This window comes from Electrona antarctica (genome assembly GCF_951216825.1).
Source record: "Electrona antarctica genome assembly, chromosome: 11".
In the NCBI taxonomy this organism is placed as follows: domain Eukaryota; kingdom Metazoa; phylum Chordata; class Actinopteri; order Myctophiformes; family Myctophidae; genus Electrona; species Electrona antarctica.
The window spans coordinates 28,788,208-28,932,386 of record NC_136792.1 but is presented as its reverse complement, the minus strand read 5'-3'; the positions used below and the strand labels follow the sequence as shown (position 1 = coordinate 28,932,386).

Genomic DNA, 144,179 nt, shown 5'->3' with positions numbered 1-144,179 from the left:
AAAACCAGAAAAAGCACTAAGACTGGTTTACATCAGGGTCCTCCATTTCAATTCATCAATCATTCATGTGTCTTAAGGATTCATGTAAAGTTTTCCTGAATCAAGATTTTTTTTTAATAGTTCCTATGGGCTGCCAGTTGATCAAAGTTATTTTCATCATCATTATTCTGCTGTTATTTTGACATCAAACAAAATAAAATATCTAGTGCACATGCACTGTATCATTGCATGAATCTGTTTCAGGGAAACAATTTGATCAATTATCAGATGATTTGCGGGCAGAGTATCCAGTCATGACCAGTAAAATCAGGATCAAAGGAAAACAAATGGAACATGAAAACGCAGGTTGCGTTCTGCCATCATCTGGTCCAATACTGATGCATTGGAATTAATCCACTGTGGAGAGTTAAAGTTAATGAGACTCATACATAAAGATACCTATGGAGTGATTGCAGAGCTGACATATTAATGCAGTGAATATGATGTTAATACCAGACCTGAGATGGTCTGGACAGTCTTCCGTTCCTGCAAGCTCCCCGTGGTGATTAGAAAAACACTTGAGTGGATATTACACCCTGTTATTCTTTCCCTCTTCTGTCTCTGCCTGTTCCCTTTCTCTGCACACCATTAAAACAACATCCCAGGCCCGGGGTCAATGAGCACGACATTGGAAGCAAAGTTTAGTGTGGTACCCTTCCTGTGACCCCCAACCCCCCATCCCCATTCTCGTGAATGAAATGGTTTTGTTTTATACATCAAAGAGATAGGGCTTCTATTTACATTGGCGTTTTACTTTGCGTATATCTCTTCCTCAAGTTTTACCCTTTCACACAAGCATAGTCAGTTGGACTACTTTTTTGATTTGTCGGCCATGATGATAACATCAATACCGCAATGTCCTCATGGTTAGACATTCATTTTTCATCTCAAATTTAGATTGTGAACTCACAGTTCAACATCCCTCCAGCCATTGCTGTCTTCAAAAGAGGGTTATGGAACTTATAGCCATGCCCCTCTACCCATATGGTATGTTATCCTTACTGAGATAACATTGTGGGCCTTTGAACCCTGCCCTTGTTACCCCAATAAGGCCCTTGAATGCTTTCAGTCTAACATTTCTTAAGACAGCGAGAGCTCTTGGGCCAATAGAGATAAGGGGGAAAATGAATACATTTTTAAAAACACTTTGTTTTCTGCTGTTGTGATTTAACATGACAGTGATAAACCACCCTAACCCTTTATTGGGAAAATTCATTGTTTTGATTGTGAAGCAATGCCTTTATCTAGTGAAGGGTAACAAACTTTGGAATGTCTTTTTGATTAGATTGTTAGCATAATCTTAATGCTAATGAAAAATATAAATATTTCTGGGGTGTAGTCATATATATATATATATATATATATATATATATATATATATATATATATATATATTTATATATATGTTTTTATTTTTTTATTTTTTATGAACATGATGAACAAGGTCCAGTTGCATATCCTGCCTCATAAAACCATTGGCCTATTTCACATTTACCAAATTTGTTTAGCATGCAGTGCACTGCAGCCCTCTATTCTATATGAGCTCATAAACAAGTTAAACAACTAAAATGTTGAACCCACAGTGATGTCATTGCTTGACTTTATTTTAAAAAAGTGAGAAGTGAGGGGCGCTAATATATTAAAGTCTAACTCATGTTGACTAGGTGATGTAATGGTGATGTAAAACAAACACAAATGTGGTTATTTACTTTATTTCTAGTTATAATATTACCTTTCACTTAGCTTCAGCATGATTGCATATGCATCTATAATTTTCTGATCTGAAAGTATGTTGGTGTATTTTTAGTCCTCGGCCACTCCCACGCTGAGTGCTACTGATTATGGTGTTTGTACAGACCAAACCGCATATGGTGTTTGACAGTATCATAGCTCTCTTCATGCACATCTGTGCATGACTAATACTGAAACATTACCTGCTGATGTAGGGTCTTCCCATGGGCTATGTTTTTATTAGATTTATTCCCTCTCACCTTCATACCCCATCTCTCTTCTTGAGTGTCCTGTTTGGTTTGCCATGACTTTACTGCTTTGCTTATTTCGGTTCTTAAACCCTTGATAAACTTCAATCACATTTCCCAGAGCAGGTTTGTTTGACACAATAGACTGTGTTTCTACAGCAATAGAATACAGGTGGACTGGTCAGAGATATTGAAATGTAGTGAAATGGAAAATTCACTTATATTAATTCCACTGAAGACACTTTGTAAATGTTTAAAGTAATTACGACCATAGGTCGCAGATGACTATGAAAACCTGCAAGATCACGACACTGACCTCATCAAACCCTGGATAGTCATACATGGAGAAGACTGGATCATCACATAGATCTGCATCAACTCTACATCTGACCTCAAACCCTTAGATCTCCATATATGGAGCTGACCTGTTCTGACATTCCATATGTTGATCCTTTCCCACCGTCATCCTCTTCGATGTCTCCCTTTTGACTGATACCTGTCCATTCAAACTCTAGACGGGCCTGCCCCAAAGTTCTCAACAGGCCCGATAAATGAAGGCCCGGCCCTACCTGGGCCCTGTACACTCAAGATACTGCCCCCACTGCCACTCTTAGATCTCCATATATGGAGCTGACCTGTTATGACATTCCATATGTTGATCTGACCTCATCAAACCCTGTACACTCAAGACACACTCCATATATGGCCAGACCTCATCAAACCCTGTACACTCAAGACACTTCCCCCACTGCCACCCTTAGATCTCCATATATGGAGCTGACCTGTTCTGACATTGGTAAATAGTGCATTTATATAGCGCCTTTATCCAAGGCGCTTTACAGAGATTGTGCATTACATTCATCCATTCACACACCGATGCTGGAGGAAACCATGCAAGGCACCAACCTGCACATCGGGGGCAATTTGTTGTTGACGCTGTTTGTTTTCATGTAGCTCTGAAAAGTGTAACCAAATCAAATAGATGCGTTCTCCGGCTCCTCAAGATTTAATTAGCTGACTATTTCGCTGGTTATAAAGACTAGATTGTAAATAAATTAATATAATATATTAATTGACTTATATGGACCCTATAAACAATTGTATATAATATGGTTTTGCACACTCAATTCATAATTAACATGGAGCTCCATGGCTCAAGGACTAAGAACCAAAAAGAATTGAACCAGTTCCCAACCGGTGGATAAGATGCCATAGTGGCATGCCTATATATGGGCGTAGTATCAGGTTTGTTTATGGTTATGTCTGAATCAGAGTGACGTGGCTGTGGTCCTCCCATGCAGCCTATTTTAATATACAGTAGGATAGAATTTACATCTGTGTGGAAAAAGAGTGCACACAAAGTACTGATCTAGTAAATCTCTTTTTGTGTATAGTTAAATATTGCAATAATAATCTGTGGATATCACAAAATCCCACGGCACACCGTTTGAGAACCACTGCTCTACAGTGCTTCTGGATTGCAGTGCTTTTCACACAGGCACCCCAGCAGTATTGTTGAGGAAAATATAATGTGTCCCTTTCACTTCCCCGTTCAGATTTTCCCAGCCAACGTTATGCCAGACTTGTCTGATGTTGTCTTTAATGTCACAGTATATTCCTGAGATCCACACAGTATAATATCATATCCCTGGCAGCCAAGCTCAGATTGTATCCTGCAGCTAATTCTGTCTTGGGCAAAATGGGAGGTTGTAACAACGGAAGACTGTTCCCCTATGCCTATAACATTAGGTGAGAGGTTCTGAACCCCAGCAGGAGTCATTTATTTTCATAGAACATAAATGTTAACCATTCACAGCATCAAAGTGCACAAGAAGAAGCGACCCTAATGCTTGTTCATGTAATTTAGAAAACATTTCCAGTTGGTTCTTCATTTTACTTCATGTTTGCTTTTGTAATGCCCTTAGCTGTGGTAAAATGAGAGGATATTGCTGTGATATAGTATGAGAGGTAATCTGAGCAGTATTGTGTTAAACTCCTTTGGGGATAGGGGTTGATAACAACACTATACTGTAGCCTAGACACATCTTAAGTAGTGGCCTTTTGAATTTGATACTGTAATTGTCCCTCTCTGCTATGACAAATCTGGATTGGCCTTTTATCTTTGAATTTGTTTTAAGCATTTCTGCATAAACATAAATAAGAGGTGTCTACTGTCTACATCTCTCTATGCAAAGGAAGACGTGGGATATTCTAAAAATAATACTCCAGGCTGTACCAACTTTAGTGAAATGAAGAACATAATTTTAGGCTGATCTTGTCTTTCACGTCTGCTTTCTTTTCACAACAAATACAAATAAATCAAGTTCAATTTCATAAAATGTACTTTTATGTGGGTTTCAGAGATGAAACTTCATTTGGATGAAGTACTGCAAATTCACGAGAGTGCACAGAGTGAACAAACAAATCTGCAGTGGGCCGTAACATAGGATGTTGACTCTACCAGGCAGCTGTGAAGAGAACCCTGAGGATACATATAACTCACCAAGCACATCTTCCCTTCCTCTCCATCACCACCATTGGGGAGCTATTGAAGGATCAGGATGGCTTTCTCTTAATTGTCCAGTAAGACATATCATTGCAGCACACACTTCCCCAGACAAATGATGGCCAAATACACTTGACCTTCTAGTTGTGTTTTAGTGCAGCTTAATGAAGCAGAGAACACTTCTTCAACTGTGCATCTTAACTACATGAACCTTAGCCTCCCTATTCTGAGATTGTCAAGATAGGTAAACATTCGTAAGTAAGTAAGTATAAATCCCTGGGGTTAAGCATGTAAGGATCCACATGAAATCTTTTCATGCATTCGGAATGTTCAATTTGTCTGATCCAAAAGACAGACAGCCTATCAGACAGACAGGCAGGCAGGCAGGCAGGCAGGCAGGCAGGCAGGCAGGCAGGCAGGCAGGCAGACAGACAGACAGACAGACAGACAGACAGACAGACAGACAGACAGACAGACAGACAGACAGACAGACAGACAGACAGACAGACAGACAGACAGACAGACGCACGCACGCACGCACGCACGCACAGATGATGATGATGATGATGATGATGATGATGATCATTGGATGAGGATGATGATGATGATGATGATGGAAAAATGAAGTTGGTGAAAGACATGGGTGTTACTCATCAAATGAATGACTTTACAGAGGAAGCTCTGTAAAGTCTTTGAGGTGGTTTGTTTTGAACACAGCGATGACTCAGTTCAGTCCAACATCTGTATTTCTTCTCCTGTGCAGTAGCCTATAGCAGAATTACAGGAAGCATTGGTGGCTTATGGCAAAAATCCATCGGTCAACCCAATGTTGATACCCTTTCAAGAACACATAATTCTGGCCTGGGCCATGGCTCAGTGGTCCAGGCACCTTGGCTGGCAATCCAGTCTGGCAGTGTGCCGCGGGTTCGACTCCCGATCCCGACGGCCTTTACTGCATGTCTTCCCCCCCATCTCTCTCCCTATTTCCTGTCAGCCTACTGTCTGTCCCTCCATAAAAATAAAAAATAAAGGCAAAAAGCCACACAAAAAAACATAAAAAAATAACACATAATTCTACATACAAGCACTCACACACATGCATAAGTGCACACCCGTACACATTTCTTTGCTTACTTGATACACTTGACTACACTGAATCAAGCTCAGAGCATTCTTTTCTATCTCAAGGCAGTGCCGCATTTTGTCTGTTAATCTGTTATTAACATTTGTTTCGAGTGTTACATAATTATGTTGTAACGAGTTTAACGACTTAATTCTGAACTTTCTAAAAGTATCAACATGTTTATTGCACTTGTCTCCTGTCAGCCCGAAAGGACATGTGCTCTACTCTCTTCACCATTGGCCATAGGGTGCAAGGAAAAAGGGAATGAATACTGGAAACTTCAAAGGGTTGTGGGGAGAAAAAAACCTTCAGTATTCAAATTGTGGCTGAAGTGGTCCAACAGATTGTCCAAAACAATAGCCTACTTCCACAGAGCACTTGTAAAGCATATGGTAATTTAATACTTTTACAACTGCTTTTAAAATCATTATATACCGCTGATCATTTAAATTATGAAGAAGTTAAATGGGCATGTAAACTTAAATTAATAATGTAACTCCTCATTGAATGGCCTATTTTGGATTGGCTGTTGCAGTGATTCACTAAACTGTTTTGTTCTGCATGATCTGCTCTGCAAGAAACTGTTTACCATTTCTAACTATTCATTCTAGTTGCTGATTATGTAAATATATGCAAAGGAGCATGACCATATGGATGTGACTGTCGTGTAATTTGTTGATGAAGAAGGGAGGCTGAAGAAAGCAAATGTCTTCCCCACTACCCAAATGCTAGGTAAAACTGTATTTCTTGCATTTATGTGCACATGTGTCATAGCCATAATCCAGAGTCTATTGATGATTTATAACAAGAAAATCAGTGCATGCACTAGCAATGCAACAGCATTGTTCAGCGGAGTCTTGGCAACCCTGGATTCCTCTGGCTCGTAATGAGATTGACACATCATGAGGCCGAGTGCTTGTGGAAGCTGTATTGTTGCTGCACTTCACCATGTGGGCCTGATTTAAAAAGGTTAACCACATACATCATTTGCATTTCTTTGTTTCCCTTATTATTTTCCCTAATATTGTATTATTTTCAGACCATTCATGTGTTGCCACATACGTACCCTACTATCCGGCTGAAGGGTACTTGATGCCAATATATTTCTTCATTTGTTTAAAGGGATAGTTCAGATTGTATGAACTACTTGCCATTAGTATAGTGGTTGTAACTGTATTAATTGATTGCCCGAGTCCCGTGGTGGGTTTTGGTGAACGTCATTTGTATTGTTGACCTATTTCTAAAATATTAGTGCAACTTTCGTTTATTTTGTAGGCCTACCCCTCTATCACACGGAACTATGTTTTTTGTGTCCATATCACTACGCCCAAAAAATAGTTCCATGTGATAGAGGGGTCAAAGTTGAACGAAAGTTGCGCTAATATTTTAGAAAACAATACAAATTACGCTAGTTTTGTGAATTAATTTACTTTTACTGCGTGGCAAATGACCACAAAATGACCGGAACTACTTAATATTGACAAAAATCTGAGCAGAACTCCCACCACGGGACTCGGGCAATCAATTAATACAGTTGCAACCACTATATTAATGGTATTATTTATATATATTTATATATTTCATACAACTTAAGTTAAAAAAATCTATACTATCCCTTTAAGGTTATTTATTTTTCACATTCTCTTTGTATTATCTTGTCACTGTCAAACCAGTGTGTATTATTTACAATATAGATAGACGGACAAGATTACCTTTATTACATTTCCTGTCTCGACAAATAATCCTCAACTATTTTTGAGGGGCGCTAGGCCTCCTATGCCCATCTTTGTGTGTGCATGTGTAACGATGATTTGATTGGCTGAGCATCCCATAGAGATGATTTGATTGGCTGAGCAATGTACGTATTGAGGATAAAAAGTGAGGACGCTTGCCCCCTCCTATACCCAGCTTTGTGTGTTTGTGTGTACCCCATAGCAATGATTTGATTGGCTGAGCAGGGAATGTATAAAAAGTGAGGACAGACAAGTTAGGATGCCAAAAGTGATTTTTTTTAATTTATTTTTACTGTGACTGGACAAAGAGGAGTAACATTATACAGTTACACTGAATACTGTTGCACTTATTTTCAACAGAAAAATGCAATGGGTAATGTTTTTCAATAAGCGATGACAGACATGTACAAACAGGACCTATATGTGTGAACTGGATTTAAAATATTGGTCAATCCATGTAGGTCGTAGCTACATGGATAGATAGATATCGGCCCTGAAGCTGATATCGATATTCCTTCTTGGTACCAGGCTTTTTGTCTTGGTGTAGTTCAAGATGATGGAGCTAGAACCTTCTTAAATGACAGCATTGTGTAGTGTAGTAGAGTAATGGGATTAGTGCTTTTGTTTGCTGATTTTTCTTTTCATTATTATTCACTCTGAGAAACATTTGCTTGAACAATTTAATTGTTTCGCTTTGGAATTTCAGAGCCATCCGTTCAATGCAATGCATTCCATTCCTTAACAACATAATGCATTCCAGAAGACTTTACGAATCTCCATTAGAATTAGCCAGAAGCAATACAATGTCAGAGGAATGTTGTGATGTTTGGAGGAGACATGTTGGACCTCTTGATTGATGATCAGTTAATTAGAGTGTTCAAACTGGACAGTACAAAAGATTTGGTTTAACTTAGGGGTTTTCCCAGTAGGCCTAATAGTTTTCAAAGTTGGGTCTGGGGAAGAGGTTCCAAGCAAGATCTTTCATATTCCATTCCAATTTTCTTTCACTTCTGCCAAAAGGGGCTGCCACAAACACAAAATGTTGCATGGCCATTTGTCGGACAAACTCAATTTCCCTCCGCAGCTTCCTTGTCGGCTGCATCCAAGCCCCCAGAACCACCGTAGAATAATGAAGCAGCCGTCGCCTGGTGGTCAAATCCCCACTCTGGTCAAAACTAGGATTGCAAGACTTCACATTCCATTTGAAACCCTAGTGCTCCTACTCGGTGCTCAAGTCTTCCACATTTGAGCACCAAGTATTGGTGTTCAAATGCGTAAAAAGGGCCCGGGGGTACTTCCGGGTGCTAGATATATTATAACTCTATGGCTGCACGCCACGACTGATACAGTCGGCAACCCAGCCTGGCACTGGCAGTGATCGGCACTCCAAGGAGTGCACCTTTCTAGTACTGTACGTAATTCAAAATCCAATTAACTGTCAATCTAAATTCCTACTTAGTCAAGTATCTTTGACTAGATATATTAATTAACTAATAATTTGTGTGCGTGTGCGTGTGCCATGGACACCCATTATAAATGATATAAGTGGCAGATATTCTTTTAATCGGAATGTGGGGAGGGAATGGCACCGAAATGTGTATGTAGGTATAGGTTAATGGACCTATTAACCTACTCCAGGTTTTCTGACAGAGGAAAGACGATAGAAGAGCCCGGACCCTCTTTCACCTGGTGAAATGTACTCACAGATGCACTCAACCAAATTCACAGCATTCAGCAAAAAAAAGAATATTGTCATATCCCCAAACGGGTATGGAATATAAATTTATAGTAGGTTGTGAAGATAATAAAGTTAAAGGAACATACCACTGTTACTACAGTTCCGTGTCCATTGTCAACATCAGCCACATCGTTTATATAAACCTATAATTTATTTTTCTAGGTGAATTGATATGCTAGCTAAAGAATGCATTTGAATGGCTTATATTTGAGTAATATGATGCTTTCAAACTTTGAAAAGGGTCAATTCCCCACTATCTTTTCCCACTGGGTTTCAATATGAATGATACACATACACAATACTGGTATACTTTAAGAGGATGGCAAGATCAAGAGCAGAGAGATGTTACGGTCGTCTCTGCAAGTTCTTGAAACCATGGATGATCTTTCAACTATAAAACAGTCCCTTTCATGTGGTGAAATGGTCCCATTTGATTTTCCATGAGTATGAAGCAAACCAAACATTTATACAGGCATTATTATAGTTAATCTATTTGATGTATTTTTTGGGGAAATAATCACACCCGTGTGAAGAGGGGCACTTTTATCATCATACATTATCCAATAAAACAAAAATATGAAAATAAATATCAATAAATTAACATTATTTATTCATGAATTCATATACTTCCTAAAGAATAGCTGATTTGCTCAGACACACATAACGTAAATTCTCCATTCATTGCTAATGGCATTTAATGTTTGTGTTAGGACAGAATCTACATTATAGCTGTTTATAGGAGGGGCTAGAGCATGAGACCTCTTCGTCTCTCAGTTCTAATGTTGGACAAAAACGTTCAAGGGGCTTATATAAGAGCAGCATGCGGTTCAATTGGGTGTAGAGCTAACATGGTCTTCGTCTCTCAGTTCTAACGTTGGACCAAAAAGTTAAAAGTAGCTTATATAGGAGCAGCAGTCGTACCCAGACAGCAGAGAGCTACTAAGTACAACTGCTGTTCTAAATTCTTTAAACCCATTACCATTATTGACCTTATACCAACCTTGAAACATACCTTAGTGACGTCACCAATAATAGTGGTCCCATATTGGCTTCTTCTTCTGTCGTATGTCCTTAGACCTTCAACTCCGTTGCAGCAAGCCAGTCCAGTGTGTCATTGTCTAGGTCAATTAACCCACGATCACCATTCGGTGGCCGGTATATGGGGCAGCTCGTCAGCACGTGTTCCACAGTCTGTAATGGATCCCCACATTCGCAGTGGGCACTGTCTGTGAGACCCCACTTCTGCATTGCTGCACCAAAACGTCCGACACCCGTCCTCAAGCGGTTGAGGGTTGTCCACTCCTTGCGGGGGAGGTGTTGGCCAGGAACATCTGTAGGATCCTCGATGTAGTGGTGAAGCCTGGATGGTTCTGCTGCCTTCCCTCCATCCGTCCCTCCATCTGGCCTTCACCCAGGAAGCCTTGGAGGTGTCAGCTGGTGTTCCTGGGCCTATGTGGCAAAGGGCCGCCGGGACTTGAGACGCGTGCGCTGTGGTGTCTCCGTGACGACCTTGTGGAGGAGGTGGGCTTCGTTCAACTGTGCCTTCCGAGCGAGGGCCAGCGTGGCTGCTTGACCTCTGCGGGGCCGATTGGTTTGATTGGCTCGTAGGCATCCGGAGACAGTCCGTAGGGCGCTGTTGAGGGCAGCGTCCAGCTTTTGGACATGATGGCTACGGCTCCAGACTGGGGAACAGTACTCAGCGGTGGGGAATACCAGGGCCTCGGTGGAGATACGCAGCGTCTTCGTGGAGGCTCCCCATGTCGTCAAAAAATGTAATATCCCTCAGCAGTCTTCTTTTAGAGATGACTATCAGCACTCTACTTTCTTCTACTCTAGTTACACCTACAGCCTCCTAGACAGAGTAGTGCCCAATGCACATTTCAAAATCTCAAGTCGCATCTGTACTCATCATGTCCATGCAAAATAGCCTCTATAACATGTGTTATCACTCTGTAAATGTTTATAGTACTAATGCCAAATAAAAAATAAAAATCACACCTGTGTGAATTGAGGGGTGTTCTTATCATAATACATCATCATACATCACATTCCGTGCTCAACCAATCAAATCATCACAAAGGTAATTCCGGCCAATCACTTTTGGCGCCTTAACTTTTCTGTCCTCACTTTTATCTTCAATGTTTGAGTTTACACAAAAACGGAAAGCTGGGCATATAGGAGGGCCTCTAAAAAATCACACCCGTGTGAAGTGAGAGGCGCTAATATATTAAAGTCTAACTCATGTTGATTAGGTGATGTAATGGTGATATAAAACAAGCGGTGCAAACACAAACATTAAACGCCATTAACAATAAAGAGACAATATGACGTAAATGACACATTATGAGGTAAATTTTCCCTTCATTGTCAATGCGTTTACAAAACAAAAACATTGAACTAAAGACAAACATTAAACCTGTGTATAGGAGGGGCTAGCAGACCCTTTTCACAGCGGCCTGTTACATTATCTCTATAGTCATATTATCACGACGGATGTGTCAGATTTATCATATTTTTAACATTAGCTTCCAAAATTTGCAGGAGTGGCCCGTTTTGTACAAAATGCCTCAAATCTTGAAAGCAGAGCCCGATTGGGAAACATTTCACCTCACTTCTGACAACAATGCTTGTTACATGCTTCATTAGAAAGTGCATTGAGGATGTTATTCCAAAAAGAGGCCTGTTATAGCGCCACCAGGAGGCCACATTTTGACAAAACTTGTTTTTATAGTACTCCTATACGGATTTTGTCACACCAATCAGTTAACTATTGTCATGTGATCAAGACGGATCTGTCCCATTTTTCATATTCCATCCTGATTGGATGGAATATGAGTGAGTGTCCTGTTTTGAGTGTCCTGTTTTGAATAAAATGCCTCAAATCATGAAGGCATGCAGGGTCAGTTTGCCATGAAACATGCCCACAATAAGCTATACCTGCCCTGGCGGAGACCTGTGCTCTGAGAAGCACATTTTTCGAGTTTATTATTTATTTCTGGGTGTAGAATTGGCGATCTGAATTGGAAAATGAGTGTGCATAATTTACGCATATTAAATGCCATTTACTATCAGTACATAACAGGAAATAACTAAATAATTCATAACTTTCTACTGATTTATACTGTATATTACAACAATAATGTGTGATTGTCATAAAATCCCAAAGCACACCTGGACTTAATTGTCTCACTCAACATACTGTAGTACTAGCACTGATATGCACAAAGCAAGATAGGCCTATCATTGTCACTTGACAGTGACACTTAAAGTAAAATATTTATATTTTATTTATATTTTATACTCATTTTAGAGTTGTTGTCACTATTTTCAGATGAAGAGTGAAAGACCAGTGTTTCTTAACAGAAAACTTTACATTTTATTTTCACTTCATGATGAAGCCATAAGCTGGGAATGATTTGCAGCTAAATGAAAACCACCTGCATTTCCAAATTCTAAATCCATTGTAGCTCTTATAGCTCACATTCTACTCAAATGTAGGCTGCATGTACACCACGCACACGTGCACATGCACGGACACACAAGGTATGCACTAAATTCTAAATTATGTTACTTTGATCATGAACCATAATAGACGCTTAACATTTGTACAGTATAATGATTATAAAGGATAACTGATAACTGCTCACCTTTCAATTCACCAAACTGTTTTCACATTTAGCCATTCAAAATTACATTAGAATAACACTGCTCATATTTCCCCCAAATGCACACTGCACAGCAAGCTGGGGGAATGGTCAGCCCTGCCTCTGTTTACCGTTTTGTTTCAATAAAAAAAAGGTCCACAGTAGACCTCTGCTATGCACATGCCCTTCCCCCAACACCATTGTGGTGTGCCAATCAATGTTCCACAGGGAATCTATAGGGCCCACATCAAAATGCGATAGCAAGCGAGGGCTAGATGCAGGCCGGGCCTGTGACAAATAATGTCATATATCTGCTGTATATTGTGAGTCATGTCTCCTGCTCTTTGCCTGCCTTGCCTTGCACTTAACTTGAAAAATGCTGTATTGTTGTAGTTTATGTCAAGCTGTTTTTCTGTTTACCTTTGTGTTTGTGTGTTTTTGTTGTTTTTTGTTTTGTTTTCTTGGATTCATATTTTTGTTTGATTTCTGTTCATTCATTCATTATTTGGTGGACATTTTTTCTTTGAAATAAAAACAAAGAAAAAAAGAAAATGCGATAGCAAATCAAAGTCCATATTCCACAACCCAAAGTTATGTTCTTGGTTGTTTTGGTGTTAAAACAGTTCAGGGACAGGTCTACACTTTATTTTTTTAAATTTATAGCAGCAAACACAAAGTGGGCCAGCACCTTATGATCAAACTTCTACCTTATGAATAGATCGACAAATCTAAGAAGTGGCTAGAATAAGTTTGTTTATGAGAAATTAGAAACAAATTACATTTCATGTTGATATTTATGTGAGGGTGGGGGTAGCCAGTTTCTGAAGTTGGAGTTGAACAGATTTCTTTTTTTTGTTATATATATATATATATATATATATATATATATATATATATATATATATATATATATGTTTATTGGTATGTTTATTGGTAGCAGGTTTCAACAATTTAAGTTTAGTTTGAACATACCATTTTTTTTCATTTTCTCCCTCACCCCATCCCTCCCCCCACAGTTATCGTCAGTTGAACAGATTTCTGGCAAAGTGGAGACACAGTTGAGTTGAGTTGAGTATGTCTCTCTGCTAGGGTGCACAATGTGAGGATGCTTGAGAGACCCTGTGTACCCCGGCCAAGTATGACTTTGTCAGCCTGTTTCTGAACCCTTTCCAGTCTTTTAGTCTTGGCCATCGGTCAAGGAACTGTGCCAGCCCCGGACGCACATACCCTAGTTCGAAACCAATAATTCAGTATCTCAGACCCCAAATTTCTTCAGGTGATACAAAGCTTTCTATTGGCTGAGGTCAACATCCACATTTCCAGTGTTCTGTTCCATCCTGGAGGGTTCTGTTTTAATCATATTCATAACATTATAACAACTATTCACGGGCACGGCCATGCAATATGGGGCATACAAATTGGTAACGATACAAGTCGGGAATACATGCCAATCCGTTTGTTCAATAACCCTTTACCTGATCTAGTTGTTACACCCGTTGTCTGACAGCAAAGCAGTTAAGAGTTAAGGAGTTACAGATACAGATACAGAGTAAGGAAAGTACTGTCGTATACAGAATAACAATATGAAGCACTGCCAATACAGAACAGTAGCATGTATACAACTATAAATGGTGCATTTATATAGTGCCTTTATCCAAGGCGCTTTATATAGACTGTACATTACTTTCACCGATTCACACACACATTCATACACCGATGGCGGAGGAAACCAAGCTGCTCATCGGTAGCAATTAGGGATTCAGAGTCTTGCTCAAGGAAGGACACTTCGACACAAACTCAGGGGGATCCCGGGATCAAACTGGGATTGAACTGGCAACCTTCCGGTTCCCAACCAGAAACTCTACCGCTAAGCCACTGCCACCCCTATATCCTGCACTATCCAAAACAACAACACAATGTTCTCACCGTATCCCGCCCAAAACAAATAGTGTCCATTTCAATCAGTGCAATGCAAAGTGACAGTGTTTACACCATAACATTAAAGTCCAGAGTCCTACTGTTTCAAACCCGGTTTCAAACCCTTCACACCCAACTTCCACTTCTGGTGTCCCTGTGCGCAATCCACTGCGCCGTCCTCACTCTTCCATCTAAGCACTCGGGTCATCCTCAGTTTTTTCCCCGGTGAGAAAAAGCTACCTGGGTGTGGCACTGCACAGCTGTTCCTATATCTACACCATAGTCTTCAAGAACCCCACCTTCCCCCCACTCCTCGCCAGATCTTCCCATATAATTGCCTGTCAAGTACCTGTATAGTTGAAGCCTAGATTGTTGCTGTCCATACGTTGAGCTATGTTTTTCTGCAGTTTTTCTGATCACTTGTTTTTTTGTGTTACACTCCAGATTCTGCAGTACCACCCCTTGCTTGCCGAAAAAATCGACCTCCTGGTGGCGCTATAACAGGCTGATGTGAAAAATGTGGGGGAGAGGTTCTGCTCTGGCCTCCAACTAGTGTGTGCTTGCCCAGTTTCACGCCGATCAGTCCAATCGACCACACACCCACACAAACAAGGACGGAGGGGGGCGAAAACATAGTCTCAGCGCCTTTGGCCTAGCGGAGAAAATGGCAAACGACTAGTAGGGAAGTGCGGACAACACACACCCATGAATTATTCAATTCAGTTTAGCACCAATAGTGCGCTGCGCTAGGGGCATTTTACCATCCTGTAAATAGCAACATTGTGCTGCCGCCTAGACGCCTAGTATGGCAGTATCTGTTGATTCAAAGCACGGGGTGAAATCAGCCCCCAACTGCTTCTGACATACATATTACTAGGGGTTGGCCCATGCATCCAGCAGTCCAACCCAGTAGTCACTTTGCTTGGCACCGCACAAAGCCACAGGTGAACATATGCAACCACTTTGGTCCAGTTAGGTGTAAACACAGCCACTAGGGCTGCTAGTGGGGCTTTAAGACTTGTAGTCTTGTGTTCCCCTGCCAGGGCACGTCACATGCTTAATCTTAATTAAAGTCGATCTGTTTATTATTTCTTCCATAGACTTTCTGTGGAGTCACCGGAACCAGGCTCTAGTTTGAAGTCCGTTGCCAAATGTCATCAAAAATAGCCATCACAAAAATGACTATAGGACCACATACTTGTGATGTGGACAGCATCTGACCAAAGTAGAATTGCAGATTTCCTCACACCTTGCTTTTCCATTCTGACTCCTCTCTGACTGAGGTCAGGATTCAAACCGGCCCACTCCACGGAAACTGCACTCCTTGCAGTCACAGAAGCACGACATGCTGCCCAGGCTGCCTCCCACTCTGCGGTCCTGATTCTTCTACACCTATCAGCAGCATTTGAAACAGAGAACCACCAGCTGCTCCTGGAAACCCTAACTGATCTAGGCATCGCCGGTACGGCACTAGTACTACAGTGGTTCTGCTCCTACCTAACCGACCGGACCTACCAGGTTTCTTGGAAAGGTTTGCTGTCATCCCCCCGAACCCTCCTATTAAACTGGGGTCGCACAGAGATCTGTACTTGGTCCCCTCCTTTTCTCCCTGTACCTGTCATCTCTGCTGATCTTATCACTGCTATGCAGATGACCCTCATCTGTTTCGATGCTTCCCCCCCTCTGCTACTCAGGTGGAAGAGCGCATCACTGCATTCCTGGCTGAAATCTCACAGTGGATGTCTTCTAACCACCTCAAGCTGAACGCAGAAAAGACTGAGCTTCTCTTCTTCCCAGCTATAAGTCATGCCCCATGCGGGAGCTAACTATTTCCATAGACATTAGACAATGCCTAACCTCTGCCCCAACAGCCAGAAACCTTGGTGTTGTCCTAGCTGGACAGTCAGCTCTCGTTCAAAGGACACATTAAAGCCGTCACTTGATCCTGTAGGTTTACACTCTATAACATCCGACGAATTAGACCCTTCCTCACCCAGGAGTCAGCCCAGCTCCTAGACATCAGTCATGTCAAAACTTGACTATTGTAACTCCCTCCTTACTGGCCTACCGGCATGCGCACTTAAGCCTCTCCAATTACCATGCCGCAGCTCGCTTGGTCTTCAACCAGCCAAAATTCTCACATGTATACCCCATAGAGTATAGGTATACCCCCTCTTCTCTGCTCCCTCCATTGGCTCCCGGTCGCTGCCCGCACAGAGTACAACACTCTGATGCTGGCATTCAAAGCAACCAAACGTACCATATCTTGCAAGTCTGATCGAACCCTATACAAACCCTCCCGCGAGCTCAGATCAGCCAGGGAAGCTGGAAGTACATTCACTAAAAACGCCGGGATGAAGCTCCACACGTCCCAAACTCTTCTCCTTTTGGCTCCAAAACTATGGAATGCACTTCCCATTGCAATCAGAACTGCAGACTCACTCCCAATCTTCCGCCATAGGCTGAAAACCCATCTCTTCAGACTCCGTCTTAGCCCGTAGCACTTGCCGTAGCACTTGCCGTAGCCTTGACAACCTTACAGGCGTATGCAAAGGCTCAATTTATCTAACTTAGGTAGCATTTTATGTAGACATAGCACTATATAGAACTGTATGCATAGTTTTATTATATAGATATTCCACTGTTAGGTTCTTAGCTTATGTATGATTCATTGTGACTATATTTTTATGTTTTATTTTATTATTATTTTATTTTTATTTTCATGTATTTTTATGTATTTACCATGTTTTTGTTCTTGCTTACTGTAAATTTCTCTGGATTAAGAGTGTCTGCTAAATGCCTAAATTGTAAATTGACACACAGAGATACTTATACAGTCTCATTATGGATTGATCATCAACCAAAACCATGGCGGACCATGCACACACAGGCTCAGACATAGACAGTCTTTAATTTATTTAATTAGGATAAAATGTAAACAAGGAGAGAGGACAATAATGTAAACAGAATTTTGGATTTAATATCCTACTGTTGCCAGCTATGGACCTTGTGCATTTACTGTAGTTAATTTCTAAACTGTAAACAAAATCATGCTGTCAGTATATTTATGTATATTATAGATGTATATTCTCCTGCTTAATAAATAAACTGGAATATATGCACACGATTTCTAATTTGATACATGAGATTATCAAACTATTCCCTTTCAGAAACCAACATTTTGTAATTGTTTCTCCTCTCAATACACAGATGCTTTATTATACCACTGAAGTGCCAATTTATGTTGAATACTAAACTGGATGCTTTTTAGCTTAAATTCATCCTATCTTTTAATTCCCTTCCACTGTAAAAGACCAAAGATCACATGCTGATTTGGCCATAATGAATAGTCAATTATCAATTATCACAGTTTGCGTGGTATCCAGGTTACAAACAAAGGTGTCATGCATTGTGTGTGTGTGTGTGTGTGTGTGTGTGTGTGTGTGTGTGTGTGTGTGTGTGTGTGTGTGTGTGTGTGTGTGTGTGTGTGTGTGTGTGTGCGTGCGTGCGTGCGTGCGTGCGTGTGTGCGCACGTGCACGCACAGTAGGTTATGTCTGTATCTGTGTGTGTGCCACAAAAAACAATCTTGTGTGTGGTATTTTGGGAGTCTCATCGGTTGCTAAACTGTCACAATAAAAAGTTAATAGCTACCAGGACTGTAAGTTATTTCAGTGATGATATGCAATATGCAGTGTGGAAAGGCAGAGCTAAGCTTTGTGGAAATTCTCAAAGCAACAGAAACTGTCAACTTATAATGCTTTTTAGGATATTTTTCTGCAACTGAACAAACGCTAGTCTGCTTGATGTCAGCAGTTTGATTTGAAGTTTTTGAAAAGACAGGATAAATCATAATAAATTGCTGTCTTCAGCAATACATTAAGACGACGCCTGTATGTCTTTTTTTTGTTGCTGTCATAACCACATAGTAGAGCCTACAGCATGATGATAGTCAGATACAAAAGTCTGGATGATGATCATGTAAAATATTGTTCAGCCAAGAAAGACTCTTTTTTTATAATGACTTGAATTAATAGGCTCATAAAAAAGAAACAAATTATATATAAAATACATAATGATCCATTGCTGTTCACTCCCTTAATAACTCTTTTCAGCAATGGCTCATCATGGCTGACATTATAGCATCGCTTGCCATAGTCTACTCTTGTTTATCATTTTAAATGCAGAATGACAGGTCACGTCAGAGCTACCACCGTGATTAATAGTACAGGGAAGTGAAGTGAGACTATGCCTCCAGCTCTGTTAAAGATAAAACTTGAACTCCTCCAGGGACATGACTAGAGATAGAACATGTTCCTTTCAAAGAGTCAGAAGATGTAAGGGAAAAAGAAGAGTCGGTGACAAGACTAACACAAAAGCAGATGTTGGGCCCTTTCTTCCCTTACTCCTTTACCCAGCAGAGCATGCCTGTTTTTCTACAAGAAAGAACCCTGAAAAATATCCTCCATAAAAAAACAATTATCTGAAGTGTTAAAAGCATTTTGTAATTTTAATATCGGGACTCAAATAGCCTACTGCTGTTTTGTTTAGCCTCGTAAACCCAGACGTTTTTATTTCCAGGGAGAAAAGTTTTTGTTTAACTATTTTGATCTTACTTTACAGTACACCTTTGAAAGTTAGGTGTGTGTGTGTGTGTGTGTGTGTGTGTGTGTGTGTGTGTGTGTGTGTGTGTGTGTGTGTGCGTGCGTGCGTGCGTGCGTGCGTGCGTGCGTGAGAGCGATCAAGGAGAGAAGACTCCTCACTTTCACTTCCCCTTTCCAAAGGATGGTGGCACCAGAGTTCAGAAATAATCTGGATTTAGCAGCGCTTCTATCCACCGAAGCCTAGCAGGAGGTCGCACTCGCACTTCTTCACGTGTTGAATAAATTAGTCAAATGTTTCAGAGAGGAGAGGGACGTCCATCTCGTAGCCCACGGTGTTCGGTTTCAGTCGGCGCGCTGCAATGTATTTTCTATAGTAGAGTCAGAGTGACGGTGGATATGCATCATGCTCGCGATGCCGATAAGTTGATAACCTCCGTCCCAATATGTCATTGAAGTAACAGGAGAGAAAAACTTTTTTCTTCAGTCGTCTGTCAAGAGAACAAACAGGAAACAAAGGGGAGTTTTTGTGAGAGCGAACCGTTTGCAAAGGATTTTACATTTTGTTCAGAAATGGATATAATTTAGGAGTTTTGTTGCACTTTTGACTCTCACATCATTGGGGAATAATACTAAGAATTCAGATGCTGCTGGACCTGTCTTTTTAAAGACAAAAGAAACAGATGCGTGTAAGTATCATCACATCGTACACTTTTCTACAACCTATGTTTTTGTATCAAATAGATTATTCAAAACCAGACTAGGCATAAGTATTTCCTAAATGTCTGTGTGTAGGCTAGCCTACCATAGACAACACAAAAAATCAAGTCGCTCGCCTCACACTCACAAACACAAGTCCGCGCATGCAGTCCACATAAAGAAGTGGAATAAGAAAAGATAACTTTTCTTAATTAGTTAGCCTAAAGCAGGTGAGAATGACAGTTCGTGTCATGCGCGTCATTGTAATGCAACCCAAACGGCTGCCTGCAGCTCTTAACGTGCAGCATACTTTTTACTGCCTTTGCTGCCTGCTATGGACCAGAGCTACGTGCAGCCTACCTATCGTTTGCACTTGCACACCACACAGCATACATTATACTATATCCTAGATTTTTGAAGTAATATTGCATTTAGCCTAATTTTAGGCTTGTTTTTTTAAATCATTTTCTTTACCTGCTTCATCATCTTACGACTTTCGTGAAGTTTCTTTTCTCCTACCAAATGGACCATTCAAAAACATTATTCGATAGTTGCTTATTGTTAGATATCATATCAGACCATTGGGCCCCTACAAAACATTCCTCTCAAATTGGTTAATCTGTGGAATTCCATTGTGTGTGGGGTGGTGCTGTGCTTTTGTGATATATTTTACTGTAGCCAATGATGGCCTGTGATCTGGACAGTCAGTTTCTTTACGGACGGTGGCAGGCTTGTGTTCGTTGACCGTGAATACGTGCCTCTTTCAATCAACTAATGAATTAATTGAAACTCCACTGGGTTCCATTCCTACACACTTTCGTTGGAAGTGTGATGGTTACCATGGTACAACGGCGTAATTACGCAGCTTCCAGCTTCTTTTGTGACTTTACACAGCAAGGAGTAGCCCCTCCTTTCTTTTCTCTCTCCGCCCATTCAACAGTTCAAACTGAATGTAGCAGTCTTACTTTGGTTTAAATGTTCTGTTAAGTGCTCCCCTTTTTGTCAGTCACTCCAAGAGTTGTCTTTAGCTACATTTGTTGCATTTAAGACCAAACAGAGTAAATAATTGCCCAGACGGTATAGAAATGTAGCCACACTCACCAGCAATGAAGACACCTGGTGGTGTCTGGTGTGTGTGTGGGTGGGGGGGGGGGGGGGGGGGGGGGGGATTTTGTTCCTCCAACAAAATTGTTGGAGGAAAAGATAATCTTGGCATTGAGAGATTTTATGACAGAACAATGATTGTGTCATAAACCCTGGGGTATTTAATGAAGTAGGCCTAATCATTTGACTTGTCTTTAGGCTATATTCTTTGTAGCGTGCATATGCTGTTAAGTTCAGACTGAAAACATCACAGTAGAGCTCATGTTGACTGTATAGGTTTGTAAGAAAAAGGTCTTTCCTAAAATATGATGCCTATAGTGTATAGTGTGGTTAATACCACTCTCCTTGTCCTGTTGTTATTAGAGCAAACCAAAGTGAACACAGTGGTGCATCTCAAATTTAGACCACATAGGCCTTTATTTCAGTGGACCAAAGCCAGAAGGAGCAGCTTTTCTCACCAGAGACCAAAGTCTGTTATGTCGAAAAGTAAATAATAATCAAAAAGTATGTTGAGCTGTAAGGGAACTGGGTACCTCTTCTGAGCACACTTTAATTCCAACAAAATATGAATGATCCTTAATCATACCTCAACAAGAATAGAGAATAGATTATAGGATGCAACAAGTTTATCTTATACCTGGTTGTTCTCTGTTGTGAAACAATTTCTCTTTCCGTGTAACTGAAACTTAAACCTATCTGGTTGTTACGTGATATCCAATGGTGGTGTCATTTTAAAGAATAAAGATACAAGCTGTGTTTGTTCCCAGAAAACCTTACAGTACAAAAGCAACAGAACTCGACCATGCAGCTTCCTGGTGTGGGAAATAGATGATCCTGCCTGTCCTCAGAAACCATCAGTTCACAATGAAAGGGGAGATGGTGTGGTTTGCCCAGTACTCTGTTATGGCCTGGCAGCACACACGTGAGGTCTGTGATGGATTTTCCTGGCCCATGCAATGCCCTTATGAAGGATCTGAAGCTCCACAGTCTATTACAGGGCAGAGAAATGCACTCATTCTGACAGGTGGCAGCCTGCCAAATATTCAAAGCTTTATATTTTGCTCTGTATCAGTGGCATCTATCATTGAGTCCCATTAGATACTGTTGTGGTTTAAGTGGTTATACTGTTCCAAAGCTGAGACGTTTTATTTGAATTAGCTGGAATCATGACATGGAACTTAGAGGTGATATTCAAGGCCCATGATGAAATCTGCCAAGCTGAGGGCTAGCGTTTTTGTGTGTCATAATGTAGTGCAGAGTTTCCCCTGTGCCTTGTGGTGGTAGAATGGTTTGGAAGGATTTGTATTAAAGTAATGCAAGTAAGGATCACATTCTGAGCATTTCTTTCTGCAGCAAATTAAAGGTTTATAAATTATAAATTATAATAGATTATATTGTTTATAAGTAGGTGCAATTTGTGCAAATTGTCTCACAAAAGGGAGTCGAGTAATAATATTAATGATGTTCATTGATGTTATTTAAAGGAGCATTCAGTGATTTGGGTGATTTGGAAAACCACCCAGTCCGCCCCGGTAACAAAATGTGCACATGCACGCTCTACAGTGGGGGGAAGTGCAACAGGCCAACAGCATGTGCACCAAGGCCCACCCCCAGTCGATCATGATTGGAGGAAAGCCCCCTCATCCTGATTGGATGAAGGCTTTGCCACCCGCCACCAAAACTGAAACTAGGGTTTTTTGACCCCAGGGGCTCACTGGGGACAGGGAGGAACTCCTTATATGGTCAGAACACTCTATAGTAGGGAGGATTATCCAGAAAAAAAGAAAAAATAAGTGATATTTGAATTAAGTAAAATCACTGAATATACCTTTAATAACTTCAACCTTTACCTTTTCGCTCCATTGGAGTGACATTTAATTTCAATGGTCTTCTGCAGATTGCTTTAATAGCTCCACACTAATATTTAAACATTTTGACATTCCTCTGTAATGGAGGCACTGATTGAGTGAAGTAAAACATGCTTCTTTGTAAAAGAAAACAGCTTTCACTTGGATCAAACATGAAATAAACAAGCGAAGGCATTCACTTGTGATTGGCTGTTTTCAGCACGCAACACCTTTGTGAAATGAACTATAAATCACGATTAATTCTGCTTCTAAACCCTAGAAACCTTGGTTGTTGTAGTTGAGAGTCCACTCCTAGTTGAGAGTTTAGAAATTATGTAACGATTTGAGGGGGGGGAAACTGGGTCAATTATTCAATTACCCCTGAGTACATAACATTATGTCAAACAAACAAATGCAGTGAATATGCAACATTTATTTAGAATCATATAAACATTTTTGCATGCAGCTTGCATCCTGTGTTGGTTACATTATATTGACCAAAGTTTTCACAAATACCTGCCAGTGAGAGATGCTTGCACAATTGTTTTCAGTGATGTGAATACCTTTGAATCAAACACACAATGGGATTGGCTCGTCTTCATGTCTGTTTTTACAGATTTCTTCCCCAAAGCCATAACCTAGTATGCTGTTCCCCACTGGCATGTATAAAAGTCCTGCCAATAGCATAACATAACCAAGTTGTTCTGTTCTGTATCCTGACTAGACACAGAATCCTTTTTGATCAGACTATTTATCTTCGGTTGGTATAACAAGCATGAAGCAAGACCAATGTTAGCCATACAGTATACAATAAGCAGTCATGTTTTTATTATTAATTATGATGATTATTATTATTATTATTATTATTATTATTACCCTTATTACTATTATTATTATTAGTAGTAGTAGTAGTAGTAGTAGTAGTAGTAGTAGTAGTAGTAGTAGTAGTAGTATTAGTATTAGTAGTATTAGTATTAGTATTAGCATTAGTATTATTGTTGTTGTTGTTTAATACACAGGTAAAGATCTATTATAGTTATAACATGATTTATTTCTCATGATGTCTTGACTCAAGTGAATCTTTTTAACCTCATGTCTTGCTTAACCTGGCATTCAGTAATTAGTCTGCTCAGTACTGTCTGCTATAGCCATTAGGCAGCTCTGCTCTGCAGTGGTCCTCTATAGCCCAACTAGAGAGTGCATTATTTCAGTTATGGCAATTGAACAAAGATTCCAGCCTTGAAAAGTCATCCTTTGTACTTTTGAAAAAGTACTTTTAAAGTATGTTCCCCACTGTTACAGGAAAATAAATCATTACTGTGCTTTCACAATGTTAATGCGTTCAAGCTTTTGGTACTGTCACGGCTTTATTCTAGTTTATATCAGAGAACAAAACACTTAAGGGAAACCAAAAAGTATGGCATTTAACGATGATTGTGCATTGCTTGACTTAGGGTTTTCACATTTATTTCTATGCCCTGTCTGGGTGTAATTGTAATGAGGAATTGATACAGTAAATTGACCCAATATTCTTTTTTGCTATTAACTTAACCGGTTGGCTATTCCACCACAACGTTTTACTGCAACCTGGGAAATATTAACAAAATAGTACTGCATTAAACAATTTTATATGGTTTTCATGGCATTGAAAGTCATATAAGAGGAGAAATTTGAATGTCCTCTATTTCTCCAGTCATACTAAACCATTGTGAAACAATTTGTGACTGTAAAAGTTAGCATCTTCAGTGTTGCGGGGCCAGAATCATGGCAGACTGAAATTAGCCTTGGAATCCTGTTGGCGTATGGCAGCCTTCCAGCAGACCTCAATTACAATGCTGCAGGGCCAGAATAAGAGAGGTAGACTGCATGGAGCCCTTTAGCTCTGCTGTAGTACTCTGTTCTGTTCGGTTCTGTTCTGCCACTCTGTCACCATCATGGCCCAGAGCCTGCAGAGTCACACAGGAGATAGTTACTGTAGTAGCACCCACAAGTGCACACAACTCCTGTGTGTGTGTGTGTGTGTGTGTGTGTGTGTGTGTGTGTGTGTGTGTGTGTGTGTGTGTGTGTGTGTGTGTGTGTGTGTGTGTGTGTCTGTGTGTGTGTGTGTGTGTGTGTGTGTGTGTGTGTGTGTGTGTGTGTGTGTGTGTGTGTGTGTGTGTGTGTGTGTGAGTGTGAGTGTGTGTGTGTGTGTGTGTGTGTGTGTGTGTAAACTCACACCCAGATGTAGGATGATTATTTCCATGCAGGTATGACCAAAACCACTGGGGGGAGCCTTTAAATGTTTGCAGTTTGCACAATACGGTGGAGAATTACTGAAGAATCTAATAAATGTCCTTATATTATATTATATTATATTATATTATATTATATTATATTATATTATATTATATTATATTATATTATATTATATTATATTATATTATATTATATTATATTATATTATATTATATTATATTATATTATATTATATTATATTATATTATATTATATTATATAAATAAAACTTTGTAATAAGGCAAATTCATTGTGAATTCAAGCTATTTAAACATAACCACTGGCGACTGGAAACAAATTTCCTTTTGTAATTTATAAGACACAAACATTTTCCTATGTGCCAAATGCGTTGTGGCTTTATTCTGCAGATGGTACGAGACAGTCTTCTTGACTAGTTCAGACATTACTCCATAAATTCTCTCTTACCAAACTACAGATTCTCTACAGCCCATTGCCAGATTAGTGCAATGCCTATTGTTCCTCTCAAATTACATTACGAATGCTCCAATATTTTATACATTTCTAGATTCAACCTCTGCTCGTAAAAGTAAATTAGTTTGTGTGAGTTATATACGTGCATGAGAATTCTGTTGGGTAAATACAGAAGTGTGGTTTACCCACAGAATAATGGGTTTGCAGGGGAATGGGGATGAGAATGGAGAAGTGCCTTGACAATTATGTTGAGGCCATGTTGCCAAACTTGACTTTGCTGCATGACAACATTTCACACAAAGCCAGTAGATAAACCAAGAACAACTTAAAGTATACCCATCAAAAACTCATCAGTTTGGGGCCTCTAGGTGGCATAGAGGTTAAACAATCACCCACCGCTACAGAGATGTGGGTTCGCTTCCTGGCATCGGTGCCTCCAGCATGACTGGGCGCTCCAACAAACACAATTGTCAGTGTTCCCTGGTGGAAAGGGGATTGTGTCCTTGTGACCTACTATTCATCGAAAACCGCACACTGAAATAAAAAGATTAGTCAACTTTCAATAATGTACAAGGCAGTGGCACACAACAAAACACTTCCAAACTGCATGCAGGAGCTGTTCAATCCAAGAGAAAGCAAATAAACTCAGGCCAAGAATGGAGGTTGGCAGCACAGAGACCTAGTGGGGGAAATTGGCAATGACTAATTAATTGTCACACCTAAACAATTCAGATAAAATCCTTCCTGACTAACACAGAATTTCATTCTACTGAAAATAACGACAACACACAGCAGTCAAATGTATTATATAATTGCATTATTACTAAAAAGTGGTCTCATAACAGTTCAGTCAGCACGATTCAATCATGAATGAGTAAATGCATTTCCAAATTGTTCCAAACTTCACTAGCAGATATTATTTTCTTGAACTGGTCAATACAAGCAGACAACAGAGGTCATGGTTCTAGTTATTATACACTTGTCATAGAGAGTGGCCTGGTAAATATCTAGCATCTTTTTTTTCCTCCAGAATTGAATTGATAGACCAAAGGCTAAGGCAGCATGCTGTTTCCTTATGTTATTTGAGCAAAGGAATGCTTTCTGAAGTAACAAGGTGTTGACTTATTAGGTGAAGAAGTATAGGAAAATGTTATGTGCGAGGCTGTATTGTGTGCACTGCGGCCAGGAAAGGAGCCCAATGGAACATATGGAAAAGTCTTTAAGCCATCTACTTTCTCCAAAAATAGCTTGAGGTATTATGCAAAGAAATGATACACAGTTCCTTTGTTTCTACTGTTGTTCACTTTTGATATTACTCAGCACTTCATCTACCCCCCCCTCCCCCCCCTTTTTCTGTCTCCATAGCTTTAAAAAGAAGGAGCCAGAATGCAGACAGCCGCCAAGGGTTTGGGGAGGTCTACAATGGCCCCGTTGCACCACGAGGGTTGCTGGAGCAAGAGGCTTGTGCTGCTTGTGTATGTGGTGTTGGAGCTTATAACGACCCACTCACCCATGGTCCTGGGCACGCTCGAGCTACAGCTGGATGAGGAACAGCCGGCGGGCACAATCGTTGGTGACATCAGCACTGGGCTGCCCCCTGGCATCACCGCGGCCCTGTACTTCATTTCAGACCACGAGGGCACGGGGGTGGGTAGCGACCTGGACATAGACGAGAGCACTGGTATTATTAAAACGGCCAAGGTTCTAGACAGGGAGCTAAGGGACCGGTATAACTTCATTGCAGTCACAATGACAGGAGTGACTGTGGAGGTAACCATCAAGGTGAATGACATAAATGACCATGCCCCGGCTTTCCCTAAAAAGAGGGCAACATTTAAAATACCCGAGCAGACGGCCATTGGCACCAGGTTCCCTCTGGACCCCGCCCTGGATGCTGATAAAGACCAGCTAACCACACAGGGCTACCTCATCAAAGATGGTCACATTGGCCAGGCCTTCACTTTGGAGACCAGGAGGGGTAGCAATGAAGTTCTCTATCTGGACTTGGTGGTCAATGCTGTTCTAGACCGAGAGCGAAGGTCCACGTACACTTTATCTATAGAGGCCTTTGACGGTGGCTCTCCGAAAAGGAGTGACCAGATGACATTAGATATCACTGTGCAGGACATCAACGATAACGCTCCTGTTTTCAACCAGAGCCGCTACCATGCCATCATCTCTGAGAACCTTCAACCAGGGAACAATATCCTGCAGGTATTCGCCGCTGACGCAGATGAAGGAGACAATGGCCTGGTGCTGTATGAGATAAACAGGAGACAGAGTGATCCGGACCGCTACTTTGTCATAGACACGCGCACAGGCATCATTACTCTAAACAAGCCCCTGGACTTTGAGATGAGGCGAGTCCATGAGCTGGTGGTTCAGGCACAGGATAACGCCACACAGCCCGAGGTCACAAATGCCTTTGTCACCATCCATGTCAGAGACTACAATGACAACCAGCCAACCATGACCATCATCTTCCTCAGTGAGGACGGCTCCCCGCAAATCTCAGAGGGGGCACAGCCAGGCCAGTATGTGGCAAGGATCTCAGTCACTGACCCAGACTATGGCGAGTACGCCAATGTCAATGTGTCTCTGGAGGGCGGCGATGGAAAGTTTGCCCTGACCACCAAGGACAACATCATTTATCTAATCTGTGTGGACCAAATTCTGGACCGCGAGGAGAGGGATACTTATGAACTGAGGGTGATGGCAACAGATGCAGGCACTCCTCCCCTCAGGGCAGAGTCCTCCTTCACAATCCAGGTAGTTGATGTCAATGACAACCCTCCTTTGTTTGACCAGCCCGTCTACAGACAGATCATTCCAGAAGTGGTGTTTCCAGGGAGCTTTGTGCTGCAGGTGACCGCTAGAGATAAAGACCAAGGACCCAACGGGGACATCAACTACAGCATCTTGCAGGACCAAGGGACTCACTCAGACTGGTTCAGCATAGATGCTGTGACAGGCATCATCACAACGTTGTCCCAGCTGGATTATGAGAAGGACCCCAAGCCCAGTGTCACCGTGGTGGCCACCGATGGTGGGAAGCCACCCCTGTCATCGACAGCGATAGTAAACGTTATATTGCAGGATATAAATGACAACGAGCCTGTTTTTGAGAGGAACTTCTACAATGCTTCCATCAAGGAGAACACAGCTGCTGGCACGTGCATTCTTGAGGTAGGACATTTTTCCTCTCAAATGTCTTTTTTTATTGCATTAAATCTTTATGACTTGAATGATTTTATGAACACACTTGGCAGAACGTTGATATAAGGGCCTGAAGTGGTGACTGACATGCATATCATTTTTAACACTGAAGCAGTTTAAACTGGACAGCTTTAGTGTGGATTTTACCTGCAGATATTTAGGACAAGAGGATCTCACTTTTTGGCTGTCCTCTCCTTCACCTCTAGAAGGTTTCCAAGGTAACAACGGCAGTGTAGATGCCTCTGTCAACAGGGGCAGGCCCAAAAGCGTTTTTCACATATTCACACAGAAAGAGACAGAATCAGGGCTTTATCTAGCAAAATTAATGTCACCAATAGTAGACAGACTAATTAACCTGGTTGAGTGTGAGCAAAAGAAATGGCCATGGACAACAAGGAATAAATATTCAGACAAATTACAGCATTTGATGACACCTCCATTGTGTTTCAGTGAAATATATTGTGTTCTCAGGTTATTTCTGTTGTTATTTAAAAATAAAATCACACCCGTGTGAAGTGAGGGGCGCTCTTTTAATCATACATCATTATACATCATCAGTCTCATTCTGGCCAATCACAATATGCATCCTCACCTTCGTCTTCAATGTCTGTGTTTACACAAACACTCAAAGCTGGCCATTCATTGTCAATGGCATTCAATGTTTGTGGTTACACAAACACTCAAAGCTGGCCATTTATCGTTAATGGCATTCAATGTTTGTGTTAAGACAATGTTTGTGCTTACACAAACCCTCAAAGCTGGACATAGGAGGGGCTAGTGCCACTCAAAATCAATAATAAGAAACAAAGACCTTTCATTATTTTTAGATATTGCTCTTTACGTATTCTGTGTTTTCTGTAGGATATCAAACTGGTTCACTTAAATGTGCTACTGCAATGAGGATTTTGGGGGAAATAAAGATCACTTACCAGAGAGACCAGTGTTTCTGAAAGTTACAGGTTCCCATAATCCCTGTTTCACCGGTGTCTGTGATGTGGTTGCATGGGCCAAGGACCTGCATGCATAGTGCACTACTGACAAAGGGCTCAGGAGATGTGATTTTGGCCCAGCATTTGGACAAGGGAGTATAGGGTGGTGGTGAAGGGATATTCAGTACTGGCTGTGGCTCCTGGCTTGAAAGCAGAAATAGAAGCTCAGTGGTTCTTTTGGGAGGTCCCCAAATTATAAATCACAGAGAACACCAGGATAAAGAGACAGAAGAGTTCACTGTAACTGATTATAGAATATGGAATAGAACCTAGAGGACAATCAAAAAATAAAACGATTTGGAGCACATTAACCACATGAACCCTAGCGTCCATTTTCTGGGGTGAACATTCAGTGAAAATAGCAGATCTGCAATCTCACAATGCGTAGAGAGTCCGTAGAGATTTGGTAGCCTGGAATCCAGACTGATTCGCTACATTCGGCATATTTCTTTTCCCACTTGAGAAGCGAAGTGAGAAAAAAGTGACGTCACAGGGGACGGAATAATAATACATAGACACACATACACACAAAGTCAAATGTTGTGCAGAACGTAGCAATCAAGGCTAGACATTTGGTGTCGAGACAAAAAGGAGTGGACCAAGTAGGGGGGGACCCCACTCAACTATATAGGGTTTAAGACAAGTGGTTTCAACGTTCTTTGACCATTACTTCCAATAGTGTTGATGTTAATACAATGACAAATCTGTGGAGAAAATATGATATTTCAAGGCACTGTTTCCCCTAGCCAGAAACTGATTAGTGTGGGGGGAGCTTTCACGCATGCACACTCGTGCCTATTCGCAGCTGCCTAGTGCCTACTAAAATACTGTGATGGCTGGCTGGTCATGATTGTGTGGTGGCCCACCACACAATCAGGCATATAGAGAGTGTCTGCTGACCATGTCCCTTCCTCGATCTCGCTACTGAAGCATTACAGTACCTGCCTGCAGACAGCCCTCAGGGAATGGTATGCTCGGCTTGACCAGTCCTTACAGCCTCCAAGTATGAATGACTTCTTCAAAGTCAGCATTCCCTGGTCTCTCTTGGGCCTGCCTGGATGTTGAAGACGTGTGCTTGGTCGACCATGTGAGAACAGACTGCTTTTTCTCAGGGTGCCAGCACAACATCTCAGCAAGACATCTGATGAGGGTTTTTTTTCTCTCCCTGCTTATGAAATTCCCACTGTCCCTTTTTCTGTGCGCACGCAGAGCTGTCCAAAAAGCCATTACAATATGGGTATTGTGATCATTAATATAACTTTTGAAGTGGGTACGATTCCGTTGTTGCTCCCCAAACCACCAGCACAGCAGTTCCTGATTATTCTAATACAGTCTGGCTCCACATTTCTATGTGTGAGATTTTGTCACTTGCCCCATGTGTCATTGGCTACAGTATGTGGAGGAACAGTTAAAATTAGGTGTGATGTATAAAAAAAGACATGATTGAAAATAAGCCCTTAAACCTATTAGCAGAAATCTGTCTTGTAATGTATTCTAAGGCCTACTGAAAGGGAAAATAGGTCATCTGTGACGTGAGACGAGAGGGGAAAATAAGAAAATAAGTTGCAAGCCGCATTTTGGCTGTGGTTTATAAGGCGCCAACACTCTTAATTCTTCTCTTTAACCTATAACCTTTCCTTTTCTTCTAAAGGTGTGATAATTTGTACAACTTTCTCGGATGAGGTAAAGGTAAAAAAATTAGTCACACCTACTGTCTTTTTTATATGGTACTACTTAAACACGCTTTTCACATATGCAATTAAATCCATGAACCACCTAAGCCCTATACAGTGAATAGCTAAAATAGCTGACAATGTCACAACATGCTAGCAGATTAGCCATTTTTACTTTTGGACATTTTGGGAAAGGTTTGCGTACAGTACATTCCCAAATTAGGGACGCCAAGTTTAAAGTGGATAATGGTTAGTCATTTGATTTGACAAATCAAGGTCACAAAGCTATAGCATTGTGACTCATGGTTATTAGCTACAGTATTTTGGTGTAACATAGAATTTAGAACTGTTCAAGATCATGTCTCTTTCTAAATTCAATAGAGGGACGCAAAATGAGCATACAGCCTAGCTTTAATATCTCAGAATTCAATATTTACTGAAGGTCAGATCTACTATCTTTTGATCTTTGGATTTAATTGCCTTAATTGGTTTTCATCTGTTTTAAAACTCCAATCCATGATGACCATTGGTATATGATCACTGTCTTGTGTTGGGACCCGACACTTCATAAACAGTGTCAATGCCTATTCTATTGGTCCAGAGTGTCTCTCTGCACCAGAATCACCCTTCTGTTTTGGGGGCATTGGAGTAGAAAGGGGAGAGGGAGTCTCCAGGCAGCTGAGGGGGAAATGAGGCCCAACAAGTGCTGGCATGGGTAGCGGAGGTGACACGGGTAGGGGGGCTTCCTCGTCTGTCTTTCGGGCTGCCGCTCTCCAAATTCTTATCTGATCTCACTTCATTTCTAATTAGTTGTTGTGAGAATTCAATAGAGCCTGTGGTTGTGCATGCCACCCCCATGTTTGTGACAGAATGGATGGCCTGTCATCACTTCAGGCCCCTTAGCAACATGAGAAGAAAACAGATTTTTGAAAGAGAAAACACACATAATGTATTTCATATACAGGTATGTATAGCGAGTGTTTTCTAGATGCTTTTTCCCTGAAAGATAATTCAAAACAATTTTGCAGAATTACGAATGGACAACTTGCTAGAAAGAAAGAAGCAGACATTTGAATCATTTGTCCACGGCATGCCTGCCAACATAAAACAGCAGGCCTGTTGGGAAGAAAGACTAGAATGCTCATAATTGCCCTGAAGAGAAAGCATGAATGATTCAAAGAGATTCATTGTTTCCATTCCAGTACACTGCTGTGCTGCACCAAATAGTAGGCCTAACTACTTGGCAGGTGCTAACTTCATTCATGTACCTGTAAGCAGCAGAATGTCATTCATTGTTATGAAGCTGGGTTCTGCAGTCATGTGAGGTCATGTTTTTCATATTCCATAAAGAATTAATCATAATGCATATGAATCTAGTTGCAGCCTACTATGTTCAACATGTGCTGTTCTTATATGAACATATATACCTACCTTTTTGAGTGGTGCAACCACTCCTATACGGAGCTTTTTGAGTGGTGTAAACCACTCCTACAACTGGCTTTGTTAGTGCAGAAAAAATGAGCATGGTTGCTATGTTCACCCTGTTCACCCGGGTGTGATTTAATTACGTCAGACATGATTTTTGAGTGGTGTAAACCACTCCTACAACTGGCTTTGTTAGTCTGTGCAGAAAAAATTTGCATGGTTGCTATGTTCACCCTGTTCACCCGGGTGTGATTTAATTACGTCAGACATGATTTCATTACGTCAGACAGGCTTACACCACTCAGTTCACACAGGTGTGATTTTTGTTAGTACAGATAGATGCAGTTCATATTCCTGAAAAGAGAGAAATAAAAAAATGGAAACGACATTTCATTAGGATAATCTAATAATAATAAAAAACTGTATTTCTGTCCAAAATAAGTTTCTTCCATCGAGCTACACAGTCAAAGTTAAAATGATCAATCAATCAATCAATCAATCAATCAATCAATCAATCAATCAATCAATCAATTAATCAGATTGTATTGTCACTTCCACAATAGGGGAGCAAAATACTGTCCTCCACAACTCATGATGCCTCATATTTAAAAACAATAGACACATTAAAAAGAGGCAAAGCCTTTTAAAAAACATTAAAAGGTAAAAAGAGCAGACAACATTGGCAGGAGAAAGTGCTGATGCATTCAAAGTGCAATATAGGTAAAGTGCTATTCATCTCTCAGGATGTTGGCCTTGGGGGCAAATTATGTGGAGAGCATTCAGTGTCCTGATGGTTTGGGGGAAGAGATGCTTAAGATCAACTGCTGAGTACAGTGGAATGACAAGTTTAGGGCTGGTATTTTTATACACAAACCATGTAATCAATTTTCACCAGACATTCTTCTGAGGAGGTTGTCTGTTTTAATGCCATGCTGGATGGCTTGACCATGAAACTGGGCTTGCTTGAGGCAAGCTGACTCTTGCTTTTAGTCTCCCTGTGTTTCTTTTTCCTCTGCTAACTACCAAGCTCCTCTGTGGCTCTGTGGTTTAACACAGTATTTACAGGGAACAGGCAAAATTGCAGGAAACTGGATGTGCTACTTAATGTGTTCACAAATGTAATACTTCCTTGAACACTTACTCCTGGGCCTAGCAGGGGCACTGAAGCGAACATAAACACTGATGTACATCTGGATAGAGTGTGGGTGTTCAGGTCAGAGTTGCCGTGCTCGAGACAGCTGAGTGCCTTTTATTGTGCTCAGATGTCCATCAGCGAATCGACTGCTTCTGTCTCTCCAACAACACAGGAAGAGCATTGGGGCTTGTGTGGTCAAATGTTTAATCTTATGTGGCCCGAGAAATGAAGCAGAGAGAAAATATTGTTCAGTAGTGGAAAACTATAGGTTGAGGATGTTCCAAGCTTTCCCTCTGGAATGGGATGGATCGATTTGGATTATTAACCTCATTTGAACCATTAGCATCCCTATTCTGGGGTGGAAATTTGGCAGAAATAGAAGATCTACAAGCATTTAGATCGGCTGTTTTCGGTGAAGATATTTTAGTGTAGAGGGGGAAAAGGAGGGGGCCTATAGACCCCTGGGTGGACTTTGGTGAACCAAGTATAAGGTTTAAGCGATTCGTGATGTTCCATTTTTGTTATAACATTTTCAAGTGGTGTTTATACTTTTTCTCTGCTCTGTTCTAAGCTTTCCGAAAGCCAACGTGTCACCTTTAAATATGAATGATTGAAAAAAACTAAATCATTAGCAAAGGTCCTCCTGAATCATCTGCCAAGTTTGATCCTCCTAATCGGATTTAAATGTGTGACAGTCAAACTCCGGAGTGTCAATTTACCTCTGAGAGGTAAACTGCAACACGGCGGATGTTGCAGTGTAGGGACAGACGGGTTGTGGAGCGTAGCTGGGGACAGGGTCTTCCTGCTCACATCTGCCGGGGAAGGGAAGATGGGCTCATATAGCTGTCTCTTGGGACAATACATTTCATTAAGCGGTGCAGTTCATCTGCCGTTCGTCTGCTGCAGGTGAGGAGGACTCTTCTCGCAACTGGAAATAAGTTTATACTGAAAGCGGCGTGAGCGACAGTGAGAGAGAAAGGGGATAGAAGGAAAGAGAAGGAAAACAGTGGACACTGCAGCTGGACCCAGCTGCAGTGTCCAGCTGTGTGTGTGGACCCCCACCCACCGCACCGGTTACGTCTATCCTCTGAGTCTATGTGTGATACAGAACGGAAAGATACTCTCTATCCTCTCTCTGTTTGCTCATCCTTGCATCCTTGGGTCCTCTTTATCTCTTTCCCAACTTCCTTTTCCCACACCATTCTGTGATCCAGTTACAGTCACTCTGTTTGCTATGTCTCCCTGAAGAGGGGTGACATGTACTGTACTTGGACTACAGCAGGTGAGAGAAGAACATCTGCTGACCCACGGACAGTCCCTCGGCCTCCCTGGAATGAGGCGAACACAGTCACCGCCGGCCCCAGTGGGTCCTGCGTCAGCTCAGGCTTAGGATTAGCCAATTAGCCGATACCGGAAAAGAATTGGGTGTAAATTACCAATGGAGTGAGGTCAGGCTGCAGGTGTGCATGTCAGTGTTTAGGCACACTTTCCCACAGTGTTGTGCGCTCTGTTTCAAAGAGAGGAGGACTTGTACCCCCTTTTTTGGGGGTATTTTGTTTAAATTTTGCTGTAATTTTGGGGTACCCAGCCCCCCCCAAAAGAGAGGCTAGGCAGGCAAACATACAGATTAGTCGCTGAATGAATGCAGCCACTAGTAGCCAGTAGTGCACTAATGCAGTTTTACAGCAAAATATTTCACAATGTGCTCTATAAAATCACAGTAAAGAGAGATGAGCCATAAAGAAAGAGTACAGCCACTAATAGTCCACTAATGCATGCAGTTGTCAGTTTTACAGCAAAATATTGGGTTTATTTGGGGGTACCCAGCCCCCCAAAAGAGAGAGAGAGACAGACAGACAGACTACCCCACAACACAACAGGCACTGTCTGCAGTATTGCAATACTTTACAATTTCATCTTTAATTATTTATTTTTTTTTGGTGTGTGTGTGTGTGTGTGTGTGGGGGGGGGGGGGGGCTATAGCCCACGCTAGCCCAACGGTAGATCCGGCTCTGCTTGTACATGGCAATGGCAAAGAACGGGTAGACAAAGCAGGAAAGGGCGCACACCAGTATTGGTGAGGTGCTGGCCTAAGGCAGTAAATAGTTAAGAATAAGAAAAGGCCGCACACACGTAGCCACGATGCTGTATATTTATTGAAAATAAACCAACGTTTCGACCTTTCGGCCTTCTTCATGGCAAAGAACGGTACAGTTGTTCACTTTGCCTCCCTTTTTTCTTTCTTTCACTGGGCGAAAGAGAGAGAGAGAGAGAGAGAGAGAGAGTTGCCAGGACGAGGGCTGCCAGGCCTTCTGCTCTCTCACAGCCCGTGGTCGCCTTGCACATGTGCATGGCAGTTGGCGTTGCTAAACAAACTGGGCGCGAGGAAGCATCATCTGCTCACGCTATTCACTCACTCCCTTCCAAAGCAAATCTGTGCTAAACCATCCATCCACCCCCCCTACTGTCCATCAGAAGCCACCAGACTGGAAAACAGACCCCGATAAACAACTTGCCAGGTACACCAGCAAAATGTGTAACAAAGAAACCACCAGATCCTGGGCAATTTACAACAAAAACATCTTTTGGTATGTCGACGAGGTGCAGATTTTGTCACGTCAGTTACTAATTCACTAGCAGTTTTTTTCTTTCTTTTTTTTTTCTACATTCATGACAAAACTACCATTTCCTACAAAAGCATGCACTATATATACACACAGTCTTAAAATATCGCAACCACTGAGCAAATTGTCTCCACATCCAAATCTTGACTGTTACCAAAAAATGCATCCCATAAATTTGCCAGTAACCTCAGTCCTTTTTTTCAGACTGGCTAGAGTGCTGCCAGTTTAAATAATGCCTGAGAAGAATGCTGTCGATCCCAACGAGCCCACAGAGAGACAGACAGACAGACAGACAGACAGACAGACAGACAGACAGACAGACAGACAGACAGACAGACAGACAGACAGACAGACAGACAGAAAGAGGGGGAAAGAGAGAAAGAGGGGGAAAGAGAGAGAGAGCAGAGCATGATGCCAGGATTGAGGTCAGATCATCCTATTCCTGCTCTCAATTAGATCAATTAGGGTTTACTCCCAGGTCTAATTACAGCTGTAGAGATGGCTGACAGCGAGGTAATTATCCAATGTCTCGGCGGCTCTCCGTGAGAGAAAGATGACTGGGGACTGTGTTTGGGGAATAGATGGGTAAAACAGATATATACAAGGGACAGATGAGTCTGTAAACATTCCGTCACCGAGTCTATTTGTCTTTGTGGCCGTGGGACCTGCATACACATGCAATGCACATGTTGAGAGTAATGATGCTATGAGATCTCTCACCTGCTGCCGACTGCATTCTGTCTCTTCATGCCACGCACATGAATTCAGTTTTCTTCCAATTCTCTTTTACTTTTAACAACTTCTTTATTCTTAAAATTGTTTACATTCTTTCAAACAATCAGTTACAAACTACAATATGCCCCATGCCCCATGTTTTCAAAGTCTTAATTCTCTGTGAGACAGAGAGAGAGAGAGAGAGAGAGAGAGAGAGAGAGAGAGAGAGAGAGAGATGAACCACACAGTGAGGGATGCTTGTGGGGAGAGATGCTCCTTTTTACATTGTGGTTAGCCATCACTGTCTTTCTTGGCCTCAGACAGAGAGGCACCCAGCCCTGGTTCAGCCCTAGTCTCTGCACACTCCCAGTCTGTCACTGTTACACCACGGTGGTCCACCATCATCACGCTGTTGGTTCACTATAACTCATTAAGCACTTTCAACATGCCGTCCCTATTTTGGGCACGTTATTATAGGCAAAACTAATAATAATAATAATAATAATAATAATAATAATAATAATAATAATAATAATAATAATAATAACAATAATAATAATAGTAGTAGTAGAATAATACATTCATAAACATATTTCTTTTTACAAAATTGAAAATGGTCAACATTTTTCAAAACAAATGAATGACATAAATAACACATTTACAAGGTAACAACATGTTGCATCATGACGTGTTGTGAGCTTGTAGATTTAAGTGTTTCTCAACATTACACCAAAAGGCTCCCTCATGTCATGCGGGAAGATAGCAAACTAACTATAGCCTATCATGCTTCTACCCCAAGCAATTATGTCTACAGTATAGATACATTTTTACATGGTGAAATAAGGGCTTTAATTGGCTTGTAGTTAATTTAGAGATTTACTTTGTACAGGGGGTGCACTAATTACCAGAGGATGTTATGTACTTAATTATCAATTGGACTGATCTGGTGTTGTGCGGCCCCGGGTGCAAAGTTTATGTTGAGAGTGGTGTTCTGCTTCTTTTAACTAGTGCGCTGAAAGGCCAAATCTTTGTTTAGATTGTTGTGTATATGTAGCTTGATGCTGTGAGGGGGCCTGGGGGCAGCATGGGGAGCAGTGGGAAGTTCTGCTGTAATTAGGGTGAGTGCAGGACTCAAGATGTATGATGTGGTGTCTGAGAAGGGGAACAAAGAGCCAGGGATTGGGGTGTGTTCGTGTGTACGTGGTGGGAGGGTGTGTGTGTGTGTGGGGGGGGGGGGCTTGGGGGAGAGTGGAAGAAGTTATGTAATCTTTGCCCTGTGTTTTACCTTGGATTGACTCACAACTTCACAAGTGCATCACAAGTGTATCACAAGAACTCACAACTCTCCAAGGCATCTTGCACTTTGTGACTTTGTGACTAGAAAAGTGCTATATAAATAAAGTCATTATTATTATTAGCCTTATCAACGTAAGTGTCTCACTAGGTTATGGTGCAACAGTACCCCATTTTGGCTCCAAATGTGTTCTACTCAAAATAAGATGTCCATATCACCAGTAAGCCTGTCTATGTATCATGTTTTTTTTTTCACCCAGCATACTTTCAATTCAGGGTATTTAATCACAGTGATTCAACCAGGGCAGAACCACATGGACTCATGTTGGAATATGGAAAGGAAAATACTGAGCTTATATGTCTGTGTTTTACTGTCAGCGGTCTGTACGGAGATTCTCTTTCTGACCAAGATGATCAGCCTCAGAGGATGAATCAAAAATACTTCATGGTCGGGTGCCCAGAAAACTGCTCTTTGAGCTTGTCTATTGTGGCCTCAGAAATATCATATATATGAAGAAGAACTTGGAGGAGAAGCTGAGATGATGGATAAACAAGAGATCTGGAGAAAAAAAATGTTGGTGCTCCAAAAAAGCAAGTGTAAGCCAGTGTAATATCAACAGGGAATAAAAGTATCCAGACATCTGGTTTCAGGGGATGTCTCCACTCAGACCTAGCTGGCTGTGCCTTTATGCTTGAGTGTTTGAAAAGTGCTGATGAAATTTTGTCTCTCCCTGCCGGGTTGCACAGATAGAATTACACAAGTCTTAGATCCCTGTTACATACAGTATATCATTTGTGGTACTGCATCACCTGCTCTTAGAAACTTGTGTTTTTACTGATCTATCAGCACGTTTAGTACCGGAAACTGAGTGACAGACAGTGGTGTATTTCAATCAGTTATGTCCTATTAGTCACAGAACCTTATAAGTGACCCTTTTCATGTCAATGACTCCCCAACTAATCATATTTGGCCGCAGTCCCCCTTCTAAACATAATTTGTGTCAGGGACTCATGCAGGGTGTTTGTTGTTTATTCTTTTCAAAATGTTGCAAATTCTTTAAGGTTTTTGAAATTAGATCTACAAGCTCATAAGTTATGAACTTAAATAGATCTTACTGCTTAGTAAGATCTAATAGATCTAAGTCGCTCTGTATTAAGAGTGTCTGCTAAATGCCTAAATTGTGTAGATCGACTATAGTAGTTACACAGATGTTTATGCTATATTAATTTATTTTTGCTTATTTTGCTAGCATACTGCCTGTGTAGTACTGATGCTATAATCTCACAAAACTTCTGTGGGTCTGCAGATCGGAAAGAGTTTGGCTTGTAGACCCGATCAGGTCTTTGGTCCAAGATCTTAGCAAGACAAAGTAGACATTTGCTGCCAATTTTCACTATCAAATACAGGCCCTGATTAGGCCAAGCAGCACATACCGTATAAGTAATGGACATTGTATTTTGCTCTTGGTGTTTGAAGTCATGGCACGTTGCTGTGATATTAGTTAATTCAAAGCACACAGAAAAACTCAAACAGCTTGACAGTCGGTCTTGAACTGATCAAGCAAGATGAGAGTAGCTGTGTCATCCCTATGTATAGCCTTTGATTAAATATGAATAGTATTTTCATCTCATGTATGTCTTTCTGCATAGTCCACTGGGTAACATTAATTGGACATGCAAGTCTTTAAAGCAAACAGAATGATTTATGAGACAATTGATAAGTAAGATGTAGTGTAGAGTTGTCAGTTTTGGACAAAAAAACTAGGAGCAAAGATTAGAAATAATTCTGCTATGTACAGTATAAGGTCCAAATTATGTCAGCAATTATGTCAGCATCATTGACATAATTATGGCACTGATTCCAGTTTCATTTTGAAAAAAGGTGAACTGGTTTTACCCAATGTGGTTTCAGGTGCAGGATAAAGGGCGGCTTAACTACAAATAAGGACATTGGGTGAGCTGTTTTAACCAATTCAAACAAGTTTTCTAAATCATGACAATTTTCTGAAAGATTTGAGGCACATTTTAACGATTTTTCAAAAATAGCAGACCTACAAGTTCATAGCGCGCCACTCGGTGGCGCGCTATGAGCTTGTAGATCTGCTATTTTTCAATAGCTAAAGTTTAACGTAACGCTTAAAAAACCAAAAGGGGTTCCCGCCCAGAATGGGTTAATGCATAATGAAGGTCCACTTGTCTCTCATAGTCAGATGATAAGAGATCCCTACCTGATATGTCTGGAAACTCTAAATTCAGTGTAACAGCTATATGGCCACTAACAAACCTATGCCTATTGCTTTGAAAAGCATTCATATCATGTCCCAATATGACGGACTGTGCAGTTATTCTTTACTTTTCTGAATTGTTTCCACCAGGTTTTATCCCATTCATTGAATTTATATGTCACCAGACCAGACATATCAGTAGGCAGACATCTCTGATCATCTGGCTATGAGATACTAGGTCTATATCATGACCAATCATAGTGTAAACATATAAATATTGGAAGCATATTTTTCAGTGTGTGAATATTTCTGTACCGTATTCCAGAGATTTACCAGAAAATCTGATTTTAATCAGGCTTTATTGCTGAAATTATGATTTGGCAGACAAGCATTTGAAAGTTTCAAGTAATATATTTTATGTGAGTTGGAGTGGAAGTTGAAAGAACCGAATCTTGCTCTTTAAATCTCGGCCAGTGTCAGTGATTTCTCTGCCTGTGTTTCAACCACTGCTACAGCATGATTTATTATTGATGATGCTTCCTTGCCACATTTCTTTATACCTCAAGCATGCTAATGTTACACTCCTTAACAGGCTTAGCTATATGTATACATTTTTTATTTTCTTATTACCGCAGAGGATGTGACTCATCTTTGAAATATCACTCTCGTCAATTATTTGCCAAGGCGTGTTCTGCTCAAGCTCTAACCGCTCAGTGCTACACTAATATGGTATGAAATTCTGTTTCTTAAGATATCACAAATTCCAATAAACCTGTTAACTGAAGTTTTCTACAGCCATGGTCTGCTTGTCTAGAATGTTTCTAATAGAGAGGCTCTCTTTTGGAGCAGAGAGCTGCTAGTGTTTTTCCCTCCTGCAGATCTTTAAATGGCTTGTAAATAGGCTGTTTAAGTGTGAAGTCACCCCATATGCCTGGTTGCCTCCTCTCTTTATTCACCACAATAACACACATGTATAGAAGTATGATGGATATGGGATGTTGTTTTTAAAAAGCTGGGGGAAGGGCAGCACCAGTGGTCCCGTGGGGACTGGTCAGAGACTGCCAGTACAGATTTGTACTGGCATATAATTTAAATGAATATAAGTGAGAAGAAGCATTGAGAGAAAGAAGAGACTTATAATTATTATTCTATTATTTATATTAGCACTTAATCAAGTTACAATATGCTTTACAAAATATTACATGGCACAAACGAAGAGATGGGATACACAATTAGTCATAAAGAAAAAGAATAACAGAGTCTAACTAGAAAGGTCGCAATTTTAAAAAATTGCAAAGTGTGGTTGCCGCAGTAGCTTACATATGCCCCTCCCACTGATATTGCCAGCCAATTACAATGTCGCGTCACCCCTGCGATCATGCGTAAGTAATTCGGAGGGGATTTATCCCCCCAAAAATAATTTTTCTGCAAGAAACGGTTACATTTTTCGCATTTGCGGCGCCCCCTATGGATGAAAATGGAATCGCTTTTGGCTTTTGGTTGATTAAACCACCCGCGACATCTGATTCAAATTTGGGATGGATTGGACGTTCCATTCGTGATTTTAGGCATTTTTTGTAAAATAGGCCCCTCCCGCTAACTTCGGACGACGATTAAGGCCGAACGATACGGACAATTTTTTTTTTAAAAATCTGAAAAAAAATTAAACGCGGTCCGAGATCCAGAGATCATGTGTACCGATTTTTGTGAGATTCGGACATAATCTGTAGAATCCGAAAATTAAAGTGTGTTTTGAAGAAAATTCAAAATGGCGGAAAATCTATCCTGATGCATGGGGAGATGCGTCATGACCCAAGGAATCCAGGGAAAAAATGATTTTGATTTTACGACCTACGGTTCAAGAGTTATAAGCCAAAACGTAAAGTGGGCTGTTATAGCGCCACCATGAGGCCGACCGATATAATTATAAGTTTAATTAATTTTAGTAAGTATTACGAATTATCCCTCCAAGTTTTGTAACTATAGCCCTTACGGTCTCCGAGGAAAAAATACTTGAACGTGATTTTTCGCATTTTCCCATTCATGTCAATGGGGACATTTAATGCACGAATAAATTAATATCAATTAAACTATACAACATTTCTCTTAGAAACGAGCAAGCACACCATTCCCAATTTTTCCGGTCAATTTGACATATGGCTCAAGTGCGTACAGTCAAAACTGTAGGAGGAGTAGTGATACAAAGTTTAGGGTTACTCCAGTAAATGAAAAAAAATAAAGTGTTACAATTACAATAGTCTGGTTGCCCCTTTAGGGCAACCACACTAATAATGGCAGTATGTGTGCAGTTTCTGAACGAAGCCGCACAAATCACAATGTGGAGTTCAGTGGCGATGACGAAACCGCACTGAACATGCTGGTTGCTTCTTGCAGGGCATGTTCTAGTGCGGTGACAGTCTATGCCTCATTTGGCTAAATGGGAATAGCAATCTAACTAACTCCTACAGATTCGCCTAAAATACTACACATACATAGATTTTCAACTGTGATCTAACTTTCATACTGTTCATAAGTTTCACTTTTTCAGGCTTTTGTGACCATAGCATAGGTTCTTCTGTTTCATGACATCATGCATGTAGTCACAGTGAAAGGAGCTGTGATTGATCTACTTTCGAGGGGACAGATATAAATAATGTACATACATTTATATACAAACAAATGGCTTTGTCTAAGGTCATGGTGTAAAATCATCGCAGATTCAACAGTAATCAAGCATAATCAAACAATCACAGTCACTTGACATTGACTCAAATGAATCAAATACAAATAACAAATTTAAACCAATATTTAAAACAAGTTTTTACAAGTGATTTAAAAGAGGACAGGGAGATTGCAAGCCTGATTTCCTCAGACTTCTCCTGGCAGACTGGCCTGTGCTGTTGCTTGTTATGCAGTGTGATTTAAATTCCCGCAATTACACAAGGCAAGGAAGACTTGTGGCCAGTCGTTTGACATTTCTCAAATGGCACGCAACCAGACACACATTGTTGGCCAAGTGAGCTCAGTAGTCTGGAGTTGGGTGTAAGAGCATAGCTAAAAATGTACAGTGAAGATGCACGGTGGAAAACTGGAATGGGGTGAACAACGGATTAGACGTGGAAAAAAGATGAATAGGGTAAGTGGGAAGGATGAAGAGTGAAAGACAAAGCTGTCAGAAGGACATGGAGAGGTTTTACCTCATGCAGTGTGAAAGCAAACGTGTTGTGGACGAAGCTGCACTGTTGGCTAGTTACTATGGAAATAGGAGAAATTGGCAAGAAGGGAAAGCAGTATAAACCAGGAAGGAACCCCATCTACAATCCTCCCTCCAGAAGCACACTACTGTAAAAGTATAAGTGGCCACATTATTTCAGTTTTTCATTTTAGAATTCGAGAACCTGCCCACAAAACAAAACAAAATGTAGAGAAATATGTACAAAATCATAGTACATAAAATCAACAGTACATAAAGTGAGATAGTGTGAATGATGAATCTTTATCGTGGTTTTGACTTTGTCTTGGTATTCAAGGTTATTGAGAGGAAGTCATCAACTATAACTGGACTAATAAAGAGCTACTTTGTAAGCTTCCCCTTTTATGGCGTTTATTGCTGTGGCACTTCAGGTTTTTCCTGAGACTATCATACAGAAATATCAACACATCCCATGAGCACCATGGAACATGAGCACCATGGAACACCATGAGCACCATGGAACACCATGAGCACCATGGAACACCATGAGCACCATGGAACACGGGGAAGCCTCCGTGGGTGTTTGTTTGGAAAATGTCAACAGAGAAGGCACATTTATCCCAGACCGGTGTACACCATATCACAAAAACAAAGCTATCAGATGGATCTTGTTTATTGTGTCTCAACTGAGATTTCCATTTTGACAGCACTGTAGGGGTAGAAGAGGACTCTGTGTGTTTATTCAACATAGACGGCCCCGCCCCCACACTGTCAGGTGCTGGGCCATTTGTCATGAGGGGCATAAAAGGAGGGGGGTTCACAGGGCAGGCCCGGCTCACTCCAACCTTGGAGTCGGCTTGGCTTTGTCCCTGCGTTGTGTCTGACTGCAGGGTCTTTCCCCTCACCCTGCCTTCCCATCTCCTCTGGGTCCTGATAAGAGATCGGCATCGTAATGAAGTGCCAGCCTGCTTAGATTCAATTTGCCCTTTATTTTCCACTGGGAAGGGAAGACCTATCTGCCTGAAAAACACTTCCTTCCCGAAACAAACGTATCCCACACCTACATCCCCCAGACATGGACAACCATTCAGCCTTTATCTCCTGTATTAGACTCATGTGGCAACAAACACACATCCATTATCTCAGACCGGACAAAGCCTGTATACCCACTGGAAGAGACAGTGTGAACCCCCATTGAGAGCACTACTGAACTGACAGGATGTTATCATAAAATATCGTTTGTTTTGTTTGTTTTCTCTGGTATGTTATGTATATGTGCTATTACTGTGCAGTTCAGACACATGGCATCTAAATGGAATGGATTTGAAATGACAGTGCATGCCACAAAGATAAATTGTTAGTGGATAGGAGAGATGGATTCTCTCAGCTTGCGTGCTAGTCTGTTTTCCGTTTCTGAGAAGGTGGGACAAAGCTACTGGATTTGGTCTGTGTTTTTTCAGTAGATGAAGGGTGCAATCTATATGGGGCCAAAGCACACAAGAGTTTTGGCATCAGTAAACAAGAGACACTGCTTCAATCAAGGCAGGAAACATACACATTAGGCCAGTGGATCTGTATCTTTTTTGATTCAGCAGAAATCAAATGGCTTATGATGCCCAAATTCACGCACCTGCTGAACTTTCCAGAAAAAAGTCCTAGAATTAGGTTATAACAACTTGGTCTAAATGCTCAACAACGGGAAATGGCTGGAAGAAATATTAGGGGGATAGGCAATTAAACAGATGAATGACTAGTTGGAAGTCCCACATCTCAAAACAGCTGAATTTTCATTCACGCGACTTGCCAAATGATTCACCTGCAGTGACTTATTTGTCAAGTTCCAGAAGACGAGGATACTTTAGGGAGGGGTGGATGAAGAACTGCACTGAGTTTAGTTCTGGAAATGGAATGACAGCATATCTCCTTTACTGTAAGTCACAGACCATGGTGATGGCAATAGACGTAGAAAGTAATACCTCAGAAAGTCAGAATGGTCTCTGAAGATATTCTCTTTGTAGTTATATTATAGCAGCTTCTGTGCTTGGCTTTGCAACCCAGTTTTTCTTTTTGGAAACTATGGGAGCTGTAATCAGTAGAAACCACTGAACTATAATTCCACTATTTATAATATCCAAGAGGCCATTAACGTTTTGATTACTCCACATACTATGTTCCTATACCATGTTGAAGTGCTAAATGTGTCTTGTGAGGCTGTGATTTCACAAGCAGTAGAAGCTTGATGCTTCAGAAAGTGATGTGATTTTTGTGATGTGATACATATTGTAAGCCTAATAATCTGCAGCCTCAATTGTAATTTGGGACTCACACCACCAATTGTTTTCAATAGCTCAGGGATTTTTCTTTCATAAGAATTTCAAACTGGTACATAGCTTTGGTTACTTTGATATTCCTCCTTTGCTGCTGTGGCTCTTAAGGGTGGAATGGTTTTTCCACTGCCTTGCCTTCTGTGAAGTTCATTGCCGCTTTATGTAATGAGCCTCATTAAAGGGAGCCTAATGGCACCAACCACTCTGCTCGAAGGGGAGCATGCAGGATTTGGTGTGGTCTCCCCGAGGCCTGGGTGGTATGGAGAGAGGGATTAGCAATGTGACGTCAAAGTCCTCTGGCTGGAAAGAGCTAGTGGCATGATGTGTTCACATAGCTCTGCTGCACACTGGACAGTCAGTCAGTTTCCAATCCCCACTGAAGCCTGGGGATCTTCAGATGTGGGCACAGCAGGAAGCCAGTGGAAATGAGCACCGTGGCAGTGGTGTGCTGTGCAGCCGGGATGACAGGGAGGAAATTGCCAGCTCAAACAGCACCGCGCTAATGCAGGGATTTCAAATGTAATCCAGACTCAGTGCGGAAGACAGCAGACTTTGTTATGAGACAAACTTGCTAGCTATAATAATGTAATATCATTGTCATTGGACAAAAGACTGGGGTGGGGGGGGGGAGAGGGCGGGGGCGGCACTGTGCATTAATTAATCAACAGTTATGCCATTCTACAGCATGAATTATGGACATCAAATCAATTATTTGATGGTGAGAGCAAATGTAGCAGACTGCTCTTAAATAAATCACACTAGAAACGTTTTAATTTCAAAGTAAACACAACAATTAGGCTAGGTTTGTTTGAAATTACAAATTCCGAATGTGTAAAAGATAAACTACAATAAGAATTTGAATATCAAACTCAACAGTTAATGTTCTTTGAAATTAAAGTACTTGATATCATTTATATCAAAATAAAACCAAATGGTGTATGTTCCACAGTGTTAATTTGACCACAAAACTTTAAGATCAATATCACATTCAACAATTGCTTTTGTTTGAAATTAAACTATAAGTCATCCTCAAACAAACTATCCGTTCTGGACCAGTTCTGCAACCAGCAAAGCGTCCCGTCGAGTGTAGTTGCGGACGCATATGTACAGATTGTGAGGAGCCACAGACATGGACTCCACATGGACTCCACTCGCAAGTGAACACAATTCTCCGTGGAGTAAATCAACAGCATAAACTGCACAGATTACATTGACACAAACACAGTGGAACGATTTAGAAGCACCTTTAATTTACACTTTCTAACGTTGTGCAGTTGTGATGCCAGTGATTTGTTGGTCATGTCATGTGTTGGTGGCAGGTTATAATATGGGCTTTTGACAGGCACACGCACGCACGCACGCACACACGCACACACATACACACTGTTCCTTGGTAGCTGGCTGGCATAACTACTCCATGTGCATGCGCGACAGTCATTGTACTGGCACATGTATGTGCACCATAGGTGCATTGACAAACATCAGCCTAGACACGCAATACATTTGGTCTGAGCATGTTTACATGCAAGAGCATGATGAATGTTATACGCAACCACTGAAAACCACTATTATTTAAATTGTGGCGAATACCATTACAATGTTGAATGTTGAAAACCGGTACAATATGTAAATACATTGATTGCGGGGAAATATAAGCCTACAGGTCATAGCCAGAGCACTGAAGAATATTCTGTGGCAAGTTTGGAGGAAAGTGGAGCGCTCGTGAACATGGGCATTCTGCTTATAGGTGTGGGATGACTGTTGTATATTAATGATTTGCTCTCATTTGACAGTGGGGAGATAGGAAAGGGGAGACAGGAGACAGAAGAGTGGAAGGGATGACGTGCAACACAAGTCTTCAGCTAGGAATTGGGACATCACATTGCAGTTATATGGTTGCCCTTCCTACTGCCTGAGCCAAACAAGGCACTACTGCTTTCACCTTTTGTATTATAAAAGTCTATGTTAAAAACAAGTTGTAGGCAATACAATTGAATTACAACCTTTACTTTTGGGACCCTCAGTTTAAGTAAATTCAACTACATTACATCACAGGGACTGTTTTTCTTTAGTTGGTCTACAGTACATTACTTCTACTAGTAGCTATTTGTCTCACTCCAGGGTAACAGACAGACAGACAGAGTACCTAGAGAGGCAGTAAATCCAAATGATGTTTTTTTTTATCTTAAGAGGCATGACCTAAGTCAGGTGTCACAAAGATACAATTGGTCATTATCTGTGTTTAAATGTTTCCTTTTTCTAATGTGATGCCAGGGTCTCTTTAGTGAACCAGTCTAGACCCCTTTCACTCCGTGAGTTTGTTGTTGCCAGGCTATTACAAATGCCAGAGAACCTGGGGGGGGGGGGGGCACAATGTGCTGGGGGAGAATGGCTTATGGCACAAACATGGCACTGTGTCTGTGGGGGCTGGGGATGTAGGACAACTGCTTTATGATGGTAAACTCCTTTGCTGAAAGCTTGGGGACCCCCTTCGAGCTTGCCAGCATAACCACATTGAACGTGGACTGACTCAACATGTTGGATTAGCTGGTTAAGTAGAGTGATGATAATTTACCTTAAAAGTTAAATCATGATATTTAGGGCATCGGGGTACCAAGAAAGCCAGTCATTCTAGCTGCTTCCGTATTCACAACAACCTTAAGAATATAGCAGCCAGAATGTTAATTATACAGTACTATTCTACATACCAAGACTTAAGTGACATGGTGAGTTTAAATACGGCTCCATGAAGATTAGCAAAGGGAGAAAGACATATTTGGTACGGTAATATTTCAGTGCTGTTAAGTGTTAATACAGTTTAACAATTTATTTATGTCCACACACAGGGAAAGCATACAGGAACACAAATATTTTAGGTGCAGTAAAGGTTACATTCACAAACTCATGGATATGTCCTCATGATACAACACACATGTCACGCAGCACTCCATGGGCACAAGCAGTGGCAGCTCCGCCATATAGGGCAGCAGAGATGGCTCTTTGCCAGCCTTTCTGCCTCGTCTTTGGGCGAGCATCCCAAGTTGTCGAAACCCTCCGACAACCAGTCCGTGGGTATGTCCTAGGCTGGATCACCATAGGAAACAACGTTCTTAGTCTTGCACTGTTGCTTGGTGTTAAAGAGCTCTCTGTAGTTGTTCTCATGCACGTGCCTGGAAGTCCATCCATTGCTATTCCGGGGTAAGTCCGACAGTGGACGGACATACCGCAGGAAGGCCGCCGGGTCTATATTGCCTCTCTTCCCAGTAAGCTGTTCATGGGAGGGGCCGTCAGGTAGCGTTGGCTGTTGGTAGATTCCACTGGTGAATGCCTTCTTGCATGCAAGTTACATAGTCCACAGAAGTTGAAAATGCATCCATGCACCTACTACGTTGACAATGGTAGTTACAACGGAGCAGTTTAACATCATTCCCAGGACGGAAACGTACTACACACACACACACACACACACACACACACACACACACACAAACACACACGCACACACACACGCATACGCACGCACGCACGCACGCACGCACGCACGCACGCACGCACGCACGCACGCACGCACGCACGCACGCACACACACACACACACGCACACACGTATGCGCACATGCACACAAAAGTATTTGCGCATATGGGTTAAAAAAGTAAAAATATATACGCTGCTTGCATACTGCCAAACCAGTGACAAGGAGCTCTTGCCGTCTTGGCAACTATTTCTACAGAATAAATACAGCAAAAGAAAGAAGGAAAAAAAGAGAGTGAATGTTGGGATCCAAACCAGAAACCAAAAACTCTGTAGGTTTTCTTTTCTTTTTTCTTTTTCCTCTGTCACGCATAGAGACTGAATCACAGCTCAAGAGCATGGAAGAAAGACAGCAGGAGAGAGAGAGAAACAGGCAGAGGCACATAAAGAGAGAGAGAGGGGGGGGCACAAGTAAAAGAAATTATGGGAAAGGTAAGATTGAAAGAAATAAAATAGAGTAAGAAAGGAGAAGGACAGAGATAGAAGAGAATGGAATAAAAATAGGCTCATGATGGAGCTAGCGTCTCCATGAGGCAGCCCGCTAACCTCAGAGGCGCCACACTCCCTGGCTTATCCCGACCCAGCGAAAAGGAGGGGCGACACCGCAGATCCTTCTGGCTGCCAAGACTCCAGCGCCAGGCGTGCTCTCTTTCTTTCTGGTCGTGGGGGTGTGCAAGGCTGGGGTGGGGGGGCAGACATTTCAACTTTGAAAGGTAACAAAATGTTGTTCCACTCACTGGATGACAGGGTAACCCTTCAACCACACTTCATCTCATAGGCCCATTAACAGGGAGTCTGCAGCCCGGGGAGTCAAATATCAGGGACAAGGTCCAGCTGAGTTGTCTCATCAGACCTGCTGCCGTCTCCCTGGTTGTGATGCATGACTGTAAGGATGGCACTGTCTATCTCTTCATGAAGAAGCTGGCCGCTGGTAGCTACAGTACTGACTCAGAGGGCTAACATTTGACCTTGGATGCTGTTACTTCGGACTACGGGGTGGCTCGCATCAATCACGGCAACATGGGAGCCGATGGAGTAGACACAGACCTGGCTGGAGATCACTGATCTGGGAGTGAAATTCCACAGTGTTACCATCACTTCCTGTCCTCCTCTTGTTCCCAGTGGGTCTGGAGCTCAGAAAGAGCAAGCGGTAGACAACAGGTCTCAGGGAAAGGTTTAAAGAACAATGCCCCCGAATGTTAAACTTATTATCAACAAAATGAAAGCAGAACACAGACTATTGCACCCATAATCCTATGATAGCCAGCTCTGTGCTCATGACTGCTATATGTTACTGCTATCCTGTTTACTGCAAAGAGATTGTCTGCTAAGGCAATGGATTGTCTTCAGTCATGCACAATTTCTCACGGCTTGGAGTTGCAGTGCAGGTAAGATTAATTTCATGCTGCACATCTAAAGAGCAGAAAGAGTCTGGTTTATCAGGAAGTCTGTGAGGATCTGGGAGTTTGGTGAAAGACAGTCCAGGGAAGAGAACTAGACAACACAAACACACTGAGTATTGCACAGGGAAAAAATATGTATATTAAGTGTATTAAGGGAAGTGGATCACATGGATTAAGGGAACTGTGGGAACTGTGAGATATTTTCTACCTCAGTTTTGAAAAAATGACATCTGGAATGCATTATTTTTTTATGAACAGTATTTGGTTTCCTTGTGTTTGTCATTTTTGAAGGGGGGGAGGTGTTGTGCACTGAATTTGTGCAAAGATGGGGTATTTTATTGTTTTATTTTTTCAACTCCCCCGTTCTGAAAAATAGTAGCCTATATAATTAGATACCATAGCAGTGCAACCTATGTTTTCGGAAACCCACAGGCAATTTGCTGAATAGTTACATTGTTCACTTACTCTGTATCAGGGATTTGTAAATTGACCCTGTTTGTGTACTGCAGGATTCGAAACTTGTTTCTTTTTCGATTGATCCTGCACTGGAGGAACTGGAGGTTCATTCCTCCAGTGCACTTCCTTGCTCAGGTGAAAAAGAACAGAATAATTGGAATCAATTTAAAACACCAAACTGAAATAATGATAACATGTCCTGTTGTAGTGTTTCTTAGAGTACAGTTTTGAGTACAGTTTTACATGTCAATTGTCTGCTGTTATGTGTGAATCAGTCAATCATGTTTCATATCCCTTCTTCATCCTAGTTACACAGTAAAACCCTTGTGTTAATGTAACTCTGAAGAATGCACAAATGCAACCAAACAGGGTTTTCGGTATACACTTCAAACGCCAAGACGGCGGCGGTTGCTCAGGGGTAGAGTGGCTGGATGGTAACCGCAAGGTTGCCAGTTCGAACCCGGGCTCCCCCAGAGTGTCAAAGTGTCCTTGAGCAAGGCACTGAACCCCTAATTGCTCCTGATGTGCTGGTTGGTGCCTTGCATGGTTTCCACCGCCATGTGTGTGTGAATGGGTGAATGTAATGCACAATCTAAAGCGCCTTGGATAAAGGCGCTATATAAATGCACCATTTACCATTTAAGACCAATTCTGAGCCACATGATAGAACTGAACCTTGTTTTGTTCCTTGTGTTTGCTTTGTCCAGAATACTGTAAATCAGTTTGTCAAAATGGTCTGCTGGGCCATTTGGGTCAAGTTCAGATGAATCTCTGACGATGTGACCCATGTTCTTTATTTGGTGGGCCTGGATAACACTACTGGTACTGGGCGAGTAGAGAGTAACAGCTTCATTCAAACCAGCCCACTTTGCACTCTTAAGACCTTCTCATCTGGTAGCAATCTCCCTGTGAGCAGTTTCAGCCACCAAAAGCCCAATTCATCAGCCACTGTCATCTGCTGCAATGAAATGTGAAAAGGAGTAGAAATGCGGAGAGGAATAATGTTCTTTTAAAACGGAAAATACCAGTTCAAACTTCATTTGCAAGTAATTGCCTTTGGACGGACAAGAAAATAAGGGAATCAAATTGAAATCTCCCATATTTATTTTAAGATGAACACAGAGCTATAAGTGAAAGGTTTTCCCTTTTAGGAAAATGCATGCTGTCTGCTCAGTATTCTTAAAATAATAGTGGGATTACAGTTAAATGTGTTGATTTCATTCATACACATAACATTGGTTTTAATTGGGTTCTCTTTCATGTTTCACAAGACTGTCACCACAGAATGTTTGGGTTTGGTGGAGAAAATGAGCCGCAGATTGCAGAAGGCCCAATGCAAACAGGGGAAATAGGTGCTGTGTGCATGTGCATGCACTAAGTGATTGTTGCCAGATTACAGTCTCCGTATGCATTTCTTCAAAAGAAAAGGCCATACTTTGTTTTCTTATGAATCCCCCACAAAAGACATCACATAGCATAGCCATATTTACCTACTCTAACTAGTTCCATGCTTTACAGTTCATGAGCATGTGGTCAGGAGGATAGGCTAGCTCTTCCGCCAGGTCAATGACGGACACTGCAACTTGCGGCTATATCTCCACACAAACCAGGCCATATCTTTATGAATGTATTTTATCTAACCTGGATATGAAGTCTTATTATGTGTGGGTCTAAACAGATGGAAAGACAGTCTTTTGGTGCATGCAGCCTCCTCAGCATCTAAGCGTGCAGCACTGCAATGTGTCCCATCGGGAAGGTCAGTGGAGGGATGCGTCATGGGATTATAGGATGCAGGATGTCTGCCCTTAACTAGGCTGAGAGAAGGAAATGAGAAGTTTCTAAATAAATCCATTTAAAATGAATCAGACGCAAAAGGGGCCGAGCAGCTGACTACATTCACCCCATAGGCCAGAAGAGAGCGGTCAAGGTTTTACTTAGATAAAAGAGATTAAGGGAACAGTCTTGCCAAGAAATGAGAGGGAGGTAGAGTGAGGATCTTGCTGTGCTCAGCCTCAGCTGTTGGAAACACAAGCCCGCTGAGTTTTCTCAACTTTATTGAATATCTTCTGTGGAAGAGCGTGAGTTCCCGGAGGGCTGAAGTGTCCCAGCCAGGGGGTTTGACAGAGACATGACAGAACACAATATGAGACTACACTAACATGGATCATGGCAAACTAGACATATTTAAGCGGTCAGCTGCTGTCACTTCCGCCTTCTGTAGTCAAAACTCAAGGTTTCAACCCCAATCTGACCTTCGTTTGTTCCACGTCTTCCATCACACATAACTTTGAGTTGTTTTACTAGGCCAGGCTGAGGTGAGACCCCCTGAAGCAGCCAGCAGAAAGCAGCTGCTTCCCATCTTTGTCAACAAGCGCGAGCACGTGTGTTGGGTGTGTGTGTGTGTGTGTGTGTGTGTGTGTGCGTGCGTGCGTGCGTGCGTGCGTGCGTGCGTGCGTGCGTGCGTGCGTGCGTGCGTGCGTGCGTGCGTGCGTGCGTGTGTGTGGGTGGGTGTTGATGCTGCACTGTAGTCATGGGCTGTGTCTTCAATGCACCATGCAACTCTTTGCAGGTATGGCTGTGCTCTAGTCTAGGTTGTCTATTTCTATGTTGTTGTGTTTGACAGTGTTTCCCAAAAACATAGTGTCTGATTGGCTGCCATGCAGCTAATTAGGCCGCACACAGACTTCTGTGTGCAGCCTAGAGGGGTGTGTTCAAGCTACATGCAACACAAAACGTCTTTGGGAAACGCCATTTGTTTGTGAGTAAACTTATATTAATGTTGTATGTTGCATACTACAAAAAAGAGATTTATTAATTAATTAATACACATATTTTATCAATTAAGCCTTTATGGTATCATAATATGGAAATTGCCATTGAATACAATTTGTTGCTATCTATTGTCAGACTTTACTCATTGGAACTTATATTTGTAGATAAATAAAGGGTCCAACAGAAACAGCCATTGGGGAATGTGCTGTATAACTTCACTTTGAATGGACAGCACAGTTAACAATTCCCGCCGCCATTAATTAATAGCGTATTGCCAAGGTTTAATCGTGCGTAACACCTATTTTGAAGAGCCAAATATCCGTAACCGCATGTTACAGTGACAAAATGCTGTGTGTGGTGTCATGACCGGTTGTTGTTCTCTCGGTCGGTGGTGGAAACTCCCGACCGCGAGTATCAAAGGCTTCAAAGCGCCTGCTACAGGCCCTTGTCTTCCCCAGAAACGGCCCCTCAATGTCGTTTCTGAGATACAGGGCTTTGAATGCAGGGCTTAGAATGGAAGTGGATCTTCAAAATGGCAGTGGCCCACTTGAACTGTTGTGCTAACAAACGGTGGCTAACGATACGATCGGATCAAAACATGGATTAAAGAATATACACCCTGGAAAACGAGAATTCCAGGTTTGGCAGGCTAGGGTACTAATTTAACCCTCCGGTTTTGCCGCTTTTGGCGCACTCCGTGTTAAATATACGCGCTTTCTTATGGTTCTACTTCCTTTCCATTCCCAGGTTTATATCTGTACAATTACGGGTTCATTTTGTTACATTTGTGATGTACAATGTACAAATGAATAAATGAACACTCAGGATTTTAGTGTGTAGGGTACTAGGCTACAGCGCTCTCCCTTTGTTTTATCTTTGCTCACGCTTTATCCTGAGGCCTCTATGCATTTAGACTCCTCAACTTCCACATCCTGCACAGTGGTCCTTAGGTTGTTTGTGAAATGGAAGGAGAGCGGGGCTCCTCTGGGAGGTAAGAGAGAAGGGAAGGTCTGTACCCGCTTCACCTCGGTGCTCCTGCCGGGTCCCCAATGACTCACTGAACACTGGGCTTCCTCTTTTAACCCGTCACTCTGTCTGAGAGAGAGTGAGAGTGAGAGAGACTGAAATCCATGTGTTTGTGTGTAGAAGGTGGGCTTTTTTTCTTTCTTTCTTTCTTTTTTTCTTTTGCACAAGAGGTAGATGTCACGTTGAGTTAGTCCAGCAGTCTGCCAAGGTCCGGCTAGACCGGAGAACAATATTTTTCCAAGATTGCCCTGGAGTACCAGTAGCCATAATGAGGGGATGCTGCTGTCTGAGCTCCTGCACATTCCCCCTCTTTTCTGCAATATCATTGTATCACACTGACTCTTTCCATACACTTTACAACAAAATGGACAACTTGATGGTTACCTGTTCAACTGCAAGACACCTGTTTAACTCAACAAACCCAAACGTGCACCCATGCCTGTTAGGGTTCAGCTTTAGCAAAGATTGCATACTGCTATCAGCTATCTGCAGGATGCACCAGTCAGACTTTGCTGGAACGTGCATGGCTGCTGAAGGGTGGACTGGACTGATACATTGACTATACTGTAGTTATAACATGGCATGTGTCCACTTCATCAATGTCATGTTATGGTATGGCATGATTGATTTACTATGAAATCGTGCAATTCTCGTCAGTGTGTTGTTTTGTCACCCCAGGCATGACCATATTATGGTTATGCCTCGTGACATCACGTGAGCTCATCAGGAATGGAGATCCCTGATGTATGGAGATCCCTGATGTCATCAATATTAAGCACATGTATGGAGATCCCTGATGTCATCAATATTGGCCAGCAACTCTACATCTGACCTCAAACCCTTAGATCTCCATATATAGGCCTGGCCCTACCTGGGCCCTCATCAAACCCTGTACACTTAAGACACTGCCCCCGCTGCCACCCTTAGATCTCCATGTATGGAGCTGACCTGTTCTGACATTCCATATGTTGATCTGAAACCCCATGCCAAAGAGCCACCGCTCACCCAGCAGTCTGCTGTCACCTAGGCGGATATGTTGATCTGACCCCCCATTCCAAAGCGCCAGCACTCGCCCAGCAGTCTGCTGTCACCTAGGTGGATATGTTGATCTGACCCCCCATTCCAAAGCGCCAGCACTCGCCCAGCAGTCTGCTGTCACCTAGGCGGATATGTTGATCTGACCCCCATTCCAAAGCGCCAGCACTCGCCCAGCAGTCTGCTGTCACCCAGGCGGATGCGTGCACGCATCCGCGTCTTTCTCGCCCTCAGACGTCTTACCGATATGTCATAGATTTCACTTGCACTTTATGTTTCTCATATTACACTCAAATGGAGTTTAATAACGGTCTAATATCTTTCACTCGTTTGAGGAGCAACTCTAGTTTGAAGACTACTTCTGGTCCAAACTCCCACAGCACTGAGATCGCCTTTTCACGCCTTTTTTAATATCAATTGATTACGGTTCACAGCTGTGTTCTGTACACACTGGTAACACTCCGGTTGCGGTGCGATAAACAAAAAATGGTAATGAAAATTCCACTGACTTATGCTGTCTATGGGAACGCTGTTTTTAAAATCGTAATATCTCGGATGAGATTAAATAGGTGAATTAAATAACATTCGCAGGACATGTAAACGGCTTTCAAACTAAGACGGTCTAATGTTGAAGTGAACGGGTGGCAATCCTTGAGTTCCTTTTCAGCCACTAGATGGCAATGTTGGCGGTAAATGAGTTAATTTGCACTCAACACAAGATCTGGGATGGCCCAAGTATCTTGCAATGGCATTGAACAAAATAGCATGTATAATCAAAGAGCAGGACAATAGTTACTAACAAGCATGAGAACTAATTTGTTTCTGAGAAATGCTATGCAATTGAATAACTCATCCTTTTTTGTCTATACTAGCCTAGTAGCCTCAACAGAGGCTAAGGTTGATTGGATTGGCTTTGATATCTGTTCTATCAATATTAGTCTCATCTATCAGTTTGGAGGGTAGAGCATTGGTCACATAGCAATATCAATGAGCTCTGTGGCTACCGATGGATGCCGCTGTGCAGAACTGCAGAAGCTGGAATTACATCCATTGAAGAAGCCGGAGAAGAAATGACAGCCTAGTGCCAAGTGGTCCAGGCGCATCATGCCACATATCCTGTAGGCTTTGGCCTGACAGCGTGTCACGTGTTCGTGTCCCGTTCATGACGACCTTTGCTGCATGTCTCTCCCCTTCTCTCTCCCTCTTTCCTGTCCATCTTCACTTGATGTCGTCAATGAAGGCAGAAAAGCCAAAAACAAATCTTTAAAAAAGAACTTTAGAGAATTAAAGGCTTACACTTCTATTCAAGAAAAACTATTGAATACTCATGACAACCACCAGTCTGGTGTGATTGACAACAACCGTGCCTTAACTGTGTTTAATTGAATGTACCCCCTCAAGACTGACACAATCAATCTTAGTCTTTGTTTACATCATGCCCCTGTGGCCCACTGGACTGAGACGTCTGGGTGGTTTCATCTAGGCAGCTGTCTGCTGGTCTCAGGCCAGATTTGCACAGTGCGCAGGTGGGAGAATCGAGGCGAAGGCGAGAGTGGCACACTTGCGTTGCCAGCTTTAGAAGTAATTCCATCAACACCCACATTGGTTGTCTGTCAGCTGCACTAATCTGAGGGCAACAGTTGTAAAAATAGGGCCGCTTTTAGATGGTAGATCTCCTTGGGCTGGCTGACTCTCTGGGAGTTCCGAGGCATAATCCAACAGTTGTTCCCCTGATTGAACGAAAAGACTTCCTTCATCGCCACTGTCATATATAACCCCCCTATTTCCAAAGCATAACATAACTGATTATAGTATTGATGTGAACTGGACTAGGCTACTACTGTTACATTCATATTTCTTACTGCGGAGATCAAGCTATCAAATTCAGTAGTCTCTTTTAAATCACTCATCACACTTTTACTGCCTGCTTACTAGTCTGTTTTATTTCCTGCACTCCTGCATTTGTAGTGTTGTGTAGTGCTATACAAATTAAGTTTAATATTAGTATTAGTATTATTATTAATAAAGTAGAGTACTACTATGAAACAGTAAGTGGTATACACACTCAACAGTTATCCACTGGATCCAGCGTGCATATCACTGTATGTAATCCTTCACCGAAACAGTAGGAAATGAACAAAGACCTCCCATGGAGAGAAAAGAAAATGGGCTCTGAGATCAGAGTTGAAGTTGTTGCTAGAAATGTTACTGCAAGAATAATTGCATTATGGCAGCCAGACGTCGATAATAACTTTTTGATTTCATCCTTTGATCTTATATTGTTCTGAAGCACAATTTGTTATACTTTGATTTTTTTTCTTTTTCTGAATTTGATACAATTTGCATGACCTCCTTTTTTTAACCATAATAACGCTTGTTTGCTGCAACAAATGTTTCAAGTTAATGTACTGAAAGCGTGGTGTGGGACAATAAAATCCCATTATCTAGTCATAGATCCTCAGTGTAAATACGGTCATGGGTCAGGGTTCACAGGCTGGCCAGCCATATATCCAAATACTCCACAGGCACCCTGAAATTACACTAAATCACTGTCTAAAGCTCCCATCCAATATGAACAAGAGAAAACAAGACACTAGATGGTCCTTTTTCCTCTGTTCCATTCTCTCTATGTTTTGCACACACAGTCACGCACGCACACATGCACGCACGCACGCACGCACGTACGCACGCACGCACGCACACACGTGCACACACGCACGCGCGCACGCACACACACGCACGCACGCACGCACGCACGCACGCACGCACGCACGCACGCACGCACGCACACACACACACACACACACACACACACACACACACACACCCATGGCATTGCATGCACAGGCGAGCTTGCATGTATGTATGTACACACAGACACGCACGCACGCACACACGCACACATGACCGCATGCACACACACAAGAACACGTGCACGCGCGCGCAGACACGTACACACACACCTGCACGCACGTGCACATGTGCACGCACACACGCACGCACACACACACACACACACACACACACACACACACTCTCTCTCTCTCTCTCTCTCTCTCTCTTTCCCTCCTGTTATTATGGAGGAGTCTGTTTTCTCCATCAGTCACAGCAAGCCTGGTTCTAAGTCAGAAGGGATTCATCAGACTTCTAGCATGAGGTGGAGTGGCATACATACAATACCACATGGAGACTCACAGTGGCATACATACAATACCACATGGAGACTCACAGTGGATACATACAATACCACATGGAGACTCACAGTGGATACATACAATACCACATGGAGACTCACAGTGGATACATACAATACCACATGGAGACTCACAGTGGATACATACAATACCACATGGAGACTCACAGTGGCATACATACAATACCACATGGAGACTCACAGTGGCATACATACAATACCACATGGAGACTCACAGTGGCATACATACAATACCACATGGAGACTCACAGTGGATACATACAATACCACATGGAGACTCACAGTGGATACATACAATACCACATGGAGACTCACAGTGGCATACATACAATACCACATGGAGACTCACAGTGGATACATACAATACCACATGGAGACTCACAGTGGCATACATACAATACCACATGGAGACTCACAGTGGGGCGCTCAGCATAGACTTTAAAGAAGCCACCCCTGCAAAGTATCAAAAAAAAGAAGAAAAAAAGTACTACTTCATAAGCATGCAGCCTTGAAGGCTCATATTTCATGAATGTGGAAAGATGAGAATAATTGTAATACATGTAAATGAATGGGAAAGTCCTGTGAAGGTGTGAGTCTTTGGACAGACCTGAAGTGTTGAAGTGTTGAATGGCATTCAGAAGTGACTTGTATTCTCATATTCTCATTGATCAATAATGATCAAAAATGTATTTTTCTTTCTTTTTAAGTGGTGCAAACCACTTCCTTAAGTGAGTATGTGTGTGGGTGCCTGCCTGCCTGGGTGCGTCTGAGCACGAAAACAGCATGGTTGTTTTTCACCTGTGTGCAACCTAACACACACACAAAGACACACGCACATATTAACTGTATATATGGTGATTCCAGGTGTGCCAGTACAGTACAGTGACAGTACAGTACAGTACAGTACAGTAGAGGGTACAGTAGAGGGACCCCCTCACGGAAACTCTGTCATTTCTCAACCGTTTCGGACGCGGGGCGGCTCGCCGGAATTGGGCCGGCACCCTGGGTGCGTTCCTGTGGGTGGGTCTGCCTAATGTAAAGACAGGAACTGCATGACTTCAAACAGGGACATACTGTACCCACAGCATGTGATCTCAGTGTAACCCTAACCCTAACCCACAGCATGTGATCTCAGTGTAGCAAGTTGCTGTGTTGAAAAACAAGATGGCAAATGGTTTGACTGACCCAAAGGGTTTCATGGATGTTCAAATGACTCTGCCAGAAAGAGAAAGGACTTCGAGGATAAGAGGTTGCAAAAAACTGTGTCGGTGCAATTGCCTTTTTTTGTGACTGGTCTTTTGTGCGTAGTCAAAGCACTAAACAAGATCTCACATACTGCAACTCAGGTCGAGGCAACTGTTTGGATTTGGAAGCGTAGGATTATGTATGTGTGGTTTGTGACTCTCCTGGTCCCCACCCCTCTGTCTTGGGTCTGTTTGGCAGAGCACATTGTTGTGTCTCTGGTGGTGTCAAGCAGCAAGTCCTTCCAAAGCCATCCAGAAGCCAGGCCTGAAACCGTGAGAAAGGATCGCCGTGCAATTGGATTTGCCTTTGAGCGCCACGTTGCTTAATTAATGAAAATGACCCCGGAGCAGAAAGCGAGGCCATTGTCTCCGGAGTGACAAAGTCCCTGCCCATCAACAGTATCCGTAACAGGATTTCACAAAGTACGCCAGGCGTTCTTAATTTGTTGGCTCGGGGTTACCACAAAAGTACATTGGCAACAGAGCTGCTCTGCTCCCTCTGGCTTGCAATGGCAAATTCTCAAACACAGGCAGTATAATTCAGCATTGTAAGTAAAAAAGAAAAAGGAGAAGTTGAATTGTGTGACTGAAAACAAATGGGATTTGTGGTGAATGTTTGGACTCAGTTGAGCGGTAGCAGGTTTTTCTCTCCCAACTCTGTGATACTGACTTTTCTTTTGATACGTTGACAAAAAAAGAAGAGGAAAAAAAAAAGAATGATTTAACGCTACCCTCCATTTGGTCAGCCAGCAGCTCACACCTGCAGCTCATGGCACGGTTCAATGCATTCATCATATGTGAACAGTAGCTACGGGCCAGCTGATGAAGTGTGAGTGCTCTCCTTCTCACACTCCCTCTTTTCTTTCCCTTCATTTCTCTCCCTATTGGAGAGGGATAGGTGGGCTAGCTGGTATTCAGAGGGTGAAGACCCTGCTGGAGGGCTGCTAGCAGAACCAATGTGACCAGATTACTTTTGCATTCCACAGCACAAAACGTCTCTCCCTGGAAGCCATTACCTGGAATTACCTCAAATCAAAGACTTCTTATTATCTCAGCGTGATCAGTTGACACAAACCACATTGTGGCTGCCAGCTAAGATGTTAAAATAACAGTGCTGAATCTGCCACAGCCAAAACACAATTCAATTCAGTTTAAAAATCCAGAAAGATTTCCAAATACAGTGATAGATCTCAAACGAGAAGTTCAATAATTGTCACCATATCAACAACACATCGTTTTCCCTTTATTTCAAGCAACATTATATAGTGTCAGTGATTTGTATATTGGCCATGTATGTGGAGGAAAACAAACTCTATGGGCCTATGGGCCCTAGTCACACAATATATGGCGTAGAGGGTAGAATGCAGGGTGCCATTGCATCTGAGGTGTTTCCCATTCAATATAGCCTGCTATAGATGGCACATTATCTGTGCACAAAGCATGATCATGGTGCTATAGGCTCAAAGTGGTTGTAGAGTTTGGGTTTCAATATTAGTTTCTATTGCTATTACAGTTCATAATTTCGTAACTGTATTTTATTACAATTTACAACCTATAGATTTCATGTACTTACTAGATTTCTAATTTCCTTGTTGGTTTCCATGTACTTGATAGGAAATGATGTAGTGCTTTTTCTAGTAACTGACTATATTTGATTACCGGTACCATACTTTGGTGGTAAATATATGGTAATAGTAGATAATGGTTCACCCAGTTTTCGTCAACATAACACGAACATGCAAACGCACGTGCACGCACGCTGGCGCACGCACGCACGCACGCACGCACGCACGCACGCACGCACGCACGCGCGCGCACACACACACACACACACACACACACACACACACACACACACACACACACACACACACACACACACACACACACACACACACACACACACACACACACACACACACACACACACACACACACACACACACACACACACACACACACAAAAGATCAAGTTCCAGATCCTACAGGGACGTCTTGTCCCCCCACTGACTGCTATGGCCCACCTGTCAGTCTGTCCCTGTAGCCTCATGTTTCAATCACAACTAACACCTACTGACAGAGGCTAAATATTCCCAATGGCTCACCCACTCATCGTGCCTATGAAGATGTGTCCATGACACTGGTGGCCATTGTCTCCAGGCCGTATGCATGGACAGATGGGCCCTTGTGCACTAAACACACACAGTCTAACAGGCCCGGCTATTATATGAAATGCAAACGTATTTTGTAGTAATGACTTGGTCCACATCTGAGGCATTGGAAAACACTCAGTGTTTGATTGATGCGGTCTCTTTGCAGTTCCTAATTTCTTGGGAATTCCCTGCAATCGATCTCAATCTAAACCTCTATAGTCATGAATGTGTCCTAACACCATGCAGTGGGCAGTGTGATTGAAACACAATCTCAGAATTACATTAACACGCAGGATTTTGCAGTGCAGAGACAGAGCTTAATTCATTAACATGCCAGTGACCCTAGGCCAGAGACCTAGGCAAGTCAGAAAGTAGCCTTTTCATTCCAGTACAGTGCAAAAATGTATTGATATTTCTGGCATACTAACTCAAACTAATCTGGGATCAAGATTTGGATGTGCCCCATTTAATGATAATTCCACAGCCTGTATTGGTTGCTTTGGTTAATTGAGACAGCTATATTTATTACAACATCATCTTGTATTAGCATACACTTTTACGGTATTAAGTGCTATTTGGACAACTACCAGCTATGTACATGGAGAAGAGAGGCGATGCTTTGAGTGGGTTAACATAGAATAGCTGTTAATTGGTGCTCTTTACAAACTACAGTGAAGTATTTTAATATCGAACAACATGAGGGAAAGGAAGACACTGTTGCCATAAGTGAATTAGGAACCCCTCGTGCATTCATTCTGGTTATCTTACGTATTCTATGGCAGTCTTCGTTTTAGACTTCAGACTTTGAATTTCAAGCCAACTTGTATAGTTGGGCCTCTTTCTTTGGTGAGGGGAACAACAGCTCAAAGACAAATGATCTACTTTCTCCATAGTACTATGACTTGGATTTCTGGGCATCTTGCCCATACAAATGAATTCCTAGTTCTCAAAGTGCAAAAGGGTTTCATAAGCTTCTGTCAAGTTTGCGTGCGTGCGTGCGTGCGTGCGTGCGTGCGTGCACGCGTGTGTGCGTGCCTGCGTGTGTGACAGGCACGACAGACAGACAGACAGACAGACTGAGAGACAGAGAGTTAATTCACAGGCACATGGATGCATGTTTGCATGCCTGAGTGCATAATCTGTGAATGGAAAACTTCAATTGGGTGGATGGTTAGGGGTGAGAATGTCAGCCTGTAAATTAAAAGACAGACGACAAAGGACTCGTTCTTTGTAGTGAAAGCATATAAATTGGGAAATAGTAACCATCTTGTAACGATTGATTTGTTCCTCTATCTAAACCTTAGGTTAAGTCAGCGTCATTACAGGAACAATGTTTAATTCCCATCATGATTAGAGCAGCGGGGAAGCCTATAATCTCTCTTTATAAGGTCTTCCTCTCTTGTGGGATAGGTAGAGTCCTAATCTGCTTGGCCAGATCATAGGCCCTGTTTTGGGGGAAACTACTTTCCGTACATCTGGTCAGGAAGTGTAGGGTTTCTAAGTCATGTACAGCACTTTCTGACCGGATTCAGTGGAGCACAACACAGCCTTATGCATAACCCTGGCGATGATGATGGATGGTGCAAACTAAATAATATGTACCTGAAGAATTTATTGTTAACATATTCTGACTTTTTTTTTTTTTTTACCAATTACCTATGTTTTCTGACATCTTTGTTTGAATTATGGATTTGCTTCCAAAGTTGAAAAACAACTTCAATCCAAAAATAAGGGACATTCAGACTTGATTTTGACAGAATTCGGACTGATATTTTCACATGGCAATTAGCTGTAGGAAAAAGAGTCTGGAATTCCTTCCTTGCACATGCACACAATAGAAGTTCATAACAGATTCAGATGGGAGTAACATCACGGACATGCTCTGGTAATGATTACATTACCCTGCCTTCCCCTGTAAAACTAATCCCATCCAAATGGAGCTAAAGACAACATACTATGAACTTGCTTGATCAAAGTCACTGTGAACAGTTTTCCACCATTGTTAAATGTCAAAGTCACTTGAAGATAAACAATCACTGTGTGAATTCAGCAAATAGCATGCTTTGCTTACTGAACTGTTTTAAATAGAGCAGGCTAAAGTTTTGCGGTTAAATGTAAACTTTATCTATGTGTGACGGCTGGGTAAGCCTTACAACCGTCACATTTACATGACCGACCTCCCTCCCCTAAAAATAAATTACCTACTATACTGTTCCTTAGTGAAATATAGCGCGGTGATCTTCTGTGAATGCTGACTTGAGATCAGCTTCCCTACCCCCTGTAGTGGGGAAATTGTTAAACTCTCTTGCAGTGATGGTAACTTCAAAACACACCTGAAGAATAACTGCAAAAATTAATTTCATTTCCACATTGAACTCAAGAGTAAATAAAATACTGGGCAATCCTTTCATGGACTCTACCCAAAGGTTTATGAAAGGCATATGCTTTCTGTCATTCTGTTCTCTGTGTGTGTGTCTGTGTCTGTGTCTGCGTGCGTGCGTGCGTGCGTGCGTGCATGCGTGTTATTTTGTATATTTCTTAATTTAATTTACAGTATTTTGTGCTTTTTGGCAAGGTTTTGGTACTATACTCTCACTGTGCTATGATGTCATTCCAGCATGCCTCTCTTAAATACTGTATTCATATATTGGTCGAAATACAACAGTGTGCCAGAACAGCTTCCTCTGACAAGGTGTTGGGGGGAAATAAATCTGCTTAGGTCATAGAGTGTACTGTGTACCACTACATTCTTAGGTCATAGAGTGTACTGTGTACCACTACATTCTTAGGTCATAGAGTGTACTGTGTACCACTACATTCTTAGGTCATAGAGTGTACTGTGTACCACTACATTCTTAGGTCATAGAGTGTACTGTGTACCACTACATTCTTAGGTCATAGAGTGTACTGTGTACCACTACATTCTTAATTTCAGAGGAACTATGTTGAGTAGTTATTATTAGATGAATTTTATGGGAGTTTTGTTTCATTACATGGCAGACTATACATTGGCAAGAGATGAAAGATGGTTGAATTTGGACCCATGGATTTAGGAAAGTGGTTAAATAATATTTGAGTTCGATTGTCATGCAGTTCACCTGTGACCGGTAAGATCCATTTCTATACCCTCAGAGTTAAATCAACACTGAGGATTTTGCTGTGTGGTAAGGTAATACATGTGTGGAGGGGGGGGTGTAACTGTCCACACAGCCCTGCCCTACAACACATTCCCTCATCATTCTATGTCTTTGTGTTCGTCTGTGTTCCTCGCTTAAAATTCTCATTAAGGCCTCTGGAGCGCTAGTCTAACGTGTTTACACAGCCGGAATGACATCATCACATCTCAAACGCACCCCATAAACACACGGTCATACGCTGAGGTTCTGTCCGAGAAAAGTTCCACCCTCATATCGTCGCTGGAGTGACAGTCATCCGTAAGATGGTGATTTTAATTTCAAGGACCCCCTGTTTGATATGCATTAGGCCACAGACCCCCTGCATTTGCTGCAATTATTATATATTTTTTCTACCTGTGGATGGATGGAAATACAAATGGACCCAAAATGGACACATACAGGTCCCTATGGACCCTTACCGTAATTGCAGACCTGAAAGGGGTCCATTTGGTTCCTAACTATCAATCATTTAGCTCGGGACCCCCTGGAACCCCCTCAAGGAGGTCCCAGCTGACAATAATTGATGTGAGAGAACACAGACAAAGTGAGTATCTGTAGCCTACTTTATTTGAGTGTTTAAAATTGTGGATACTTTATATGGAAACGTGTCAAAGACTGTTCTTTGCCGACCACTGTCAATAACTTCCTACGTGTGTTTATGATCAATGTCCTTGTCAACTATAGCTTGGGATTCTGGGTACCAGGCAGTGCCATATGCAGACAATTGAAGATTAATTCTGGCATCAAAGATATCCTGGAATGTTTACGCGCAATCCTGCCTTCACAAAATGGAAAATCCTCTGTTGAAAAATAAAATCAAACAAAGAAAAGCTCAGAGAGGCTTCCGCTAGTCAGCCAAAAGGTCTTATGTCAATTCAAAAATAAGGCCAGAGACTCTCATTTGGGTGAAACATGTTTTTCCAAAAGTATTTCCCTTTGAACTCTCACACAAAAGCTGCACAGTGTGGAGGACAACATATGATCAAATATCCCAAAAGAAAGCATTTTTAAACTCCATCTCAAAAACATTATTTTTGCAGAGTGTGCAGAGTTTTACAGTCTATGAATTTGATCGAAACAGGCACATATTCTATAGTAGATTGTTAGTGTGTTATTTATTAATGAATAATTAACCAAGTATTAAAATCCTGCCATAGAGTTGAGGTTTAATTTTTTTGTATGGCTCTCTCCTCTAATAAGTAGTGCTTTGGAAAAGTGAAAGAAGTTGCTGGTACTGTATATGAACATTTTTGAGAGGCTAGTTCAGGCTGTTTCATTTCTAGGAATCCCCTTAATCATATTTCCAAGAGAGCCTAAAGCTTTGAATCAATCCCTCTGCAGCAAAAGGGTGACCTGCTCTGTCTCTGTTTATTATGACACCTTGAGTTCACAGAAGGTGAACTGACGGCCGCCTCTGTGCAGTGCTGTTTGATAAAGTAAGATTCTCCAGTCCAACACAGCTAGGCTCTGCACCTGGTAATCTCAGTTTGACGAGCACCCCCCCCCCCCCACCCCCCAACCCTGAGCCTTTGCCCCCTGAAATTAAATATAATCCCTTTGAGGGTTCATTGAGCTGCTTATCGTTTTACTGCACACAATCAGAGGCACTTTTCACCCAAAGAATCTACCATGTGACACCTGGATCTTTAACCCATCAAATGAGCTTAAGTTTGTACTGGTAAAGCAAAGTTTGAGAGATCCCATGACTTGCCATTAATCCATAGTGCCCCCACCCCCCTTCCCACTGGTTTGTTGGATTACAATTATGTGTTTTCTTTGTGCCATTTCACTTTTCTGGTATTAACACTTCTACAGCACACAGTGCCTCTGGTTTCTTTAGGAAAGCCACATCTAATCCCTCATTAGCCTAAATTCAGGTCTTTAATTAAATGTTTCTGGGTGGTATGTGGTCACACCACATTAGCAATGCATTGGCATTAATGCTTTTATTGGAAAAACATATCTGAGATTAAATGAATTGCAACATTTCTATTGTAGCTTTAACATAGACTTGTGTTTTAGCATGTGTAGTGTGCTTTTGTTATAATCTCCCATATGTCACTGCAGCCATGCTCATCTGTCATAGTATTAACCCCACACTTAAAGAAACATTTGTTAGGTGGTGTTATTACTCATGGTCTGAGGGAACAGATTGGTGCTGATATACAGTAATATGTTAAAGGGAAGGAAACCCTTGTATAGTTGCTGCTGAATGAGCCATATAAGCCCCCAACATCAGAGGAAAACGGGGGAATTTGTTTATTGTTATTTTTAATTATCTTCTCCTGACATTGAACTTTACCCTATTTACAGATGCGAATCCTTGGCAAATTGTTTCTTGCTATTTCAAACAACTGAGGCCAATAACTAGATTCGATTGAGTTCAGTTGGCCCTGGGTGTTAGATCCATGTCATTACAGCTCTCAATAAGAAGTTGTCAATAGCAGATAAACGCAGTAATAAACAAGTCAAAAAGTGAAACTTCAAACTGAAATTATGACTATGTGGTGAAGTAAATATGATAATGTACTTTTTGCGTGTTGTTGGGGTTCTTTAATGTGGCTTTACTTTTGAATCCCAGAGCTTCCAATAAAGAGAATACATCAGCAATTTTCAAACCATAACAGAGTTCAAACCATAATATTGCTACTTTGCCAGCAAGCAAAATGCTTATAAGTCTTGAGGTCCACAATTTGAGAGAATCATGGAATTTTTCCATGCCACATATAATCCTACAATGCCTATGGGCCAATAGGACAGTATCATTGGATGTGACTAATGCTTTGAAAACTCAGGAAATATTGCACTAAATGTTATCTATCAGAGGGATTAGTCTTAAGGTTTTAAGACATGAGGCACAGTTAATCAGCACATGTGTTCCATCAGCTTCTCTCACACATTTTCTCTCTCACTGTTATTATAAGTCAGCTGGGCTGCATTTTTCTTCAACTCCTTTGCTTATAGTTTGTTATTGGTGTGCTTAATTAATTATGCCCCTCCCCATCCCTTGATGAGTTGCTTATTTTGGTATGATCCAACACTCCTTTTGCCTGATTAGGTTCATCGTTAATGCACCTCTGCTGCACAAACGTACTACAGCAGTGGTTCTCAAACCTTTTCATGTCACGGACCCCCAAATTAAAAACATTGTGTGCCAGGGGGAACCCCATACAAGATTTGTGCTATTAAAAATTCTACAAGCAGATCTACAAGCTCACAAAGTATCGCGATGCAACGTGCTGTGAAAACACATCTGCTATTTTCAAAAAGCACCAGCTCAGTTGCCTTGTGTCCGCCCTGAGACTGGGAGGTTGGAGGTTCGATCCCTGGGCGGGTCATACCAAAGACTCTCAGACTCTTGGCACTCAGCATCAAGGGTTGGATTGGGGGTCCCTGCGAGTGCGACATACTAGCGCCATGTCCAGGCGGTGTACACATCAAGCTGCCTCATGCCACAGGAGGCTCAAAGTCTCATGGCCCGGCAAGGCTTACTTACTTATTTTATAAAGCAGATGTATATAGGGTTAAAGTTATTACAGTAAACCGATTTTGATGCTATAGTATGTCATCTTGCTGGGAACCCCCTGGAACCCCCTCAATGATCCCTGGGGGTCCCCGGACCCCACTTTGAGAAAACTGATCTACAGCTCCCAAGACAAGTGTGTCCTATTGTCATTGCTCATACTGGGCTCAGTCCAGTTTCAGATACGTGTGGTAGACGAAAACTGGAAGAGTCTGTACGTGTGCTGTGCATTGTGGAATCTCTTTTTCCTTTTGGAGTAGTTCAGACAGTTCTCAGCAACCCTATAAACTCTAAAGGTTTCCCTCATTGCAAAACTTTGCTGTGAGCTGGGCTTTTCTTTCATGCGGCTTATCCTCACTATACGTGACTTAACTCACTTAATGGCCCTTGGCATTGCACAGCCTTACACCTCTCTTTGATGTGGTCAAGGTCTGAGTTTTTGTTGTTTCACTGCAGCTCTTCCCTGACCCTGACCCCTTCCCTAAGACTATAATGGGATATCAATATGACCACTGCTATCTCCACTGGAGGATGGGCCTTGGCTTCGACACTAACATCCGGCTTGAAGAAATACACTGACAGTTTTATATCAGGAATATGGCCCAGCAAAATCCCTCGGAATTCTATGGTAAAAAAAAAGAAGAAGCATGTAGCAGGTGCTTCAAAAGAATCTGTTCATATTTACGTTGCTAATATGAAGACCATATGAGGACTGATCTGCAAGTCAGTGTGAAAGCTTTTGAACATAGCCGAAAAGGGAAGAGCGCCATTTCATTATTGTTATCTTACTTTATTGGCTCACAAAAGAGCTGCAAGTACAAAACAAAGGAGAAGAGAAGAATGAGCGGTAAAGAATGTGGTTTCAGCGTTGCTGCTGCCACTACCACTACATATACATGTCCTACATGCAACAGGACTTGTGGGTCCAGGATAGGACTTTTCAGCCACCAACGTACTCACCGATAGAAGTGGACGTCATCATCGGATTCGATGGACAACCATAAGCAAGTAAGCAAGGTATCTCCATGCTCCTTGCCAGTGTTCAGTGGTTTGTTTCAGGAACAATGACGGCACACACTACAACGTCCCTTTATACACCTTCCTCCTTCCTACTGGCTTTCGTTTACATCACGAAAGCTATGGGCCCACCTGTTTGACCACCAATGGCTGCCTTGTTAAGTGGTGAGATGGGTGGGCCGTGAATGCTTTCAAGATTTTCAAGTGGCGGGCCCTGATCTAGAAAAGGTGGAAAACCACTGGTTTACATACACTGAGTGACTGAACATAGAAATGTTGACCTTTGAATGTCACTTCACTGGCTAGAATACTTTCCCCAGGAGTCAAACTCTCATTTATTCATGTTATTTACATAAAGGTTAGAAGTAAAAATGCTCAGCACAGCTAGGGTCACAGAGCACCCTCCTTGGTAGCTCACAGTTGGATATTTTATTCTTGTGGCTTCTAGCAAAACTGTCATTAGCTAATTTGCCAATTTATTATTATGCACCTTTGGAAACTAATAAACATCACAATAGATAAATTGTTAAATGTTACCATGGCATCTGGAGATTAAATCTGGTTCTCCTATAGACCGATCAGTTTGTCAACCAGACATTTGTGGGATGGCTTTCGCCTTATGTTCCTCTTGGTGTAATTGAGTCAGTACACCATTAGACAGCTTGCAGCTCCAGGGGGGAGGGCATTATGGTCAACCAAGTGCTACAGCATGGTACGTTTGGAGTGTGCAGTGACAAGATCTGAAATTAATGGTGATGGAAAACGGTTTACGAGTTAGGGTCGACATATTGGACTGAATATTTAAAAGACTTTTAATAGATTTCCTTTTTTAGATTTAGTTTAATAATGTTAGTCCCAATGGAGCATCTCCCAAGCAAGTCTCATTCATGATCAAATAAATAAACAATGTGACCTTTGCGGTCACATTTATCACTTTCAACTTGGTTTGTCATTGGTATGTCATTATAGACTAATATTTGTCTATAATAACGGAGGGGGGGGGGGGGGGGGGGGGTATTTGAAAAGATGCCATCGGGCCTACAGGGGGGTGGGGGGTATTTGAAAGATGCCATGTAGAGAGACAAGTAACAAGGAGAAAGAGTATAGGGGGAGCTGTGCCATGCAGCAAATTGTAAACATTTGGGTTGCCCTAAGTTTGAAAATATTGTCCGAAATTTAAACAAGAAGGAAATAAAATTCAAATATTTTAGAAAAATCTAAAAGAGAACATTACGAAGTGAGCTTGTAGATTGACTATTTTCACTATTCATTCAAGTATGCAGGGCTTAAAGTGGATATTGAGAATGTTTATCATTCAAAGCCAAATCCATATGTGAGTGTAACATTTCTGCAGTATCCGGACTATTTTACATCACACCAGTTTTCACGGGACTGCTTTATCCTATCATTTGCACAAAGTTCTGTGGATTAAAAGCAGCAGCTAGCTGTTACTTTACACTTCAAAGGAGACATCAAGACTCTAAAATTGTATTCTGTCAGCATTATTGGGGGGTAAAGACGGTCTATTATTTTCCTGTCGACTGAATCAGAGAAGAGGGAGGGATACTGATGTCAGCAGCCAGAAATCTGTTGGTGTCAAAGAAACGCACCCGTTACCCCTAAAGGAGAAGAGCTCTCTAGAGTGTGAAGTTCACAGGAAACAGATGATAAACTAATGCTGGCAATTGATTATCTGGTCCCATATGAGCCAGGAGAGGAGTTTAACTATAGCACTGAGATTTATGTTTTGTTTGAACAACATCGTACGAAAAACCGAAACAATAGCAAAGGCTGACATGCTGGATGTGATGAGTGTTTGTAGATAGGGAGATGATGGAAGATGACCTGCTCACCTTTCCTTTGCTATATGTAATGTGTGTTTTCCATTTAGATAAGCGGTTTCGTTGACAGTGAGTTAAGTTCAACTCTGCGCTGCAGTTCATTTATTTTAACAGGTTACAATCTATCTCATGACAGAACAGAGCAGCTGTACATAAATTGGGATGCTTTAAAACGGGTCGGTTATGGGCTTCAAGCGTTGCCGTTGAAGCAGTAGATCCAATGTATAAATGATAGACGTTAATGCTGCAGAGTTGTAGAGTTGTACCATAACCTATTAAAACATAAAACTAAATGTTGTCTTTATGGCTTGAATTGCCGGTTTAATAAATGGCTGAATGTGGGTTGTTTGAAGATAATTTGCTGGTCCTGGAGGCCCTATAACATTATACCTCAATAACATCAGAGCGGCCTTTCATTACAAAGTCCCAACAACATGTCGTTGGATCTCAGAAATACACTAAATGGACTCTAGGGAGAGATTAGGTGCCAGTTTATCTGAGATATATAATACTCCACATGCACTCTGCACTGCAGTCTGCACTATAATTCATTTTCCTGGTACAGGGCAGGGGCACTTTTTAAAACGTATAGTTATTGATGGTGGCAGAAGCAGCTCACACACTGCTCTAGTAAACTAGCACACAAGTGGTGGGTGCCTGGCTACTAGATGAAAGAGAGAATAAATGGCAGCTAAAGGTTAAAGGTTATAGAAGGGCAGCTGGACGTTTGGCTGACCTCTGGCCCACGTCCTCACATGTTAGCCAGAACTCTCTGCTTGATTGCATTAGATTAGGCATGCTTCATTCTCTTCCTTTCAGTGGAAGCCACACACTAATGGATCATTTAGGCCACACACACACATACACATACAGTGCTATATACAGTACATAAATTAATTATCATTGACATGAAACAATATTAATATGTGTGGGGCGGGTGCAGTACTTAGTTTAGACAGTTTTTGGTTTAGACTAGTCATTGGTTAGACCAGTCATTAGTCCTACAACTACAACCTATCTCAAACCCTCACCCTAAACCTAACGGGGTGCATACTTAGTTTAGACTAGTCATTGGTTAGACATGGGTTAAGGTTAGGTTTAGGTGTGCTGCCCCGTGGGAGGTTAGGTTTAGGGTGAGGGTTTGAGATAGGTTGTAGTTGTAGGACTAATGACTGGTCTAACCAATGACTAGTCTAAATGTGGGGCTTCCTAGTGTTCAATTGATTGATTGATTGATTGATTGATTGATTGATTGATTGATTGAAGTATACAGTACATTTCAAGTACAACTTGTGTAAACAAAGTAGTACAGTAATGGCTGTAGACATCTCTATAATCAGAAATCATAACTATAGTATATTATGTACTACCACACACTAGTACAGGTAGCAATACAAATAATTTTACATCTCCCTTTGATATACTAACACAGTATCTTGGGAAGCTTGTGGGGTTTCATCACCAAAATGGCTGCATCCATACTTTGCACAGCTGAGCAAGCAATTAATACTGGCATATTGCAGGTCCAGACACACTGATAATAACAACGCCATCCTATTTAAGTCTCATTGCAGAGCAGAAAACGGGAAATGTAATCATTGAAGCGACTTTGCCATGTGGCTAAGTGCTCTGGGATAGTGTATGAGGTGAATTTGAGGTGTGTATGAATATACTATGGGATCATCCACGGCAGGTCCCGGCCAACGTTCTGCTTGTGTGTGTGTGGGCCAAACAGGTTTTCATCTTTCAAATGGATTAGATGTGTTTAATTCAGAGTTTTATGTGTTCCTTTTAAGAGCTTGCGTGTGTGTAACCTTTGCGGAGGACGTGTTTACTGTCGAAGTCTCTCTCGTCTTGAGAAACAACCGTACTGTTCACTGACTACCTTTTGTATACTCTGCAGGGACTGTTTGAAATGAATCACTTGAATGAGTGGAATGGACATGTATACAAGATAAAATATAATTACGCGATCACCTAAATATTTTGCAGGGAACTAAATAAATATACTCTGGCGAGGAAATGAAACCCGTCTATTGCCTTGGGGGCTCAAAAGAAGCTGTGTTACTAAACGGCATGAATTTAGTCAGACAAAAAACTTCATGAATCCAGAAGACTATATCAAGACCATAGAAATTCACATAGTGACCATATCTGGCACACCCATGCATGCTCCAAAATCGGGTTGACAGATATTTTCACAGCCAATAAGGAGATTTAGCGTTTTGAAATGACATGTAAAGGGAAAAAGTACATTATCAAAAAGTATCCTCTAAGTTTGAAAAAAGATGGTACTGAGGTTTCTATGTCAGTAAAGAAAACAGCTGTTTTCTCTTGGCAAGAAATTGCTTCACAAGCAAAATATGTGATTGTTTATATATGTGCATTGTGTCAGTCCATCCCATTTGTCCAAATGTCATGTGCGTGATCGTCCATTTGTCTGCCCACCTACCCATCTGTCTGTCTGTCTGTCTGCCCACCTACCCATCTGTCTCTGTGCGTGCATGCATGTCTGTCAGTCCAGAATGAATGTTTGTTTCCTTGTAATTATGTGAGTCAATGAAACAAAAGAAACAGATCCAAACAGACACTCTCACCCTCAGAACCGTCACTGTTGCCAGAATCCTTTTTTGTTCGACCCAGGTCTGAACCAAGGTTGGAATGGGTCGTTCCTCTGGGATCGGGACTACAGCTAAACAGACCTCACCAGAGCAACAGTGCGCATGCCAGCACCCCGCCCCGGCAGCCTTCATTTGTTTGCCGTGTTTATCAACCGGTGACAGGGTGTGTTTATGTGCATGGTTCCAGTAGGCCTTCATGGCCCCCCAGTGCCCTGAACCCCCCCTCCTTCCCTCCTTTCTTTCCCCTTCTCCATGGCCTCTCTCCCCCTTTCTCCATCTCTGTGGTGTGAGAGTCCTGGCGACAGACTGCAAAGGGGGACATATGGGGGACTGCCCCTCCGCAGGACTGATTACATTGCTAAAACAGTAGTGCAATATAGCTGGAGCTGATTGGGTTTGGACGCGGGGCTGTAATCATCGCCACCTCACCGGACAGCAGTGTTTACAAGGGAGATTCAGCATCAGTTGTTTGGTCCAAAACTGTCTATGTTTAAGCTACATATACTGTAAAATGCATACAGTAAAAATTTGCTATATTATGCTGAATTATTATTATTATTATTCTGAATATCATCTATCAATATAGGTTGTATGACAATTTCAACACAAAGCTAAACATTTGTATCATGAATGATGTTCAAATGAAACAGTGAAGCAACAACAATCATGGAATATTTGCTTCACCCAACAACACTCATAATATCTTGGAACATCAAGGCACTTCCAATATCCTATTTCATAGGAATATTCACTCCCTGCCAGTCTGGGGATTTGACCCAGAAATCCTCTGGTGAAGTTTAGAGCGTGTCTGTAGCAGACAGCAAAGAGGATGTTTGACCATAAATTGATATCGTAGATTTGTTTTGCTGTAACAAGCTGGAGCATAGGCTACAGATGTTCGTGAGGAGACAATAAGAGTAATTACTTGAACAGCTTGCGCACAGCGCAATAGTGGAAATTCCATTCTTGATGATCTACTGATTTGTTGTTGTTTACATTTTACAGCAACATGGTTCATAGCTTCCATGAAGCTATATATTACAGCTCTCAACTTTAATTATGATGCAGCTTTGCCACTTTTTGCCTGCAACTTTAAAAAAAAAAGTTTATTTCAATGTAAGGCATGTGGCCTTGGATTTCAGATGCCACAAACTTAGTTTCACACAGCTGTCTGTCGGCCAATGAGGTGCTTTAAAATTCAGACAGCAGTGATCGTCCTATGAAAAGACAGGTCGAGTCGCTGTACAGCACAAGTAGCTAACCCTGAATCACACTGACACAACAATAGTCTGTCTTCTTTAATTACTGTTTTCCTGTGGCCCAAAATGAAATGACAATGGCGGTATGACTGTCAATGAACGCTTCCATCCTATACGGTGGCTTCCATTTTTCTACTCAAAGAAGGAAAAAAAACATGTCAATGTTTCTTGGAAGCCACCCCATGTGCAATGCTTTTCCCATTTCCTGCCCTCTGAAAGATGAAGGGCTGTGGAGAGATGAAGCGCTGGTATTTCATTAGAGCCTGTCTGGAGCTTGAAGTGTTGCTGCGAGTGTTTTGGAAGAGCGGGGTGCCTGCCACACCACAGATCTGGCTCCCTGTATTTGGTGCTGGCGAAGTACAACAAGTCTGCAGAACTGTTAATCTTAACTACTGAACTCATCATCCCTCTGGGACACTAAAAGCATGCAACTGTTGCACCGCATTCTATCATGTACAGTATGCCAGTGTCTGTCCAAATTGACCACTGTATCTGTGTCCATAGTCCATACATTATGTGCGAGGCATTCAGCATCTTTATGTAATAGATATAGATCATAGATATTGCATTGCCAATGCCAATTTAAAAACCTTCTTAGAAAAATACTGTACCAGAGCAGAAAGATTAGATTTCCTGATTAACTAAAATCTTCCAAATCTGATGTCTGCACTGTGGTGCATTAATACATGTCCTGCTTTGAGCTTTGTCATGGTCCTTGCTTTGAATATCACTATTAGGAGAGTATGCATACAGTAAAGGTGAATTTAATTTTGTCTGTTGCATCAGTCATTACGGCATGCCGCATGGCAGAAGGCCAAGCAATCTAGAATAGGGCTCAGTATGTCTGTCTGTACATATTGTAGTACAGTAGGTACTGTACTGTACTGTACTGTACTGTACTGTACTGTACTGTACTGTACTGTACTGTACTGTACTGTACTGTACTGTACTGTACTGTACTGTACTGTACTGTACTGTCATTGGTGTATTTTGTCCATTATGTTAATGAAACCAATCAGTGTCGGCTCCCATTCCTTTTAATAGCCAGGTTCGCCTGAATCATGCCATGTTATTTGTGCACATTGTGAGCCCGCCTACAGTATACTGTAGTGTACAGTATACTGTAGTGTACAGTAGGTCAATCTAATCTAATGTGTTCTTTAAATAGCAGAGAAATGCTGAGCTTGGGTACTGCGTTGGAATGCACAAAAGGTGAGAGTGTATGGCACAATCCATTTCTGACTGAAAATGAAAACTGACCCAATTGGAAACTGCACAGAACTTTATGCCAGGTTTAAGATGTATTTTTGGTATATTATACCATCAGCTTTTGAATGCGATGAGCTTCACGCATTTAGATCACAGGGCTCCACCAGCCAGTCCTCTTAGTCTGGCACACATCGAGAGGGAAAACCCCAGCATTGTCAATGTCTGACTCTGTGGCGGACTCCTCCCCCCGCCTCATCAAACGAGTGTGGGGATATGTGGGAAACAGGAACCTACAGTATCTGGCCCGGCAACCGCATCTGTGCTGTGTTTGTGCATGCCATGCTCAGTGGGCACTCTCCCACCCACTGTAGGCAGCTGTAGTGCTATGCTACTCCACATCAGTGCTTCTGCACGCCCCCACACGCTGTGTATGTTTCACATTATAGCTCACCTCCCACCAACCCACCCGTACCCCAGGATCCAAAGCCCAGCTTAATTGCCTTGACTGACCAGGGCCAAGATTTGCTATTGGACAGCTGTATGAAGTGAGGTGAGGAGAATGATTGGCTAAAACAAAATGAAGCCAGGGCCAACTTTCTGATGAAGCCAGCTTCCTTCTCTCATCCAATATCCAATTAGTATGGATACACTCAGTGAGTATATACTATAAATAATAATAAATGGTGCATTTATATAGCGCCTTTATCCAAGGCGCTTTACATAGATTGTGCATTACATTCACCCATTCACACACTCATTCATACACCGATTGCGGCGGAAGCCATGCAAGGTACCAACCAGCACATCGGGAGCAATTTGGAGTTCAGTGTCTTGCCCAAGGACACTTCGACATGTAGACAGGAGGAGCCGGGATTCGAACCGCCGACCCATGGATCATTGGACGACCTGCTCTACCTCTTCACACTGAGTGTATCCATACTAATTGTGGGAGGATGAAGTGCAGCTATATAGCTGCACTTCATCCTCCCATAAGCTTCAGAGTCTCCTCGCTGAGATTTCTGGTAGTTGTAGAGCTTCCGCTATCAAGGTGGTTGTGTATGATGGGTCTCACACTCAGTAGTATGTTGTTTTCCCTTGCGTGCGTGCGTGTACGTACAGTAGTCCCTGTTTCTGCCAACTCCTACTGTTTGGTCTGGGGAGGGTGGGTGTAGTCACACATATCTTCGCTGATACAAGTCTCTAGTTGCTTCTTTTCCCCTGTGAGGAACAACTGAGATCGCCCTCCCCTGTTGGCTTTTCACCTGTGAACATGGCCAATTATGCTAATTGGAACATCCATCTTTGTACAGTTTCTGCCTTAAGATGTATGATCAAACATGCCATCAGTTCTACTTTCTTTTCTTTTTCTTTTTGCTGCATTTTTATTTAAATCATTTGTATTTATATACAGTATATGGTGGTATTATTTGTGTCATACTCATATATCAGTTGGACGTAAAAGTCAAAAGTTCAGCATGCGCTGTCTTTTTCTGCCCTCAAGTTTCCTTTGATCTTGGCTTGAAGATGTCAACATCTGAACTTCAAATCTACAATGAAAGAACATGCCGCACCAATAGGCATTTTACTGTTTGCCTTTCAGAGATAAACCAAGAGATTAATAATTCAGACCACATGTTGAGTCTTCAAGGCATGTCATGGCAAACAATTTTACAACCATTGGAAATATTAAACCTAGGTAAAGGACAAGCTCCCCCTGCCCCTTTGTTTGTTTTAAATCTAAACCCCACATCTTGGTGAGGTTTTGTCATTCAAAATGACTGGCCTTCCATGCAAACTCAACCCTGTAATTTTCTCTTTATTTTCTTTCCATTGGCTCAACCAGTGAGCAGCATGCGTAAGAAAATAGCGGCAGGTTTGTTTCTCCCATTTGACCTTTGGAAAATAAACAGACTAATGCCTTGAGCAGGGGCCTATCAGTTGAGTTACTGGATTGCCTCTGTCACTCCAGCTGGCCATGGGTTAACTTCTACACACCAGAACGCTTACATTTCCAGTGGAGTTTTTGTCATGTTTATTTTTCTAAGCAAAGTTAAACCTTCCTTGAGAAGCATCCATGATATCTTCTGCAAAGATATCAGGGATGTTGGTGATTGTGGCTTAGTGACCTTTTGGTTCTATGACCTTTTGGTTCTATCCACTCCAATTCCATGCCCCCACAGCTCTGTTCAGTGAATAGGATTTTCCCAGGAGTCTTTTCCTTTTTCTGTGTGACTTTCAGGACAAAATTGAAAAATATTTTATTACAAAATTACATTTTAGGTACGAGCTACAAATCAAATGGTTTCAGTTTACCTCTGGGGATTTGCTCTCATATCAAAGAGTGAGCAGGTTAGCACTGACAGGGGGGCTGTTAAACGCACATTTAAGTTGTTTTCAAGGTGTTATAGTAACATTCCTACTTGATGACCTACAGCACACGCTTGTTCACACAACTGCTGTGCTACATATATGGATCCTCCTATAGCTGTGTTACTAATATAGAGTGGAAACATCATAATAGAAATAATAATGCACATACTGTACACTATAAATAAAATAAATATATGTTTCAATAGATACATATCAATTGAAACACCTTGTTATTCTGTTTTCAAAACTGCTGTTTACTCTTTTACCTCCCCCTTCATACAAAAGCTATTCATTTCTTCTTAAACCTATATACTTTGTTGACCGAGGTCCCCCAGGGCTCTATGCTTGTTCTGCTAACCCTGTCGAATAGATTTCCAAATGTCCTCTTCTCAATCTACAGTACAAGCTCACAACGTGTTGCAATGCAAAGCCACCATGTGCTTTTTCTGCAGAACTTTCTTCCTTAAATGTTTTGATGCTTAATCACTTCCAGCTGCGAGGTCCAGATGAAAGACAGACACGTCCCTTTTTAAAGGTGAAGCCTTCTGAAGCCCAAAATGTGCTAGCAACTAAACCTTTGACAGGCAGTGAAACCTCAGAAGTTGCTGGTGTTTGCACACCGCAATGAACGACCTGAAGCCTACGCTGATGCATGTTTGAAACAACTTAATTGGGTCTCGAGGCACTCCGAAAATGACATTTTGGAAGATCATATGTATTGGTTGAGAAACAGAACTCCCACTCAAGAATGCTTTTTTGTCTCCATATAGAGCCTACATTAGGTATGCTTGCTGATGCACTACAGAAATACACCCTCATGGACACTCAATTTAAATGATCATCTCGACAAGGTAGACAATAATGACATTTGATAAACAAAGTCATTTTAATGTTTTGATTATGTATTTTGGAGTACTGTGGTTACAGTGAGTCAGTTATGAATGTGAATGGCAAAGCGAGATAATGAAACCTTATCCATACTAGTTATGTCTGCACTGTACTCTTATACCAAAATTGGAACTTATTTATGCTACAAGAATGAAATTATTCAGTTTACAAAATCACCATTGTTGTGATTGTAGTAGTCAACGCTTTTTGATGTAACTGAAAACTAAAGCTTGGCAAAAGGTTAGCTTCTCATAGTCACAGCCACTGTATGTTTCTTTGGGCAAACAGGAATACACAGTTACTTAGAATGGATTACACAATTCTGTGCCTTTTTCTGTGAAATATTATCTGTTGTCCTGATTATTCTACAGCAAGTATGCCATAGAATTCTTATGTGTGTGCCATTTGCAGTCATTTGAAATCCACCTATAAGATAATTCTAGTCTGGTTGTACGCCCAGATCTGCAAAGACAGTTCATCATTTCCATATAGGAAGGACTGAACTGAACTTGATGATAGCGTTTTGGCTAAGAGATACAGAGGTGTAGGATATACATTTGGAATAGACTGAAAGAGAAGTCATTCTGATGGTTACTAATAGTGATATATACAGTCTATACAGAACTATACTGTAACCTATCATGTCGGACGACGATGCACTCTTTTGGATTAATGTTCAAGTAGTGATGTCATGCAAGGTTACTCAAGGAGGCTGTAGATAAAGCAATATCTGATTATGACCACAATTCACAGCTAAGATTTGGTTTATAATAATATGCCACTTGCACATGTTGCTCATTGTACATACTGTACATTATACAGTGGTGGAAAAAGTACTCAAATGTTTTACTTAAGTAAAAGTATCAATACTGCAACATAGAAATACTTTGTACTTTGTTCAAAATATACTGTACATAAAAATGTACTTAATGTACCAAAAGTAAAAGTACTCATTATGCAGAATGTCCCATTTCAAGTTTTCAAATGTATACAAATATGTTTTTAAATAGCACATCGACATGCTCAAAATGTGTCGCGATGTGACGCGTTGTGAGCTTGTAGATCAGCTATTTTCAAATGGCCGAAATATATATAGGGTTGAAGTGGTTAATGTATGTTTTCGTAATAATAATCCAAATCTACAGTACAAAGTAACTAGTAATTAAGTTTTCAAATAAATGTAGTGGAGTAAAAGTACAATATTTGGATCTGAGATGTAGTGGAGTATAGAAGTAAAAGTATTGGAAATTGTACTTAAGTACAGTACTTAACACACAAGTCAATTGAAGCCTAATTTTGATACTGACGCTTAATGCCATTGCCGACGGCCTTCGGCAATTGAGCTTTTATAACGCGTTCGATTACTCGAGCCAAAATGCTATTCACGTTAGCCGGTTAGCTAGCTGTGTTGTTAGCACAGCACTGGATCGCCCATCTTAGATCGTCGTCGCCATAAGAATCCATTCTATCCATTTCTTTCAATCGCCTGTATCTCCTATTCCTTGTCCCAGATGGCATTTTTGGTCAAAACAGCGTTTCTTTGACGGCACAGAGCTGATGGTCTAGAGCTCTCCGGAGCTCCGGCCTGGATTCACATTGTAAACAAGGCCCGCCTGGCTGTGTGAAAACTCCTAACTTAGGACTACTGTTTGTGGAGCGGAAATGGTGGCTTTTCAAAATAAGAGCTCAAATTAAAAAAAACTGGCGTGAATTAGATCCTAATTTTTCAATAAATGCTAGCGGCCTAAGTGTTAAGTAAATGTACTTAGTTACTTTCCACCACTGACATTATATTGCATTATTATTTGTTTTGAATCAAATCAAATAATTCCTTCACTAAGGCCTCTGCTGTCCTTTTCCATTGCACATTGGTTAGGTTACTGAGCTATAGGCCAGTGGTGGAAGAAGTACTGTACTCTTTGTTTTTACTGAGCTATAGGCCAGTGGTGGAAGAAGTACTGTACTCTTTGTTTTTACTTAGAAATACTCTGCTAAGTAAATGTCCTGTAATAAAAGTGTGAGGAAGAGAAACTGCAGAAGCAGAAAACCTGCAACACTCCAAGTTAGAAGAGTATTCTTAGGCCTCACTCAGACCTTTACTGCATTGCTGTATGCTTGTTGGATGAATGTTGTGTAGTGTCATGGCCGCCCCAATGCATTTCCAATGGAAGTCACATGGTTTGTAGTCCACATTTTGGACTACAAGCTCTTGTATGGCTTTCGGCTGTGTTTCGACTGCGCCCCTCCCCCTCATACAACACAAATGTTGTGTCAAACCATGTGACTCCCATTGGAAATGCATACAGCCATGCAGTAAAGGTCTGAGTGAGGCCTTATAATGTAGGTGCAAGGCTCAAAGGTACACAAGCAATGTCCTTTTCACATACATGATTACCTCTGACGTACAGACAACGGTCACATTTTGACGTGATGGACCTTCCTCAGTGTTGTGTCTGCAATCAAAGTGTAACTACCGTTTTCGGTAACATTGCAGTGGAATAAAAAGTACAATATGTGCCTCTGAGATATAGTGGAGTAGCAGTATTGAAAAACTGAAATACTCAAGTAAAGTACAAGAGCCTTGTACCTAAGTACAGTACTACAGTATAGAGAGGGCCTCATGTTCTTCCAGTGAAGCTCACAGAGTTGGCACAGGGGAGTCGTTCAGGCGTTCAGCAAGGTTCCTCCCCTCCCAGCTCTGGCTTTCCCATTCTGTTCCTCACTCACCCTTTGGTGAGTTACTGGGGAACAGTGGGAGACAGCTGGGAAGTTGCTTTAACATCATTTCACCCTTAAAAAAAAGCTATGAAGTCAGTTGAAGTTAGAAGTCAGACAACATCACATGCTTTGTCTCTTTTGTGGTGCAGGGAATCAAATCCCCCAAGATCTATTTCAGAAGAAAAAACGTCTATTCCATTTCCTGCACACACGTATCACCTCAGCATTGATTTATTAAAAAAGGTCAATATTGAGGTCACAAGGGCCTTTGTCAAGACATCGTCACATCTTAAGAGTTCCTGAGAGGGTTCTTGTGACGAAGCATCAACCTCTGCATTCACCTCTGCATTGATTTTAATAAATCAATGTAGAGGTGATACATGTCAGTGGGAATATAGCCTCTCTTTTATTTGGAGACAGTTGCCTTTTTTAACACAGCATATGAACAGTGTACACACACAGACACACACATAAATGCACACACACGCACACACGCACGCACGCACGCACGCACACATACACACACACACACACACACACACACACACACACAAAGCAGACAGACATCATAGGCTACAAGTTTAACATGTTTTTAGTGTCAGCATTCTTTGGACATTACCCATGTCTTTAACTTTGCAATAAAGATTGTGAGGTTTCTTCCCTCACCGCTACAACCACCAAGATCTTTCACATATGGTTGGATGGGATCCAACAAGAACTCCCTGTGTGGCAACAGTTTGGTATTGTGATATTTGTCAACACTACGTGGGCCTTTTCTTTCCACTTGGCTCGTGTGGTCTTAGGTTAGGGCCTTTGTGTGGTGATGAGCATATCACAAAGTGCCTGTCATAGTGCAGCACGCACTCTACCTGCTACTTTAGTTAGGAGGCTCAGTGAGGGAGGCAGAGATCTTTGGGAGGTCTCCACCTCTCTCTCCTCGTCTCCACAGTCCTCAGAAGGGATGCCAGGACATTGTGAGGGAGAGGAGAGAGGAGTGTGCATTGCTTCACACCAGCTGTGAAAGCTCATAGCAGTTCGGGTGTCCAGAGTTCTCCTTCGCACCCACTCGTTTGCGTTTGATGTTTTTCAGTCTGCGCTTTCCATGGTCCCGCTTGTGTCTCTATTAATCCACTGACATATCAAATGCATTCTCTTATTGCTTTTCTTTTTTTAAAGAATGCAACTATACTGCAAGATTGCACATGTCAGCAAAAGGTTCATATTGCAAATAATAATGCAAACATAAGACATACATTCTGCTGGTGTCAGTGATGATGTCACTTCCAACTCAGCGTGTATATTTGTGATGACCAGAGAGAGTGCGCTGCCTGGTGTGAACAACCATACCGTAACCTTCACAGAGACACAGTCATACCGTAACCTTCACAGAGACACAGTCATACCGTAACCTTCACAGAGACACAGTCATACCGTAACCTTCACAGAGACACAGTAGAATTCCTTCAAACAACACTGAGTGATGCTATTCTATTTCTTCTATTTCCTCCCTAAACCTCTACTGCACATCACAGAACGTCCTCTTCATGTGGGATCCCAACGAATGGCAGCCAGTTCATATCCAATATCATCCAAAAACCTTGTATTGTATGTAGTTATTATTAGTTACAAGCTCTTGTTAAAACATTACAATGGTTAAATATTTATAAAACCCACAGCCAGACTTATCCACTTTCAACCGGGCGTCCCTATTTTGGACATAAAATAGGGCATTCATTTGTGAAAAGACATATGAAATATGGAAATACAAGATTTCAGCCTGACAGCGACAATATACTATATACTGCACACACACATCGCTGCCTCCTATTCCATATCCATCTATGTTGCCTGAAAGCCAACTGTGTCATTTGTGGGGTTTCAAATAACAGCTCCCAATAGCACTGGGCAGACATGAATTTGGACATGCATTTTTGAGAGATTCAGACCTGTCCTACATGCTACATGGGCCCCTTATGCTGCATGTTTATTTTAATCATCAATCAGTTTATTATGTTCCAGCTTGGATCAATTAATTAATTAATCAACTAATGTAGTATACATTATGTTTGTATTTATTGTTTTTGAAACATTCATGTTTTAATATGAATGTTTTATTTATTTAAAAAAGCCTATCATTTATGGGCCCACTTGCAATGCCCTTGCTGTTTGTTTCTAAGTGTTACACATTCAGAGCAACACATTTTCTTTGTGCAACGTGCATGCTGTCATAACGTTTCATCTGAACCATTGTTACTGAAGCTGCTACTACACATTCAACGGTGCTTGGTTTGTTTGCAAACAGGTTCCTGTGACTACAAACAATAGAGTGGACTACTCTCAATCACCCTTTAGCTCCATATGGATCCCACACACTTGTGTTGCATATTATATCCCTGATGATTATGTGTCTGTCTGAGTATGCGTGTACTGTACTGTACTGTACTGTACTGTACTGTACTGTACTGTACTGTACTGTACTGTACTGTACTGTACTGTACTGTACTGTACTGTATTTGTGTGTTGGTACATGCAGGACAGGTCTAGTTGATGCATATTGTTGCTGTCGGGCAGAAACCTGATGAGGATCAGCGTCTCCAAATCTGAGGCCATGGTTCTCAGCAGGAAACCGGTGGATTGTGCAGTCTGGGTAGGGAATGAGGCATTACCCCCAGGTGAAGGGGTTTAAGTATCTCAGGGTCTTGTTCACGAGAAGACGGAGAAGGAGATCAGCCGGGGAATCGGAGCGGCAGGGTCGGTATTGCAGTCGCTGTACTGCACTGTTGTGATGAAAAGAGAGTTGAGCCAGAAGGCAAATTAAGCTCTCTGTCTACCGAGCAATCTTCGTTCCTACTCTCACCTATGGTCCTGAAGTGTGGGTCATGACCAAAAGAATAACATTGCGATTACAAGCAGCCAAAATGAGTTTTCTTTGATGGGTGGCTGGCATCTCCCTTAGAGCAGGGGTTCTCAACGATTTTGGCTGGGGACCCCCGAAAATGCTTTGGCCATTATCACGACCCCTGCCCCGGAAAGTTTATGCATGCACTATATGTGTACTATGTAAACTCTTAATTTCCATTTTCCAGCCATTCAGTTGCAACAAATAATAATAATATTTTGTTTTGGGGGACCCCCCAAAATAATTTGGCGACCCCCCGGGAGGTCGCGACCCACAGGTTGAGAACCCCTGCCTTAAAGATAGGGTGAGAAGTTCAGTCACGCAAGAGAGACTCGGAGTAGAGTTGCTGCTTCTTTGCCTGCATGGAAAGGAGCCAGCTTAAGTGGTTCGGGCATCTGGATAGGATGCCTCTCGGGCGTCTCCCTAGGGAGGTCCTCGAGGCACGTCCCACTGGGAGGAGACCGGGGCAGACCAAGGCACAGTTGGAGGACACACCGACTCACTGGCCTTGGAACGTCTCGTGATCCCCCAGGAGGAAGTCACTAATATTGCTCTGGAGATCTCTGAGAATCTTCTCACTAGATTCCATTACTACTACAGCATAATAACAAAAGCAACTTAAAAGTTGCTGCTGATCTCTATACATTACTAACCTGTGCATATGTGTGTATGTGTGTGTGTGTGTGTGTGTGTGTGTGTGTGTGTGTGTGTGTGTGTGTGTGTGTGTGTGTGTGTGTGTGTGTGTGTGTGTGTGTGTGCGCGTGCGTGCGTGCGTGCGTGCGTGGTACACTCAAAGTGCATGTGTGGAGAGGCTGGTGACTGATGTGTGTGTGATAATTTCCCAGCAGGCATGCCTATCCACAGTTCCACACACACTCCATCATTTGTGGCCTGTTTGGATTGGCAGAGGTGTGGCCCTGATTGGGTGGTTTAAGGGCTACGTGAGACACGTTTGTTTGACTGGGCACTCTAAAATAAAAGGAGCCTAATCGAGAAACAGCATTGCCTTAATTTCGTCCCTTGCTGGCTTCAGTGGTTTCAGCTCTGTATCACTGATTTATTCTTTAGTACTTTGTGCCAAAAAAGAGCATGTCATATAAGGTCAGTCCAGTATCCACAGTGAAATCTTCAGTTTAATTTAGTTCTCTCTCAGAGTTTAATTAACACTGAGGTTCATACTATAAATATTGTTAATTTACATTATCCAAAACATCGATATTATCCTAACGAACAAAATGCAACTTGTGCTATCTGCTAAATGACACCATATTATGGAACCTGGCCTATTGGGCGACTCATGTCCAAGACATAAAAAGCCTCTTCCAGCTCTGGATCTCTGTCTGATATCACAGAGTGAAGACACCACATGGACCAGAAGCCTTTGGAGAATCTAAAACCCTTTACTCTAGCTGGACACGTTGCAAAAATAGACCACTTCAAGTGCAGATGGCTTTTTTATCGGTTCTGTGTTTAATGCTTACTGCTATTATGTTATATATCTCTGTCTTTCTGTCTATCTAAAAATGCACAAATTTACTCTTATGAATCCTGTTCACATAATTGTGACCATCAGATAAAGTGGCAGGTTTGTAAGGCTCCATGATTGTGATGGGTGAACTGCGTGGTTATCTTTGGATACCCCATGCATGCTTGTTTTACTAAAGCTCGGCCAAACGTTCCCCTTCCCCTGCTGATAAGCTAACTCCCATCATGCTTCACTCACATACACTGAGTGTAGAGGGAATACTGTTGGCTGCCAACAGTGATCTAAAGAGCCCGCTTATGTTTGAACTTTCATAAAAGGAAATGTCATGCAAAACCTTGCATGACATCTATATATTTCGGTGAGCAGGACAAAGAGAGAGGCATCCAGGACCAGATTTTTCTGCTCAACTGCTGTCAATGGACACCAGTAGGAGGAAGTGGCTGGTGGGAATTCTCTCCTCATTTCTATGAGTAGCACGTAATTGACCTTCTTTGTTGCTAATTATACCTGTCCACCTAAATATCTAACTACCACTGCAGAGGAGGGATTCATTTAGTCACAATTAAAGCCAATTAAGGTCCATGATTTATGATGGACATTTAGTACTGAAAAAGAACGGAGACAAAACACATGGGATTTTGAAATGGATGCTGGAAATGTATTTCTTTTTCGCCAATATGTGACAAGAAGAGTTGTGTAACATGTGTGTGATGGTGAATGAAGTACTGTCTGCTTGTGGCGACTTTGTTGAAGAATTCTCACATTATGCAATATCCTAAGTGCACATCGATCTTCGTTAGCGGCTTTATGAGAGTCTTTTCACATTTTAAAAGAGATTTACACTTCCCTCCCTCCTGGGTTTGATTTATTATAATCTTCTCCGTCAGACTTTTATGAAAGCCATTTTCATGCCAGAGTCCTGATTTTATTGGGCTATCCTCATCTCTTAGGATGCATGGTTTGTGGCTTGGCTAATTGCACTGCTCTCATTTTGTCTAGGCTACATCAGGCCTCAGTAAAGAAATCATTTTGTATGGGTGGTTGGCAGAGGATAATCCTGTAGACTGACAGGCCTCTCCATTCCAGAATGACACTGATATGCTGTTATTAACCTATAAATGAGGGTAGAATTGAAATGCCAGTCTCTGGTGATTTGAAAATCGACTGATTGCTTTAGGCGTACTATGTTGAGCAGTTGACATTCATGCAAATTTGATTGTTCTGCTTATTATATTACATTCTTAAAAAAGCCCTGCACTTAACTCACAGAATATACAGTGTTCTTCCCAGGCTCTCTATACCACATATGTTTCTAAATATACTCTCCAGTCTCCACTATATACTTTATGGCTAGCTTTGGCTGCAGTGAGAGCTATGTAATTAGAGTAAAGCGAAGGATATCCACTTCATGTAGGTGAATTGTATGGTTTTGAGTTAGTACAAGGTGTGCACATTTATAAGCCATGTGTTGTCACATACTAATGGAGAAAAATATCTGTCTAAAGAATACTGTTTTGTTTAGCCAGTCTTTTGCCCCGACAAAAGACTTAACAGCTATCAGAGGACTGAAACCTTGGCCAACCTGGGATGAACTTGAACAAAAGACTTAACAGCTATCAGAGGACTGAAACCTTAAAGACTTAACAGCTATCAGAGGACTGAAACCTTGGCCAACCTGGGATGAACTTGCATAGATAATAGATATGCTTGCTATTCTTCTTCAATCTAATTTCTGATTACATGACTAAATCTCAGAATCCCTTGACTTTACTGTACCGGTGCTTACTCAGACAGGCCATTATCTTCTCAACATATGTATATCTTTATACGTAATATAATATGACTCTCTTATTCTTTCGTTGTCAGGTGGAAACCTTGTATGCCCAAAACTGTTACTTTTCAGGAAATGGAAAAGATAACCTGTGTTCCAATTGGATGTAGTTGTAATCTGGTCACAAGCTCTTGTTACTACTTTTCATTGGTTCAATATTTATAAAACCACTTGACCACTTTAACTTTCAACATTTTTCAAAACTACTGAAAATAGCAGATCTAAGCTCACAATATGGCGCGATGCAACACGTTGTGAGCTGTGAGGTGCTCATTATGACAACCTAGGATATTAATTGACCAAAACACATAAACAAGTTTAAATATTGAGATAGGCGTACAAGGTATAGTGATAACCATTCATTATTGTATTGTGCTACTACCTGCTCTTGCAGGTAGCATAATCAATTCAGACCCACCTGTTTACTTTGGCTTCTGTAGTTCATTGCCCTCAAAGGTTTCCGGCACACTTTTCAGATGGATACAATTGTGTGTGACCTCCACCCCATCCTTTATAGGATGGGGAAAACGTTATTGTTTTCAATTGTGAGAGTAGAAAGTACTTCAGCTTTAACTCACCATCATAATAACATTCATTCTCTGTTGATATTCTAGATGTTATCAACCAGCTAACTTTAATATAGCTAATAAATCAATAATCAATAAGCAAAAAAAGAAAGGACTAGAAAAAGTGCCCCTCGGGGCACAGGTCTTCACCAGGCCAGGTGAGGTTGTGGCCTCCTGGTGGCACTATAATAGGCCAATGTGAAAATGGTGCCATTTCTTCATACGCCTTTGATGGCAATTGGATGATTTGAGGCATTTTGTTCCAAAAATGTGTTTTGCAAAGATCCACCTGTTGGTGGCGCTATAACCATGCCAGGCCAATGTGAAAAGGGTGGGATATATTCCTCAGCCTAGTAGGAAAGTGCGTGAAAGATTTCACGTAAATTTCACGCTGCGTTCATGATTTGAGGCTTTTTGTTCAATCCTGCAAAATTTGAAAGCCAATAATTGGCTATTATAGGCAATTAGGATGGAATATGAAATATCGGACAGATCCGTCTTGAGCATATGACTATAGAGATACTGTGTAACGATTTGAGGGATTTTTGGACAGAATCTGGAGGAGTAATATAAAAAAATGTGTTTTACAAAAGTTGGCCTCCTGGTGGCGCTACAAAAGGCAGATGTGAAAACCTGACTTCTAACCTGACTCTGCCAGATGGCGGCAGCAGTGAGTTCCTCCTCCTGCTCCCATCTGCTCCCTCTCGGGCAGAGACGATGTGTGGCCGAATGCGGCCGCTAGAGGCGGGATCAACACGAGACTGATGACATATTGAAGCGCTGCCACAGCGCAAATGTAAACACAACCTAACAAGACTACAACTCGAAAATATGGAGATATCAGATTTTTGTCCCGCTGCTTCCGGTTCATCGTTTCTGAAAGAGACCAGATGCAGGCAGGAGGAGGGAACTTGTGAACTCAATACTGCCGCAATCTGGCAGAGTCAGGTTACATGCCTTCAGCCTGGTGGAGACAAAAATACGCAATAGGCTCCAAATTGTACAGATTGGTTCTGCTGGTTTCCTTTAGGATACATTTTAAGATGGAGTCTTTGGTTATACTTTTCTTCAAACATCTCACTCAAATACTTTCTCACATAGGCCTACTTGAATAATATCCTTCTAGCTGATGCAAATGTGTGTTTTATCAACACAATTTAAAAACACTAATACAAGCTATAGACTGAGCATAACGATCCAGTCTTGATCCCGGGTTCCCCTGTCGTTGTGGTTTATTATTCTTCTCTTTGGTGTGTCTCTGCCAGCTCACTCACTCCTACACACCGCTCAGTTGAAAGTCCAGGGCCTGCTCTCCGTCGAGTCCCCCTTACTCCCCCCATCTGCCATCTGCCTCAGCAGAACACGGCTGAAGGCTCTATTACCGCACGCCAAATCTTCATCACCTCCAATAAGTGATTTCCATCTACACACACTCATACCAATGTCATCTTTAAAAAATAGTCTGCTTTTGATACGCGTGGCTTGTTTTATTTTCCCTGGCAGAGCTCCTGATGAATTCTCCTTCATTTGTGCAGAAAAGTCAAGTATTGGGGCGGCTTCTTTTTCTTTAATTACCACTTTCTAAAAATGAATGATTTATAAAACGGACTTGTGGGGCTTAAATCCAAATGTAATCTGTCTCAAGCGGCGAAGCCCAGCCAACACTTGCACACAATTATCCCGCTGGTACCCAGGGGCCCAATCTGATTGGCCTGTTTGCCTTATACCGTCTTGGGAGCTCCTATAGTAATTGAGTCGGCTCCCTGGCTGATGGCTTGTGTGCTGCTTTTATAACTCCAGTGGTTCCAGTCCTGTGTAGATGGAGTATTATTCAAACCAGACTGCAAAGGGGGCATTACATGAGAGTATAATGTGCTGCACTGAAGCGTACTGTGTGGTATCCCACTGTTCCCCAGTTGTCCCTGTCACTGTCCTATGCCGACAGACGCCACTCCTGTGGAAGGCAGTTTTCTCTCCTGGCAGCCCTCCCGCTCCCAGGGTCTGTCATACCCCCCTCCCCCTCCCCCCTCCTCTCTGCTTGCTGCTCACTGCCAAAGGGGCCCTTTGGCCTCACACTCTTGTCAGTTAAACAACAGAAGAAGGGGTCCAAAGATGCTCTCAAACAACACCTGGTCTGGTGTATTATTTATGCTATGGGGGGATTAATTGACTCCAACATCCTTAGGGAATTTAGATTTGGTGTTTTGTGTTTTGGCTTTGTCTAATATACATAGGCTATGCGTGTTTTATGAGGAATAATTATCGTACAAATAAATCGTTACACTAGAATATCCCATCAATCCACTACTACTAGAATGTGATTGTTGAGCTTCTTTTTAACCAATAGCCTATTGTCTTCTTCTCTGCAGGTGACAGCAACAGATGCAGACAGCGGTTCCTTTGGGTCCATTACCTACTCTCTGGGCTCTGGCATCAACAGTGCTGTACCATCTCAGTTCACCATCGGAAAAGAGACAGGCCAGATCTGCACAAGCGTCACACTGGACAGGGACCAGGGGCCGACCAGCTATGACTTCACTGTGACTGCAGTGGACGGGGTGAGCTACCTAATATGAATCCATTCAATCATTGAGTAATCCCATAAACACAGCAGTGGTGTGACAAGAGAGCAAAGGCCTAGCCAACAAAGCAAGCAGTCTCTTTTTTTATTTTGGCATGTAGGCCTACCAGACACTCTTATCCAGAGTCACTTACATGTGTGAATCAGAGTAAACATTAATTGTAGTGAACAAATGACAGGATGAATAGTGACATACTTGTACAGTGCGTCACAGTACAGTGAGTCTGCAGTTCTGACTGCAAGGGATATTTTATTCCACAGTTTTGGAGCCAGGAAGGAGAAGAGTCTAAGACACGTAGAATGTTGTCCAGGGTGTTTTAGAGAAAGCTCGAACAGCCTGCTTGTGTTAGCTGATCAAAGTGAGTGAGAAGGGTTATAAGGTTGGATCATGTCCTGAAGATATGAGGGTGCCATGCCTCTCGTAGCCTTGTAGGCCAAAACCAGTGTTTTGTTCTGAGAGCGGGCCTCAACTGGGAACCAATGAACAGAACACAAAGACGTGACGTGATTGTGAACATTTTGGGATGTTGAAGGAGGCTGAAAAACAGCCAAAAGACACACACATCTACAGTAATTAGGCTGGCTTCAGAACTCCACCTTCAAGGTCTGAAGAAGAGCCTGGTCAGCTCGAAATGTTACCATTCAAGTAAAAGATACGTTTGGGAGCAGAAATTGGTGTGCAGACTCATTTTATTCTTGATGTTGAAGCCCATGGCAGGCATACTGCAGAAGTCTGGATCAGATGACTTTCATATTTGGCCTGCGAAAAAAAAAAAAGAGATACATTCTGCATGGCACTTTATGTCAGCCTAACAAACAATACTTAACAACTTAAGCCTTATTTTATACATAATGACATGCCCAAAATAGGGACACCAGGTTGAAAGTGGTTAAAGGTAAACAGTTAAAAATGAAGGGAAATTACTAACTGTCATGTTAAAGCAATCAGTTGGAGAAATGCCTCAACTGTCAGGCAGTAATATTTAACAAGTTGGAGTGCTGCCTCCCTGCTTCTTACCACCTGGTCTAAATGAAAAGCCTGTACTGTAGTCTCTACCAATGAAAAGACTGTGAAACAGGCGGTTGGGCTGTGGCTGAGCCCTCTCACCCTCCACAGGTCCTGACAGATTGCCGTTTCCCCTGGGAAACTATCAATCCGTATATCCCTGCACAAAACTGCGGGGACTATATTTTAGAGGCAATACTATATACATCCAATTTTAACAGGGTTACTGCTGCGTTTTACTTGCATCGTTAATGTGCTCCAAAGCGTATTTCTTTTTTGTTAAACCAGTTGGTCATGATTTACTGCAGGGGTTCCCAAACGTTTCCATGACAAGGACCCCCAAATAGCCATAGCCTCTGGCTGCGTAACAGCTTAAAAAAAAACCCAGAATATATATATATTTCTTTAAATGCCGATGTACAAGCTCACAACCCCTGGAGGGGCCACCATTTTGAAAACGCAACCCCCACTTTGAAAACCACTGATTTACTGTATGTGATGTGACGGCAATATAACAAAGGGCTTTTTATTTCATTCCCAGGGTGGACTGAACTCGGTGGCCTACGTGAAGGTAGACCTGGTTGACATCAATGACAACCGGCCCACCTTCTACCCTGTGAGCTACGCTGTGAGTTTGAGCACACAGAGCGCACCTGGGACCTCGGTTGTCAGGGTGATGGCTTCTGACCCCGATGCAGGGGAGAATGGCAGAGTTACATACCGAACAGTACCTGGAGGGGCCTCCCCGTACTTCACGCTCAACAAAGACACAGGTTGGTCAGATTTTCTTACCTAAAGTGCAATATAATGTATACATAATAATACTGCACTCATCTTTAGTACAATATACAGTACAATATATAGTACAATATGATGATCTACGGGGAACTGGCTAACCGGGGGCCAAATGTTCCCGCCACCATCACATAAAGGGCCAATTCACCCCTTTTGCAACCAGATCTTATTTGAATGATGTTTAGGACACAAGAAACACTTTACTGGGGTTTTATGTGGGTAATATGTGTTTTTAGATATTTTAGTGTTTCAAAGTGCATGTGTTGTCATAGGCACAACACAGCAGCATGTACATAAGAGTCACAACAACTCACGTTAGTCACCCAGAGACGACCTGCTTTACGGCAGATTTGTAACCATAGTGATGCCGGTCTCTTAAAGCAGGGGTTCTCAACCCGTGGGTTGCGACCCCCCGGAGGGTAAAAAAGGGAATAGAAAGCTAGGCTGATTGTTTACAATCAGCTGACTGACAGCCAAGACTTCCGTGTCCTGCATGAACTAACACTATGAATATGATTAATTTGCAGCTGTTTAAATCGACTTCTGCTTACCAATGTGTAATTTGAACCGTGTAACTATGAGCTCTTTAAATATGATTTGTCTTATAGGTGTGATCTCCCTGTCTCGCTCTCTCCATGGCAAGGCCAACTCTGTCATCCCCATGGTGGTCTCAGCCCAGGATGGTGGTGGCCTGCTAGCTTCGGTCAATGCCAGGGTTAATATCAGTGTGGTCGAAGGGCTGGTGGCGCCCCCTGTGTTTGAACAGGCACAGTACTACTTTGCTGTGTCAGAAGTGGTCTTACGCGGGACAGTGGTCGGCATCGTCCAGGCTAGCAGTAAGACTGGTGGGTGGGCTCCGTTCAGACCCGTTTGACAAAAGACCACCTGTCCATACACAGGCACATGCATGTGCACATGCGTGCTTGCCCACGCATGTGCGCACGCACGCACGCACGCACGCACGCACGCACGCACACACGCACACACGCACACACGCACACACACACACACACACACACACACACACACACACACACACACACACACACACACACACACACACACACACACACACACACACACACACACACACTTCAGTGGTATGACTGAGCACTTTAATATACATTTATCAGTCACATGGGATCAAAGGCAGAATGTGCTGAAAGTTTTTTTTCTGTTCCCCGAAACACTTGTACAAATAGGTATCGGGCCACAGTACACAGCACACTCAGAAATCACATCAATCAAAATTTTCATTTCAAAACCTTGTTTATATAATCATTTACCATGGATAGCCTACTTAGAGCTCTGTTAAAGCCTTAACATTTGAAAAATTACCCCTTTTGAGTATATGATAACAAAAGTGCTTTTTGCTTAGTCTCCAGGGTTACTTTGACACATCTCTGGTCTCTCTCTCTCTTTTCCAGGTCCTTCGAGGGATATCTCCTACACCATCAGCTCTGGCGACCCGTTAGGTTACTTTACAGTGGACCCTGAGACAGGGGCCCTGAGGACCAGCCTGCCCCTGGATCATGAAGCCCAGCCAACGCTAGACCTGGAAGTACAGGCTCGCAGTGGTAGCCCGCCTGCCTTTGGCCAGACGCGTGTCCACATCACCATTGCGGACATGAACGACAATGCGCCCGTTTTTTTACCTTCCTCCTCGGAGTCACTGTTGGTGCCGGAACACACGGAGATGGGCACAGTGGTCTACCGCATCCAGGCTGAGGACAGAGACTCGGGAGCCAATGGCCAACTCAGCTTTGACCTGAGCTCCTCCAATGGACCTCAGAGGACCTTCAGCATAGACCGTGGCAGTGGAGAAATCCGACTGGTCGGGGGTCTGTCCTATGAAATTGTCCCCCGCTATGACCTCCAGGTGACGGCCAAGGATGGCGGGGTGCCCCAGCTAAGTGCCACCTTCATGCTAGTGGTTCATGTCCAGGCAGAGAATGATCAGGGACCTGCATTTGATACTCTCACCTACCGAGTGGAGCTAAAGGAAGGCATCCCCCTCAATACACACTTCCTGCAAGTCAGGGCTCTGAGCCGAGAGACCCCAAGCTCAGGTTCTTCCTCCAGTCCACTAGCCTATCATTTGCGTCCAGATGGAGATGCTGCAGGGTTTGGTATTATGGCAGACAGCGGCTGGCTGTTTGTAAAGAGTGCCCTGGATAGAGAAGTAAAGGAAATGTATCTGCTAACAGTGTTGGCTAGTGCAGGACATGGGCAGCTGAAAAAGACCGGCAGTGCCACAGTGCGGATATCGGTGACAGATGAGAATGACAACTCTCCACGATTCACACAGGACAGGGCTTTCCTGGCTGTGAAGGAAAACCTGCCAGCGGGGACCGGTTTTGGTCGTGTTTTGGCTACAGATCGAGATAGTGGCCCTAACGGGCGCCTTAGCTACCGCCTCCTTCATCCTGACCGCTACTTTCAGATCAACTCCCAAACAGGTAGGCTAGTTGAAAATGTGATGCATGTTTGTGTACTAAGGCCCTCATTTATCAACGCGGCGTACGCGTGTGTGTGTGTGGGGGGAGATGAGGCGGGCAGCAAGGCAAGCGGGGGAAACTATTTTATTGGCTTTTTCCATCATGTAACTATGGTTTCCATACCTTGTTTGGTCGTTTGCAGTTGTTCATGTCGCAAAAACGAGGGCGAGGCTTGATTATATAGGGCGTGCCAGATTGATTTCAGCCGTCACATTTATCAATGCTAGGAATGAAATTAAGGAAGGATCAGCTATTTGCGATCACTTCATAAATGTCGTGCCGACGTGAGTGTACTCCAAAACCAACGCTCGAATTTGAGGCAGATTTTACACTCCATTGACAAATGAGGGCCTAAGTCACTGCTAATCTTCTTATTGTTTTGCTACCGCATGAAAATATAATTTTCATCACAATAGTATGGAAGTGAATATGTGAAAAGCCTTGTTTAGTCTTTTCACATGCTGTGGACATGCTGTTCGGCCTGTGCCGAAACGCAGTGGTCTAACAATAATGTTATTCATATTCACTACAAGTGTTGCTGGAGTTTTGATGTCTTAGACTCTGTTCCCTGCTGTTATGAATTTGTCAGATGATGGTAATACAGAGTTACAGTATGTGTGTTGCTGGGCACTAATTGGCCCTCTGAGTGTGTTAGTGAGTGGGTGGAGAGACATGGTCTGTTATGCAATGAGTTCCTGCCTGTGACGTGCATCTTTGCATCATCTGCATGTTTGTGTGTATATGTACAGTATGTGCCTTTGCATGCATGTGTGAATGTGCAGCTTCATGTATATGTCCAAATAATGATTAATGATCAAAGCCTGCTGGTCCTTTAATCTCGCATCATTATTCTAGCGCTTTGGACTCGAGCCTCTGTGAGTAAATTCCTTCTCATCTCTTTCTTCCCTCCTCAGGTGAGATCAGCACGAGGGTAGCTCTGGACAGAGAACAGCAGTCCAGCTACCAGCTGGTGGTGGTGGTTCAGGACGGAGGCTCTCCACCTCGTAGTGCTACAGGCACAGTGTTTATCACAGTGCTGGACGATAATGACAACATGCCCTCATTCACCCACATCCGGCCTGGCAAAACTCTCCTCATGCAGGTGATGCAGCCAGATCAGAAACACAACAGCAGAATAGACACACAAGAAATTAAGGCTTGTTGCATGACTGTGCAGCTTCAGCCAACTTTCAGTACATCGATACGTTGTCCATATTGTTCATAAGATTATCACCCAGGCATTCCTCACTGCCTGATGTTATCCAACCACACGCTGACTGTTCATCACATCTATTCACTAAGTCAATGAGAAAATGTCATCAACACTTTAGCTGGATAAATAGATTAACATTACTCAAGAACTGCAAATTGGTGGCCCCACTGTCATTTAATCCCCCTCTCACCCAGAGGAAATAAAGGCTGGGTATGTGATCATACAACAGATCATACAACACGGTCATGTGACAAAGGTTCTTGTTGCCTTTAGCCTTTATTGAATACTGTATCTGGTTTTCATAGGTCCAGGAAGGCCAGCCCTCTGGTTTACTACTGGGCATACTACAAGCCAAGGACCCTGATGAGGGGGAGAACGGCACCATATTCTACTCCTTGTCAGGTACAAGTAACTGCAGGGAGAACAAGGGAGGGATTATGCACGCAAGTAAATGACTGATGGGTTTATTGCATGTGTATTGTGTGCATACTTTAGACGAGTGAACGTGTGAGTAATATGGGATTTTAACCTTCCCGTTGGTGTCTCCTTATAGGTCCCAGGGCTGAGCGTTTCTCTCTGAACCCAATCACCGGGGAGCTGCGGTCATCATCGCCTCTGAGCCACTCCGAGAGAGCCGAGTATGCGCTGACTGTAACGGCCACTGACCGAGGCCTGCCTCCTCGCAGCACCTCCTGCTCCGTCAGCATACAGGTCTGTGCTACACTGGAAGCCAGCCAGAACACACACCACTGAGACTCACCTATTCTGTATCAAAGAATAAGCAGGGCCTCTGGACGTGAAGCGTCTCAAGAGTAGCAGCAGACATATCAGCCTCACTTCTGACAAGCCTCCCTCCCTTCTCCTCCCCTCTCTTCCTCTGTGACTTTTCAAAAAGGGAAATTTCTATCTGAAATGGAAAAGCAGTCCCGAATCAAATACTCCCAGCTGGCTTGTGATGAGGGCCAGCTGTAGACTCCTCTGATCAAGGTCATAGTCAATGACTTCAACACTTTCAATACGGTAGCCCTTAAAAAAAGGAAAGAGAAGTCCAAAAAATAGGCAATGATATATGCTCATATAAAACATAACATTGAAGTTAATTAAGTTAATGTTTAATATACAACAGAAAGGTGACCGGCGAACACGATGGGAGGAACCTGGAAGAAACCCAGACTTCTGGGTTCCAGGAAAATAAAGCACTCTTGTAAAGGTCTCTAGTAAAAGTTCCATTGAGTCTTTTTTTCTTCTTCTCTTTTCTCCCCTTCCACGTTCCAGCAAGAAGGAAAGTAATAATTACTAACTGGCTTAAACAATGTAGCATTGTTTTTGTCCGATAGATTTCACAAAAATGTTTCATCAATTTGGACAGATTCCCCTAATCCACCACTGACAGAACAAGACTACACCAATTTAACTCTGGAACACTCCGTTTTGCAAATAATGTGGAACCAATCAACAGCTTGTCACGTATTGTTTAATAAGATGCACACAGCTTATTTTATGATAGCTTACTCACTACTACGCGGGTACAGCGGATGCCATGCTGAACATCTCAAACATCCTGTAAGCCTTTAAAAGGCTGTGCCAGTGAGCTCAAAACATTGGATCAGCGCAGCCTCTCTCCCTCTTCTCTCTTTCACTGCTCTCACTTTATACGTCTCCATGCCCCTCCATACCTATGCCATTATTAAAACAATGTGTCAATTTATGGTGTTCCTTTTCATACAAAGCAGTGAAGCATTAAAATTGGCACCTTTGAAGTCACCGTGATTGGTCATCAAGGGCAGTGTAAAACCATGTGCGTACAGGAATAGGTGGTAGTGCTAGATTTATACACGCTCACCATTTCCTATTCTGATTATGCTACTTTTATCTCTTATTATTATTCTTGGCAGTGACAGGCCTATCTGATTAGATCTGATTAACATAATCAGATCTCCATAAAAACCTCTTAAAACTGGATTCTTTCATTCTCAACTCTCACATCGTGGCCAAAATCTGTTCCTGCTTTGATCAACTCTGTATTTTTAATGTTTAATTGTATTGGGAATTGTCAAATTGAATTTAACATCAGGCAAATGTGGCTATCAAATTATATTTGGTACGATTTCTGTTCAACCAACAACTTGAACTTCTCTGTCGATTTTCTTAACAGGATTAGATCTGTTTTGCTCTCAGTTTCTATGTACAAATGTTCAAACAAAGATGGTCTCTCTTTGTCACAGGTTCTCAGCTTGAGCAGACTTCCCTCTAAGACCAATTCAGTCTCCATCACCTTCAACTCTGTGGAGGAGGCCAAGCCTGGCTCTGTCATTGGTTCTGTGAGGGTACGTGACAGGGAGTTCACAGAGTCAGGGGAGGTCACCTATACAGTGGTTGGCGGCACAGACAAGGACGGAACCTTTGTGTTGGACCGCCTGACAGGAGATCTCTACCTGGCCAGGCCTCTGGACTATGAACGGGACGCGCGATACACCCTGCAGATCGAGGTCGACGATTTCTCTACGGCCCTTCCCAGCAGCACCCTGGTCCAGCTGGATATCGACGTGGAGGATAGCAATGACCACGCCCCTGAATTCCCAGAAGACCCTGTCACCATTGTCATTCCCGAGAGCATGGAGGCCGGCTCATCCATCTACACCTTCCAGGCCACGGACAAGGACGGCAGCGGGCCCAACAGTGAACTGACCTACACCATTCTACACCTGTGGCCCAGCACTCCGGGCCTCCTGAACCTTGACCCCTATTCTGGCATTCTCTCCTTGGGACAGGAACTGGACCATGAGGTCACTTCCTCCCTCATCCTTGTTGTCCAAGCATCAGACTCGGCGCTGAATGCCAGTCAGAGGCGCCAGGGTTCTGTTACGGCGAGGGTGTATGTTACTGATGAGAATGACAATGCACCAGTGTTTAGCTCTCCCACGGCGGTCAGTGTGATGGAGGACCAGCCAGTGGGGTTCGTGGCGCTCTATGTCATGGCCAGAGATGCTGACCAAGGGGAGAATGCCAGGGTAACCTACAGCATCCAGGCCGGAAATGTCCGGGGGACGTTCAGCCTCAACCCCAATACTGGTAAGTCAAGTCTCTGGGATTACTCTTGGAGAGTGATACAGACATTTAAGACCTCACTTCAACATCTCGCTGATACAATAAAACCACACACACACACACACACACACACACACACACACACACACACACACACACACACACACACACACACACACACGCGCACGTGTGCAAAGACTTTTAATAGTCCTGTTAGAGTGTTGAGTTCAATAGAACTCTTGCTTCACCTTTCAGGACTTATTTCTTTCAGAGACCAGACATTGCAGCCTGCCAAAATGTATCGCGCACACGCACACGCACACGTACACGTACACACACACACACACACACACACACACACACACACACACACACACACACACACACACACACACACACACACACACACACACACACACACACACAGCCCATCATCTGTTATTGTGGATCTATTCCCATGAAAGACCAAAGAACCTCCTGCTCAGGCTTCTGGGAACCATTAGAGAAGGGATCAGTTACGCCTGTGTGTGTGTGTGTGTGTGTGTGTGTGTGTGTGTGTGTGTGTGTGTGTGTGTGTGTGTGTGTGTGTGTGTGTGTGTGTGTGCACGCAGACACACGCTCGTGTGCCTTTATGCGTGTGTGCACATGTGAGTTTGTGTACTTGCGTGAGACTCTGTCACTTACTCAATATTGACCTTGGGCTCTTCAGTCCCGTGGGCTTTGTTGTGGTGTTTGAGACACGCGTCGGGTGTGGCTCCACCCTCCCCCGCTGGGATCCCCCCCGGACCGACAGGGGGATGGAAACAGTCAGGGTCTGTCATGCATGTCACTACTGCTCAGCCCACAGTGTGTGCCCATCTTGAAGTGTTTTTGGCCACACTGGTCATTTGTTAGACCGATGACAGAGTTAATCCACTGAGCACCTGGTTCGCTCCCGTTCCGGGGTCGGTGATGGGAAGGACCGGCCCCATCTCGTACACATTCTATTTTCATTAGTTTGCTATTACTCTCGACCACAATAGAGAAAACCACAGCTCTATTATTAGAGGAACCCCAAAGCTGTTGGATGAGTTTCGGTCATCTTTTAAGTGTATGGTGTTATTCCCTCGCTATCTGCTATTACTCAATGTCAGAAGTCAGGTCATTCAGTCCACTGAAAGGACAAAGGGAAACATTTATTTGTTAGACGATACATTACTTTCAGCAACAGCCAATACTATTCTCTGATTATAACATCAAATGTTGATGAATGAATTCCCCATATGAGAAAAGAAACAGAGCAGGTACTCATTGTCTGAATTGCGCTCATGACATTACCTCAGTTAACCCTCAGACTGGAGGGTTGGCGCACCAAAACCCACGTACACTTGGAATTGGAAAGGAAACATCCAAAATAAGAACCTTTCCCCCTGTTTCTCACTGTCTTTCTTCTGCCCATATGTTATCAGTGACCAGGCTTATGGCAGGATCACAGAGGAGTCAAACTCGCTGCAACTATTCCAGCCAGTAACTCCTACCAGATTAAAGGCTTAGGGGCAAGTTATCTCAGAGCTAGCAAGATACAAAGAGAAAACATAGAAAAAGTTAAAACAAAACCAAAACAGCCCCAGTGTCCTGGCCCCTCTTTAACGGTTGCGGCTCATTTTAAAGCATGAAATTGAAATTGAATCAATGCGAGCTCTACCCTCTTAGGGCAGGATAATGAAAAGGCAAGGGTGCCCCTAATTTCTACAGAGCACGGCAGGCCTGGTTGTTGCGTGTCTACAGTGTGTGTTTACTGCCTCTTTTTCGTCGGCTGCGGCATTCTCAGAATGGAAAAACTCGTAAACTGTGGCCAGATTAGTTGGGCTGTTACAGCAGTGGTGGTAGCACTCAGGTAGGCATTGCTAGTGTAGTGGAGTTTAGCTCTGATTTGGTCCTCACACGACATCTTCTCACACTTGCTATTTATGCTTGTTTTAATGTGTACTACGGTCACATACAGTAACAACATGCAGCCACGGAATGCTCGCTCTGGCCTTTGATATCACACGGTCACATTTGTCAGCCACTCACACGCTCCCATGAGACATCATAACGCATGCAAAGCCAGAGGATATCTCTTCATATTTCATCTTTAATTCATCTTTCTCCAGGCTCTCTGTCTATTTTCAAATCTCTGGACCGCGAAGAGCAGGACATCTTTAACCTCACCATAATTGCTGAGGATCATGGGATACCTCAGCTGTCAACCAGTCAGCTGCTATGTGTCCATGTGATTGATGTTAACGATGAGGTGCCCTGGTTTGAGAAGAGCCAATATGAAGCCCAGATAGCTGAGAATCAGCCGCCAGGATCCACTGTGCTGAAGGTGTCTGCCTCCGATCTGGACCAAGGTGAGTCACTGCACCATGTGCTCTGACAGCAGTTCTGCCAAACTGACAACTCACATGGTATGTATGTTATGTAACCTATGCTTTGTCATATATAATACATTTATAATAGGCTATTTTTGTTAATTAGATTATGGTAATCGCACACATGTTCCTGCATGTGATAGATACAGAACAGTTAAACAAAGGAGGGGGTATCACTGCTTGAGCTGACAAACGTTGTAGGTCCAGTGTCTCTCCGAAACAGGAATGGGCAACATCTGAGTACTGGAGCAATATTTTATTGGGGAAAACAAAACCGAGTGACATTTCGACACAGAGCCATGACGTGAATACCGTATGTTTAAAATCAGTCTTTCATTGCTGGAAGGATATCTAGGGTGCCATCGTAGCTTAACTAAAGCCATACAGTATATTCTCTTTGTCAGATGTCAAACTGTGTCCCTCTCAAAATCAGGATGCCAGTGAGCATAAGCCAGCAATGCTCACAGTTCACTTTAAGGTGTCATGTCAGCAAACATGTGCCGCACGCATGTTCACGTCACGGACATTAGCAGTTGTTTTTAATTGAAGACTACACAGGATGGTGGGGGTGGATGAAGGGCACATTCTCTTGGCCTTAGTCAGAAGCACATAAAACAGAAGGATTATAAACTCTCTCTCCAAGAGCAATTAGTGAAGTAAACAGGTGATGGTGCCAGATTTGCTCTCTCTGTTAGCACGCAATCTGGCATCCAGACACCTGAGGGAGGGCCATCACCACCAACTGCTTAGACAGCAAAAGAAGCTACAAACAAATAAAAAGGAGAATACCACTGTGTTTACATGAGAAAAGTAAATTGTGTATTTTCACAAGTATTTACAGCTCTCAGGCATTTTTCCCCCTAGCCTGTGAGGAAACTTGGTCCAGCGTAACAAGGTTTGGAAATTTGATCCAGCCTACATACACATGGTTTAGAGTAAACTATGATGATAGCCTAGGGGTTAGAGAAGCCTGCTGGTGACCGGAAAGGTCAGTGGCTTGAATCTCTGGAGCGGTTGGGCAGGACTAGCTGGGAAAGGAAATGCTCCTTCCTCATTTAACAACTACTCTTGAGTTTCCATTGAACAAGCCACCTTGTGTGGAGCAGGTCAGTGGCCAAAAGTGAAAGACTGGGCATAACATAAACAGCACTCCGCTATGAATATCGTATGTGTAAATGTGAAGCAGGGTAATGCTGTAAAATATTACCTCATTCCACTTTCCCAGTTCAAATGGTTAATCTTTTAAATAACAACTTTGTCCGTTTTTTTTCCTTACTAGGGACCAATGGTCAGGTGACATACGGAGATATCTCAGAGGAAGGCTTTACCATCAACCCAGTCACAGGTGTCATAACAACCACTAAAGCCCTGGACAGGGAAGTACAGGAGTACCACACATTGACAGGTACTGACCCTCACTATCACTAGAACACTGTTATCATGCATTAAATATAATAAGGCAATGACTGAAAATAGATATGCAGTATGTATACATTTCTATTTATGCTTCATCTTCTTCTTATTCAAAATGTTTTTGTCCTGATAGTATTCGCTAAAGATGGAGGCCTGCCACCGAACCATGCCAAAGCCACTGTAAAGATCAGAGTACTTGATGAGAATGACAATGCCCCTGTGTTCGGAAGGCTCTTGTATAGTTTGGAAGTGCCTGAAAACCTGGAGCCTCTGGCTCTCTTCACCCTCCAAGCCACTGACCAGGACACAGGGGATAGTGTGGAGATTAACTACAAGATTACAGGTGACATTTTCTATTCACTTGACTATATTATATTCATCCGTGCAGCTAGTGATCTGCATATTACTGGTCAGACATTGACATTTTTATTTATGGCATGATGCGATGGTGAGATAGCATGGGAACCTGACAAATATCTTGTGTATTATTCATGTTTTTGCTCCTCTTGCAGGTGGGGATCCATTGGGAGATTTCATCTTGGACAGACGTTCGGGTGTTCTGTCCACCTCAAGGTCCCTGGACAGAGAAAAGCGGGCTAGCTACACCCTCACAGTGACAGCCCAGGACCAGGGTAGCCCGTCGCTCAGCAGCACAGCCACGGTGGAGGTGACAGTCCTGGACATCAACGATAACAGTCCCCAGTTCCAGAGCAGCACCTACACGGCAGATGTGTCCGAGGACCTCCCCATTGGCTCCCTTGTTCTGGAGGTAAAAGCCATAGATGTAGACCAGGGCGCCAACAGCCAGGTGCTCTACTTCCTGACGCGCGGTGCTCAAAGCATGTTCATCATAGACCAAAGCACGGGCCGCATCATCACTGCAGCACCCCTGGACAGAGAGAAAACCTCCACATACAGCTTTGAGGTCTGCGCCACGGACTCCTCTCCGTCCAATCCACGCAACTCCACCGCTCAGGTGACCGTCTACGTTCAGGACGTGAACGACAACGCTCCCTTCTTCATCCAGGACCCGCTCATCCTCAACATCTCCGCCAGCAGCGTGTCCAACCGCAGAGTGTTGGCCACCATGAGGGCAGAGGACAAGGACTTCGGGGCCAATGGCTCCGTGTTCTACCGCTTTGCCAGCCCCGTGAGGGGCTTCACCATCAACTCGCTGACCGGAGACATCCAGGCCACAGAGAAGCTGCAGTCTCTCACGCAGAGCCAGAGGACACTGATAGTGGAGGCTATGGACCAGGGAAGCCCATCTCAGTCTTCCCTGGGGGTTGTGGTCATTTATATCAGAGAACAGAGCTACAGGGGCATCCGCTTCAGTCGCAATGCACGGGACATCAGCCTGCAGGAGAATTCTGCCAAAGGTTTGTAAAACACACATAGACCTTCACCTTGAATGCTGTCCTGCCTGGTATAGAGGGTATGCACGTGGAATCATCGTTATAACCGGAAGTTACAGTATGTGGGAACACCTACTGAGTGGCAAAAACTACTTTCTGGCCTTGACAGCCCAGAGCCCCCATACTTCCAAACAGAAAAGTCCTATCTGATTGCATTAAACAACGTTAAACGACATTAAACTCACTTCGCCACTCGATTTGCCACTCACTTTATGCATGCCCATACCCTCTAGATAGATACAAATGAGAAAGAATGTATATGTAAAGAATGTATCATAAATTACAGAGTGATATATTGTACTGTACAGGTATCTCATCTTTTGTTCGGTTTCAATTGAATCTACAACCTCACAATGCCTTGTGAACAGAACCCTGTGAGCTTGAAGATCTGCTATTTTTTTTCCTTTTAACTTTTCACCTATAATAACATTCCCAAAGTAGGGACATCAGGTTTTAAGTGGTAAAGTCTTTCTGTGTGTTTTATAAATATTTAACCAATGAAAGTAACGGCACTGGATCCATTGGAACACTGGTTCTTTTGTCCATTTCCTGAAAAGTAACACATTTAGACATACAAGCTTTCTGCCCCAACAGCAACAAAATTTGTGTCATTTATCTTCCAGGCACAGTGGTTACTCAGACGCAGGCGCAGTACCCCGATGGCTCCCGATCTGGTATCAACTACAGTATATTTAGTGGAAACAGAATGCAGTCGTTTGGAATCAGCTCCACTACTGGTAAGTGCAGTGACAGTTTTAGAATGTGATGTGCACAAGAAAAGCAGTCTCCAAAGTATACTTCTCTGAGCCACTGTTGTTGTTTTTAACCACAGGTGAAATTTGGGTCCAGAACTCTGAGGCACTGGACTTTGAGGAGATCCCAAGACTCCGCCTTGTGGTGAAAGCTGAAACGGCGTCCTCCAGCTCTTACATGGCTGTCAACCTAATCCTGCAGGACGTCAATGACAACTTGCCACGCTTCCAGCTCCAGAACTATGTCGCTTACATTAGAGAGGCACAGGGCTACGATTTCCCCATTATTCAGGTGCAGTAGCTTGTCCCCCCATGCATTTATTATGGTTGGCATGCATTTAAGTGTGAAGTTGTAGAATAGAAAACACTCAGCTAAAGACTTTAAGGGATCTGGACAGTTTCAGTCCCACTGAGAAGTGATTGTGTTCTTTTCCTTATGCTTTTCAACATCCCTGTTGAATACATAGATTCCGTTGTGCCATGAAGCCAGAGCCACTGAGGCCTTTTTTTATTTTATTTTTAAAACCCAGACTTCCAAATCCAATATTACTCACTAGTTCACTTTACACTGATGTTAAACACATCATTCATTTTCAATCTGGTCATTTCCTTAGGTTTTGGCAGATGACCTAGACCAAGGTCAGAATGGCCAGGTGACCTACTCCATCAGGTCATCATCCTTGAGTGGCTTGTTTAAGATTGACCCACTGACCGGCAGCATCACCACTGCAGCCATCATGGACAGGGAGATCTGGACACAAACAAAGTGAGGCTTCCCTCAGATGTACAACACCATTATTTATGTGGAATACTTAACCAATCAAACCCTTTATACTTAGTAAACAAATACACATAGTTGGCTCAACTTGACTGGGGCTGGGGTTTGTTCTTTTTTTCTGTCTACACCAAATCGATGCCGAAAATACAAGATTTTACAAGCTATAAGCTTTTGAGGAAAATGTTCCGCCCCGTAGGGATGCTACGTTCAAGTGGTTAAGGAGTGTATGGCATACTTAAAGATTGAATGTAGCAGCTTGCCATGTGGTTCTTCTCAAATCAGCTCCGCCTGGCTCATATGCAAAGTTTAACTTGCAGTAATTTCCACTGTACCAAAAATACCTTTTCTTGTTGCACTGAGGAATAAATCTCTTTTAATGCTCAGTCTGAAAATGAGACGTGGGTTGTAAGGGGAAGATGAAACGTTATGAAACATGGTTCATAAAAGATAAAAAGCAAAGTCCAGACACTGACATTTATTTTGTGGCACCAGGCTTGTTGTTACGGCAACCGACCGGGGAACCCCGCGGCTCGCTGGCTCTGCCACGTTGACTGTGATCATCATTGACCTTAATGACAACAGTCCCACAATCCCTCTGCCTCAGGAGATCCGGGTGCCTGAGGGTAAGTCAACTTCACAGTGAAAGTCAGTCCAGTGATCTTATCAAGACCCATATCATACTCAGCACACTCAGCGGGACTCGGTGATAAAGGTCTGACCCCTTGATGAAACCCTCCACTGCCGAGTTCCTCTGAGTTGATTTCCTGTCTATTTGAAGTCAAGGGTTTTCCGGAAAATCATATTTTTCTTTTTGTTTTGTTTTTTAAATATGGAGGATTTTCTTTCTTAAAAAAAAGCTGTGTACTGAGTGATTGGAACTTGAGTCTTTGACATCCACTTTCTGCAGAATAAACCTTTTCTTGTGTCTTCACCCCCCTTCCAACCACACATACACACGCACACACACAGACACTGTGATTGGCACAATGATCACACAAGTCACAGGTAACGACGTGGACTCCGGACCAGCCCTGTCCTACATGCTGCACCTAGAGGCAGACTGCCAGGCCATGTTTGGGATCCATCGCTACGGGGGATGGGTTTCTCTGACCGGCACGCTGGACTATGAGGAGAGGACCTGGTACACTCTGACCATACACTCCTCGGACTCCAAACACCAGAGCCAGGCCAACCTCACTGTGCTGGTAGAGGATGTGAACGATAACGCCCCCACCTTCACCCAGGACCTGTATCAGGTACGTACGAACGGATTTAGACTCGCTTGGGCCCCTAGACCAATTATCTTTGAGGCTACGCAGAATGGGCAGTCGAGTGGGCAAGCAAACACAATACTCTGGTTGTAAGGCAATGGTGATACAAGAAAGCACACGTAGAGACTTGTTTACAGTCTAAAAGGGCCTTAAGGAGGGCCAGGGGCCTGTTATGGCCATTGATATATGTATCAGGGAGTGTTACTGTATACTACTGTATACTTATTTTAGAAAATTGTCATTGAGCCTCGAGGCAGATCTGCAAACAGATCTACAAGCTCACAACAATATTGATATTTATTTATTTTTATTTCAGGAAAATCGTATAATTTATTTTTTATACAGCAATGCATTGATATTAAGTATTGAGTGTTGCAACAGCACCCCCTATTGGTACTCTAAACATCGGGACATAGGGACATAGGTTAGGACATAGGGACATTGCTGTTCCTTGGAGTGGCTGCACCACTCAAAAAGAAAATGTACTTCATAATTTGTACAATACTCCAGTACAAGTTCAAAAGTGACTATGCAAATTTCACGTGTAGTTGTGTCATATTTGACCAGACGGTATCTATACTTTGATTCATGAAGTACTGGGGTTGAGTACTTTGTCCACCATCACAATGACACCACTGTGTAACATCACGTATTATGTTGATCAACATTTCAGGTAGCCGTGTCAGAGCACCTCCCAGCAGGCAGTGCAGTGGTCACAGTGACAGCCACTGACCGGGACAGCGGGGAGAATGGAAAGATCACATACACAGTGACGTCATCCAGCAGGGACATATTCTACATCGACCCAAACAACGGTTTGTTTTCAAGTGTTTCCCAGTCTTTTCCCCATGCACCCCTTCAGAAAAAACATTACACAGCATCAGTCCATTAAATGTTAGTGAAAACAGGATGTAAAGAAGCACTTTTTACCAATGTCATCATCAATGGGAAAACTACAGCCTTTTTTCCTAGAACGTTTTCTTCCTAGAAAGTTAGCATCCTGAAACGTTTTTTTATAAAGAGCATTAGTGAAGGGGATTTTCACTTTAAAAATGTTTTCTGGGGTCATTTTCACATCCACACCTCAAACTTGTGTGGGCATCCCATGCAGTTTTTAAGTTGCTTGATTATATATTTGACTGATATGGTCTTTCTCATGAATGGGGGGACCTTCATTTTCTGATTCCTTATGTTAATATTTTCTGCAATGTAATGTTGAGTCAAGGAGTCCTACTGTATAAGCCCATGCATGAAATCCATGCAGTCCATGCATGAAATAACTATGGACAAATCAGTCAAAAAAAACAGGGACGTCTGTTTTCAATGAGTCTAATATTGAGTTTGAAGTTGATTGGGCTTATATAATATAGGAGCTGGGGGCATGTCTGATCAAATTATTGTCAAATATTGAATCAAGCAACGTAAAAACGGGGGGTTTTGGGATGGGATGCCCACACAAGTCTGAGAAGACATTAAAATGACCCAAGAAGTGTTTTGCTATAGTAATAGATATCTATACAAGTATAGATATTTGTTTGTAAACCTGGCAGCTACAAAATAATTGCATTAAAGGCTACTCTTTTTAGCTCCACACTTCTGTTATGTTCTCTCTCTGTGATCATAAAGATGTTGCTGTTGCATCAAAGTTGAACTTCCACCTCTCTCCCACACTGACACACACACACACACACACACACACACACACACACACACACACACACACACACACACACACACACACACACACACACACACACACACACACACACACACACACACACACACACACACACACACACACACACACACACACACACGTGCCAAACCACTAGCTTCATTAAGTCTTAATATCAATCACATGCTTCAGGTTACACGTATTCTTTTGTTTTGCTATGGGAATTGCAAACTGAAACAACATGAATTAAGCAATTTGATGAATAGATTACTGTTTTTGTTAATTGTCAAATTAAGTAAGATTACTTGTGCCATTGTTTTGGACCATCAATATCCTTTACGGGTCTTCTCAAAGGTGTAACTTAGAGTTATAGTTTGTTATTATTTTGTTCCATATGCTTTCTTTAGCCATAACCCTAGATGTCATTACGTGTTTGTTTTTTGGTCTAGAACAGCCTATAATGAATTGGAGATTATTGAGTAAAAAAAAACCTTTACAGTTGATTAAAATAATGCAAACAATCTCGTTCCTAACTGTTTTCCTAACTGTTTCCCAACAGGCACCTTGTTCATCACCCAGAAGACAGAGTTTGATTATCAGAGCCCATCCATCTTGGTAGTGATCGAGGCTCGGGACCAGGGCACCCCATCTCTTTCGTCCATCGCCACTGTGCAGGTGCAAGTGAATGACATCAACGACAACGCCCCTATCTTCCACCAATCAGAGTACAGAGCTACTGTCTCAGAGGACGGACACCCTGGGTCCACTATCCTGACCTTGGAGGCTTTGGATGGGGACCTGTCACGGGACAACTGTGGTTTTGACTTTGCCATTGCTAACGGCAACGCTGGCAACACCTTCCAGATCGAGAGCAGTGTGCGGTTCCTGGAGGGCCGGGGCTTTCAGACGGTGGGCAGCCTGATCCTTGCAGAGGGGCTGGACTTTGAAGCGGTTCCCGGTTATAATCTGACGGTGGTTGTGTCAGATCGTGGCATCCCTCAACGTAGCTCCAGTGTGCCTATCATCATTAGCGTTATAGACGCCAACGACAACCCACCAGCCTTCAGCCGAGCAGAGTACAGTGTGGTGCTGAGTGAGGCGGCAGTGGCCGGGACTGAGATCTTACATCTGTCTGCCACTGACCCGGATTCTGCTCCCAATGCAGAGGTGCAATACTTCATAACGTCAGGCGATGAGACAGGCCTGTTCCATGTGGACCAGTGGACAGGGGCCCTGATGCTCCAGAGGCCCCTGCACAATGAGCGCCAGTCTTCCCATGTGATTGTGGTCCAGGCCACTGATGGTCAAGGTCACTACACCTTGGCCCCAGTCAGTGTGGAGGTGAAGGATATCAATGATAATAAGCCCTACTTCCCCCTCCAGGTACTTACTGCTAGCATCAAGGAAAACCAGCCCCAGAATGCCTTAGTCACCATGTTGCATGCCATTGACCATGACAGAGGAGTCTATGGTCAGTTGAAATATTACATGTTAGACAACTCTAGGGAGGGAAAAGAGGCTTTCCTCATCAACCAAACCTCGGGAGAAGTGCGTACACGCTCCACTTTCGACTTTGAAAAGGTGAACTCCTTCCATTTTGCGGCTCTTGCTATGGATGCCGGCAACTACTCTGCCACAGTCACAATCCAAGTGTATGTGACAGGGGAGGATGAGTATGATCCTGTTTTTCCCTCCTCAGAGTTCTCCTTCCAAGTGCCTGAGGGGTCAAAGAAAGGGCAGAGCATTGGTGAAGTGCAAGCTAGAGATGAGGACGGAGGTGTGGATGGCATTGTCCTCTACTCTCTAGCGGAGAGCTCTCCTTACTTTGAAGTCAACAAATCTACTGGTGTCATTTCCCTGAAGATGGATAGCTACAGCCGACACGTGAGCCGCTCTAAGAGAGCGGTCCGCCTGATGACTCTGGATGTGACCGCCCACAGCCCTCTGGAGACATCCCGTACAGCTACCACCCGGGTTACCATCGATGTGACCCATTCTTTGTTCGGTCTCTCCACGGACATGAACATGTTGCTTGTCAGTGTGATTGCGGTCTCCCTTGGGACCATAGTCATTCTTACGATTGTTGCTGTGGCACTGTTCTTTGTCAAATTCAGACGTCAGAAGACGCCACAAAAAATGTGCAGCCGGATACCAGTGTCAGCCACAGTGTTGCACAAGCTAGAGGAGACTAAATTGTCAGTGAATGAAATGATCTACCACCAGGCCCTTCCTGGATATACTCCTGATCAGGGCGGGAACAGCGGCGGGCCATACACTCGTGGTGGGTCACTGGACCCGTCCCACTCAAGCGGCCGTGGTTCGGCGGATGCAGAGGCTGCGGAGGATGATGAGATCAGGATGATCAATGAGTACCCTCGTGTGTCCAGCATCTCCTCCTCCATGCAAGAGCGCATCTCTGCCCGAGGTCCAGACTCTGGTATCCAGCAGGATGCAGACCAGCTGTCAGATGTGTCTTGTGATCCCTCTATAGATGCCAACCATTGGTTTAAAGCAAAGAAACTGGGAAGTTTGAATGGCACTCTACTGGCTGGCCAGGTACCAGTTTATAGGGATGAAGGAGGTGGATATTTAGGTGTGGGACGAGGGCTCAACATCTCACACCCTAAAGACTATGCTTTCCCACAGGATGGAAAGCCCGCTGTGGATGGCTCCCTTACAGCCATAGTGGCCAGTGATGAGGAGTTGAGGGGCAGCTATAACTGGGACTACCTGTTGAACTGGTGCCCCCAGTTCCAGCCTTTAGCTAATGTATTCACAGAAATAGCACGGTTAAAGGATGAAACAGCTCCTTCTAATCCCCGCCGGCCATTTCACCACAAAGCAAAGGCCGAGCCAAGAATTGACCCCCCACCCCTTATTACCTCTGTGGCTCATCCAGGGGCAAAAACTGTACCCCCAAAGCCCGCTGTGGGGAGGACATTCCCCCACCTGGCTTCCTTCAGGAGATCTCCCCTCAGTAGTGAGGGATCCATCTCATCAGTCGCCATGTCTCCAAGTTTCTCCCCCTCGCTCTCACCACTAGCAGCCCGCTCTCCAGCAATAACACCCTTCAATGTCTCCCAGGGTCCCTCAGCTTCCATGATCAGCACAACTGAGCACCATCTAGAGCACAGCGAGGAGGCAGAGATAAGGATTTAAATCCCAAGAGTTCATTTGAAGATTGAACTCCTGACTGTAAAACTAGACAGGAGTTCAGGCTAGTTCTACTGTATGACAAGAAGGGGATGTAATGTAACTATATTCTCACACTCACTGCCACACCACTTGATTCGAATGGACATTAAGATACACAGGATACTAAGCGGTTCGTATTCGTATACTGTAGCCGAGGGTGTGGTACCTAATGAAGAGAAAATGAACTGAATTTCATGACTAACAGGTCAAAATGGACAATGCCTTTTCTCCGGTTGATTCGTGTCAATCTGCACATTCAAATGGGGATTCATTGTGATGTCAATATTTTGTACAAAAAGCATTTTTCTGTCTATATTTTTATACTGACATATGGCTTCTGACAAGGAATGGCATTATTGTGTTGAAGGTTAAGATAACCTCAGAATATATTTCTATATTTGTATATTTGTAGCTCGTACTGTTTACTTGTTTGTACTGTAACTTGGTTCCATTTCCTGTCATGCTTAACCTCTTGTGGTTTAAAATGAAGCTCAAACTTAAATGTTTTATGAATTGGGATTTTGTTCCAGAGGCTTGTAAATATTTATAAAAAGAAGAAGCATCCTTGCTAGAACAAAATATCAGTTGGAATACAGTATTGTGCGATAAAAAATTCAAGGAATCAAGTGAATGCTCTGAATTACAATTCACTGCAACTGATATTTCCTATGTTGTCATAGCCCCAAACACATTCACTCTTTGAAGGAATTTCAAACCTGATTAACAGTCACAAAGTACAGTACGTATCTGTCCTAATTTTCAGGTTACCCTGCTTTAACCTATCACGACAAGCCTTACCTTTGCCCAGGGTTTGCTTTTCGGCCAGCTCTATAAGCAGAACCCAAAGCAGCTTTACTACCATTAGTTACGATGCCGATAAGCTGCTCCGTTTGCAAGTTCCCACGAGGTTATGACATTCCTGAGAATTCATTAATTAATCTCATTTGTTCATTGTAATTGGCCATCAACTGGGTTAACATAATCTAAGGTCAGTGTCAATGGGTTGTTTTCCAGTATCCTAATACACGTAAAGAAAGAATAGATATTTGAATTGCCTTTCAGGAGAGTATGTTTTACACACGTCACCATTAACCCATTAACCCATGCAGGCCTGACGTCGGAGAAAAAAAAAAAAGTTTTCTAAATCATGACAATTTTCGGAAAGATTTGAGGCACATTTTAACGATTTAAAAAAAATAGCAGACCTACAAGTTCATAGCGCGCCACTCGGTGGCGCGCTATGAGCTTGTAGATCTGCTATTTTTCAATAGCTAAATTATAACATAATGTTTAAAACACCAAAAGGGGTTCCCGCCCAGAATGGATTAAGACATGAGCCAGATTCTACAATGCCTTCTAAATCAGTAGTTCTTTCGTAATTCAAAATTATTAAAAAGATTTTTTTCAACAATGTTCAAAAATAGCAGATGTACAAGCTCGCTATCTGCATGAGCTATCTGCTATTTTTTTAATAGCCAACGCAACAATCTAAAATTACAGATTTCAATGGGTTAATCTGGACCATGGGCTCTCTTTCTACATTACAAATGTCTAGTAGAGTACTATGTTGTCCGATGCTATTTCCTAACAAAAATACTGTAAGTTATGTTATGTTGGTAATAAGAATATAGCTTAACATTTGTGGATTGGTTTCTCATTGACTAATAGTAATTCTATTTACACTTTAGTCATAATGCATATTACATGGTCATTAACATACCTAGTCCAGAAACATTCATGTGTTATTCGTAAGGTTTTGAAAGCCTTGTCTAAACACGAGTTGACTGCCAAGCAGGGCCGTGCAGAGAGCACTGGGGGGGCAGGGGCACATGTGTGGGCGCGCGTAGCGCGTGCCGATTTTTGGGGGTGGTCTTTTTGTGGAGTCCTTCCCTTGTGCCATTTCATGTCATTGGACAGTAAAATAAGCAATATGTTCTCATTAGTCTGAAACTAAAACTGACTGATGGCAGATTAAAAGATAATTCATTATGATAGTGGAATTTATCATTACTTGTCAAATGTTCATCTTGGAGGGCCAATGGCACTTATTGGCCCCCCACACAAGCCCTTATTGGTCCTCCACACAAGCCCTTATTAGCCCCCCACACAAGCCCTTTTTGGCCCCCACATAAGCCCTTATTGCCCCCCCACACAAGCCCTTATTTGCCCCCCACAAGCCCTTATTTGCCCCCCCAAATAAGCCCTTGTTTTCCCCCCACACAAGCCCTTATTGGTCCCCCACATAAGCCCTTATTCGCCCCCCACAAGCCCTTATTGGCCCCCACATAAGCTCGTATTGGCCCCCCACACCACATGAGGTTATGTGGCCCAAAGAAAGAAAAAAAAGGAAAACTTTTTTTGACCTTTCCCTAAAAAAACAACAACAAAAAAAACAACTTTATTTTATTTTTATTTATTTTTTAGTGAAAGGGCACTTTCTGCAAAAGGGCAGGTGCTCAAGCCCCCCTAGCCCCCACCCCCCCTCTGCACGTGCCTGCTGCCAAGAGCCCTTCCATGGCCTAAATCTGGAAGTTACATTTTCCTTTCATTTCTCAAGCTAAAGTTTGTTTCATTGACAGGTTTATAGTCACATTGATACTGTGTTAATAGTTAGATGAAGAAACACTAACTTCTACTTTTATTTATTCTTATGGGAATATCATCTCAGCAGTAGTTAAATTATTTAGAAATAGCCTACATTGCCATTTTTTGAACATGGCCAAAAATTCTTGAAACTACCTATTTTCCTACAATGAAGGTACTGTACCATGTTGTTTGTTTTGCAATGTATGTTTTGAACAGTGTTACCTGATATTCATGTTTAATTTGTTGCTCGAATACAATAGTGCCACACAAAAGAGATAGAATATTTTCAAACATTCTAGACTTGTTCAGAGACATTTTTATCAAAGTGCCTGATTAAAGTACTTTAAGTCAATATAATACTGCCTTTACTTTCTTTTTCTCTGCACAGAATGTTTGTTTTTGTGTAAATCATATTAACCACTAATATGATAGCCTCATTTATCATTTGATCCTTATCTAATAATTGTTTTAAGTAGAAGAACAACCATGTATGTAAAATGTATTCCAACATATAAATTAGATTAGTCTAATTTAAATGTAAATGATGCTGTCACTGGCATAACCATTCCCTGAGTGACCACAATAGATCTAATGGATACACATCAGGGAGTTATTTCGAACCTGATATGCATATTTGAAATGACACATATTCGCTGAACAATGATTTGGCAATGGACACTGTATAGATTCAGTCTCACAGGGCCAGGAGTAAAGACCTCCCACTGTGACCATTTCCAAATCTGTTTCTCTCAGAGTGAGAGGAATATACAATTCTACTGCTTCAACAGAGGATAGAGTATATATTATGGTATTATTTTACCATCAACGACAATAGAGCATCCATTAAAGCAGCATCAACCCTTGCTCTGGACAGGAAATTACTATTGCTCTCAGTGGAAGTAAGAACAGGCTAGTATAAACTCTTATAGCCACACTGCCAGCATAACATGTGCATGTGCAAAAATACAAGGATACACTCTTAATCAAATAAAATGAAGCTTATAGAAACATCAAATGGCTTACCATAATATAGGCTTATTGTTAGAGATGTCGGTATCGGAAAAGTATCAGATCGGCCCTATTTTGGTCATATCGGTATCGGCAAATATTCCAGGCTGACCACCGATCCGCCACAGGGGTAAGGGGTTGACACTATGGCAGGTAAATAAAATGTTGGGGCATGTGGAGTTTGCTTTCGAGTTGTCCAAACTGCAAGTGCACATTTGAGTGAGGAGTCTGCTATAAACACAACATGAGATATAGATTAGCTATAAACACTATCCCCGGTCGGTGGACTTCAAAGTAAGATATCTTTTCTTTTGTATTATTATTGTCTCCACCAGGCCGAAGGCATGGGGAGAGAGTATGTTTTGCACTCCGTCCGTGTGTGTGTGTGTCCTTCCTTCCGTCCTTCCTTCCTTCCGTCCGTCCGTTATCAGCTAATCTCCGGCACCGTTGGCCCGATCCATGCCAAACTTTGCACACACACTCCCTGGATGCCAACGACGAACCTCTGCCCCAAATATTCCTCAACGGCCTGTTATAGCGCCACCATGAGGCCGATTTAGGCAAAACACATTTCTGTAGATAACTCGTACACATTTTATCACACAATTCGGTATACACTATCTCCATAGTCATGTGATCAACACAGATCTGCACAATTTCCCATCTTCCATCCTGATTGGCTAAGATTGGCTTCCAAAGCTCACATGATTGGTCCGTTTCGAACAAAATGCCTCAAATCACAAACACAGTGTCCAATTTCCATGCAATTATACACGCACATTTCCACTAGGCCGAGGACGACATGCCACTATTTTATTCCCAAATCAGCCTCACGGTGGCGCTATAACAGGTCAATTCCTGTTTTTACCTATAACTGCATCGACAACTTATGTATGTGCACTCCCTATAGAGGCCATGGAAAAACATTTTCCCTGCATCCCTCCACATCTGCCGGTTATAGCGCCACCATGAGGCCGATTTCTGCAAAACACATGGTTTATGTTAGTCGCACAGATTTCATCCAAATCTCACGCAAATCGGTACACATGATCTCTGTAGTCATGTGATCAAGACGAGCCTGTTGGATTTCTCAGATTCTACACTGATTAGCTAAGATTGCCTTCCAAAGTTTTCAGGAGTAGCCCGTTTTGTACAAAATGCTGCACATGTCCTGCTCATCCAGAATTCTATCCTCAGAGATGCTATGAGTGATCTGGCTCTGCATTTCAACAACATGTTTATATTACTCCTAAACATTTTGCCAAACATCACACACACTCCTATCCTCCTGGTGGAGACCTGTGCCCAGAAGGGCACTTTTTCTAGTTATAAGTATTATTCTCTGGTATCGGTATTCGGTATCGGCTAACACAGAAATTGTGGTATCGGGATCGGAAACGAAAAAAGATCGGGACATCCCTACTTAGAAATAGAAATAGAAGTTTGATTAATGGAAGATGTGGGGAAGAAGTGGGGATTAAAGTGAGATACTAATTGCACAATGTGTGAATCATCAAGATTAATTGTGATTTAGAGTTAAGTTAAGTTGTATGATTTAAAAAAAATGAAAATAGGGGCAGTAATCATTGTGATATATTATAGAGTGTTTGTTTCTCTCTCCAGCTCTTTGGTGACCAGAAAATACAGGGATACCAATTTTATCCAATCAGGAGAGAAAACCCTACAAAGAAGTTCATTTATCAGTATCCATTTTATAGTGTTCCAGTTCCAGTTTTGTCATCATACACAAACAGTATACAGACATATTGCTAAGGGCTAGGATGAAGAATACAATATTTAAAGCACTGGTATTTGAACCTGAACATCTGCTCTCAAACTTATTTCAAAGTGCTTCCATGTTCGAATATTGTAGATTCCTGGTTCGACCCCCCTCCTGTGTTAGTGTCAAAGTATCCCTGAGCAAGACACTGAACCTCTGTTTCCTCTGCCATCAGTGTGAATGGGTGAATGTAATGCACATTTATAAAGCGTTTTGGATGAAGACACTGTATAAATACACCATTAATCTCCTGAAACTTTTATGTCTGGTCTTTTCAATGATAAATCAATGCAATTTGGTAATAATACCAATATGTATCATTTTTCATTATCTAGCTCTAACTGTCATGAGTGTACAGTACATAGCATCACTCTCTGATGGCCCAGAGCTGGCCAGAACACTGGCTGCCTGATGAAACAGAGCTGAAACTGGACCAGCTACAGTATACATCTGTGCGCCAGGGTCTGCCTCTACCGCTCAAGGAGACAGAGTTGTAACCTAAACCCTGCGGTATTCTGAGTAATTGCACACATGCCCTCCCACCACACACACACACACACACACACACACACACACACACACACACACACACACACACACACACACACACACACACACACACACACACACACACACACACACACACACACACACACACACACACACACACACACACACACACACACACACACACACACACACACACACACAGTTGAGGCAACTTGATGAGTTCTTTTGTCTCTGGACTGGAAAGATTGGATTTGGGGAGTTGGATAAACGGGGACAGCTCAGTGATGATATATTGGGCACAAGTAAATTCATCACAGTGTCACAGCAAATTCAGGTTATGGGTTGAAGAGTTTAACTCGGACACAGCACCTCAGATCACAAGCCAGTATATACACAACACAGCTCAGATTATATGAGTCATAAGGCAAAAGCCAAGTCATTACGCACAACATAAATTAGAGGTCCGGGGTAAACCAAATGAAACTTATAATTTTTACATCAGATACACATACAGCAGACTACTCTGTTAACATGCAATATCTTTAATGGCTTTCTACTTTAAATGAAGTAATGCTTCAACGATTGTCTTTTTTTTAGCCCAGAGATGTGAATATGGCAAAACTTAGTATAAGACTGATATCCATTCTTCATATTTCATTAAAACCCTACAATTACACTACTGTTTACTCAAAATAGTTCATTCATTCCCTTTATGTTTCTATATAATCATTAAGTAGTCTGACTATAGTGTTCATGCTGGTTTAATTTCTATGAGCCATTCTTTCTCAGAGAAAAGATCAAGGCTTTGAAACCCTTGCCTGAGAACAAATGTTTGATCATTTCATTGGCTTAAACACTTTGAACTAATTTCATGAATTGTTCACAATTTACCTTTGTTGCTTTTCCAACTCTAAATTGCTTGTGAAGATGCTACAATTATGCTAAGCTGTATGTTATTGATCCCCATGGGGAAATTTGTCCTCTGGATTCAACCCATCCTAACTATTAGGCAGTAGAACTGCAGTGCAGGAAGATCAGAACCATGCTCAATGCCAAGAAAACAAAAGTAATGGCATTTAACACAAAACGATTGCCACTGCCAATTTTATGTTCTTTCCCCTGGCCCCCACACATGTAAAGCGTCTTTGAGTACTATGAAAAGCGCTATAAGTCCCAGATATTATTATTATTATTAATGGGAGTTGAGGACTTCAAATATCTCAGTGCCTGGATTGCTTTGACGGAACAGGATCTGAAGGTCTGGCCTCTTGAGGGCACTTGCAGTGTGGAAATCTGACATGGCAGATGACCTCAAGAGAAGACTGTTCATAGAGCTGTACAGTGGAGTCAGTACTCTCCTTCAGAGCACAGTAAAGAGCACTTACGGCTGCATTTCTAAAACCGGCCCCAGTAACAAAGTCAAAGTCCCCACCCCTTACGCTACTTATTGTTTGTTTGTTTCTTTCTTTCTTTCTTTCTTTCTTTCTCTTTCTTTCTTTCATCTCACAATTTTTGTAACCCATTTTTTTTACCCAGTGACAATTGTCTAGTGTAATTCTGGGCGCTACATTCAACCTGGGGAGAGCAACAGACTTAACTGCATGCTTCCTTCCATGCATGAGGAGTCGAAGCCCCTTATTTTCACCTGACAGGGGGGAGTTTCTCCCGGTTGGACGTTCCAACCAGTTCCTTTCCCCTCCATCAGGCGCCCGGCTGGCCAGGTCAAGGCAGTTTGGAGACCAGGATTTTTGTTTGATTTCTAATAGTTTATATGTTTGAGTGGCACCTGTCTGTCTGTCTGTCATCGCCCAATCGCCCAGTATTGCCTGAAAAGATGAATTATTTGTATCTTTTCGGGCGACGTTGCTCCGCCCACTTTTCGACCATCGCCTGTTCGCCTGCTATCGCCGGTAATCGCCGGGTCTCATAGACAAATAATGCACTTCCGGAACATTCGTCTGGCTGTCGCCCGCTGTTAAAACGTACTGTGTCTGTCTGTCTGTCTGTGGTACGAACAGCTGCAATACCGCTGGATGACTTAAAGTGGCACTGTTAATCCTCTTAGCCGACCTGGTATTGACCTTTATGTTAATAAAGTTTTCACTCACTCACTCACTCGATCGATCAATCATTACTGTATGGACGGGGCAGAGACATGACTCACTATACAGCAGGACAAGTCCCTGTACGCAGTCTACACAAGAATACTAACGAATGGCATGGGGTCACATGGGCGGACCACATAAAAAAACGTGGGCCCTCTACGGGTGCCTCCCACGGGTCACAGACAAGGTCAGAGAGAGAAGGATGAGGCTGGCTGGGTACTACGTCAGGCACCCAGAACTGGTGGCAAGCAAACTGACATTGTGGGAGCCAACCCAAGGCAGCCAGGAAGGGAAACAGGCGCACCACTTACATAGACACACTGCAGCGTGGCAGCAGAGCTAACAACACTGCAGAGCTCAAAATCCTGAGACTCAGTCAAAATGTTACTCAAGTAAGAGTAAAAAAGTAATGGCTTTTAAATATACTTAAGTATTCAAAACTCAAGAGTACATGCTTTTAAAAATACTTAAAGTAAATTCAATGTGTAGAACAAGTAAAGTAGAAGTACATTTCTTAATATTTATATCAATGAATTGCTTTAATATTTTCACATTGAATTTATAGAACCTTGTAACTCATGTTTCAGAGAAGAAACTCTGAAACTACCTGCACTGCATGCGCTGATGTTCTTGCATGTTGTATATCTCATACAAAGCCTGCAGAAACACATAAAAACATAGAAATGACTGAGGAACCTAAACTAAATAATTGTACTCCTATACACCCATACAAGATGTAACAATCCAGAAACCTTGAACTAGTATGATTGCTAGATAATTATCATGTATATTTATTTTGCATACTAGTAAGAAATGTAAAAGAAAGGCTTAACAAGGGGGTCGAGTGCCATGTAGTAGGCATGTTAGATACACAATACACAATACATCACTTCTACTATGGATTGGGAACCTGTAAGTCAGACATTTTCAGCATGCAAGGATGTGGCGAAGTATACGGCCAGCTAACCATCCCAGAGCTGCCATCCCCTTGGACCTGGTTCTATTTTTACAGCATTGCTCAGAAATATGACATATGAATCTAATTTTATAGCCTACATTACACATTGTTACTAATTTCTATGTTGCTGAAGCACAAGGTGACAAATAACTCAACTTTCATCTAGGTCACTACTATTGGATTAGGAATAATGTCTTCAACAACAACATTGAAATCAAGTCATTTTAGTTCTGCCTTGTTCTAGACTGGAGCTAACCTGACTCCGCCAGATGGGGCAGCAGAGAGTACACTGGGGGGAACCCAGTGTACTCTCTGCTGCCCCATCTGGCGGAGTCAGGTTAGACTGGAGCAGACGGTGGTCTGGAACGCGCCTCCATGTTGACTAAAGGTAGCCTCAGTACTTTACAGCCTTCCTAGAAATGTACGTGAGTAAAAGTAAAATATTTGTCGTGGAAATGTTGAGCAGATGGCTCAACGTGATCTTTTTTATATAATTCAGATGTTTATTTTCACAGTGGTACAAAATACAACACCTCCATGTTGATAGCCACCCTAAAAGTAGCCTACTCAGTACTTTACAGCCTTTCTAGAAATGTACTTGAGTAAAAGTAAAATATTTGTCTTGGAAATGTTCACACCCGTGTGAAGTGAGGGGCGCTAATATATTAAAGTCTCATGTTGATTAGGTGATGTAATGTTGATGTAAAACAAACGGTGCAAACACAAACATTAAATTCCATTAACAATAAAGAGACAATATGACGTAAATTGCACAATATTATGGCAAATTTTCCCTTCATTGTCAACGGCGTTTACAAAACAAACATTGAACTAAAGACAAACATTAAACCTGTATATAGGATGTGCTAGTGCCTAGCGCCCCTCAAAATGAAAAGAATATGTCAGTAGCAGTTGTCAGCCTTACTTCTCCATGAAAGTGTTCAGAACCATTTGCTTCATGATTATTTTAGTCTGTTGGTTGCTTTTCAAACAAAAGCTTTTGTCATCTGTCCATTGTCATTCCTTGACAGAATAAAGAAAGACACAGCTTGTGACGTTACACACTTTCATCAGTTATCAAAAATAACTGGAGGATATAATGGTTGTATCATGTGGCCTTTTCACTGTCTCATGTTTAAAGACACTTTCCATAGTGACACTAGCAAAATGGGCGGCTCTTCAGAGGTACTAGCCTAAGGCCCAAATCACACAAATGCAACTCCTTGCAACAAAATACTTTTAAATTAAGGTTGGACATGTCGACATGCAACAAGGCAAACGTTTGGTTGCCATGAGTTGCATAAATGCCTAAGATTTAGACTCTTGTAGATGTATTTTATTTCAATCTACGACGTCCCCTCCCCCCTGTGAACACTGCAGAGACACCTCAGACGCAGCAACTCCGAACACGTACAAATGCAAAAAAATAAGTTGCTTAGTTACCCTCTTGCCCCAGATGTTAGAGAGGATGCCGGAGTTCTTATGCAATGTATTAGTCCATAGTTTTCAATAAAGAAGTGTTTTAATCCTGTATAAAGTGGCCGATTCTGCCGTAAGTTCCCAATGGCGACTCCCAATAGTGAGCACTGAGCAAGTGCATCCGGAATTACGCTCAACAGGAAGTAAACGAGGAGGGAGAAATGGCGTTCGGCCACTTATGGGACTAAAACATTTCTTTATTGAAAACTACAGACTATAATACATTGCACAAGAACTCCAGCAGCCTCTCTAACATCTGGGGCAAGAGGGTAACTAAGCAGCTTATATTTTGCATTTGTACATGTTCGGAGTTGCTGCGTCTGTAATGGTGTCTCTGCAGTGTTCACAGGGGGGAGGGGACATTCAGTTTGATGTCTTTCTTATTAGCCAGTATTCTGGCCGAGGTCCCATTTCAATGATTAAATGACCTGATCTTACAGTCTACAGTTAGATCGTCTTCAGTCAGGCAAGAATTAAATAGCATTAATTGATGAGTGCATGGTTGTTATTATGTCTGTTGATTGCGTCTCATGTCAAGGAATTTGAATCATATTTAGCATTTGGTTTTATTTATTATTTAAGCACTTCTAAAGGCCTATATATTCATAGTCCAGGCCAGTCACGCTGCGGTGGTCACTGCTCGCACATCACCTCTCTGTTTTTGCTAACCACCGAAACGGTGGTCACCTCTTCACGAAAACCGGACTATGAATCTCCCAAAAGACTCTTGTCTGGAGAAGCCCACGGTACTTGCCATTTTAAATTAGGCTAGACCTTGACAGAGGTCTTCCCACCGAAGCCAGGATTACCGATAAGCTCCTCATACCTGCAGCTTCCATATATATATATCTCGCAGAGGGCCAGATTCCAGGGATGCTCCATCTTCAGCCTCCCAAGATTCTTTCTCCAAACACTTTACAGAGAGCTTTTTCTTTCCTTTGTGATCCTCTTTTATGGGTTGTGTTTTTTCCTGCTTCTCCCTCAAGGTCTTGCCAGGCAACTTGCGTGACTAGAGGGAGTGAAAAAAAAGCCTTCAAAACCTACTGGCACGCGAGCCCCAAATCTATTTTTGGAGAGTGCTCCTTTATTTTTTTCTTTGAAAACAAAAAAAGCCACAGGGAGAAATAGGCAATAGTGGGGTGAAGGGCGTCTGTTTCTCATTTGGCTTGCCCTGCCTCCTGTCCTGCTCCGCCAGCGTCAGAACCACAGCACTAAGGAAAGAGGGTGTCTCAGACTAGGGAGGAGGAGTGTTTTTCCTGCAAAACCACGGCCAAAACTACGGACACTCATCTTAGCCTCTGTCACTTAGCAACCAGCCCAACCTGCTTCCCATTATAGGCCAGCTGCTTGCGTTCAGGCTTTTACTTTTGTTTTGATTCGTTTCTCTCCTTTTTAGCCTATTGCCTCAAATTCACTATGATGAAATTGCTGCATTAAAGTCCCTTGTTAGTTATTAATTCATTTTAATTTCCTGTGGTAATGTCTGTGGTTTTTATGCTGTTGAGTTGTCTGTGATTTGTTGCCATCATTTTGTAAATTTCAATCCACCAATCAAATCCATGGCAAATTGTCAATGTTGGTTAATGTTGCACCCCTCTTCTTACTTATGGTGCTAGCTTCAGGAAAACGCATTATTTAACATAAAATGTATCATAATTTTAGAAATTAGTTTGACACACGTGTATGGTGTCACAAGTTGTCTGACAAGGCATTTTGTTTTGAAAATAAATGATTGCAAGGTAATTGGATCTAAAGACTTTTAAAGAAGAGTATTAAAGGCTGACAACAAGTCATCTATACTTATGATGACTACTTGTAATTATGCCAGCTCAGGCTGAAGATGTTGTAGTCAGTCAAACCGATGGACCAAAACATTATGGCATGAATAAAAACAGACCACGTTGTGGTTGTGGAGTATAATGATTCACAGCAGCATGCTGTTGCCCTGATGAGAATGATGAAGTGTTTCTCCTTATTTGAGAACCACCCCAACATTGCTGGGAAGGCAACTTTCCTTAGAGACTCTAAACCATGGGGAACCATGGTGGCCTTAACTGGCCTAAACAAAATCAAGTCACAGTTCCATAGTGGAAAATATGGCTAGACTATCAATGCCTGACACATCGTCTGCAGGCATTATACCGTTATTAATTAGGGGTCAAGCCCAAAGGGCGTAGACCCCTTATTGTTTCCGTACAGGTTCCGCCAGTTTTAGCAGTTCTGTGCTGTCGTATTCCACAAAATTCTGCAATATGGTAGAGGCCGTGAGAATCCCTCAGGAACTGAAGCTCACAGTCATTCGTCAAAAGACCTCAGACATTTTGATATCCCAATGAGTCAATTTTATGATTTGCTCGATCCACTTTTTCAGATTAAAAAAAAAGCGATTTCCCTTCATGTGAGTGGAGTCTGGACTCTGGTTGGTATTGTTTTTCTGGCTTGTTTTTTCTTGCTTTTTTATTTTTTAGAAAGTAATAACTTTAAAAATGTCAGTTTCTGTTTATATAGCTCATTGTGTATATTGCGTATAGCTTTTTTCCTTTTGGGCTTGACCCCGTCTTATAGCTGCTTGCAGCTATATTTATTATCGTTTGTCTCCATGATTTCATTTTGTACAAGAATAGCAAAGTATTTGAATTTAGATTAATCAAAATGAAGCACATCTCCCTCCTAGTTATTAAGGATTCAAATGCAATAGTCGTGCGTATAGCCAGACAATCAGAGATCTCAGCTGACTGAAATGTCAGCTGGTATGGTAACATCTAAAGTCAATGAATTGGCTAAAACTGGAAACAATTCAGGAAAAAAATAATAATAACAGCAGCATCACATAATGTAAAAAAAAATGTGAGGGCATGCTCTTTCAAAGCAGTGGGCATAGGTTTGTTACCACTGGTTTTCTCTGGTGTCCAAGCAAAATTATTTTTGATTTCTCAAGACATATCAGTAGGCGGAGTTATCTGATTGTCTGGCTACGTGAGACTACTTGAGCAATGCAATGGTAGTTCATCATGATTATACCACAGCTTTGTGCGTTGTTGGCACAAAGTGTGGTTTCCCACATCCGAGTATGACACAAGAGCAAAATGGCCTTCATGTGAACAGGGTCAGTACTAGTGTACACCATTTAGTTTGGGTGAGAACAAAAGCAGTTGGGTTTAATCTTGGACGAATATCTCCAAGTGAAATTAGAAAGAGAATCAAGACATTTTTACTTTGGTTTTATTAATAATTCATAAGGCTGCTATTGTTACATTAGGTTAGACAGCAATAACAACTTTTAAAAATATTAAGGAAAATAGCATTAGATGTTAGATGTTTCTCTTCTCTATACTTATGATGAAGCCAAAACAAATCAGACATAAATGACCAAAGACCCCCCCCCCCTTCATAAAATGTAACCTTAAAGTGGTGAGATTCAGATATTAATTTTTTGGGGGGACATTGCTTTCCTTGAGAAGTAACCATGTTGATCTAACCTTGCTGGAGAGAGTTGGGATTATTTTCTTTAGTTCTGTATCTCTATGGGACTGTGGTTCTGTGAAGGGCGAGGCCTTCGAGAATCAGATTGATTGAGTGAATGCTGACAGCTCCCCATTCCCTTTACAGTATATTGAGCCATAGAAAAACTGAGAGAAATGTCAGTTTGTTCACTTGACTTCACTTATTTTTTCTGCTTCTTTTTTCGCTCAGACAGTCTCCGAAATTAAGCCCAGCGTCGCTATTCTGATCTACAAGCTCACAATGCGTAATGTTACCAAGTATATAGCCTACAATAGAGCCCTGGGGGGCCAGTGTAGAGGGCCAGCAGATAACTAAATCCACATCTTCCTAGTTCACAGGTGAGGAAAATCTTTATAATGAGCCCAGAGTACAATAGGCCTTTTATTGCTACAGTATCATGTCTACTGTCTATACGTTCCAGGTGGTTCTATCTATACACATTAACCTTACACCAAAGCTCAAATGGTGTGTCTTCAACGCCCAACTCTCACCACCTGGTTTCATGGATATCTCAACAGCTATGCGATGCTACACTGTAGTCTAGATGTGTGGATATGCTGGTGTTAAGCAGAGAATCAAAGAACAGAACAGAACAGAACAGAACAGAACAGAACAGAACAGAACAGACATTGTGGGGTTAGGCTATGTTTTGAGTCTGATGGCTACAGGCACAAAGAAAGGAGGGTCAGAGTTGTCATAGAGTGGACGAGAGGGGTTCATCAGGATAGTGTCCAGATTAATTCCTCCTCATCCTGCCCTCTGCAACCACTTCCAGAATGTCAAGTTTAATTCCAACTATGGAGCTAGCCTGTTAACCTGTGGGATCTAAACTCCTTGCATATAGAGGTAAATGTGCGTCATACTGTAGTTCAATAATCTAAAAATGTTTATTTGATTGATTAATATGGGGCAAACTACAGTTTACTGAGTCTGATAACCATGGTCAGTCTGATACAATAGTTACATTATTCAATTGAGTTAAGGAAGTTTCTATTAGAAGCCTTCTTGAAGTGTTTTGTAGGTGCGCCTGCATGCATGGCAGACTGGCTCTGGGATCAGATATGTCGGCATGCGCAGTAGGCGGGAAGATGTCCTACTGGCCAAAGTCTGGGGAAAAGGTTGATGCTTGATTTATGGAAGGTGTAGACACTGTTTGAACATTGTAAGGTGTAGACACTGTTTGAACATTGTAAGGTGTAGACACTGTTTGAACATTGTAAGGTGTAGACACTGTTTGAACATTGTAAGGTGTAGACACTGTTTGAACATTGTAAGGTATGGAAGGTGTACACACTGTTTGAACATTGTAAGGTATGGAAGGTGTACACACTGTTTGAACATTGTAAGGGGGACAAGTAGCCAGACCAAAGCCCAGACCCATGAGTGATATTTGTGTCAAGTTTGGACTGAGGCAATTAGACAACTGGTCTGCTGTGGGAAGGCGAACGTGCAAACACACCAAATCCACACTTTCCTGATTAGAGTACTGAGATTGGAGTACCCTACTAAGGTGTAGGTACCACTACCAGGAATTTATATGCTGGGTGGAGTGTGAGGCTCTTACACCACCCAGATACCAAGAAATGGCTTTTTATGTTAAACTGTAAGCATTTTACAACACTGCAGTTCCACTTGCACTGTTGCACTGTTCCAATTTTGAAATGTCAGAATATTGTGACTACACAAACGGTTACGGAAATGTGTGGAACCAATAGCAACACTACTTTTCAGACAAAACACATGGACATGCTGGCATACTCTTCATTATTCAGGTGTAGCCTATGTGTACTGAGCATACTGTAATTCATAACGTGAATGCACTTTAAAATAAAAAACAATTCAGAATGAACCGTTGTGTGCTGCCATGTGTCCATATGGAGAGACAAAATAAAATAAAAATACAGCTCAATAACTTGACAAATACGTCACTTAGCCACTTAGATGGCTAAGGAGATGTATACATGACGGTTTGGTCAAATCATTTTTTTTCAAAGATATTTTTTGGGCTTTTTCTGCCTTTATTGGATAGCGTACAGTATGGTGACAGGAAATGGGGAGAGAGATGGGGGGGGGGGGGGGGGGGGGGTTGACACGTGGCAAAGGTCGTCAGGATCGTGAGTGGAACCCATGACATGCCGTCAGGCTGGCTAGGTGCCCGCCGCCCGGACCACTACACATCCGCCCGGGCCCAGCTGGCTAGGTGCCCGCCGCCCGGACCACTACACATCCGCCCGGGCCCAATTTGGTCAAATCTTGCTAATGCCAAGTAGTTAATGAGCTTTTCAAACATCTGATTATAGTAACTGAAATCATTGATATAGTTCAACAAATAAAGCCTCATGCAAGAAACATGCAATTTGGAATTTATTAGACCTGACTGAAGGACTGGTGAGCAGATGGTGGTTTAGGATGCCTTAGTAGCCAGTAGGCTTATAGTTGTACAGGTCAGCCAGCAGAATGCCAGCATTGGCCCACCAGACAGATGCATCAGGCTACGGCTCCCTCCATTGGCCCACCAGACAGATGCATCAGGCTACGGCTCCCTCCATTGGCCCACCAGACAGATGCATCAGGCTACGGCTCCCTCCATTGGCCCACCAGACAGATGCATCAGGCTACGGCTCCCTCCATTGGCCCACCAGACAGATGCATCAGGCTACGGCCTTGAGTGGTAGATTGACATACAGTACTTATCCCATCAGCTTGTCAAGGCTTGCTCTCATTTGCATAGAGCACTGGCTGAAGGCAAGCGTTGTAATAATAGAACTATCATAAATGCAAATATAATTTATGATGATCCCCAATGATATTTATATCAAATGCACACACTGTGTGTCTTTAAGGATTTATTATGGTGTACATGATCAATTGAGAACATGTGGCGCAGCTAGCTGCCAAGCCCTTTTTTCCTGCAGCATTCTATCCTAAGATCTAGGTGAGGACTGGTGACATGTCTGATATTGTATGAGGATGTAAGTACAACGATAGATATGCAGTCACAAACAAATGACTTGGGTGCGTGCCCTTATTCATCAGGCAAATCACATCTGTTCTTCATTTGATACCATTTCCGATTTTTGACTTCTGGATTTGTTTCTAGCTGAAAAATAAATGGATCACTATATAAAAAGCAAACATTTTAAATCATTAATTCTGCATGCTTGAAATAATCAGAATAATATTGCAGTTTTAAAGATTAGTGGACTGAGACTGTACTGTATAATAACGGTCTTTAATTGTAAGCATGTGCTACCACTATTGTATGGTTTAAATTAGCACTGTCCACTGGACATTATGAGCTACACTTTTTTTCTACTTCTTTTGTGTTAAGCTACATAAACTGCAAGTACTTTAGATCCATCTTTTATGCACTTTTGTCTTTTAAACAGAACAAAATGTGAAATCTTGACTGATATTTATTCCTCCCCAAGTTCCTACTCCCTATACAGTGGTGTGTGTCACTTCTGCCCTTCTGCCATTCGACAGATGAGAAACTGTGTAAGGAGGAAACAAATGAATATAAAATAATAACAGATGTTAACATACTTTAACACAACACAAAGTTACCACTGGGGTTCAGGCCACATTCAGCCAGTCACTCAGTTCCATGACTAATGTTGCACAAGGCACACATAGTATAAAAGAATAGTTGCCAAATAAAGACCTCCGGGACTTCTTGGTTCTGTCACATGAAAAAGGTTCCTTTCTTAGATCTATACCTTTATCTGAACTAATTAGATCATACATGCACAATGCACATGTGGTAGTATAATGCAAAGGGCCTACATGTGTTTTTGTTTCCCATTGCCAACCATCTCAGGCTATAGGGGTGGTAGGTAGGGTCCGTACTCCGTAGGGACCACAAATCAAAGGATGGCATACACACAGTAATGCTACCTAATAGTCAATAACAAGACTCCTCAGCAAATAATTGGCTCCCTTGGCGTTTTAGTGTGGTAAAGCGACTGAACTAGTCTGTATTTGTAACGCTACTGTTTTATGTTCATAAGATGACTTGAGATAGACTAGAAGAATGCATTTGGGTGCAGACCTCTGCCCAAGGCCTAAAGAATCCCCCTGTTTGCTAATTTGACAGTTTGTTCAGATGGTGGCACAATAGAAGAAAGGTCACTTCCATGTTTCTTACATTTAGCAGCATGAATGTGCACAACATATTTCATGCAATCTTGCAATTATGTAATCATTTTGGTTACATACACGTCCTCACAGGTGACAACTGGAATTTTGGGATCAGTTGTCTCTCAAATGTGAGCAAATCTCATGCAAGAGCAGGGAGCATTAGGGCTGTAGCAACTAACAATTGTTTTCCTAGTGATTATTCTGTACATTTTAAACTAAAATAGCATAATAGAGATGGGTGTTTTTAAAAAAATGGTGGAAATAGGCGATCTACAAACGTGTTGCATCTTCTAGTTTATTTAATTTTACATTTTCTATATTTTGTGAAGCTTTTCGCCTAGAAAGCTCAAACAAGGGATCGGCTATTCATTGATTATGTTATTAAATTGATTATCGATTATTAGTTAATAATTTATTTGTTTGATTAACTGTTGCACCCCTAAAATGCATTACCTGAGAGCACTATACTGAGAGTTCTGGCAATGTGGCATTGCTCCAGGATTACAAAATACCTCTGGTTCAGGAAATATATTGCAGGTCTGCTTACCATCACGCTGATCCCGATTCCAGACCCCACTGAAAAAGAGTCTTTGTGTGCAAGGCTCAGCATATTCCATTGATTCTCAGTAATCATTACCAATTAAATGCAGATTTATTTTCATGAGATCATTGAGTGATGAGTCATTACTAGATTATGTCTCTCCCCTGCACTATTTTGCCCATCTCTAACTTCATCTCTAAACGAGTTGTGAAAGGAGCAAAGCACACAGAGATTATTTTTAAAATCAAGCTGATATTTTTGCAATGGTCACACTAATGGCTTGAAAAGCCACAATGTTTAACAATGGTTTACACAATGAACACAATGTTAACGGAAGCAACCCGTTGCATCTGTCAGTCTGTCTGTGTCCCATTTATGCCCATATATGGAGAATTCTGCATCGGTCTGACTCTGTCTGTGTCCCTTTTATGCGCTTTATGGAGTTCTGAGTCAGGCATGGCCAGTCTATGACACCACCAGTGATATGTCATAATGATGACATCAGGTCTGTCTGTTTGTCCATATATGGACATATTGGTCCAATGGTTGGTTCTGGACAACTGGATCACCATTATAGGCGGGACCTCACAAACACGATGTTAACGGATGCATTGTCACAGACGTAACATGCCCATGCTGTGTATGGAGACTTCTTTTTTTTTTGTCTATAATTTTTATCCCACGATTTTGCAACCCATTGTTTCACCCAGTGTCAATTATCGAATGTAATCCTGGCACGACACTTCCTCTGCCAACCTGGGGGGCAGCGGACTGACCTCATGCTTCCTTCTATGCATGAGGAGTCCGAGCTGCTTCTTTTCACCTGACAGGGGGGAGTTTCCCCGGCCGGATGTAGCACGTGGAAGGAACACGTTATTCCGACCAGTTCCTTTCCCCTCCACCAGGCGCCCCGGGTGGCCAGGGGGAGGTAGTTTAGAGACCAGGATTACTGCATGTTTTTTGTGAGGGTACCTACACACCGATCGCGTTTTTCCGTTTTCTAGCGGCGTTTCTGTGCAACCACCTTTAGAGGGGCTAGCTCCTAGCGCCCATCAAAAGTAAAATACAATACTGTTACCAAGGAGATGGTTACCAAGTCGGCATGACATCATGAGAGAACATAAATGGACCTGGCGGACCAGTCACAAAGTTTGACACAGGTTCTGTCTTAGACTGTTCCAAATGGCCTATTCTCTGTAGCTGCTGCTGCATGGGGTACATGAAAACAAAACTTAGTTTTGATCAACAAACATATAACGTTGACATCTACCTCCACAGATGCAATCCAGCATGATGGCGTCTACCAACGGCACAACACCGCTTCAGTCCAGGAATATGCCCTGGGTTGAGAAGTACAGACCCCAGACACTGGATGATCTGATATCCCACAAAGACATTCTAAGCACCATCCAGAAGTTAATCAGTGAGCACACGCTTCCACACCTCTTGTTCTATGGCCCCCCTGGCACAGGTAAAACATCCACCATCCTCGCCTGTGCCCGGCAACTTTACAAGGATAAAGACTTCACCTCTATGGTTTTGGAGCTAAATGCCTCAGACGACAGAGGTATTAATGTTGTACGAGGTCCCATCCTGAATTTTGCCAGCACCAGAACCATCTTTAAAAAAGGTTTCAAGTTGGTGATACTGGACGAAGCGGATTCCATGACCCAGGATGCCCAGAATGCATTGCGGCGAGTGATTGAGAAGTTCACAGAGAACACACGGTTCTGTTTGATCTGTAACTACCTGTCTAAGATCATCCCGGCCCTGCAGTCACGTTGCACCAGGTTCCGCTTCGGTCCCCTCTCCCAGGAGCAGATGATCCCCAGACTGGATCATGTCATCCAGGAGGAAAGTATCGACATAACTCCAGATGGAATGACAGCCATTGTGACCTTATCATCAGGAGATATGAGAAGATCACTCAACATATTGCAGAGCACCAGTATGGCTTGTGGGAAGGTGACCGAGGACACAGTGTACACATGCACAGGTTACCCGCACCATTCAGACATAGAAGACATACTACACTGGTCTCTCAAGGAAGACTTCACCACAGCGTACAATCACATACTTCAGCTGAAGACACAAAAAGGTCTGGCCCTCAATGATATCCTCACAGAGATCCACCCACTCGTACACAGAAAGGACTTTCCCCCTGCTATTCGGATGGAACTGCTCATCAAGTTGGCTGATGTAGAACACAGACTGGCATCAGGAACCAATGAAAAGATCCAGCTGAGCTCTATGGTGGCAGCGTTCCAGGCCGTCCGAGACGAGATCCCATCTCCACGAAGGGAGGGGTTGGAAGGAGTACCCCGGCTTGTGATTGGGTGAGACAGGCCGTCAGTGGGGTAGGGAGCACTCCCCTGTGGGGGGGACGAAGATTTACTATTCTGCCTATCGCGTCGCAACTCGAATGGGGCTGAGTTGGCTCAAGCGAACTTCACAACGTTCTACACAGCAACTCGCTCTCTTTAGTTTGCTCTGTGGTGTCTCTCGTCGTTCAAGTTCGCTTGAGGCGGCACCCCTCCGTCACGATCTAAAACTAGAGGGAGAAAGTCCCTGCAACAGAAAACGGTGTCGCATCCGAGACAGCCGGGTTCTCAAACTCATTTGATCTGAGACCTAAATCTGGTAGAGGATATTGTTTACGCCCAGTCATAACTTTCATTCCAAACCAGGGTGATCCGGTGCTAGGCCTCGACTACTCTAGAACTCCCCAAATGATTTCTGGTTATGGTTGGCGGCACTTCCCCCACACGGATGCCAAATCTAGTAGTCTAGTCTTGCCAGTTGCACTACGAGTTGGAATACAGTCATGGATATACCAAAATATTATAGGCTACCAAACAAACTGATATCAAACGGAAAATGAATCATGTCACATCTGGCCTAGGGGAATCATTTTTGGAAAAGCACAAGCGCACTTTGTTTCCGCCCGTCCGTGATGCGGTCTAATCCACTCTCTGGATTAGAAAACAGCTAAATTAATTGATCCCAGTCTCAGACTCAATATGAATGAAAATGGCCCACCAATGAACATTTTCCCAGTTTATCAGCACCTCCTTGATGGGATGTAAAATCCTGGAATATCCTTCCAGAGTTTGTTAGGCCTTTTACTTGATTGCACGTGGACTGGATCTGTATCCCATATTAAAATGTGCTAATGGGAGGGAGGGCTGGTCCTTTGTTTATGTGTGTGTAAACTGAAAGCCATGTGTTGGAGGGTTGCAGAGAGACGGCATAGCTAGAATAGTAACACTATAGTAAAGATCACACCCGTGTGAAATGAGGGGCGCTCTTGTCATCGTACATCAATTTATGTTAGCGGACATTTGATATTGCAACAGTACATAAGGTACATAAGGTGGTCCCTTATTGGCTAAGCACTCCTATCAACATGTGATTGGTTAGCTGATTTGCTTGTTTACATACCGTATGATGTAAATTTTCCCTTCAATGTCAATGGCGTTTAATGTTTAGAAGTTAATCAGTGAGGACAGGCTTCCACACCTCTTGTTCTATGGCCCCCCTGGCACAGGTAAAACATCCACCATCCTCGCCTGTGCCCGGCAACTTTACAAGGATAAAGACTTCACCTCTGGTTTTGGAGCTAAATGCCTCAGACGACAGAGGTATTAATGTTGTACGAGGTCCCATCCTGAATTTTGCCAGCACCAGAACCATCTATAAAAAAGGTTTCAAGTTGGTGATACTGGACGAAGCGGATTCCATGACCCAGGATGCCCAGAATGCATTGCGGCGAGTGATTGAGAAGTTCACAGAGAACACACGGTTCTGTTTGATCTGTAACTACCTGTCCAAGATCATCCCGGCCCTGCAGTCACGTTGCACCAGGTTCCGCTTCGGTCCCCTCTCCCAGGAGCAGATGATCCCCAGACTGGATCATGTCATCCAGGAGGAAAGTATCGACATAACTCCAGATGGAATGACAGCCATTGTGACCTTATCATCAGGAGATATGAGAAGATCACTCAACATATTGCAGAGCACCAGTATGGCTTGTGGGAAGGTGACAGAGGACACGGTGTACACATGCACAGGTTACCCGCACCATTCAGACATAGAAGACATACTACACTGGTCTCTCAAGGAAGACTTCACCACAGCGTACAATCACATACTTCAGCTGAAGACACAAAAAGGTCTGGCCCTCAATGATATCCTCACAGAGATCCACCCACTCGTACACAGAAAGGACTTTCCCCCTGCTATTCGGATGGAACTGCTCATCAAGTTGGCTGATGTAGAACACATACTGGCATCAGGAACCAATGAAAAGATCCAGCTGAGCTCTATGGTGGCAGCGTTCCAGGCCGTCCGAGACGAGATCCCATCTCCACGAAGGGAGGGGTTGGAAGGAGTACCCCGGCTTGTGATTGGGTGAGACAGGCCGTCAGTGGGGTAGGGAGCACTCCCCTGTGGGGGGGCGAAGATTTACTATTCTGCCTATCGGGTCGCAACTCGAATGGGGCTGAGTTGGCTCAAGCGAACTTCACAACGTTCTACACAGCAACTCGCTCGCTTTAGTTTGCTCTGTGGTGTCTCTCGTCGCTCAAGTTCGCTTGAGACGGCACCCCTCCGTCACAATCTAAAACTATAGGGCGAAAGTCCCTGCAACAGAAAACAGTGTCGCATCCGAGACAGCCAAGTTCTCAAACTCATTTGATCTGAGACCTAAATCTGGTAGAGGATATTGTTTCCGCCCAGTCATAACTTTCATTCCAAACCAGGGTGATCCGGTGCTAGGCCTCGACTACTCTAGAACTCCCCAAATTATTTCTGGTTATGGTTGGTGGCACTTCCCCCACACGGATGCCAAATCTAGTAGTCTAGTCTTGCCAGTTGCACTACGAGTTGGAATACAGTCATGGATATACCAAAATATTATAGGCTACCAAACAAACTGATATCAAACGGAAAATGAATCATGTCACATCTGGCCTAGAGGAATCATTTTTGGAAAAGCACAAGCGCACTTTGTTTCCGCCCGTCCGTGATGCGGTCTAATCCGCTCTCTGGATTAGAAAACAGCTAAATTAATTGATCCCAGTCTCAGACTCAATATGAATGAAAATGGCCCACCAATGAACATTTTCCCAGTTTATCAGCACCTCCTTTGATGGGATGTAAAATCCTGGAATATCCTTCCAGAGTTTGTTAGGCCTTTTACTTGATTGCACGTGGACTGGATCTGTATCCCATATTAAAATGTGCTAATGGGAGGGCTGGTCCTTTGTTTATGTGTGTGTAAACTGAAAGCCATGTGTTGGAGGGTTGCAGAGAGACGGCATAGCTAGAATAGTAACACTATAGTAAAGATCACACCCATGTGAAATGAGGGGCGCTCTTGTCATCGTACATCAATTTATGTTAGCGGACATTTGATATTGCTACAGTACATAAGGTACATAAGGTGGTCCCTTATTGGCTAAGCACTCCCATCAACATGTGATTGGTTAGCTGATTTGCTTGTTTACATACCGTATGACGTAAATTTTCCCTTCAATGTCAATGGCGTTTAATGTTTTGATGTTTAATTTCATATTTAGCGGAATTCTGACGTAATTTCTCCGTTCATTGTCAATGACAAATATTTAGACGTGTGGGGACAAGATTTAGCAGACATTTGACCTGAATTCCCCTTTCATTGTCAATGGGGACAAAAGCTGTTTATACAAGGGGCTAGCACCCCTTAAAAATCACACCCGTGTGAAGTGAGGGCCACTCTTATCATCGTACATCATCATCATTTGCTCAGGCACATACAACGAAAATTCTCCATTCATTGTCAATGCCATTTAATGTTTGTGTTAGGACTAAATAGCCGGTTTGCTCAGACACATGACGTATATTCTCCATTCATTGTCAATGCCATTTAATGTTTGTGTTAGACAAATATCTACACTATAGCTGAATATAGGCCCTCAAAAAAAATACATTCTATTCTGTACTTGACTTGGAGCCAGTGCAAGTTCACGGAGGACAGGTGTGATGTGGTCCCTGGATCGGGTTCTGGTGAGCAGGCGGGCGGCAGAGTTTTGAACATACTGTAGTGTTTTTAGAACCTTTTGAGCGGCATTAGCAGCAGTGTGTGATAGCATGGGACAGTTTTGGTGGTCTGGTTGACATGGGGCTGGAAGGAGAGGGTGGGGTCAAGGATGACACTGAGGTTGCGGACTTGGATGGAGGGGGTGACAGTGGAGTCATCAATAGTGAGGGAGAAGTCATGAGAGGAGCCGGTGAGCCAATGATGAGAATTTCAGATTTATGCTGTCCGTCAGTGAGATATGATTGGAACCAGGAGAGGGCAGTGTCAGTGATTCCAAGGGTGGATTTGAGGTGTGAGATGAGTATGGAGTGGTGAATGGTATCAAAGGCGGCACTGAGTAGAGGTCAAGGAGAATGAAGATGTTAAGTGAACCGGTGTCAGCAGATAGCAGGAGTTCGTTTGTGACTCTGAGGAGGGCAGTCTCATTGCTGTGTTTAGTGGAATTCATCCAGATGAAGGTTTTTTTAACCATATGTTTGGATCTTGGATCCTGGATGGAGTCTACACAAGAATGCTACGAATGGCACTACTGTAGGTATCACATGGATGGACCGCATCAGAAATGTGGACCTCTATGGGTCTCTTGTCATGGACAAAGTCAGAAAGAGAAGGATGAGGCTGACAGGGCACTGCGTCAGGCATCCAGAACTATAGGCAAATACATTGACTTTATCTGAGCCAACCCAGGGTAAAGCCAGGAGGTGAAAGAAGCGTACAACCTACTACAGTATGTAGACGTGCTGCGGCGTGACAGCTTGGCTAACAACACTGCAGAGCTCAAGACCCTGATGTTAGGATAGGAAATTGTGGAGGGCAGCGATCCAGGAATCCTGAGTTGGTGTTGGCTAAACCTCACTCTCGCAGTAGTAGTAGTTAACCATACGTAATAATATACTCAACCTCGGTATTTGAGTCAAAGTATAGATACTGTACTGATACTATACTGTAAGTATAAGTATACTTAAGTATTCAAAAGTACAAGTACTTTTTTGAGTGGTGTAAACCACTCCTACAACTGGCTTTGTTAGTCTGTCTGTCTGTCTGTCTGTGCTCAAAAAATGAGCACGGTTGCTATGGTCACCCAGTTCACACGGGTGTGATTTCATTACATCAGACATTACGTCAGACCACAGCTGATCAGTCTATATAAGACCTTACACCACTCAGTTCACACGGGTGTGATTTTTATATCAACGAATAGCTGCATTAAAATATAGACATTTTCCAAACAAATGCAAAGGTAGCAAATGAACATCAAAATTGTTGTTTTACTTGAATGACATATAGAAAATATTCAAGATTGAAAAGCACAAATGTTATTTCCATCAGCTAAATTCTGAATGTAAACTATTTTGCACTGTAAGCATTGTGTTGCGAGACATACAGTCCAATGTCTAATGCTTGCTACAGGATAGCAAAACCCCAAACTCTCCACCAGAAACAAGCCTGGAAGCAGTTTGAGGTCTTCTCTGCCCAAATTATCATTTATATTCTGCTGTAAACACTTTTTGGTATCATTTCACCCAACAGAGACTGGACTTCCATCTCCTCACTCATTATGTGGTTGAGTCAGCAGCTATGATCTTTTTCCTATAGCCGTTTACTTGTGGGTTTTACAGTGAGATTCAGAGTGTTCCTTTAACTCTGAGAGTGTACACATTTTGTGCACTCTCAGAGTTAAATTATCATTCATGAATTTACAAGCGTGAAAGTGCTTCTTTTATTTCTATAGAGTAACATGCATTACACTGCATTTATAGTAGGTCACTGACATTCAAGGACATAGAATACCTACTTCTGTTTTGTGTAATTACATTATCAGAAAAATGTTCTTCCAAAATATACATTGAGGAGAATGGAGTTTGGTGTCCCAGTTACGTTTTCTGTAGCACCAGATGCGCCACCAGGTATCAATATTCATATTAGTGTATCTCTTGACAGTACAGACAACATTGTAGCACCAGCTGTACCATACCACCTAACCAAACTTACAAATGATCAAACTGGGAAGATTTTCAGGCCTTGTTGGAGGTCTCACTCAGTCGTAACTGATAGAAAGGACACTACCTTTCTTTCGTCATGCAGTTATAGTTTCCTGTAGAAAGTCATACTGACAGACGAGTACAATATGGTAGGTTGCTACAGTGGAATGCACACAAATAATGGTATTGTCTGGTGTCCTTCCTCATCTGTGTCCTAAGTAAGTGTGGTAATAGGTCTTCTTTTGTAAATCAATCTCATGCCCAACCACAGCTAGGGGAGAGTGATGGGGGCCAAGCAGTTCGAACTTCAGCCTTGCTTCTGGAACAGGCCCAGCTACTGAGAGAACTCCAAACAAGAGCGGTATACTTCAAGTGGAAAATATTCTAGCCTACGGTCCCATCTGCTTTCACTTTACAACTTGATTCCCCACCTAAATAGATGCTGTCTATGTGCAGGAGTGTATGTTTTTTCACTGCACTTCATTTTTTACTGTAAACACAATTTTCCAATATAAAGATACAAACTTTGCAAAATGCCCCTTCCTTAAGACTTCCCCAATATTATCAAACAAAATATTAAAATCACATTTCCATTCTTATGACTAGCAGTCATAGCATCAATGCCTGATGAACACAGAGTGGTGAGCAAATGTTTTGAGTATTGGTTATTATTATGACTATGAGTGATATTATGTAGTATAAATATATATTTATTGGTTAATATTTATATGAGGTTGGTATTGTTATGTAGACCTATCTTTGATATCTCTTAATCTAAGTAGACTTGCCGGTCATGTGACACAGTGGCCATGGATGCACAACTTCCTATATATTCAGTCTGTGTCTGACAGCTGGTCGGGGAACATCATTATGATCTTCCTCTGACTGCTGGTCGGGGAACATCATTATGATCTTCCTCTGACAGCTGGTCGGGGAACATCATTATGATCTTCCTCCGACCCGCCGCTACTAACTGTGAAACTTCGTTACATTGTTTGAGATCCTTTCGGTTTGATTTGAACTCCCTACGGACAGGAGTTCTGTTTTGTTTATTGTCTTTTATTTTGCTTAAAGAGCCGTTTATTGTAAATATACATACCCTTTATTCAATTTATTATTAGTGTGGTTGCCCAAAGGGCAACCAGACTATAGTTATTGTCACACTTTATTATTCTTCCGTAAGTAACCTACCTAACCTCCGCTATGATTGGCCGAGCTTTGCATAACGTTTGTAGTAGCTAATTGGCTGTTGTTGGTTGCGTAACTATTCAAGTGTTCAAATTACTTTTCAAGAGAGTCAAGGAGCCAAGGAAAATTGGACAGAAGTTGTAGTAATGGGTCAAAAGACCAATTATTCAAGCTTGAATAAGTGCGGCAACCACACTTTGCAATTTTTCAAAATTGCGACTTTTCTAGTTATTATTATTATTAAATATTATTATAATAAAATGTATAAATTTGGTCATGGTTTCCTGTTCCTCCTTTACATGTTGCTCACTCATTATACCCCTAGACGCATTAGCTTTGCTCCAACTTCATCAAAAGCCTACGAATAAACATAGCTACCATGTGCACATTGTACAGGTCTATGGTGGGAGCCACGATCAGTCAAAATTAAACGTTTTGGTGCAGCCTACTAATCATTCTCAACCAGTAATAATACAGCCATCCTTTCACGTTTGCCATGAATACAGTGAATTTTCTCAACACCAAGTTAAGTACAGTATGGTGGCCCATAGGGATGAATACCGTATCGTATTAGGTCAGAATCGGAATTGTCACTTCTCATAGTGCTCGGCACATACAAATTTCACCCGTGTGAAGTGAGGGGCGCTCTTGTCGTCGTACATCATCCAATCAAAAAATGAATGTCCATTTAACCACGCACGCGCACACGCACACACACACACACACACACACACACACACACACACACACACACACACACACACACACACACACACACACACACACACACACACACACACACACACACACACACACACACACACACACACACACTATACCAATACCATTGCATGATACCAAACACTTAGATCAAACGCTGAATGTAGTGGGCTATTCAGCATGTAATGTCATCAGTAAAACTCACATTTACAGCCGATATTTTAGATTACGAGATTTACGACTGACTCATAAAGGGCCCAATCTGGAGTTGTTGAGTACCAGTGTGCTATTTCAAGTCAACAGAATCAGCCTCATTATTCTCTATACAATGCTGTTTCTGTACCACTGAGCTAACTATCTCTAAATTAGCAGTGTCAGCTGGACATTATCATTATTATCATCATTTCGTAGAGCTATCATTATTACAAGGCAGGCTGCAATGCTTAACTTACAGTATTTTTGGTTCAATTGTTAGCACGGCAAGCATAACCGCCGTAAATCGATATATGCAAGATTATATCGACTATATATGTCAGCCAAAGTTAAAACGGGTTTTGGTGAGGTCAATTCCTCAGGCATTTAGTGTAATCCAGAGCAATTTACAGTAAACAAGAACAACACATGGTAATGCATGAAATACATAAAAATAGTCAAAGAATCATTCGTAAGCTAAGAACCTAACAGTGGAATATCTATATAATGGATATATGCAAATACACTATAGAGTGCTATGTTATATCTACATAAAATGCTATCTAAGTTACGTAAGTTGAGCCTTTGCATACGCCTGCAACTGCAAGGTCGTCGAGGCTAGGGCAACTGGGCAAGTGCTACGGGCCAAGATGGAGTCTGAAGAGGTGAGTTTTCAGACTACGGC

General features: G+C 42.4%; 2 protein-coding genes and 1 pseudogene across 3 annotated transcripts; all 3 read left to right on the top strand.

Moving 5' to 3' along the window:
* Positions 1-27,020: 27,020 nt before the first annotated feature.
* On the top strand, positions 27,021-115,851 carry LOC306931851 (protocadherin-16-like; the record flags this gene model as incomplete). Its single annotated transcript, XM_079513504.1, has 20 exons — positions 27,021-28,820; positions 93,056-93,244; positions 94,815-95,046; positions 95,677-95,913; positions 96,496-97,527; positions 98,481-98,668; positions 99,085-99,181; positions 99,333-99,490; positions 101,005-101,851; positions 103,963-104,202; positions 105,503-105,628; positions 105,770-105,979; positions 106,149-107,015; positions 107,675-107,788; positions 107,884-108,095; positions 108,418-108,569; positions 109,074-109,204; positions 109,551-109,837; positions 110,526-110,667; positions 112,087-115,851. The coding sequence occupies 20 exons, from the start codon at positions 27,021-27,023 to the stop codon at positions 114,684-114,686; spliced, it is 9,861 nt and encodes a 3,286-aa protein (XP_079369630.1). The 3' UTR covers positions 114,687-115,851.
* An 18,775-nt stretch (positions 115,852-134,626) lies between these two features.
* On the top strand, positions 134,627-135,673 carry LOC306932102 (replication factor C subunit 5-like; the record flags this gene model as incomplete). The annotated part of the gene is made up of 1 exon (XM_079513804.1): positions 134,627-135,673. The coding sequence occupies one exon, from the start codon at positions 134,627-134,629 to the stop codon at positions 135,671-135,673; it is 1,047 nt and encodes a 348-aa protein (XP_079369930.1).
* A 735-nt stretch (positions 135,674-136,408) lies between these two features.
* Positions 136,409-137,747, top strand: LOC306932101 (replication factor C subunit 5-like; annotated as a pseudogene). Its single transcript has 2 exons — positions 136,409-136,441; positions 136,823-137,747. The product of its transcript is annotated as a replication factor C subunit 5-like (transcript).
* Positions 137,748-144,179: the final 6,432 nt, after the last annotated feature.